Source organism: Lagenorhynchus albirostris, chromosome 19 (assembly GCF_949774975.1).
Source record: "Lagenorhynchus albirostris chromosome 19, mLagAlb1.1, whole genome shotgun sequence".
NCBI classification, from domain to species: domain Eukaryota; kingdom Metazoa; phylum Chordata; class Mammalia; order Artiodactyla; family Delphinidae; genus Lagenorhynchus; species Lagenorhynchus albirostris.
In genome coordinates, this window is record NC_083113.1 from 7,147,218 (window position 1) to 7,265,164 (window position 117,947).

At 52.6% G+C, this 117,947-nt stretch overlaps 9 protein-coding genes, 1 long non-coding RNA gene and 1 pseudogene across 19 annotated transcripts; 7 read left to right on the forward strand and 4 right to left on the reverse strand.

Annotated features, from left to right (window-relative positions):
* The first annotated feature begins 7,947 nt into the window (after positions 1-7,947).
* On the forward strand, positions 7,948-14,623 carry LOC132509725 (sialic acid-binding Ig-like lectin 10). Its single transcript, XM_060131074.1, has 12 exons — positions 7,948-7,970; positions 8,074-8,198; positions 8,276-8,656; positions 8,859-9,143; positions 9,464-9,511; positions 9,601-9,864; positions 11,002-11,049; positions 11,163-11,420; positions 11,503-11,787; positions 12,107-12,200; positions 12,300-12,447; positions 13,850-14,623. Exons 2-12 carry the CDS (start codon positions 8,162-8,164, stop codon positions 14,114-14,116), a joined length of 2,115 nt encoding a protein of 704 aa, XP_059987057.1. The 5' UTR covers positions 7,948-7,970; positions 8,074-8,161; the 3' UTR covers positions 14,117-14,623.
* A 5,660-nt stretch (positions 14,624-20,283) lies between these two features.
* On the forward strand, positions 20,284-21,553 carry C19H19orf84 (chromosome 19 C19orf84 homolog). The gene is made up of 2 exons (XM_060129670.1): positions 20,284-20,382; positions 21,040-21,553. The coding sequence occupies exons 1-2, from the start codon at positions 20,351-20,353 to the stop codon at positions 21,551-21,553; spliced, it is 546 nt and encodes a 181-aa protein (XP_059985653.1). The 5' UTR covers positions 20,284-20,350.
* Positions 21,554-23,127: 1,574 nt separating this feature from the next.
* On the forward strand, positions 23,128-28,645 carry LIM2 (lens intrinsic membrane protein 2). 2 transcript variants are annotated; one of them, XM_060132691.1, is made up of 4 exons: positions 23,128-23,437; positions 27,014-27,163; positions 28,236-28,370; positions 28,584-28,645. In XM_060132691.1, exons 1-4 carry the CDS (start codon positions 23,128-23,130, stop codon positions 28,643-28,645), a joined length of 657 nt encoding a protein of 218 aa, XP_059988674.1. The 2 variants fall into 2 exon arrangements, with proteins under 2 accessions (XP_059988674.1, XP_059988676.1); XM_060132693.1 differs by having other exon boundaries at positions 23,128-23,302.
* On the reverse strand, positions 28,227-40,881 carry LOC132510503 (uncharacterized). 2 transcript variants are annotated; one of them, XR_009537319.1, is made up of 5 exons: positions 40,677-40,881; positions 40,477-40,519; positions 39,415-39,533; positions 39,054-39,200; positions 28,227-28,470 (listed from the first exon to the last, which is right to left on the reverse strand). It is a non-coding gene; the product is annotated as an uncharacterized LOC132510503 (long non-coding RNA). The 2 variants fall into 2 exon arrangements; XR_009537318.1 differs by lacking the exon at positions 28,227-28,470 and adding an exon at positions 38,443-38,853.
* Positions 35,097-36,491, forward strand: NKG7 (natural killer cell granule protein 7). Of its 3 annotated transcripts, XM_060132690.1 has the most exons (4): positions 35,098-35,450; positions 35,527-35,673; positions 35,761-35,895; positions 35,999-36,491. In XM_060132690.1, exons 1-4 carry the CDS (start codon positions 35,294-35,296, stop codon positions 36,055-36,057), a joined length of 498 nt encoding a protein of 165 aa, XP_059988673.1. In that variant the 5' UTR covers positions 35,098-35,293; the 3' UTR covers positions 36,058-36,491. The 3 variants fall into 3 exon arrangements, with proteins under 3 accessions (XP_059988672.1, XP_059988671.1, XP_059988673.1); XM_060132689.1 differs by having other exon boundaries at positions 35,097-35,450; positions 35,761-36,491; XM_060132688.1 differs by having other exon boundaries at positions 35,097-35,450; positions 35,527-36,491.
* CLDND2 (claudin domain containing 2) lies at positions 36,504-39,654 on the forward strand. The gene is made up of 5 exons (XM_060132694.1): positions 36,504-36,707; positions 38,192-38,370; positions 38,721-38,858; positions 39,076-39,195; positions 39,450-39,654. The coding sequence occupies exons 2-5, from the start codon at positions 38,202-38,204 to the stop codon at positions 39,521-39,523; spliced, it is 501 nt and encodes a 166-aa protein (XP_059988677.1). The 5' UTR covers positions 36,504-36,707; positions 38,192-38,201; the 3' UTR covers positions 39,524-39,654.
* ETFB (electron transfer flavoprotein subunit beta) lies at positions 40,226-52,187 on the forward strand. 4 transcript variants are annotated; one of them, XR_009537317.1, is made up of 8 exons: positions 40,226-40,385; positions 47,446-47,604; positions 47,766-47,924; positions 48,667-48,729; positions 50,684-50,842; positions 51,441-51,540; positions 51,630-51,750; positions 51,977-52,187. XR_009537317.1 is itself a non-coding variant. In XM_060132686.1 (7 exons), exons 1-7 carry the CDS (start codon positions 40,329-40,331, stop codon positions 52,054-52,056), a joined length of 777 nt encoding a protein of 258 aa, XP_059988669.1. In that variant the 5' UTR covers positions 40,226-40,328; the 3' UTR covers positions 52,057-52,187. The 4 variants fall into 4 exon arrangements, 3 of the variants coding, with proteins under 3 accessions (XP_059988669.1, XP_059988668.1, XP_059988670.1); XM_060132686.1 differs by lacking the exon at positions 51,630-51,750; XM_060132685.1 differs by lacking the exon at positions 51,441-51,540.
* A 1,682-nt stretch (positions 52,188-53,869) lies between these two features.
* On the forward strand, positions 53,870-64,373 carry VSIG10L (V-set and immunoglobulin domain containing 10 like). Of its 3 annotated transcripts, none has more exons than XM_060131740.1 (10): positions 53,870-53,888; positions 55,174-55,959; positions 56,382-56,675; positions 56,834-57,118; positions 58,130-58,384; positions 58,805-59,083; positions 59,500-59,793; positions 62,247-62,360; positions 62,585-62,739; positions 63,234-64,373. In XM_060131740.1, the coding sequence occupies exons 1-10, from the start codon at positions 53,885-53,887 to the stop codon at positions 63,303-63,305; spliced, it is 2,538 nt and encodes an 845-aa protein (XP_059987723.1). In that variant the 5' UTR covers positions 53,870-53,884; the 3' UTR covers positions 63,306-64,373. The 3 variants fall into 3 exon arrangements, with proteins under 3 accessions (XP_059987723.1, XP_059987721.1, XP_059987722.1); XM_060131739.1 differs by lacking the exon at positions 53,870-53,888 and adding an exon at positions 54,897-55,092; XM_060131738.1 differs by lacking the exon at positions 53,870-53,888 and having other exon boundaries at positions 54,894-55,959.
* A 1,597-nt stretch (positions 64,374-65,970) lies between these two features.
* Positions 65,971-82,302, reverse strand: IGLON5 (IgLON family member 5). Its single transcript, XM_060132528.1, has 8 exons — positions 82,224-82,302; positions 73,551-73,629; positions 72,621-72,853; positions 70,470-70,589; positions 69,027-69,161; positions 68,675-68,795; positions 67,936-68,090; positions 65,971-67,221 (listed from the first exon to the last, which is right to left on the reverse strand). Exons 1-8 carry the CDS (start codon positions 82,300-82,302, stop codon positions 67,133-67,135), a joined length of 1,011 nt encoding a protein of 336 aa, XP_059988511.1. The 3' UTR covers positions 65,971-67,132.
* An 8,775-nt stretch (positions 82,303-91,077) lies between these two features.
* Positions 91,078-99,296, reverse strand: SIGLECL1 (SIGLEC family like 1). The gene is made up of 5 exons (XM_060132029.1): positions 99,272-99,296; positions 97,179-97,460; positions 96,933-97,032; positions 93,006-93,145; positions 91,078-91,226 (listed from the first exon to the last, which is right to left on the reverse strand). Exons 1-5 carry the CDS (start codon positions 99,294-99,296, stop codon positions 91,078-91,080), a joined length of 696 nt encoding a protein of 231 aa, XP_059988012.1.
* A 5,865-nt stretch (positions 99,297-105,161) lies between these two features.
* Positions 105,162-105,814, reverse strand: LOC132510357 (UPF0193 protein EVG1-like; annotated as a pseudogene).
* Positions 105,815-117,947: the final 12,133 nt, after the last annotated feature.

Sequence of the window (117,947 nt, forward strand, 5' to 3'; positions counted from 1 at the left end):
GCATGTGCGATCTTCCCAGACCAGGGCTCGAACCTGTGTCCCTGTGTTGGCAGGCGGGTTCTCAGCCACTGCGCCACCAGGGAAGCCCTCATATATCTTTTCAAATTAGTGTTTTTGTTTTCTTTGAGTAAATACCCAAAAGTGAAATTGCTGGATCATATGGCAATTCTATTTTAAATTTTTTGAGGAACCTCTGTACCGTTTTCCACAGTGGCTGCACCAATTTACAATCCCACCAAAGGTGCACGAGGGTTCCCTTTTATCCACATCCTCGCCGACACTTGTTATGTGTTGTCTTTTTTATCATAGCCATTCTGACAGGTGTGAGGTGCTATCTCATTGTGGTTTTGAGGTGCATTTCTCTGAAGATTAGCGATATTGAGCATCATTTCTTGTGTCTGTTGGCCATCTGTTTGCCTTCTTTGGAAAAATGTCTATTCAGGTCCCCTGCCCATTTTTAGTCAGGTTGTTTGGTGTTTTTGATGTTGGGTTGCATGAGTGTTTTGTATATTTTGAATATTAACACCTTATCGGATATACTGTTTGCAAATATTTTCTCCCACTTAGTAGGCTGTGTTTCTGTTTCGTTGATGGTTTCCTTCACTGTGCAAAAGCTTTTTAATTTTTTGTAGTTCCATTTATTTATTTTTGCTTTTGTCTCCCTTGCCTGAGGAGACAAAAAGATGTTGTGAAGACCAATGTCAAAGAGCACACTGCCTATGTTTTCTTCTAAGAGTTTTATGGTTTCAGGTCTTACATTTGGTCTGTCTAGTATAGCAGCCGGAACAGACTGAGACACCACAGGAACATTTTCTTATGAGGACATCGCATGTTTGGTGTGCCTGGGTAGACGTCATTTATTTGAGAATGACACTGTGAGAGATATTGAGGTGTTTTAAATTTCAGGAAAGGTGGGTTTGCAGTGAGGGAAGCGGATGGTTGTGGGGACTTAGTGTTTGCTTTGATATGCTCTCCCCCGGCAGAGACTCAGTTGTACTGAGGTGCAGTGAAAAGAGCAGAATCATTATTTGTAGGTTCAGTGAGAATGGATGCAGCCTTTTTGGATGAGCAACGTTTGCAAATGTGTCCAGAGCCTGAGAAATATTCCCTAAAGAGCTGCAGTTCTTCAGGACTCTGGACAGCAGAGATCCTGGTGACTGGGGCTCAAGGGTCAGTGTGTGCCAGGGAAAATGGAGCGCCCTCTGGGGGCAGCATCCTGAACTGCAGCACAAGCAGTATGGGCGGGAACTGGGACAGGTGTATCTGAGTGACACAAAGATGCTAGCCAGGGGGTGTCTGAGATACTCCCTTCCCCCCAACAAAGGCTCCTTAGCACCCTCAGGGCCTCAACTACAGCCAGACCCAGACTCTTCATTCACCACTGGAATGCTTCCCTACATCTCCTTCATTCATCCCTCCTAATAAGTCCAGTCCTCAGGCCCACACCCAGCACCCTTCTAGGGCAGAATCCTGAACTACCTACCTACCTACCTCTCTTCCCCCTCCTCAGCTGCTCCCACCCCATACTTACCCACCCACCCCCAATCTCACTTCCTCTCAATATCTATCTTTGTCCCCGTTGTGACCTCAGGGACAGACAAAGCAGGTGTTCAACATCTGTTGAATTAGAGCAGGAAACCAGAGGCTTGTAGAGTTTTTTTCTTAAGGAATAGGCTCAGAGAAAAATCTGAACATTCTTAGGCAGAGAAGGCAGATACGAGGATGACCGATAAAGATTCTCGTGGACTCAGGTAGCCCCTAGTCTGTGGTCTAGCCAAGGGTTGGGAGGGGGGAAGGCTGGCTTGGATGAGAAGGCAATTGCAAAGGGAGGAGGTGCTCTGGTCACACTGAGAAAAGGTGGAAAGTTCAGAGGAGGTCAAAGAAATGACCAAAAATCTGGAAAAGTGTACGGGTGGGGAAATGTTGGGGCAGGTTGGTTGTAAGGTCAGGAAAAGCATTTCCGAAGAGATGGCCTTTGAGCAGAGAACAGTGAAAAGGGGGGCAGCCACGGGCAGCAGCTAGTGTCATGTTCTTGAGGCAGAAATGAATTTGGTAAATGTGAGAAACAGAGTGGGGATCGCCGGCGGGAGTGCAGAAGTAAAGTGGAGTGCGTTCCAAGTGAGTTTGCAGGGGTCACTGGGGGTTACCTCAGGTCGAGTTCTATAGGTTATGGTGATGAGTTTGGGTTTTCTCCTACATATGGTAAGATGCCATTGAAATGTTTGGGCAAGAGGGTGACTTGATCTGATCTATGTTTTAAAAATAACTCTGGTTGTTGTGTTGAAACTGCCTTACGGAAGGGGCAAAAGTAGAAGCAGGGAACTGTATTCAGTAGTCTGGGACAGAGTCTGAAAAAGAATGGAAAAGAGTCTGAAAAAGAATGTCTATATATGTATCACTGACTCACTTTGCTGTACAGCAGAAATTAACATAACAATGTAAGTCCACTATACTTCAATAAAATAATTTTTTTAATAAAGAGGCAGGAAGAATCATCAAGAGGGTTTTTTTTGGTTTTTGGGGGGGTTTTTTTGCGGTACGCGGGCCTCTCACTGTTGTGGCCTCTCCTGTTGCGGAGCACAGGCTCTGGACGCACAGGCTCAGCGGCCATGGCTCACGGGCCCAGCCGCTCCGCGGCATGTGGGGTCTTCCCAGACCGGGGCACGAACCCGCGTCCCCTGCATCGGCAGGCGGACTCTCAACCACTGCGCCACCAGGGAAGCCCCTGGAGACATTTTTAATTGTCACAACTGTGATGGGGGGAGGGAGGCAAGTGGCATCTAGTGGGTGGAGGCCAGGGACGGTGCTCAACATCCTACAAAGCTCGGGGCGGCTTCTACTCCCCAAGAATTATCTGACTCAAAATGTCAATAGTGCTGAGATTGAGAAATCTTGGACTAGGGTAATGAATGGTAGTGGGGGTGGGCATAAGTGGATAGATTTTTTTTTTTAATATTTAAAAATTTGAACTGACAGGTCTTGCAGGGACTGAGGCAAAGGAAGACATCAGAATGATGCTAGGATGTGGGCAGATGTTGGTACCACAAAACAATAACATTTAGACAACTGAAAAGGAGAGGGTTTGAGATGAGAAATAAGAGTGCTGTGTGAAAATTTAGATCCTAAGTTTGAGATGCCCATTATGTCTTCCTGAGTCCATGTCAGGTAGACAGGGAAGGATTGAAATATATACTTTAGGAGTCATCAGCGTGTTTCTTTATTGTTGTTGTTGTGTGTCTTGTGATCATTTATTTTAGTTTGTAGTTTAACTTCATTTGGAAGCAACCAGAGACTCACAGGAGGTTGCAGAGAAACGTACAGTGATGTGTCATGCATTCCAGTTACCCCCAGTGTTAACATCTTACACAACTGGAGGACAATATGAAAATCAAAAAATTGATATTGGTAGTACAATTCTGATTACCGATTTCAAAGTGTGGGCCCGGGGGGAAGCTCCCCACACCACCAGGCAATTCTCCACGCTAGCTGGGCATCCTACAACTCAACGCAACTCTGACACCACCTACCTGGAGATAGTGTCAGATCCCACGGGTTAAGGGCTCAGTCCCATAAGACTGCCCCCCCGCCCCCCGCTTCAGATGCCAATCACAAGTCCATGTTGTCACTCGTGCTTCTGACTGATGGAGTATAGATCGGAGGTTCTCATGACCCATTTCTTGGGTTCAGTGGCACACACAACACAGAGAAACAGTCTACTTCTGAGATTACTGGCTTATTATAAAAGGATGTAACTCAGGAACAGCCAGATGGAAATGATGCGTAGGACAAAGTATGGGGAAAGTGCTTGGGGCTTCCATGCCCTCTCTTTGGGGAGGTGCACCACTCTCCCCAAATCTTCACATGTTCTCCAGCCTGGAAACTCTCTGAACCCCATACTTTTGGTTTTTATGGGGGCTTCATTCCATAGGCACGTCTGATTAAATCATTGGCCATGGGCGACTGACTCAGCCTCTAGCCCCTCACCCCTTCTGGGAGGTCAGGGACTGGACTGAAATTTCCTACCTTCTAATCACATGGTTCGTTCCCCTGGCAACTAGCCCCCATCCTTCTGTGCTTTCCAAAAGTCACCTCATTAACAAAAACTCAGGTGTGGTGGAAAGGGGTTTGTTATGAATAGCAAGACACTCATTTCTGGCTCTGAAGTGTTTTCAGGAACTGAGGACAAGAGACCAATATTAGAACAAAAGATGCTCCCACTGCTCTTATCACTCAGGAAATTCCAAGGGTTTTGGGTGCTGTGAGCCAGGAACCATGAGCAAAGACCAAAATATATACTTACTGTAAATCACAATATCACATGTAGCATGCTTTTTTTTTTTTTTTTTTTTTTTTTTTTGCGGTACGCAAGCATGTGGGATCTTCCCGGACCGGGGCACGAACCCGTGTCCCTGCATCAGCAGGCGGACTCTCAATCACTGCGCCACCAGGGAAGCCCGTAGCATGCATTTTTAAAGTCATGGATGAAATAGGACATCTAGGGAGAGTGATCCTGATGCATTCTAAGATTTAGGAGTCAAGGGCAGAGGCGGAACCATGAAAGATGAAGACGAGTGTCTAGAAAGGTAGAAGGAAAAACCAAGGAAGTAATGGTGTCCTCTGTACGCTATGGGCAGCCCGACTCCGGCAGGTACCTTCGAGATGGCAGTTCTAGGTGACAGGGGAAGCCAGACTGAAGTGTTTCAAGAAGGAAGGGGTGGGGCTTCCCTGGTAGCGCAGTGGTTAAGCATCCGCCTGCCAGTGCAGGGGACACGGGTTCCAGCCAGCCCTGGTCCGGGAAGATCCCACATGCCGCGTGCCGCGGACCAGCCGGAGAAAGAGGATTTCACCGCCCAGGGTCAGAAGGGAAGGGGTAAGGAACTGAAGTAGCACCGACAAATGGGGTCAGAGGACCAAGACAACTGAGAGTTGCAAGGCAAATTTTATTATGCTACGGTTGCAAATTATGTAGACTAGAAAAAGGGAGGTTACCAGATGGTGGTTTACGTTATCTACAGACTGTCTCGGCTTCAAGGTTAACTTCCCTGGGAGAAAACCCATAAACCCAGAATCATCAAAAATAACCTGCACGTGCAGGGGGGAGACAGCTTTGCTTGTCTCATTTTACATTCTTTCTGGTCTCTGGGCCCTGGTGATTTATCTCCCATGGAATGGAACAAGGAGGGGAACAAGTAGGCACAGTCCCTTTGAGCGGCGGCCGCATGCCTGGCATGTCCGTAGCCTGCTCTCAAGGCTGACTGCTTCCCACAGCCGCGGAGCAACTAAGCCCATGCGCCGCAACTAGTGAGCCTGTGCGCCGCAACTACTGAGCCCGCATGCCACAACTACTGAAGCCCGCGTGCCTAGCGCCTGTGCTCTGCAACAAGAAGCCACCACAATGAGAAGCCCATGCAACGCAACAAAGAGTAGCCCCCGCTCGCCGCAACTAGAGAAAGCCCGTGTGCAGCAACGAAGACCCAGTGCAGCCAAAAAATAAATAAACAAATAAATTTATAAAAAGAAAAAAGAAGGAAGGGGTGACTGAGCACACCAAATGCTGCAGAGCAGGCGGCATCCAAATGAGATGAGAATAGAAATTACCTATGGGTTTTAGCCATTTGAGATCTTTGGTGACCCTGACAAGAAGAGGTTGAGGGATGTAGGGATGGAGGCGAGATTGGACTCGGGTGAGCAGGGTGGACAGTAAACAAAGGGCAGTTCCTGTGACCTGAAGAACCTTTCCTATGAAGAGAAGAGCGAACCCTCCGGGTTTCCGGGAACGCAGAGGAGGGGAGCTGGTGGTCTCAGGACCACCTCCAGGAACCTTGTAGCAGCTGCCTCCGGAAGGGGATGGGTTGGTCCACACGTGGGGTTACTGGCTTCCACTCTGTTTCCACCTCTCCCTGGCCGCTTGGCTATAGATATGAAGCTGCCCAACTGACCTCACCTGGTACAGGAGACCTCCTCACCTCCACATCTCAGGGATCAGCTCTGAGCTTTGAAGGCATATCTCACCCTGAGGGTGGCCCACATTCGTCGGTGGGGCGTATGAGACCTCTGGGTTGGCCTGGAGGAGCTGGGGAGTCACGGATTGGTATCCTTCAGCCCCAGGGTAGCAGACGGTCCTCTCTCCCTTTTCTGTCGGATGGAGTAGCATGGAATAGTGTGGAGAAACCCACGGAAGGCCTGAGATGTTGCCACTGTCCTGGTTCCCACTCCCATTAGCCCCATGGAGGCATGGAGGTGCTCCAAGGCAGAGGTGAGGCTGGATCTAAGCTTTGGGGGTGGAGAACCTCAGTTCTCAGCTCCTTCAGGGCAAGCCCTCAGCAGGACCCAGGCATCCTTCCCTCCCTCTCACTCCTCCCTCCGAGAGGCCCTTCCTCTGTGAACTTGACAGAAGGAAGGGTGTGATGTCCCTGGATGCAAGGGCTCCCCTGGGAGAAGGGAAACTGCTTCCCCCAGAGAAAGCCTAGGTTGGGCAGTGGGGACCCGCGAGCAGAGTGAATAGGAGGGTGGATGTTACGGGTTGAATTGCACTCCCTCTGCCCCCAAGCTCATATGTTGAAGTCTTAACCCCCAGTATCTCAGAATGTATATTTGTAGATAGAGTCTTTAAAGAGGTAATTCAGTTGAAATGAGGTCATAGGGCAGAGTCCCAGTCCAGTATGACTGGTGTCCTTGTGAAGAACACACGTACACACAAGGAAGACCAGGTGAAGACTGGAGGGGAAGACGGCCATCTCCAGGCCGAGGAAAGAGACCTCAGAAGAAACAAACCCTGCTGACACGTTGATCTTGAACTTGTAGCCTCCAGAACTGTGAGGAAATACATTTCTGTTGTTTAAGCCGCTCATTCTGTGCTCTGTTATTATGGCAGCCTGAGCAGACTACTAGAGTGGATTCGAGGACAGGGATAGTTATGTGTCGCTTCCTCTGGGAAGCCCCTCTTGACTTTGCCAGGAAGTAGTGACCACCCTTTCCCCAGGGCCCAGCGTGAATATCTGTCCCAGCATGTGGGGGGCAGGGCATTGATGAACACTTCAGTGCTCTTCTGTTTCTAAGGATCTTCGTTTACCAAGCTGGGTTCCCTTGAGGTCAGACACTGTCTCATTTACCTATGTGTGTCCGCCTCCGCTATATACAGCATGACACCTGCCACACACAAGCTTCCAGAGCATGGAGGTCAAATAGGCAAGCACAGTGTCTCCACGTGACCAAAACAGAGTCATTTCAAGGTGAGGGGAACAACAGTCCACATCTGGGGGAGTTTACCTGACTCACTCCACAAATGCCATGCCCCTTACATTGCCTAAGTCTCCCACCATCAGCATCGCCCCTGGGTGTCTGTGTTCTTATCACAGCAGGTGTTACAAATGTGTGTCGTCCAACTGTGTGACAGAAGGGGAGACTGGGAAGCAGACAAAGACCTTGGGGTGGGTGCTCCTGGGGGACCAGGAGTCAGTGAGCCCATCAGGGAGGGTGAAGGGGTAGAGGGACTGAGACCAGCCTACGGTTGCCAGATTTAGCCAATGAAAATGCAAAGTGCCCAGTTAAAGTTGAATTTCAGATCTCAACAACGAATGATTTCAGTAGAAGTATATCACATGCGATCTCTGGGACATACTTATACTAAAACAATTCATTTTTCGTCTGAAAGCCAGTTTTAACCGGGCATCCTGACTTTTTATCTGGCAAGACTAACCCTGCACTCCCACTCCTACCCTCTGCCCCAGAAATCCACCCTGCCCAGCACCCATCACCATCACCAGAGGCCCCTGTAAGAAGGGCTTACTGGGAACTTTCACTTCTGCTTCCCTAACGGCTCAGGGTCCAGCGGGAGAGTCCCCGGCCTCCACCCACCCAAAGCCAGGCCCCAAGTCTAGACGCATATCCTCCACTCCCTCCCCCAGAGATGACGCAGGAAGGTGACCAGCTCAGGGAGCCCAAACGCCAGGCGAGCCCCCCGGGCAAGAGTGAGTTCAAGTGGGTGACATGGGGGCGGGGAGAGTCCAGAAGAGGAAAATGAGTCGTGTGGGTCTGAGCATCAGAAGCTCATTTCATGCATCAATCCACCAGGGCTCAGCTTCCGCCTTCTGCCCTCACCCAGTGCGAGTCACAGTTTCTGGGGAATGAGCGTGTCCCAGGGCAGGTCCAAGTGCCTGAGATGCTCTTGTCGCTGCTCTTAGCCGTGCTGTGGGCCGGTGAGTGAACGAGGTGGGGGGCCAGGAGGGGCCCGGGACTGGGGGTGCAGCCTGAGCCTCTCTCTGTCTCCCCATAGGGTCATGGGCTCAGAATCCAGCTTTCCAGCTGCAGGTGCAGGAGCTGGTGAGGGTGCAGGAAGGCCTGTGCGTGGTCGTGCCCTGCTCCGTCTCCTATCCCGTAATAGGTTGGGTTCCCTCCACCCCAGCTTACGGCTTCTGGTTCAAAGACCCGACCACCACAGACAGTGGTCTGCCAGTGGCCACAAACAAGCCGGATCGAGACGTGCAAACACACACCCAAGGCCGATTCCAGCTCCTGGGCGATCCCAGACAGAATTGCTCTTTGCTCATCAGAGATGTACACATGGAGGACAGTGCATCGTACTTCTTTCGGTTGGAGAGAGGCTATTACGTGCGATATAATTTCGTGGAATACAAGTTCCGTCTGGAGGTGACAGGTACGGAACTGGCTCGAGCTGGAATGGGGTGGGACCTCTGGGGTGGGACCCCCCCTCCCCCCCTCCCCCCCTCCCCCCCTCCCCTCCTCCCCTCCTCCCCCCTTCTCATACTCGGGAGGGGCTATGGGGAACGGACCATGGGGGACCCCCGGGAGTACCCCCATCAGGGTCTAGCATCCCACCCTCTCTCCCTCCATCCCAGCCCTGACTCAGAAGCCAGAGATCTACGTCCCAGAGACTCTGAAGCCTGGGCACCAGGTGACGCTCATCTGTATGTTTCACTGGACCTTTGAGGAATGTCCAGCCCCTACTCTCTCCTGGAGGGGGGCCACCGTCTCCTCCCACGAGGCCAGACCAAGAACTTCCTATCTCTCAGCCCTCACCTTCACACCCAGACCGCAGGACCACGGCACTGAGCTCACCTGTCGAGTGGACGTCTCCAGAAGGGGACTGAGCACAGAGGACACCGTCCTGCTGAGCGTGGCCTGTGAGTTTGGTGGCGGGAAGGACATCAGGGTGTGCAAACAGGCACGGGGGATGCGGAGGTGGAGAGAGGCAGCCGGGCAATGATGGTCAGCTCTCTGCGGATGCGCGGGTAGGAAGGCGTGGAGTCTAGCGACGCTTGCCTCGGCCCAGGGAGGGGGATGGGGATGCCGTCTGGACCTGTGTCCATAAGCGCATCTTTGGCACTCATCTGTCACTTGTCTTCCCGGAGGAAAGTCACACTTTCTTCTCCCCGAGGGGGTTCTCTCTGGCGGTGGGGAATCTCTCATTCCTCCCCAAAGCCAGCTCCCAATCCTGTTACAGATGCCCCCAAAGACCTGGTGATCAGCATTTCCCAGACCGATGTATCAGGTACTGAGGGCCACTTGGGGGTGTCAGGAGGGCGGGGGAGTGGTGTTCCCCCTTGCAGTCCTTCTCTTGCGCGCTCTCTCTCTCTGCAGCCCTGGAGCCGCAGGGAAACAGCCCCCATCTGGAAGTCCAGAAAGGCCAGTTCCTGCGGCTACTCTGTACAGCCGACAGCGTGCCGCTGGCCACACTGAGCTGGGCCCTGCAGGACAGAATCCTCTCTTGGTCCCACCCCTCGGGCTCCAGAACCCTGGAGCTGGTGCTGCCCCGGGTGAAGGCTGAGGACGCGGGTCGCTACACCTGCCGAGCTGAGAACGGGCTTGGCTCTCAGAGCCGCAGCCTGGAACTCTCCGTGCAGTGTGAGTGTGACCAGCGGGGGCCTGGGTTGGGGGGGGGGGCGGGGAGGAGGGAGGGGGCTGAGGGCAGGGTCGCAGAGCTCTAAGGTGACCCGGAACCCCAGGCCTATGGGGCTGGGATTCTGCTTCCAGCTCCGACTGCGGTGGGCGCGGGGGCGGGGAATTTCCCCACGCCACCGAGCAGTTCTCCAGCATCAGTGGCGTGTGCTACAATTCAACTCAATTCTGACGCTATCTACCCGGAGATAGCGTCAGATCCCACAGGTTAAGGGATCAGTTTCTGGAAAGGGGCCCCGCCCCCGCTTCAGCCACCAATCACAAGCCCAGGTTGTCCCCTGTGCTTCTGACCGGCCAACGATAGATTGGAGGTTCCCATGACCTCCTCCTTGGGTTCAGTTAATTTGCTAGAGCTGCTCAGAGAAATATTTTACTCACTAGATGACCGGTTTATTATAAAAGAATATAACTCAGGAACAGCCCGATGGAAGCGATGCATAGGGCAAGGTATGGGGAAGGAGCAGCTAACTTCCATGCCCTCTTCCTGGGCACAACTCTCCCCAAATCTCCAAGTGTTCACCAACCTGGAAGCTCTCCCAACCCCATTTGGGGGGGGGGCGTGTTATGGAGTCCTCATTACATAGGCACGATTGATTAAATCATTGGCCATTGGTGATTGAACTCAATCTCCAGTCCCCTTTCCCTTCCTCAGAGGTCAGGGGGGTGGGACTGAAAGTTCTAACCCTCTGATCCGTGGTTGGTTCCCCCGGCAACAAGCCCTCATCCTTGGGCGCTTCTAAAAGTGACTTCATTAACATAAACTCAGGAGTGGTGGAAAGGGGTTTGTTATAAATAACAAGGCACATTTATCACGCTTACCTAGCATTCAGGAAATCCAAGAGTTTTAGAAGCTCTGTGCCAGGAATAGGAACAAAGATCAAATACCTATTTCTGTTATAAATCACAGTATCTTAGGGACCTGCCCTTCTTACCAGTCTATTCCCTTGGGTCATTCATCTGCGAATCACTCAGTGGCTGATTCAACCCCCTCCGCCTCCCAGCCCTTCACCCCTAGGGACGTTCACTTTGCCCAGAAGGAAACCCCTGGCTTGTTTAGCGTCAAGTACCCTGTCTCTGTTTCAGATGCCCCAGAGAACGTGAAAGTGATGGTCTCCCAGGGAAATAGGACAGGTAGGAAAGGGGATCAGAGGAACCAAACTGGGAGCCCGGACGTCTGGAATGTCAGCAGGAAGAGGGTCCCTGTGCCCTCAGCTGTTCATCCCTCCTGGCTGTTCCCTCTCTAGTCCTGGAAAACTTCAGAAATGGTACATCTCTTCCGGTCCTGGAAGGCCAAAGCCTGCGTCTGCTCTGTGTCGCTCACAGCAACCCCCCAGCCCGGCTGAGCTGGGCCCGAGGGGGACAGACTCTGAGCCCCTCCCAGCCCTCAGATCCTGGGGTCCTGGAGCTGCCGCAGATACAAACAGAGCATGAAGGAGAATTCACCTGCCGAGCTCAGAACCCTCTGGGCTCCCAGAATACGTCTCTGAGCCTCTCGGTGGTCTGTGAGTGCGGGGACCCCTGGGGGCAGGACACCTGGGCCCAGGTGAGGGAAGAGGCACCGCTGACTCTCCTCCCTCTGTACAGACCCCCCGCAGCTGCTGGGACCCTCCTGCTCCCAGGAGGAGGAGGGTCTGCACTGCGACTGTTCCTCCCGAGCCCAGCCGGCCCCCTCCCTGCGCTGGCGGCTGGGGGAGGGGCTGCTGGAGGGGAATTTCAGCAACGCCTCCTTCAAGGTCACCTCCAGCTCGGCTGGGCCCTGGGTCAACAGCTCCCTGAGCCTCCGCGAGGGGCTCAGCTCTGGCCTCAGACTCAGCTGCGAGGCCCTGAACGTCCACGGGGCCCAGAGCGCCACTGTCCTGCTGCTGCCAGGTCAGGGGCCAACTGGACGCCCCCTGGAGGCGGGGGCTGAGAGCGACAGCGACAGGGTCCTGTGGTTGGGTCAGGAGCTGGGGAGCGGGGACACGGGGGCGCCTGTGGCTGGGGATGCGGAGGGGGAAATTAAATCGGAGAGCCTGACGCTTGGGCCTGGGGTGTAGCGGTTTCCAAGAAGTCGATGGGAAGGGGCTCTAGGTAAAAACCTCTGGAAAAACCACTAGGCTCCGGAAGCCTGAGCGCCTAGTGGCGGGTGGACGTGAGGACCCACGGGGATGGGAAGGGCTCAGAGATGGCTGACCGTTTCCTCGTGCAGATGAGAAAGGATTCGCCTCCAAAGCGTTCTCCAGCGGAATATTTCTAGGAATTGGCCTCATGACCCTCCTTCTCCTCTGCTTCATCCTGATCGTGTGAGTTAGCAGGACCAGCGATGGAGGGAGCGTGGGATCTGGGACCCGTGGAGAGGGGGGCGGGGCCCGGGCGCACACCAAGGCGGGGTGTTCCCTCAGCGCGAGGGCTCTGAGGAAGAAGTGGACCCAAGCAGAGGTTCCGGCCCCGGCCCCGGCCCCGGCCCCGGGAGAGACTCCGAGGTCCAGGGTCTCACGGAGGAGCACGCTCCTGGATTACATCAACGTGGTCCCTAAAACTGGCCCCCTGGTGAGTGGTCCCAACCAGCTGTCTCTTCTTCCCCTTCTCTGACTCCTGCATACCCTCCTCCCCAGCCCCGCCCTCACCCTTTGCCCGAGAGACATCGCAGTGGAAGAGGCCCGGGCGCTGGATTCAAATCCTGTTTCTGGCACTTAACCTCTATGAGACCTTGACCAAATCGCTCCCTCCACTGCGCCTCTATTGCTTCCTCCTTGAGAGTCGGTTTGAGGATTACAACACATGTTATTGCCTAATAGGGAGCAGCTATTCCATTATTACTACTACCAACAACATTACTAAGTAAAATTAACGACGTCACCAATGATTAATATCACCGAGAGACGGCATGTCCTAGTGATGATTAAGGGTAGGGCTCTGAAGCCAGCCTGCTCGGGTTCCTGTCCGCTTTCTTCACTGTGTGTTCTGGGATGAGTCACTTCACTTTTCTGTGCTTCGATTTCTTTAACTGTAAAATGGGGATAATAGTAGTGCCGACCACGTAGGCTCACTCTGGGTATTTAATATGCTCATTTTCTACTTGTAAAGCATTTACAACAGTACCAGGCACCTAGTAAGTGTTGGGTAAATGCTGGATCTTTTCAGGAGAGAACATCTATATGCGGACGATTCCAAAATGTACATCTCCCAGACTCATCCCTGAACTCTAGACTCATAGCCAACTATCTAGGCAGCATCTCCACGTGGATGTCTAATAGGCATCTCAAACTTAGCCTGTCCAAAACCAAACTCGTGACTAAGCACCACTTAAAACCCTTCTCCTCCATCCTCTGCATCTCAGCAAATAGCACCACATTTGCCCAGCTGCTCAAGCCTAGAGACTTTAAGTCATTTCTTACTCCTCTCTTTTTTATCGCCCCCACTATCAATCCATCTGCAAATCTCCTCCCAAATCCATCCAAACCACTTCTCCCCCCTCGGTTGGATAGAGCTTAGGGACGAAGAAAAAAAAAAGTGAAAAATGCCAATTTCAGATGGTCACATACACAGGATTCCGTGTATATAACACTCTCAAATGATAAGATTGTAGAGACAGAGGACAGGTTAGTAGTTGCGAGGGGTTCGGGATGGGAGGATGATGAGAAGGACAGCAGGAGGGAGATGTTTGTGATGATGGAGCAGTTCGGTGTCTTGTGGTGATGGTTACACCAATGTATCTGCATTCGTTTGCTAGGGCGGCCATAGCAGAGAGCCACAGGCTGGGAGGCTTAACCACAGACTTGTCTTTATTGTGTGTTCCTGTCGCGAGATGGAAGGCGAGCTCAGCGAAGGCAGGGTCTTTGTTTTACTGCCTGATGTAACCCCAGTTCCTCAATCGGTGCCTAGCACGTGGTAGGGGCTCGAGTATCTGTTGAATGAATGAATGAATGAAGGATGGTCATTTTTCCCTTAGGCTCAGAAACAGAAAACCAAACCAAGCAGTCCTTCCTGGGCCACTGTTCCAGATGCTCACCCCCCGGAACCCAGAAAGAACCAGAAGGAGCTCTATCTTGTTTCCCACAATTGTCCAGGACCCAAATCCTCCCCTCAAGCCCCAGAATCAGAGAACAACCAGGAGGAGACCCATTATGCCGTCCTCAGCTTCCCAGGCCTCAGACCATGGGACACCCAGAGGCCCAAGGGTACTCACTCAGAGTATGCTGAAATCCAGTTCCACTGAGCATCTGTCTGCTGGGTTGGAGGACTTGGACCCAGGCCGGGGAGAAAGGCAGAACAATTGGGAAGAGAACAGAGTGCAGTCTGTCTGTCTTCCTGTCTCCCTCTCTCTCTCTCATTTCCTCGTCCAAGGATGGGATGATCCCATCCCAGATCCTAGCATCTTGGAACAGCCTGGTGAATGTCTCCAGAGCAGCCTTCTCCAAATACACTATTCTAAGCAAGGTAAAGCTTTTCCTCTGACACACCTAGGCACCACCCTGGCTGAATACTCAACAGTCTCAGTTTCTCAGCGGTGGGAGGGCCTTGAAAGATGACCAAGCGCTCATCTTCGCCGACCTCACAGGTCAAGTCTGGGCCGCTGCCTAGGTTGCTGCCACCTGTGAGCCAAGAGTGTGTTTTACATTTTAAATGGTTAAGGGGAAAATCAAAAGAAGGATGCTTTATGATGCGTGGAAATGACTTGAGATTCCAATTTCAGTGTCCATAAATAAAACTTTATTGGAATGCAGCCATGCCCATTTTTTTCTGGATCGCCTATGGCTGGTTTCAGGCAGAGTGGAGTCGTTGCCCTGCTAAGCCTAAGATAGCTAGCCTTCGGTTTAGGAAGAGTTGGTGGAATTTTCGTGTAATGTAAACTCACCCACTTATTTGTACAGAAGAGCTAACAGAAGCGGAGGTCCAGAGAGAGTTCAAGAGTAGCCAAGGTGACACTGACTAGCTCTGTGACTAGATGGAAGGTTTCTAGGGTGAGGACTTGTAGGGCGAGGAGACTTGAGTGGCAGTTTAATAGTAAGAGGGAGGAAATTAATATTTTTGAATACCTGCTGTGTATCACATTGTGAGCCAACTGTGGTGTAAGATTTAAGAGTATCTCCATTGGGAAGATATCTGAGACTCAGAGAGGTGAATTAACTTATCTAAAGACACACAGGAGAAATCGGCAATATCAGGGGTCCCACCCGTGGCTGACTCCAAAACCACTGCTCTCCCCGCTTTTTCATAATCCCTCCTGAAGTGGCGCTCTCGAGTGAAAAGGACTCAAAACTCAGGGCAGAATGTGAGGATGGTCAATCATCTCAGATATAAAGAGAGGCTAGCTGGTCACCTCATCTCAGCAGGAAGTAGTGGTCAGGCTGTGTCCATGAAGCTGGCCTCTGTTGATCTTTCTTTTCCTTTCTAAGACCACGGTGGGGGAGTGGGGGTGCAGGGGATGTCTTTACTCCTTAGAAGGATAAATGCAATTAGATAAAGAGGGAAAGAAAAGAAAGAAAAAGATTTTGAGTTGGAATTTTCCAAGGGTTCCTTTATACAGATATTATCTCTATTATACAGTTGGGCAAACTGAGTCATGAAAAGGTTACAGACACATCCAAAGCCACAGGATTAGTAAGATTTGATTCCAGAGCCCAGGCTCTTGGTCATGACCTTATATTGGCCTCTTGGTGGCTTGTTGAGCAGAGGGGACCTGATAAGGAGGGGTGGCAGGTGCAGTATATAGAAAGGACAAAGGACTTGCACTTGTGTCCAGATTCTACTACTTACTAATCAGAATAAGTGTAGGCAAGTGACTTTCTCTCTCTGAGCCTCATGTATTAAAATGAAGGTAACACCCTTACTTGGAAGGTTTGTTATAATGATTGAATAAGAGAGTACAGATGAGGGGGGTGGGGCAGTATAGGGGTAGGGGATTAAGAGATACAAACTCTTAGGTATAAAATAAGCTACAAGTACATATTGTACAACACAGGGAATATAGCCAACATTTTACCTTGTGTAAGGTATTAACTGACTAGCCCAGTGGGCTGAGCCACGGAGCTCCAGTCTGCAGGTGGGATGCAAATAGCTTTGGAGAAGAAGGTAGCAAAAAAGAGTGCTGTGCTCACTGTGTCCCTAAGTGCTCTCTGTCTTTCCTCCATAGTCACCCCCGGAGCCCAGATTTGGTAGTTACTGCATATGATGATATGGTAAGGAGGGCCACGCTGACATATTTTGCCTCCTAACTATGCCAGTGCCTCTGTGTACTGAATAAAATAAAAAACTGAACTAGCTGCAAGCACTGAAGTTGGCCACCAGAAGCCAGTATACCCAGAGTAATTGAATTACCCATGGAGTAGGATCAACCAATGCAACTGCCTCATTTTTTTAAACTTTTTTTTAAAAATTGAGGTATAGTTGACGTACAGTATTATGTTTCAGGTGTAAACATAGTGATTCGCAGACTTTAAAGGTTATACTCCGTTTACAGTTATTATAAAATATTGGCTTTATTTCCTGTGTTGTAAAACATATCCTTACAGCTTTTTCGTTTTATACATGGTAGTTTGTACAACTGCCTCATTTTATAGGGGCTTCAAGAGGGACAGGTTCACACAACAAAATAGCAGAAGTGACATTCAAGCTCAGACAGGTCCTAAAAGGGATGACCACTGCAGGTCCTGAATTCGTTTTAATAAACTTAGAGGGGGCAGAATGCTGGAGGGGCCTCTGTTTCCCTCTGCCCCCAAATCCTGCCAAAGGACCCTTCAAAATTTGTTTGACCTGCGAAATTGCAAGATTATGTTGCTAGGACAACAGGTTTGACCAGGGGTCGGTAACTTTTTTTTAATCTATTTATTTTTGGCTGCATTGGGTCTTCTTTGCTGTGCGTGAGCTTTCTCTAGTTGCGGCGAGCGGGCGCTACTCTTCTTTGCGGCGCACGGGCTTCTCACGCTCAGACGCTCAGACGCGCTCAGAAACGTAGCCAATCAAAAAGCGAGGGTGCTAGCCCCGCCTCCCCCGGATTTGACGGACAGAGGGAGGAGACGCGGAAGTAACGTGATCATACCCGCCAATCAGAGCTGAGGATTACGTCTCGCGCTGATCCAAGTAACAAGGAGTGGGAGGAGCTCAAACCTATTGCTGCAGGCGTTCCCCAACAAATCGGAACCTTCGTTCCCTCCCGACTCAGGAATTGATTGGTCGCTTTTCAGAACTTGCCTGTCAATTTTGAAAGCTGGGTAAAGGGCATTTTCTTAGAGGCGCAAGAACACGCCTCCGCTCTCCCAGCTCGGGGAGGAAGGGCCTTAAAGGGCCAGGTACATGGTAAGTGGCGAGGTCGGACCCTGACGGCAGAAACCGGAGGAACAGTAACAGAAGAAAACACGAAGCAGTGCCTTTACGCTGGAATTGAGTTTTATGTCGCAAAAACCCAGAGACTTAGCTTACTTTAGGTCAAGAGCTAGTAAGAAGCGGAACGAGGATTCGAACCCTTATTTCGGAGCCCTGTTTGACATAAGCTTCCTAACCGGATGGATGAGACCTGCATGCTAATCATAGTCGCCAGGAAAGGAAAACCAGCCTTTTTGGTAAAAATCTTTAGATTCCAACCACCTAGCCTTTGCTCGCGCCGTTTCTTCTACATCAACTATCCATTCACCCTAGACCTAGCCCAAAGGCCACCTCCTCTAAAACAAAACAAAACAAAACACCAAAAAACCCAAAAACCTCTCCGACCTTCTCCCCCACGCCTTGCAAGCGAGCAACAATGTTTTCCTGGACCCCGACCTCCCCCTCCCCCTTGCCTCCAGGCAACGTTTAATCCGCTTCCGGCTCTCACTGTCCTGTTCCTCCCTGTGTCCCGGCTCCCATCACCCCAGAATGTTATTGTCCATCTCTGTGTCTGTCCCCCACCTCTCAAGACTGAGAGCCCTTCGAGAGCAGGTACTGGTTCTGCGTCATCTCGGCGTCACCAGTATCATCCAGCACAGAACTCGAAAGCTAGTCTCGGATTTCTCATCCTTAAAGTGGGATGTTGTGAACTTCTTGTAAAAAAATTCATACTCAAAGGCGCCGCCCGGGTTGAGAACTTTGCATCATCCTTGATTCCCCATTACTCGTGTCCAGCAGCCCTGCAGCAAATCCCGATGGCTCTCCCTCCAAAACACATCTTAAATCTATTCACATCTTCCCATCCCCACTACCCCCCCCCCTTGGAGCCGTCACCACCCATGCCCGGAGGATGGCAGCATTCTCCCTAGGCGTCCTGCTTCCACTCTTGCGTTCCACCACAATCCACTCTCCAAACTGTAGGCACAGTGCTCTTTAAAACATAAATTATGCCACACTTCTGCTTACAAATGTTCAAAGTCATCTCAATGTTCCAGAATTAAAAAAAAAAAAAATTCCAAAGTCAGCCTAGACGGTACTATACAGTCTGCCTCCTACTTGTGTCTCCATTAAGCACAGACTCTGGAGTCAGGGTTCAAATCCCAGTTGTGCTACTGACGAGCTCCGTGACCTTGAGTAACTTACTTAGCCTCTCTGAGGCACAGTTTGAACCTCTGTGAAATGAAGACTAAATAAATTGGAATTATTCATTAAAATAGACCTCTAGTTTGTTAAAAAGAAGAAACTGACCAGTAGTCCTCAAAGCTGTCAAAGTTGTGAAAAACAAGGAAAGACTGAGAGACTGCTGCAGAACAGAGGCGACTGAGGGGATGTGATGACTCCGTGGGATCCTGCCTTGGATTCTGGAACAGAAAAAAGAGGACATTCGGGTAAAAACTGGCAAAATCCAAATGAAGTCTGGAGTTTAGTGAAGAGTCTTAAGAGTCATGTTGGTTTCTTAGTTGTGACAAATGTTCCACGATAATGTAAGAAGATAGCAAGAGGGGAATCGGGGTGAGTTACAAAGTTATCTTCGTAACTTTTCTGTAAATATGAAGGTATTCCAAAATTTTAAATATATATATATATATTTTAAAAATAGACCTGTCCCTCTCCTCCTAGCTTATTGCTTCCCAGTCCCTCAAACACTATGTTTGTTTCACCCTGAGGGACCTTTGCACCTGCTTGTCCCTCCGCTGGGAATAATCAACTCCCAGGTCAGCTGGCTCCATCCCACGGTATCCTTCTCTAACCATCTTATCTAAAATAAGCCCATGGGGGACTTCCCTGGAAGTCCAGTGGTTAAGACTCTGAGCTTCCACTGCAGGGGAACGCAGGTTCCATCCCTGGTCGGGGGACTAAGATCCCACATGCCCGGTGGCGTGGCCAAAAAATAAAATAACCCTCTGCCCCCTGTGCCTCTATATCACTTGTCCTGTCTTTACACCTTCAGCCCTCCTGCATATAGGAACTGTACTGTGTCTTGTGTGTTTCTCTCCCAACATGTAAAGTTTCATTAGCGTGCATGTATTTTGTCCCGGGCTAAATCCCAAGCCCCCAACCTGGAGCGTAGCATATAGCAGGCACTGAATAATATTTCTTAAATAAATAGATATGAGAATGACTATTGCTTCTCAATAAAATACTACCACGACCACCAGCAATAACAATAAGAAACTCTCATTGGTTGAGACTTACTGTAGTCCAGATCATGTGTGGACTACTTTACACACGTGATACATCCTTTAAACCTCACGAGGTCCTAGAAGGTAATGTTAGCCCAGAGCTTAGAGTGAAATCCAGCCTCTAAGGTTCCAGTCCATCTACTAACCCCTCTGCCCCCGGGAGTACCCAATGTCCAGATTTCCCTAAACGCCCCTTTAGTCCTAAAGAACACCATCGGGTCCCCTAAGGACACGGCCCAGGAATACAGGTGGAGAGAGGAGGGGGTAGGGACTCCTGCGTCTGAGGGGGGAGGGGCTGGGGGCCTGGACTCCTGGGTCTGGGGGGGAGGGGCCGGGGGCCTGGACTCCTGGGTCTGAGGGGGGAGGGGCTGGGGGCCTGGACTCCTGGGTCTGAGGGGGGAGGGGCTGGGGGCCTGGACTCCTGGGTCTGGGGGGGAGGGGCCGGGGGCCTGGACTCCTGGGTCTGAGGGGGGAGGGGCTGGGGGCCTGGACTCCTGGGTCTGAGGGAGGAGGGGCCAGGGGCCTGGACCCTGGGTCTGATGGGGGAGGGGCTGGGGGCCTGGACCCCTGGGTCTGAGGGAGAAGGGATTAGGGGCGGGGACTCCTGGGTCTGAAGGAGGAGGGGCCGGGGGCCTGGATCCTGGATGTGAGGGAGGAGCTGGCTCGAGCGCCCGGCTCCTGGGTCTCCGGAAGGCGGGGTCTGCGACCTGAGATACGTGGGGTTGACGCACTGGAACCCCGCGAACTCAGCCCTGCACGCTTTCCTGCGACTCTGCACGCCCCGCAAACCACGCCCCCTTTCTGACAAAGTCCCACCCATCTTCTTCCAGACGCTTCCCCGCTCACTGGGCCGTGGAGAAGTCGTGGCGAGGGTCCTAGAAAAGACTTGAAAGACCCCGGTGAAGATGGAACAGAAGGAAGGGACTGGGCCAGAGGGGTGAGAGACGCAAGACTTCCCGCGGGGAGCACAGACACCCAGAAAGAGGGAGGGTAGAGAAAATCAGAGTTGAACAGACCCAGAGAGTATCAGGGGAAAAAAAAAAAAAAAGTCTTGGGTATCATCACACAGAAACAGAATCTTCGACAGTCTTGGTGACAGAGAGAGTTGAGCGAGATGCTTAGAAATAGGGAGAGAGCTAGAAACATATTTGTGGAACAGAGAAATTTCGAGAAGGAACCAGAATGGAAGATGCCAGACAGAGCCGTAGGGCTGGAGAAATAATAATTGTCCACATTTATTGAACATTTCCCAGACCCAGCCCTTTAGTAAGCACCTTTGATACCGCCAGAAGCTATCTCTTGGTATGAAAACGTAAGGTTCGGAATGGGAAAATGATTTGCCCAAACACGACGCGAGGGAGGCAGCCTGGAATGGGAGCCGCGTTCTGTGGGATGCTGGCAGACCTGTCTGTCTGTCTGTCTGTAAAGAAAACGGGAAGAAACAGAGAGAAAGGGGCCTGGAAGTCAGAGGCGAGCTCAGTCCTGAGGATGGGGAGAAATGGACTCCTGGGAGAAGCCGGGAAGCAGAAAGCCTGCAGCAGGGAAGGCGTATGCAGATGGGGAGACCCACTGACCTGTCCTTTTGTTATTCTAGGAACGACCTGCCTTCCCCAGGGACTGAGGCGTGGCCGCCTGCACCTTTCCCAGCCCTGTTCCCTTCTCTCCTGGGCACCCCAGATCCAGCCCACCTGGGGCTCCCTGAGAGCCTGGCCGCTGTCACTGTCCCCATCCGTCTGGATGCTCTCTCCTACCTCCTGCACAGCGCCCTGATGGGAGCCTACACGCTTCAGCAGTCCTTGCCCTCCTGCCCCTGCGCCCCACAGGTGTGCTGCACCCAGCCGGGCACCGCCAAGAGGCCGCCCAGGGGACGAGGGGGCAGGGACGCCCGACGCAGGCCAGGCCGGGGTCAGGGCCAGCGGCAGTGGGGACTTGGGAGGGCTGAGCAGGCAGAGAGTGGCTGGGTGGGGAACCCTGGGGCTGGCCCCAAGACCCCGCCGATGACGCTGCCATCACCAGCACCACCTGCCCAGGATGGGAAGAAGGACGCCCAGGGTCCGGAGCCGCCCCTGGAGACGCCGCCTGCTGATGACTGGGAGGCCGAGTACTAGGACCCTGAGGACCTGCACCCTGGACTCCGGAGGGGGCCCTCGAGGGTCACCAGGAGGGTGTTCCTGGAGCCCAGGGTGACCTCAGCCCTGCCGGAGATACCCAAGAAACATCCTGCTCCCATCCCTCTTCCTCTCAAACCACAGCCTCAGGAGGGGGTCCTGCGAGTCACCTGGTGAAACCCAGACCTGACATAGGATCCCAAGACAGGGAAACAACCCTGAACCTCATGCCCAAACCCAAGCCTCTTCCCATTTCTTACACTGTTCCCAGCTACAGCGACAACACTCACCTCACTCGCAAGGCCCAGGGCTCCTCCAACCATGCCCAGGCCCATTCCTAACCCCAAAGCCATTCCCACCTGCCTCTGCCAGCCCCATCCCACGCCCACACTGAATCCCACATCCCGCAGCCGTTCACCCCCATTCCACTCTCCATCTCCGCCCTGACCCATCCTCATTCCCATCCACCTGAAGGCCAACCAATCCTCATCCCTGATTTCTCCTGCACTCCAGCCCTGTCTTCAACCCCAGCCAGCCCCGCCTCGTCCTCAACCTCCTTCCTGTCCCAGCCCCAAACGTGACATGCCCTGTGACCCCACCTGCAAAGAACCCCATTGGCCCAACATATCCAGATACCTGCAGCCCCACCCCATCTCCTGCCTTTGGGGAGCGGGGCAGGCTGAACAATAAATGGCTGAGTGACCCTACGTCTTGTGTCTGTGTCTGCTTACACAGCTTGGGCTAACCCCGAGGGTGCCGTGGAACGAGGCCTGTGACAGGGTGCTAGGGTGGCTGGGAGGGTCACAGAGAGAGGCCGGTGGGACCAGGGGCTGCGGGGAGGGAGGGCCTGGATTCCTGCTTCAGCGAATTCCATCTGGGGCGTCTGCCACCACTGCACTTCTGCCTGCTGGAAGCTGCTGGGCCATGGGGCCATTGTATGGGGAGGCTTAAGGGATTTGGGAGACCCTGGGAGCAGAGAGGCCAGCGACCTGACCGGGCTCAGTCTGCACAGAGGGTCCGAGTCAGACGGAGGGTTCAGGGCAGGCTCTGCCCCTCAGGTAGGGACCAGGTGTGGGAGCCATGGGCCCCTCCTCCCCCTAAATCTGGCAGCCAGGCCTCCTTTCTCTCGCAGGGACTTGGTGGGGTCCTAGCCCTAGCCCCCTCCTCACCTCGAACCTGGGAGTCCAGGGCCCTGGCCCCCCCCATCCCCCAAAGACTTGGTGTCCCAGTGGCCAGCCCCTTCCTGGCTTAGGACCTGGAAGTCTAGGTCCCCAGCCCCTTTCTCCCCCCAGGACCCAAAGGTCTAGGTTCTCAGCCTCTCCTCCCCCAGACTCAGAAGTGCAGATCCTGAGCTCCCTCTGCCCCCCCAGACCCAGGGATCCAGGTGCCCAGTTCCTTCCTCTCCTTGGGACCTAATGTCCCAGCCCCCCAGCTCCCTCCTCACCTAGGATCTGGAAGTCTAGGGCCCCAGCTTCTTGTCCCTCAGACTAGGAATCTAGACCCCCGGTCCCTTCTCCCCCAGGACATGGGAATCCAGCTCCCGACCCCATCTCTCCTTTTACCCACAGATCACCATGTACAGCTTCATGGGTGGCGGCCTCTTCTGCGCCTGGGTGGGGACCATCCTCCTGGTGGTGGCCACGGCGACAGACCACTGGATGCAGTACCGGCTGTCAGGGGCCTTCGCCCACCAGGGCCTGTGGCGATATTGCCTGGGCAGCAAGTGCTACCTGCAGACGGAGAGCATCGGTGAGGCTCCGGGGCAGGGTCTGGGCTGTGCCTGGGGTCAGAGCCTCACGCGGGGCAGAACCTTACGGTGGAAAGGCCACCTGTTTTGCAGATGGAGAACCTTGTGGCTCAGGGAGGGAAAGCGTCCGGCCCAAGGTCACTCAGCGTGGAAGGGGCAGAACTGGGATTTCAGTATTTTTTTCTAGTACAATTACAGGATGTACCGATTTAGAGGTTAAGTAGAGAGGTGACATTTCCTGGCATGAAATAGAGGTCAGGTATAGCAGTTGGGGCTGGGGTTATCAGAAGAGCATTTTCTAAATATCTACTAGGTGTCAAGAACTATATTAGGTACCAGGAGGATACAGAAGCAATAGGGACCCTGAGTTTGCTAACACTGGGTGAGATACTTTTTAATACTTGCTGTGAGGCAAGCCATGTAACATATGTGTATATGTATATATGTGTGTGTATGTAGATGTGTATATAGATAGATACGTGTATATAATACATTATATATTGAAAAAATGGAGATAAAAATAGTACTTACAGTATAGGATTCCTGCAATCTATATTATATAATACATATTATTATAATATACTATGTACCTCTACGTGCCTCTTTCCATATACATGTATATTTGTATATATGCACAGTCTTCCCTCAGTCCCTCAGTAGCCACAGAGAATTGGTTCCAGGACCCGCCGTGGATACCAAAGCCTCCGGATGCTCGAGTCATGTAGTCGGCCCTCCGTATCCGCGGTTCCGTATCCACGGTGGTTCTGCATCTGGGGATTAAACCAACCGCGGATAGTGTAGTGCTGTATGTATTTATTGAAAACAATTCTCATGTAAGTGGACCTGCACAGTTCAAACCTGTGCTGTTCAAGGGTCAAATGTATACATGCATATATATGGAAAGAGAGATGCATAGAGATGTAGAGTATATTACATAATATATATTATACAATATACATTATATAATATATTAATAATACATAGTATATCACATGTTCTATATTATCTGTATCCAATCATAGTGTAGTAATAATAATAACAATAACTGGCATGTATTGTTACTGTGTCCTACATGCTATTCTAAGCGCTTTGCCTGGATTAACTCCCTTCGGTGTCCCAACAACACTAAGAGGGCTGTTCCGTTGTGTCTGTGAATTAAGACACGATACTTGACCTCAAAAAGTCAGTTCTTCTGGAGAGGGGGTTGGGAAGAGGAGCCAACCCTCACTGAGCCCTGTGATATGCCAGGCTTGTGGCAGATTTCACCTACCCCATCTTACCAAACCTACCCATTTGCTGGAGGGATAAACTGAGACAGGGAGAAGTGGAAAGGTTTGCCCTGGGCTACCAGTCTCAGAGCCCCATCTGGCTGACTTCGTACATCCTTTTCATTTCTGGCTGTGTCCTTTGTCACACTTCTACCATTCCTCCTGCTTCAGACTGGGAACACCACCAGACACTCTGAGTTCCCTCTGCTGGGGATGGGAGAGAGGGAGGCTGGATGGAGGTCTTCAGCTTCATTTGATATCTTCATGACCACAAGATTGAGAGGCTCAGGGACATACCTCACCCCGATTGATTCTTGGGTATTTGTCCAAACAGCAGGTTTAATTTGATCATCCATCGTATAGCTGTCGTAATCCAATCACCAAAATTAGAGCAGGAGTCCTGGGTTTGCTTCCCAGAGGCCAAACCCAACCCAGGACGTGTATGCATAGCATTTTTAAAGTTTCCAAAGTCATTACCAGTATTTTAAAAATCTGGAGATTTTTACATTAAAATCTGGACTTGCAGCTCTTCTTGAATAATCCAGCTTTGCCTGTCTTTTCCAGGCCCGTGGCCAGCTGGTTATGAGAAGCAAATGCCCCCTTCAAATGGGGTACACCAGTCAGGGGCCCCTCAGGAGACAGAAACCGCACTGTGATTCGAATAGGGAAGGTTTTGTCTAAAGATGAAGCTGATCATTGATCGCTGGTACATACGTGTTCCCCATGCAGCCTGCTGTCTCCTGCCTTTATTCACAGCTGCAGCGAAGCCTCAGAGGCATCTGTGTTTTCCACCCCTGCATTAGCCCAACCATGGGAAAGAAATAGGCTATAACATCCCCCATAAGTCCTCCAGACTTTTAAATACCCAGAGGCACGTGTATTCCTTTTCTAAGGCTGCCGTAACAAAGTACCACAAACTGGGTGGCTTAACAGAAATCTATCGCCTCACAGATCTGGAGGCTGGAAGTCCAAAATCGAGGTTTCTGCAAGGTTGGTTCCTCCTGAGGGCTGTGAGGAAGAATCTGTTCCCTGCCTCTCTCTTAGCTTCTGGTGGCTGCCCGGCAATCTTTGGTTTTCCTCGGCTTGTAAGTGCACCAGCCCACCTCTGCCTTCATTTTTGCGTGATGCTCCCCTGGGTGTGTGCCTGTCTGTGCCTGTCTCCAAATGTCCCCATTTTATGAGGACACCAATCATATTGCATTAGAAATCCACTCTACTCTGGTATGACCTCATCTTAACTACTTACATCTGCAAAGACCCTATTTCCAAATAAGGTCATATTCCGAGGCAGTGGGGGGAGGGGGGAGCAGTTAGAACTTCAACATATGAACTTGAAAGGGGAGACACAACGCAACCCAGCAGCCCATAACAACATCCGTGGAGAAGTATCCAGGAATTGTTCTCCCCTAGACTTTCACAAGACAAAAGACTGCATTTTGCAAAGATCTAAGGCTTTTTCAGTGGCAGGATCCCAGTTCTGCCCGGGGTGATAATCGTCATGGGTTCTCCGAGAGACAGAATGAAAAAGCAGTTAAGACAGAATGAAAAAGCACGGAGGGCGTGGAGCTTGGCTTTCAACTCCAGTCCTTTTGCTAATTATGGGACCTTGAGCAAATCGCTTCATCTCTCTGAGCCTCCATTCCTTCACTTGAAAAATGGTCATGAAAATCTTACTTAGACCATAGGGCTCTTGGAAAGAATAGATAGGATCATATATGGGAAGAGAGCCTGGCGCGTACTCGAGAGTTGCCAAATGCGAGATGCGATCATGATGAGTGTTCCCAGGGCATCTCCATTCATTCAACATGTTTCTTGAACACCTATTACGGGCCAGGCACTAGGTGCTGGGGATACAGCAGTGAGTGAGAAAGCCAGGCCCTTGCCCTCGCAGAGCTGAGAACTCAGCGGAGAGAGATAGACGTCATAAACAAGTTAGAAATAAATTAATGGGACATTTCTAAATATGGGTAAGTGGTATGAAGGAAGGGAAAGGGAGCATGGGAGAGAGGATAGAGAGTGAGTAGCAGGAGGATATGGGAAATCGGCATTCGCTCACTCATTCATTCATTGAACAAGCATTTCTCCAGGCCCATGTGCAAATCAAACCTCTGCTGGTGTCTGTGGTGTAGAGTCGACCAGGTCCCTGTCCTCAGGGAGCAATCAGGCTGGAGAGGGAAACAGGCAAAGAGAGTCTCAACCCAGAGCAGGGAGTGAGGATGGTGCCTGAGGGGAGAAGGGATGCTTCCCAGAGGAGGGGATCTGGGAGCCGGGCTTTGGAGGATGAATAGGAGTCTGCCAGGTGAAGAGAAAGGGTTTTTCAGAGAGGTGAAGGAGGAGCTAGGTCAGGAATAGAGAGGGGGGTGAGGCATTCCTGCCCTCAGAGGTAGCAGCCTTCACCACTGAGGGCAAGGAAGGCACAGGAGTGACTGTGGGGTGCTCCCACAGCATACTGGAATGCCACCCGGGCCTTCATGATCCTGTCCTCCCTGTGCGCCACCTCTGGCATCATCATGGGCATCATGGCGTTCGCTCAGCAGCCCACTTTCACCCGCTTCTCCCGGCCCTTCTCTGCGGGCATCGTGTTTTTCGCCTCCAGTGAGTGACTCACCCCCTACACCTGCCCCCTCCCAGCTCCCTCTCCAGCTCTACCCCCAACACCACTTCCATTCCCCACTGTTCCTCACTCCACTCCACCCGCACCCAAATCCCCCCTCCACCTTCGACGACAACTTCAGGACTATTTCTAATGCCAGTCAGTTCTGACACCAGCTCTGTGTACTGCCGTTCAATTGTGGCACTAACCACGGGAGTTGGCCTCAAAGCCCACAGGTTTAAAGGCACGGTTCCCAACCAGACTGCCCCTACTTCAGCTGCAAGTGGGGTCCCCAGCTCACCTGTACTTTTGACCAATCGGCTACAGATTCAGGGGTTCCCGGGACCTGCTCAGGTTCAGAAATGTGCTAGAATAACTCACAGAACTCAGGAAAGAACAATACTTACAGTTTTATCATAAAGAGTACAACTCAAGACCAGCACGATGCATAGCGTGAAGCCGGAGAGGGGTCCTGAACATGGAGTTTCCATGCACTCTCCCTGCAGAATTAGGGCTCGTCAGCCCATCCGTGCATTCACCAAACAGGGAGCTCCAGTGACCGCCAGCATCCAGCATTTCTACTGGAGTTTCATTACAAGGGCATGAATCAGTGGCCATGGGATTGAACTCTATCTCCAGCTCCCCTTTCCTCCCCAGAGGTTGGACTGATCCCAAGCGGCTCAAAGCCCCAACCCTCTATTCCCACGGCTGGTCTTTCTGCTGACCAGCTGCTATCCCTGAGTCATCTCTGATCATCAACATAAACTCAGGTGTGATCCAAGAACAACAAAGACACTCCTAGTACTCAGAAAATTCCAAGGATTTAGAGTTTCCCTCCCAGGAACCAGAGACAAAGACCAGTCAGATTCTTTATGACGCAACACAACCCCACACCATTCCCACCCTAACCCTACCCCTCATTCATTTTTACTCCCACTTTCAACTCAACCCCCATCCTCACCCTTATCCCTACCTGCACCCATACCCCCTTCTCAATTTATTCATTCCCACCCCCATCTCCAAACCCGCCCCCATCCCCATTCCCCCACCCCCACCCCCGACCTCTCTCTCCAGCATTTTTTGTCCTGCTGGCCTTGGCCATTTACACTGGAGTCACCGTCAGCTTCCTCGGTCGCCGCTTCGGGGATTGGCGCTTTTCCTGGTCCTACATCCTGGGCTGGGTAGCCCTGCTCATGACCTTCTTTGCAGGTACTGGGTTTGGGGGTGGAAAGGCCAGTGTCCGGGTGAGATGATGGGGGGGCCCCACACAGGCGCCCCCGGCACTGAACCAGAAGGCAGACTCCAAGCCCTGTGGACACCAGGGAGAAAGGGGATGCTGTGTTGGTGTCTGGGGCTGGGAGCAGGGGCTGGGAGGGCTGATGGGGGGCTGGGCGGGGTCAACCGGGATCTCTTCTCGCGCAGGAATTTTCTACATGTGTGCCTACCGGATGAATGAATGTCGGCGCCTGTCCACTCCCCGCTGAACCCAAATGTGTGCCCCGACTTCATCTGGATGTCAAAGTCAGGTCACTGAAGAGGAGGTGGTGGGTCTAGAGGCCTGAAATCCTGGTTCCTGGGGCCTGGTGGAGGCAGTTGAGGAGACCCAAGGCCCCAGCCACCAGGGGGGTTGTTAGAGAAATGGAATATCCATTAGAGAGACTTTTTGGAGTTTAATAAAACTGACGGAAACTACTGAAGTGTGGTCCCTGAGGCGTTCGAGTGGAGAGAAAGAGGGGTGAAATGTGGTGAATGGGGCAGGGGTGGTGGCATTATAGTAGGCCTGCCTGCTCAGTTCCTGTAGGAGAGATGGGCACAGAGATAAATTGCACAGTCCCCACCCTACTAGATTCACCTTTTTCTTTTTGGGCTGCACCCCTCGATGTGTGGGATCTTAGTTCTCCCACTAGGGATCGAACCTGGGCCCCCTGCAGTAGAAGTGCGGAGTCCTAACCACTGGACCGTCAGGAAAGTCCCTGGGTTCAACTGCTAGGAAACCAATGTGTAGGTCCAATTCTGATGGGTGTGTTTTTTCCCCACACCACCAAGCGAATAACTCAATTCTGACACGATCTACCTAGAGAAAGTGTCAGATCACACAAGTTAAAGACACAGCCCTAGAAGACCGCGCCTCCCACTTCAGATGCCAATCACAAGCCCAGGTTGTCACTTGTGCTTCTGAGCAACCAGCAATAGACTAGAGGTCCCAACAACCCCCTCCTTGGGTTCCATTAATTTGCTAGAGCAGCTCACAGAACTCGGGGAAACATTTTACTTACTAGATCACCAGTTTTTTATAAAAGGATATAACTCAAAACAACCAGATGGGGCTTCCCTGGTGGCGCAGTGGTTGAGAGTCCGCCTGCCGATGCAGGGGACATGGGTTCGTGCCCCAGTCCGGGAAGATCCCACATGCCGCGGAGCGGCTGGGCCCCTGAGCCATGGCCGCTGAGCCTGTGCGTACGGAGCCTGTGCTCCGCAAGGGGAGAGGCCGCAACAGTGAGAGGCCCGCGTATCGCAAAAAACACCAACCAAACAAACAAACAAAAACCAGCCAGATGGAAGGGATTCACAGGTCAAGGTAAGTGAGAAGAGGTGTGGAGCGTCCATGCTCTCTCCAAGTAGGTCACTCTCCCCCAGAAAGCACGTGTTCACCAGCCCGGAAGCTCTCTGAATCCTCTCCTTCTGGGTTTTTCTGGAGACTTCATTACATAGTTATGATTGATTAAATCATTGGCCATTTGTGATTGAACTCAATCTCCAACTTCTCTCCCCTCCCAGGAGGTCAAGGGGTGGGACTGCAATTTCTGACCCTCTAATCATGTGGTTGGTTCCCCTTGCTCTCACAACTTAGGAAATTCCAAGAGTTTTAGGATCCCTATGCCAGAAGTGGGGACAAAGACCCAATATATATTTATTATAAAACATAATATCACAGTAGGATAACACGATAAATGAAAAGATCTGTGGACCTTCCCCAGTGGTCCAGTGGTTAAGACTCCACACTCCCAATGCCGGGGGCATGGGTTCTATCCCTGGTCATGATAGGGACAGAATAAAGGGACAAAGTAGGTAATTAAATAGGGGATTAGTTAAATAGAGGATTTACTTACACTAGGGGATTGTAAGTAAAGAAAAAGTATGGGAGACCCCTATAAGTTAATGATCACTTAAGAAAGCAGGTTTGCTTAACCACAAAACCAAGCAGGTTTGCTTAGCAACAAAACCGTGCGACAGAAGCATGAGACATGCCCCAAACAATAAAACAATGGTGGCGTGAGACCCACATCCTGCCCAGTGAGCTCAGTAAGTTAATAACCCCCATGACATTCTCTCTGCACACATACAAGACAATAATTTATGGAAAGGTGATATTTCAAAGTGAAAGACCCTCATTGTACTGAGACCTGAAATAATTTTTCCATAGTGCCATGACAGTCCTGGCTTGACCATGTAGGGACAAAAAAACTCCCCTGCCCAACCTGGAGGCGGAGCTGACGATGGAAGCATGACGTCTACTCAAGAATGAGGAAGGAGGTGGTCTTCTCCCACTCCCCACTTTTCCTTTGATTATAAAACAGGAGCCCACTAAGTTCTCGGCGTGGCACCCTCTCGCCCACCCACTTGTAAGCCTCACAAGCATCCTATTCTCATAATCTAATAAATTGCTTCTTATCTCATCACTTTGCCTCTCACTGAATTCTTTCTGTGCTGAGACAACCAGAGCTCCTCGGAGCCCTCCAGAACGCCACTGAGCGAATTCAGCCTGGGAACTCAGATCCCACATGTTGCCCGGTGCAGCCAAAAAAAAAAAAAAAAAGGAACAACTGTGGAAAAACAACCTCCTTGCCCACTCGCGCCATCTCCAGTTGGCTCTCCCAACCTCCTGGCCCCTCCCTGGATGGACCCTTCCAGGGAGAAACACCAGAAGTCTGATCTGCACCTCGTCCTGCACTGCCTCTTCATCCATCATTCGTGACTTTGATCTTCTCTTCACTCACTCATTCATTAGTTCATTCAACAAACTTGTGCCAACTGCCATGAGATTTACTAAAGCTTATCACGAAATAATAAGACTATTTAGGGAGGCTAATTCCAATAATAAGAATATTTATTACAGCCTAGGCTAGGAACTGTTATATTAATAGAGGCTTACTCCCTAGAAATATTTATTGGGACCTCCTCAAATAACCAAAATACTATATTTATAGAGGCTTCCTCTAGTAATAATAGCAACGGAAGCCTTCTTCTCTAATTATAATTTATTGAGGCCTATTTAAGTAGAAGTATTTCCTGAGACTTATTCCAGGAATCATATTTACAGGGGCTGACTCTAGCAATAATAATGATGTTATAACTGCAGACTCGTATCTCCAACTACTTACTCAACATTTCCACCTGAAAAGAAGAGGCATCTCAGTTTTCACACATCTGAAGTCTGAGCTCCTGACCTCTCTCACACCTCGCATCTGCTCCTCCCATGGCCTCCCCCAACTTAGTAAATGACAAGTCCATTTTTGTTTTAAATTTTTTTAAGGTCTTTTTTCTTTTTTTAAAAAAAATTAATTTATTTTATTTATTTTTGCTGTGTTGGGTCTTCGTTTCTGTGCGAGGGCTTTCTCTAGTTGTGGCAAGCGGGGGCCACTCTTCATCGCAGTGCGTGGGCCTCTCTTGTTGTGGAGCACAGGCTCCAGACATGCGGGCTCAGTAGTTGTGGCTCACGGGCCTAGTTGCTCCACGGCATGTGGGATCCTCCCAGACCAGGGCTCAAACCCGTGTCCCCTGCATTAGCAGGCAGATTCTCAACCACAGCGCCACCAGGGAAGCCCGACAAGTCCATTTTTATCTAGCTGCTCAAGCCAGAAACATTGGGATCACCCTCCATAGCTTTCCTTCTGTGACGTCTCACATCTGATTCATCAGCACATCGTTTTGGCTCCACCTTAAAAATGTATTCGGAATTGGACCCCTTCTTGGTCAACCATGGTTACCCCCTGATCCCAGCCACCATCATGTCTCACCTGGCTTATTGCCACAGACTTCTAACCAGCTCAGCCTCAACCCTTACCCACACCCCACCCAATCCCTGCCCCCGCAGTCCATTCTCTACACAGTATCTAAAGGATTTTTTTTTCATTTTTTCTTTTTCAAATTTAATTTTATATTGGAGTATAGTTGATTTACAATGTTCTGTTAGTTTCAGGTGTACAGCTAAGTGATTCAGTTATACATATACATATATCCATTCTTTTTCAGATTCTTTTCCCATATAGGTTATTACAGAATATTGAGTTCCCTGTGCTACACAGTACGTTCTTTTTTTTTCTTTTTTTGCGGTACGCGGGCCTCTCACTGTTGTGGCCTCTTCCATTTCCATTGCGGGGCACAGGCTCCGGACGCGCAGGCTCAGCGGCCATGGCTCACGGGCCCAGCCGCTCCGCGGCATGTGGGATCTTCCTGGACCGGGGCACGAACCCATGTCCCCTGTATCGGCAGGCGGACTCTCAACCACTGCGCCACCAGGGAAGCGGGTTCTTTAGGTTTTTTTTTAGTTTTAGTTTTTTTTAGTTTTTTTCTTTTAGTTTTTTAAGGAACCTCCATGCTGTTCTCCATAGTGGTTGTACAAATTTACATACCCGCCAACAGTGTAGGAGGATTCCCTTTTCTCCACACCCTCCCCAGCATTTATTGTTTTTAGACTTTAAAGGAATTTTTATTAAAACATGATTCAAATCATGTCCCCCCCTCTGCTCTCAGTCCTCCAGTGGCTTGGACCTGGAGGTTGGATGAAGATAAAAAATGGAGGGGGTGTGCTGGGATTGAGGTAAGAATTACAGGGTCGGGGAGAAGTATGAAGAAGGAAGTGGGGGTGGGACTGGGGCTGGAGTTGAGACTGGAAATGCCATCTGGTGTGGGGATGGATGTGAGGAGAGGGTTAAGCGTCTGGGTGAGGATGGGTTTGGGTTTGGGGATGGGGTTGAGTTTGGAGTTGGGTTTGGGAATAAGAATGGGGTTAGGTGAGAAGATAGGGATGGGGTTAAATTCAGGGATGGAGTTGGGGTTGAGAAATGGGTTGTGTTTTGGGGTTAGGTTTGGCGATTTTTTTGTTTTTGTTTTTGTTTTTTTTGTGGTACGCGGGCCTCTCACTGTTGTGGCCTCTCCCGTTGCGGAGCACAGGCTCCAGACGCGCAGGCTCAGCGGCCATGGCTCACGGGCCCAGCCGCTCCGCGGCATGTGGGATCTTCCCGGACCGGGGCACGAACCTGCGTCCCCTGCATCGGCAGGCAGACTCCCAACCACTGCGCCACCAGGGAAGCCCCTAGGTTTGGGGATTGGGATGGGTTGAATTTGGGGTTGGAGCTGGAGTTTGGAATTGGAACTGGGGTTAAGGATGAGACTGAGGGAATTCCCTGGCTGTCCAGTGGTTAGGACTCAGCGCTTTCACTGCTGGGGCTGGGGTTCAATCCCTGGTCAGGGAACTAAGACCCCGCACGCCATGCGGTGTGGCACACACACACACACCAATAAATAAAATAAATAAAAGGATGGGATTGAATTTGTTGTTAGGAATGAGAACGGGGCTGGGTTGGAGGGTAGGGGTGGGGCTAAGGATGGGATTGGAGCTGCCTGCGGTCAGGATGGTGTTGGGTTTGGGATGGGGTCAAGATGACAGATGGGGGGAATCCCCTGGCGGTCCAGTGGCTAGGACTCCGTTCTTTCACTGCCGAGGGCCCGGGATCAATCCCTGGTTGGGGAACGAAGATCCCACAAGCCATGTAGTGAGGCCAGAAAAGAAAAAGAGAGAGAGAAAAAAAGATCTCAGATGGGTTCTGTGCGTGTGATCACCACGTGCCCTCAGCTGAGACTTCCCGAAGCTGGTCCGGCAGCTAATCACAGGAGCCGTTTTGGGAGTGGCACCCCAGCTGCTCAGGACCTGAATCCCCTTCTGGGAGCCTGTCCTCAGGAGCGGCCAGTTACCCCACTGGTGAGCATCTGGGAGAAGGATGGGGGCCTGCAAACTGGAGTCTCCAACCAAGGAAGAGGACAGAGCCTCCTGGGTCACTCTGGTTCTCCCCTTCGCCAGCTCTCCTGGGACTGTTAGCTCAGTTCATCTGCGGGACAGAAGTCCTCTCCCAGGTCATTCCTGCTTCGTAGAGGTCAAGTTTGTCTGGGCCTTCCACCTGGGCTGTGGTACCTTCACCTTCTATTTGAGGTGGGGCCCAGGACCTGATGCTGCTGTGAGGGGAGGGCCAGAAAGTCCTGCACTGACATCCTTGACCCCCAACTCCCACTCCCCGACCACAGAAACCCAGATCCCGTTGATGAAGCACACCAGACGGAAAGCCTTGCTCGAAACAGCACTAAGTGTGAACTCATGTATCAGATGAGGATGTGGGCATGTCTTCCCGCCACAAACTTTCAGAATTGCCATCGCTGTTTACCTGCCCTGGGCATAAGCTCTAAGTAAGGAGCCGGGAGTCTGTGTCCCCACGCTCAGGACCTGGAGTCTAGGCTTCCTAGAGCTTCCTCCTTCAGCCCCAAGCATCCTAGCCTCCTTCCCCCTCCTTTTATGGAGACCCTAGAATTGGGGCCCCTGTCTGCCAGAACGGAAGGTTGCAGAACCCACAGGAAAGAATGATGCATCCCCCAACGGTCCCCTCTGGCTACACCTCCCCCTCCCATTGAACTCACACCCTGGCCTCACTCACCACACCCCACCTCTGGGCCTCCCAAGCCTCTCTCTCACCTCTTACAGGAAGCCCCCTCTGGTGTGGAGGGCTCCGAGGGCAGGAGGTATGGAAACGTCTGTAGAGACACACTCTACCCACCCAAACCACGGACAATGTGACACCTCCAGGGCCCTCCCCCCACCATATACTGTGAGGAGAACCTCGAGGGGTGGGGGGCGGGTGCCGATGCAAGCCGGGAAGAGAGGATGTGTGACGAGTCAGCCGCCACGAACTGGGTGAGACCAAACTAGTCTGATCTGAAGGACCACAGGTCCCCCAGCTGCCCCAACTGCTTGACTCTCCCAGGAGTCCGGGGGGCAGAGCTTCCTCCTTTCTCAGAAACCCAGGAATCTGGATCACCAGGCTTTTCATCACCCGGGACCCAGAAACCCAGCCTTCGCCCCCATGGAGCCCTGCCGGTCCCTGGCCCTGCTCACTAGCTCCCTGGGCCTGTTGTCTCTCTTGGTGGCTCTGAGCACGAATTTCTGGTTTGTGGCCGAGGGGCCCAGCTCCTCGTCTCACTCGGGCCTCTGGCCAAGGGGAGATCAGGGCTCAGTAGAAGGTAAGGGGGAGCGGTCTCTCTTGGGGTGGGGAAGGGCCTGAGGGGACGGGCACTTAGCGGTCCCTTCTCTGAGCAGGCTATATCCGCGTGACACAGAGCTTCTGCGTTCTGGCTGTCCTGTGGGGCCTGATCTCTGTGAGCTTTCTGGTCATGTCCTGCATCCCTTCACTGTCTGCCGCTGGACGCGGCCCCATTGTCTCGACCTTCATAGCCTTTGCCGCAGGTAAGGACTCCGGGCTGCGCTTGGGGCGCTGGGACCTGGTGAGTTTTCGCGGAGGGGCTGAGCCATCCTTCTTGTCTCCATCCCCAGCCCTCTCCCTGCTAGTGGCCATGGTGGTCTACACTATCGAGCGGTGGAAGCAGCCTGGACACCCCCAGATCGACTCCTTCTTCTCCTGGTCCTTCTACCTGGGCTGGGTTTCAACTGTCCTCTTTCTCTGTGCAGGTGACTGCTGCCCTGGGGAGTTCCAGGGGTGGATAGGGGCCCAGCTGGGGGCTCTGAGGGAGCAGGGCAGGAGCCAGGGTGTAACTTCTCTCTGCCAACCCAGGTGGCCTGAGTCTGGGAGCTCACTACAGGGCCCACCGGCCTGGCTATGAGGCCATGTGAACCACAGGACGGCTTTGGCGCTCCATTCTCTGAAGGCGTCATCAGGAACCATGAAGACAGCTGGCTCTCCTTCTTGCCCTGACTCCCAGCGTCTGCAAGCTCTTTCCTTTGTGTCTTCATTCATTCAATAAAAATTTGCTGGGATCTGGTTATTCTGAGGTTAATGCTACCACAACAGAAGCCAGCGACACTGCAGCTCCACGGTGGATGACACTGGGCACCCAGAGAGGAGTCAATCCTGCTACCTGCCCTGCCCTAGAGATGCTCCCACCAGAGTGGGAACCAGTGTGGGCTCGGGCCTGGCCCCAGGGCCCTTGTCTCTCCATCCTCTATCTCTTTTCTTCCCTTTGTCTTTCTCCCTTTAGCTCTTTCCTTTTGCCCCTTCTGATTTTGTCACCCTTAGCGCGCCTTCCTCATTTCATTAATAAATTCACTCTTGGGACTTCCCTGGTGGTCCAGAGGTTAAGAATCCATGCTTCCACTGCAGGGGACACGGGTTCAATCCCTGGTCAGGGAACTAAGAACCCGCAAGCCGCGGGGTGCAGCCAAAAAAATAAAGAAAGAAAGAAAAAGAACAAATTCACTCTTTCAGCTGGCTTTTCCTGAGTGCATCCTTTCTGCTGGGCCTCCCACTGGGGACGCTGAGGTGAGTCAGATCAGGCCCCGCCCACCAGGGGCTCCAAGTCCGGTGGGGGCAGGCAGAGCCCAGGGCGGGTGTGGCAGGAAGACTGGCTGTGTCTGGAGGAGGGGTGTGGTGTGGAGGTGAGCTTTCTGGGGAGACGGTGTTTAGGGAACACCTAAATACCGAGGGAAGGTAATGCAGGCAGAGGGACCCTAAGGTGAAGGCGTGGAGAGGCTGGGAGTTCTCAGGGGATGGAGAATAGTGCTTTGTGGTCCACTGTAGAAGGTGAGCAGGAGGGGAAATGAGGATGGAGAGGCGGGTAGGAGGCAGCACCTCTAGCCCAGCAGTTGACTGTCTCTTGAGGGTGATGGAGAGCTGAGGGTGTGAGCAGGGGAGGGACAGCGTCTGGCCTGGGTGCCAGAAAGCTCCTTCTGGGGCCCATGGGGGAGGCTTGAAGGGGAGAGAAGAGCTTGGCAATCCAACAGGTGGGACATGAGACAGGACAAGGGTGCACTGGGGCCAGGGCATGAGAGGGAAAGGAGGAAAGGAGCCAGAAAGTTTCAGGGGGTGGGAGGAACTGGACTCAGGGATCCAAGGGCTTTGTAGGGTGAGGGGCAGGAAGAGGGCGAGGATAGTGCCCAGGGGTGTGGTCCATCCAGGGGTGTGGATGGGGTGATGGTGTCCTCCCTGGTTTGGTGGAAGATGCTGAGATCAATGGGGATGTGGTTGGGTGTCAGGGTCTGGGAGGTGGTCAGAAGCAGGTGAGGACCTGGGCTGGAGATGCAGTGTGGGATGCCCTCAGAGCATCAGTGGTCACTGGAGCTCACCTGGCAAGAAGATGCAGAATGGAGTTCTCCAGGAGAACCGGCCTTGAGAAGTGCAGGGAGGGGCAGGAGGCTGCATGGGGGCCTGGGAGGGCACAGAGAGCTGGGGACCAGGAGAGCTTATGGGGTCAAGGGAAGAGCAGCTTCTAGGACACGGGCTACCATGTCATGGCCCTCAGGGTCCCCCAGACTTGCCACCTGACTCTGAGCTGTCAGTTTGCCAGAAGAGCTGCTTCTGTGTGTGTGTGTGTGTGTGTGCGTGTATGGGTGGGTGGGTGGTTATCTCTTTAAATGGCCACTAGAGAAGGGGGTTCTGGAACTCCTGCTGCCTCACAGAGACCCAGTCTCCCTTCTCCCACCCTCTGGGCTCTGTCTGAGAAGCCCTGGGAGCTGTGGGTGAGTCATTTAGGTGGGTGTGTGGTGGGGAAGGCAAGGGACAGGCCAAAGTCACGTCTACTGGGGGATGGAGGTCTCTGGAAGGCAAAGGTTCCTAAGCAGTGATGCCTGAGGGGGCAGGTGGTCTTGGGTCTGGGAGGGGCCTGAGGGGGGTGGTCCCAGAAGTAGGGGCACCAGGCAGGGGTGCAGGGGTAGCCATCTGGGATATGGAGGGACATGCAGGAGGGGGTCTCAGGGACCTGGGGGTGGGAGGAGCGTTGGCCAATCCTGCATGTGTGGTCCTCGGCAGCAGCCTCCCTGGCATGGGGGTGAAGTGGAGCCTTCAAAGTGGGGGCACCTTGCTGGGCTTCTTGGCCAACATCCTCACCATTCTGTCCATGGCCACCAACTACTGGATCCGCTACTCTGGGGGCCACAGTGGCCTGTGGCAGGAGTGCAGCGGGGGCACCTGCTCCAACATCTCCTGCCAGAGTGAGGCCCCGCCGCCCAGCTGTCAGACCCTCCCCCCCTACTGGACAGACAGCCCCCCAGCACTGACCACAGCTGGCCCCCTCTCCTGACACTACAGCCGGGCACATCCTGCGGTGCCCCCGCCCCCAGCCCTTCCACTTCAGCCTAAGATCCAGCTGTCCCTCCGTGACCAGGCCACCAGGAACCCCAACTCGGGGACCTGCCTCCCTGTTGCAACATTAACCGCCGCTCACGATGTAACTTCCAAGTCCCCATCCCAAACCCTGACTCTGCTCCCAGCTCGGAGCCGGCGGATGGGGGTGGTGGCCAGGAGCGGCGCCAGCGGGGTTGATGCGGCCCGCTCTCCCCAGCCATGCTGGCGGTGACCGGGGCGTGCATGGTGCTGGCGGCGGGCTGCAGCATCGTGGGCTTGGTGATGGGGCTGCCGATTCTGTGCCAGGAGGGCGACTCGCGGGGCCGGACCACAAGTGCCATCTTCTTCCTCTGCGGTGAGACGGCATAGGGTGGGCCTGGTAGCTGGAGGAGGTAGGGGCCCCGAGGGGGAGGAGCTAAAGAGGCGGGGTCAGGGGCGGGGCCAGGGAGATGGGGTAGAGCAGGGACGGGAGGGCGGGCAAGAAGGGCGTGGTCTGAGGCGGTGGGCGCGGTCAGGGTGAGGCTGGGTGCAGCCCCCTGGCCACCCTCACCTGGCGGGTGGGCGGGGCCCAGGCCTGCTGCAGCTGATCGCCATGACAGGCTACGCAGTGAAGAATGCAGGGAAAAACGACGTCTTCTTCTCCTGGTCCTGTTTTTCGGGGTGGCTGGCTTTACCCTTCTCTGTTCTCGCGGGTAACCTGGATAACGGAAGAGGGTGGAGAGGAGCCTGCCCCGAGGACCCCCCCCTCCCTGCAGAGACGCCCCAGCTGTCCTCCCAGGAAACACCACAGTGACCTCCCAGGGACTCCTGAACACACTCCACTCTGGGCTCCCGTGGACCCGACAGAAACGCCCTTGGAGCCCCAAACCCCAGTCCCCGGGGCCCTCCCGACCATCCGCCCTAGGACTCACCCTCCTCCACCCGCCCTCCGTTCCCTTCCCGCCAGGCTTCTGCTTTCTGCTGGCGGACATGATCATGCAGAGCACGGATGCCATCAGTGGATTCCCCGTGTGCTTATGACCGCAGCTGCCTGGGGCAGAATAAAGGAACTGCTTCCATTGCCGCGGCTCCACGTGCCTTTCTGGGGGACCTGAGGACGCGGACACGGGGGTACCTGGAGGCTCAGGGAGGAAGTAAGGACACGAACCTATAGGGAACGTGGAGACATGGGGGGACACGGGAACGGAGATTCGGTCATGGACAGGACAAGAGTTTTGATGGGAACAGGGACAGGGGGTAGTGGGGTCAGGAGGGGACAAGGGCTCGTGGAGAGGATGTAGGGACACAGACATGGAGGAAAAGTGGAGACAGGGACGGGGGAGGACAGATATGGGGGAACGTAGAGGCACGATCATAGAGGGGATGAGGAACACGGGCACGGAGAGAATGGGGGGACTCGGACACATAGGCACCGCGACTCGGAGAGGCGAGTAAGAGGTGCGGACCTAGGGGAGAGGGCTAATCCTAGGGCACTGGGAGAAGCTTAGGACTACTCGTTGAAACTCCTCCCTGGCCACGCTTCCCTCCCCCGCAAGACCTTTCCCCTAGTTCTCGGCCACGCCCCCTTCACAAAGCAGTTTTTCCCTTCCCCTCCGGGTTCCGCCTCCCTCCCCAGGATCCTCTCCCCATTGGCCCGCATCCGCTTGCCGCACCGCCCTCCCCTCAGGCCTCCTGATTGGTCCTCTGTCGGGGCGGGGAGGCGGGCACCGCAGCGGTTGACTGGCTGGTGGCGCGGGGCACCGGCGCAGAGAAGGACAGGGGGCGGGGCGTCCGGACCGTGAGGCCGAGGGTGAGGACTGACCCGGCGGGTCGCCGCGGAGGGAAGATGGCGGAGCTGCGCGCGCTTGTGGCTGTCAAGAGGGTCATCGACTTCGCCGTGAAGGTGACCGGGCCCCCCTCTCCCTCCTCCCTGAGCCCCGCGGCCGTATACTTCCGGGGTCAAGAGCGCACACTGTATGAGGGTCTTCTGGTACCTCTGATCCTCTGCAGCTCTTCCCTCAAACGTCAAAGTCACACCTGAGGGCAAAGGTCAAGAACTGAGAGGTTCTGACGCCCGATCCCTCTTCATTCAAACCCAGCCCTTCTGGGTCATGACCCCGTTCCCCTTCCGCCAGTTCTGTACTCACTGTCTTGAGAACTGTGTGCAGGGCGAGTTACCTTCTCTTTTTCTTACCTGCTGGAGGAGCCGTGGTTCCTGTTTAACACACGCAGAAACTGAGGCGCAGAGGGGTCACTCAGCTGGGAAGGGGCACAGCCGGGATTCCGATCCAGATCCCTCTGACTCCTCATCCCAGCTAGTGCTTTGCACACAATCCAGGCTTTCACCCACTCGGCTGCACTGCACACTCGGTTGACTGTTCAGCACAGAAAAAGTGCTGTCATGGAGGTCCTATGGGAACCCAGAAGCTATCACAGCCCCAGGGCAAGTGAGGAGACGCTGGGAAGGGAGAAGTGTGTTTGCTAGAGATGAAAACCAGTCTGACAAGTTGGTGGTATAGCTTATGGTAAGCTCCATGAGAGCATACCCTCCATGAGAGGGGTGGAGGGCAAGGTCTCTGAGGGCCTGACTTGTCCCCAGACAGAAGATGGTCCAGACAGAGATAAATCAGAGACAGTCCCTCAAGCCACTTTGTCTCAGTAGTTGGCCTAAACCAGACTGAAGGCAGTGACTGTCCATCCGTGTATGTCCCCACCCCGCAATGCCCATCAGACCAGGAGTCCACCTCTGTGTCCCCAGCATTGCCCAGTACGGGGCCTGGAGGCCTGACCCTCGCATGAAAACTTAAGCATCATTAACAACTCACCTTTAGTGGGTCCTTACGATGCACTAGGCAGCGTTCCGGGTCCTTGATGGAGATGAGCCTATTCAGTCCTTTCAATACCGTCTAGATTTTTTTTTTTTTTTTTGGTCATGCTGCATGCCTTGTGGGATCTTAGTTCCCCAACTAGAGATTGAATCCTGGCCACGGCAGTGAAAGTGCAGAGTCTTAACCACTGGACCGCCAGGGAATTCCCCTGTTTAGATATTGTTAATCCTGTTGGACAGGTGAGGACACGCCTGTGGAGGTGCTGTTGGCTGCCGGATCACTGGCTAGGCAGCTCTAGCCGCCGTCAGGTCAAAATGCAACCAAGTCCTGCTCTCACTCAACAGCCACTTGGCCTAATGACAGCTCTGGCAGTGTGTGGCAGGGGGGGTTGCTTGTTTGGGGGACAGGCTCGTCTTGGGGTCCTGGGACCCAATTCTTCTGGTTTCCTTCCCATTCTGACTGTCCCTTTGGGCTCCCATTGCCCCCCTCTGCCGCAGCCCTGGGCCCTGGCCTGAGATGTCTGGGGTCATATCTGTCTCCCCCGCCAGACAGGCTCACATGTGACTCAGCTCTGGGTCCCAGCATTGCGCCGCCCAGGACCTGGCCCATGGGTGCTTCTGGTGTTTGTGCCAAATGGGGAAGTGTGAACTCCTCCTGACATGAGCTCCTGTCCTTTTTCGCAGTGTTGGCAGGGCCGCCCCTCCCACGGTGCCCCAGGGCATCTCCCTGGATGTGTCTGAAACAAGTGATTCAAACGCTGCTAACTACCTTAATCACCAACCAGACGCCACCCCAGCCCTCCTTCCCTCGTCTCCCATAGCCTGTCGTTTCTCAGCCCCGTCCCCCCTGCCCTCTCCATCTCTCTGCCCTGCTCCCTCTTCTGCAGCAGTTCAGGCTTCATCTTCTTCTACCTGAACCCTCACCGCTGTCTCCTCCTGTTTCCCCAGTCTCTCCCCTCCAGTCCATCCCCTCCCAGCCTGCGTGTGGGGGGCTTCCTGCCCCCAGGGCTGACCAAGGCCCCTCCGCTCATGCCGCCACTCCCAGCACCCTGAGGACAAAGTCCCAGCCCCTCCGCCACGTGCTCGAGCCCCTTCGTGGTCCAGCCCTGGCCCCCTGGCCCTCCATCACCCCTTTGTGCCTCCCAGCTGCTCATACTTTCCTGACAAACCCGGCTGCTGCTTGCCTTGGGCCTTTGCCCCTGCTGTGCCTTCTGCCTGGGTGCCCTTACAGCTCCCTGCTTCCCCCCTCTGCTTCTCATCCCTCCTTTGTCCTGCCTAACTCTGATCCCACTGATTGTAATAGGGTGTAGGGATTACCTGGCATCGCCACGTCCAGGAAGCCGCCACCCCCCCATCCCCTCAGGCTACCCTGATGTGTCCTTGGGTGCTCCTGCAGCCCCCTGGGCTTGCATCTCAGCCCTTCCCACACTGGACTGAGATCCTCTGTTTGCCCAGTTGTCACCCCCTGCCCCCAGACTGGCCGCTCCTTTCGGGAGGGGGTGGTGGTGGTGTGCAAAGTCTGACCCAACTCTGTGTTCCCAGCATTGCTTCCTCACTCCCTTCCAGACTTTCCTCAGAAGTCACCTTGTCGGGCTTCCCTGGTGGCGCAGTGGTTGAGAGTCCGCCTGCTGATGCAGGGGACACGGGTTCGTGCCCTGGTCCGGGAGGATCCCACAGGAGCGGCTGGGCCCGTGAGCCATGGCTGCTGAGCCTGCGCGTCCGGAGCCTGTGCTCCGCAATGGGAGGGGCCACAACAGTGAGAGGCCCACGTACCGCAAAAAAAAAAAAAGTCACCTTGTCTATGAGGCCTTCCATGGTCACCTGCTTGGCCTCTCTGTGCCTGAGTTGACCCATCTAGCAAATGAGGATGGCGGTGGCAGTAACCCACCTCCTGGGCTGTCCGGACGGTTAAATGAGTGAACACCTGTAAAGCCCTTGGAGGTTGCCTGCCTCCTGTTTCTGGCTGTTTCTTTCTTTCCTTCTTTCGTTTTTTTCTTTCGGCAGCGCTCTGTGGCACGCGGCCAGCCAGGGGTTGAAGCCATGCTCCTCCATCCCCCAGCCGTGGAAGCACGGAGTCTTAACCAGCGGACCACCAGGGAGGTCCCCTCTGGCTGTTTCTGTTGAGAGTTAATTTGTTACACCTTTAGAGGGAAAGCCTGGAAGCTTCACTGAATCATCTCCCTCAATTTATAAAACATCGTTATTAAAAAAAAAAAAAAAAAGGATCATCACTGATTTTTCAGGCCAACCATGGTTTCCCGACTTACGTAATTTAACTAAACAGTGTTTTTGAAGCTTGAACTCAACTCAGGCTTCAAAGGTCTTCCCCGGAGAAGGTGAGCTGGCACGGGCCCCTGGTGCTGGAGAGCTCGCAACCCTTCCTCCTTGGGGGTCAGGAGTCTGGGGCTGAGAGTCCTGCCAGGGCCGGAGCAGGCTTGAGGCCCTCTCTTGGGCCCCCTGGCTTCCCAGTGAGGCCTTACACTGATGGGCTGCTTTCCTCTTTATAAAGGGGAAACTCCTATCTTGGATTTTATTTTTTTTCATGAAAGACAGGGCTTTGGCCTGTTAGTTTCCATGCTGTTTAGTAAGTGTTTGATGAACGGACAGGTGCAGGTTTTAATGCATTACTCTTGTGAGCAAATTCTCATTCATTCATCCGACAGATATTTCCAGTGCATCCACCACATGCCAGGCACCGCTCTAGACCTTGGGGATACGGTCATGACCAAAATACCCATAAATCCCTGTCCTCATGGAGTTGACGTTCTGCTGGGGAGAAGACAGCTAATCAGTACAGCATATGTCATATGGCAGGCATGCTCCAGAAAGAAACAGAGGAAGGGGGCGGGGAGAGTTAGGAGGGATGCAGTTTGAGGAAGATGACCAGGGAAGGAGGTGAGGGATGGAGCCAGGGGCGTGTCTGGGAAATTCTGGGGAAATCCTGGGTGACATGCCCAGCCCAGGTTCTAGCGAAAAAAAAAAAACCATGGACTCAGTGCATGGTGTTTGCTCCATGGCTTTTTCTGTAAAGTGCATTCATTAAGTTCTGGGGTTTGAGCCTTACTGTTGGTGCTAAGGTGACTTTTTCAAAATGAAGTAACAGTGATAGAAAGTGGGAGTTGTCCTTCTCCTCGTTCTCTTCCTCCTTTTAATGTTACCAGTCCCTGAGGTGCAGCCAGACTGGGGGACCCCTGCCTGAATCCCACATTCCCATCTCAGTTCTGTCGCGTGGATGGGAGGAACAACCACATCCTTCAGCCCCAGAGAAACAGGTGCAGGGAAATAGTCGCAGAGAGAGACCCTGCTGTCAGCCCAGGTCTGCTCCGGCCAAGGAGAAGAAAGAGGTGAGGTCCTGAGCCAGATTAGGCAGGCTCCCAAGCCAGGCTTCTCTGACAGTCTCTCTCTCAGGCTAGAGCCTAGTTCAGCATCCTCCCCCGCTGGACTGATGTACCCACCAGAAACCCGAGAGTCCTGCTAGACTCTTCCCTCTCCTGCCCCCAGCACCCTGTCAGTTTCACCTCCACAGACCTCTCCAGTCCATCCACTTCCACATGTGGCTGGATTGTCCGAGCCACTGTCATCTCTTATTTCGGTGACCAACAGCTGCCCAGCTGTCTCCCCACTTCTGCTCTTGCCATTTTTCCAGTTTTCTACACCGAGATACAGAACGACCTTGTACAAACTTAAGTTGGATCCACTCACCTCTTTACCTTTCCTTGTTGTTCTTTGGATCAAGACCCAGCTCCCCGGCATGGCCTGCTGGGCCCTGTGCAGTTGAATTCGTGTCCTATTGCTGCTGTAACTAGTTACCATAAACTCAGTGGCTCACAGCAACACAGATTTATTCTCTTATAGTTCTGGAGGTCAGAAGTCTGAAATGAGTCTACTGGGCTAAGATCAAGGTGTCAGCAGAGCTGCATGGCTTCCAGAGGCTCAAGAAGAGAATCCGTTTCCTGGCCTTCTCCAGCTTCTGGAGGCCACCTGCGTCCCTTGGCTTGTGGCCCCTTCTTATGTCTTCGATCAGCAGTCTAGCGTTTGCTCTCTTGGACCCTGACGCTCTCTCACCTCCCTCTTCCACTTGTAAGGACCCTTGTGATTACTTTGGGCCCACCTGGATAATCCAGGATAATCTCCCTCTCTCAATTCCTAAACTTAAATCACTTTTGCAAAGTCCCTTTTGCCATGTAGGCGACAGTCACAGGTTCCAGGGATTAGGATATGGGCATCCTGAGGATCTGTTATTGTGCCTGTCACCCCGGTTCAGCCCCTGCCAGCTTCGCTGACAGCACACTGTGTTCCCCTGGCCACACCAGCCTCCTGGGACTCCTCAAACCTCAGGGCTTTTGCACATGCTCCTCCCACACCCCCAGCACATTTCCTCACACTTCACCTACTTGATGCCAGTTCCTCTTTCAGGTTCAGCTCAAGTGCCACTGCCTCAGGGAAGCCTTCCCTGATAGCCTCCAACATCAGACTGGGTCAGGCCCCGATCGTGCTGTCTCACAGCTCCTGGACCCCCGTTCAGGAATTGTCAGGTGGTACAGAGGGGGCTTGAGTGCTTGGGGCGCAGAGCACTGCTGACTGGCCCTGTGGCTTTGGGACAGGTGCTTCTACTCGGAGCGTCAGTTTCCTCGTCTGCCCACAGGGACAGCGACAGCTCCTCTTTCACGGGGCTGTTGCCAGGATTGATGAGTTAGGACGTGATTGCTTAGAACAGGGCTCCTGCAGTGGCCAATGCTGTCATCCCTGTTTGCTACCAAGAGGATTGTGGGGGGAACAGTGGCCCCCCTGGGCTATGAAGTTCCTCATCCATGGAACCTGTGACTGTTACCTTCTTTGGAGATAGAGTCTTTGCAGATGTGATTGAGTTAAGGATTTTGGTTTTTTTTTGGCCGCACCGTGTGGGTTGTGGGATCTTAGTTCCCCAACCAGGGACCAAACCCAGGGCCCTGGCAGTGGAAGCGTGGAGTCCTAACCACTGGACCGCCAGGGGAGTCCCGACTGAGTTAAGGATCTTGAGATGGGGAGGTTCTCCTCGATTCCCCAGGTGGGCCCTAAATGCCATCTCAAGAGTCCTTATAAGAGAGGAGTCGAATTTCGTCTCACACACACACACACACACACATACACACAGAGAAGGCTGCATGGAGATGGAGCACAGAGCTGAGGGTGAAGTGATGCCACCCCAAGCCAAGGAATGCTGGCAGCCCCTCCAAGTTGAAGAAGCCGAGGAATAGATTCTCCCCTCGAGCCTCCCGAGGGACCGCAGCCCTGCTGACACCTTGATTTCACAGCAAAACCTATTTTGGCCTTCTGGCCTCCAGAACTGTGAGACGGTAAGCCAGCAAGTTCGTGGTCATTCGTCACGGCAGCCTCGGGAAACTAACAGAAGCAGTAGTTGGTTGTTCCTGCCATGCCCCGCTGTGCTAGACCGGGAGCTCCCGGGCCAGCAGACCTGTCTGCCTCGCACACGGCGGTGCCTAGGAGTCCAGCGCAGGGCCCGTGTTCAGTGAAGACTCGCCGTGGGAGGAAAGCAACAGACGAGGTTTGCTTGCCCTTGACCTTAGCCTGTTTGGCAGAGAGAGGTTTTCAACGCTAGTGTTTCTCAGACTCGATCTTAACCATGTGTCGGTCAGGAAAACCATGTGGCAGGCTGGCAGTTTAAAAAAAAAGAACAGAAAATGTCAGGGTATGGTGTATAACGGAAGGGTTAGCATCGATCACCGAACCTTACATTGCCTTGGTATTTACGTTAATGTATAAATGTGTGTCGTGCATTTATAATACACTTGGGGATGTTGTAACATGTACCTCTCGCAGTGGGTTATGGTAAAGAAAAATTTGAGAGACACTCTTTCAGTCCCGAGGAACAGCCACAGAGTAGGACGAGCATGGCAGACGTCCCTGGCGCTCAGCGAATGTCTGAGTGAGAAGGTGACCTCCACCCGTCTGTGAATTCTAACCCTCTCTGTCCCTGGAGCTGTGGGACCCTGGACAAGGCCCTGCCCCTTTCCAGGTCCCTGTGGTCCCCGTCCAGCCTGCGCGAGGCTTGGTGTCTCGGCCACCGCCCCCTCCCGACCCCCGCCTTCTCGCCCGCTTCCCCCTGACCCTGCCACCTCCCCTCCTGGCTGAGCAGATACGGGTGAAGTCCGACGGGACGGGTGTGGTCACGGATGGCGTGAAGCACTCCATGAACCCCTTCTGCGAGATCGCCGTGGAGGAGGCCGTACGGCTCAAGGAGAAGAAGCTGGTGAAGGAAGTCATTGCCGTCAGCTGCGGGCCTACCCAGTGCCAGGTGCTCGGGGGCCTGGGGAGGGGCTGGGACCCCAAGTCCCGGGTCTAAGGGAGGAGGGCCTGGGGCCTGGACTCCTGGGTCTGAGGGAGGAGGGCTGGAGACTGGGCTCCTGGGTCCCCCTAGGGCTAGAAGCCAAGTCAAGCCCCTTCTCCGCTCCGCAGGAGACCATCCGCACCGCTCTGGCCATGGGCGCAGACCGAGGCATCCACGTGGAGGTGCCGGCTGCCGAGGTGGATCGCCTGGGTCCCCTGCAGGTGGCCCGGGTCCTGGCCAAGCTGGCAGAGAAGGAGAAGGTGGACCTGGTGCTGCTGGGCAAGCAGGTGGGTGACAGAATCGTGAAGCCAAACAGCAAGCTCATTAGGTTAGGTAACAAGCTTCAGGCGCAGCTGGATCCAGTCCCACGTGCTCCACACCCCCTCCTCTGTCTTGGCGTCACTCTGTGTATCTCCAGGCTCACATCCCACCAGCCTAACAGACCCAAGAGAAAATAAGCATCTCTTTCCCAAGGGCTCCAGCAGAGCTTCTAGAGCTGGTACTTCATTGGTCCAGCTGGAGTCACGTGCCCATCCCTGAGCCAATCGCTGGGGTCAGGGATAAAACGTTCTCACTGGCCCAGGCGCCATTCATCTAGTTCCCTAGTGTGACTGGCGTAGGGTTTGGCTAGAGGGAGGCCTCTGGCTTATTTAGACAGCGGGCAAAGATTTGGCATCTGGGATGCCAGGTGCCCTCATGTACTCCTGGACGAGTGACTGCCTATCTCGGGGCCCAAGTGAGGGCATGGGATCATTCTAGACCAGGAGTCAGCAAACTGGTCCATGGCCACCACTGATTTTATAAATAAAGTTTTATTGAAATGCTACTGCGTTTGTTTACATAGACACTTACTGTCTGTGTCTGCTCGTGCACTGTAGCAGCAGAGCTGAGTGATTGTGACAGAGACCTTATGATATTTACTACCTGGCCCATTAGAGAAAACATCTGCCAGCCTGCATTCTAGAGAAAGGCCCAGATGGTACGTGAGACGCTCCATCAGTGTACAGTCTTCTCTCTTTCCCCACTCAGGCCATCGATGATGATTGTAACCAGACAGGGCAGATGACAGCCGGATTTCTGGACTGGCCACAGGTGAGGCCGGAGTGGGGAGCATCTGCTGAAGGCCAGGCCTGGGGGCTCAGAACACAGCCACGCCTGTCCTTGCCCTTCTGGAGGGAGGCAGGTGTAAAGCAGGATGGCTACTCCAGTGGGCAGGAAGGAGGGGCACACAGCCAGGACACCAGGCCACGTCTGGGCCTTCACATGCCGCTTCCCCAGCCTGCTGCTCCTCAACCACACCACTCATCCCTGCCTCAGGGCCTTTGCACTGACTGTTCCCTCAGTCTGGAACAGGGTTCTCTCAGATCTCCTCAGGGCTTTTCACTCCCCACCAGGTCTCTCCTCAGATATCACCTCTTCAGAGAGGCCTGCCTTGCCCACTGTCTAGGAAAGCACTCACGCCCCCTCCCCAACCCCACATTTCCCATTCCAGTCCAATAGAAATGCAAGCGACATGGGTCATTTAAAGCTTTTCACAGCTACATTAAAAAAGTAAAAAAGGCCAAATTCATTTTAATCCTATATTATTTCACATAACAGATCGATAATATTATTTCAACATGTCATCAATAGAAAAAGTATTGAGCGGGGAATTCCCTGGCGGTCCAGTGGTTAAGACTCTGCTTTCACTACCAAGGGCCCAGGTTCAATCCTGGTTGGGGAACTAAGATCCCACAAGCCGTGTGGTGTGGCCGAGAAAGAAAAAATGAAAAAAAAATATTGAGTTATTTTACATTCTTTTGGCTTTTGGTACGAGGTCGTCGAAAACCAGTGTTATATTTTATATTTACAGCACATCTCAATCCACATGCTCAACTTCCATAAGAAATACTTAGATTCCTAATACTCGTTGCTGAAAAAGCAGATTCACGAATCCAACTTGTTCCAAACAGACTTAAACGTTTTCCGATAACTGCATCAAGTATCCTTTTTTTTTAACAGCTGTATTGAGATAAAACTGACCTGTACAATAAACTGCACACGTGTAATGTGTACAGTTAGGTAAGCTCTGACACGTGTTACACACCCATGAAACCATCACCACAATCATGATAATGGAGCTTGCTTATTGGTTTTAAAATGTAAATTAATGAAATAAAATGAAAAATTCCATCCCTCCCTCGATGGAACTAACCACATTTCACATGCTCAGAAGCCACATGTGGCCAGTGGCCACTGTGTATTTACTTGATTACCGGTGGTCTTCATTGCAGGATAAATGCCCCCCAAAGCCGGGTCCTTGTCGGTTGTGTTCACGGTGCATCCCCAGAGCCGGGCTCATGGGACATTCCAACTAAGACCTGAAAGATTTGTCCAGTGAATAAGTGAACGGAGAGAACAGGTTGGTTAGACAGAGAGGGTGTAGGTCACGTCAGGAAATGGTGGTTCAGGACCGAAGGGCAGAGGAGCCTTGGGCCAGAGAGTGGGTGCTGAGGGGGCCCCAGTGGATGTTTCGAGGATCAAGGTACACAGAAGGCTCTGTTGTTGGCTCAGCAGAGGGACCTCAAAGGGAGCTCTTGGGGACAGAAAGGTGGGCACGTGAGTCCATGACATGGAGCCTGGAACCAGGCTGGACACATTTTTGAGCCTCTCTCTGCCTCAGTTTTCCTCATCTATAAAATGGGGATAATAGCACTTCCCTCAAAGAGTTCCTGTGAGGATCTGATGACTTAATACAGTCGCTTAGAACAGTGCCCCAAACTCCATACATGTTCATTATCATTAAGGAAGGGTGATCCAACGGGCAGGTTCAGGACATTAGCACCTACACCCTGAGTCCCAGGAAAGACCCTCCCCTGGATTTTTGAGTTCCCTTCTTGTGGCTTCCTCCTGTTTTTAAGCTTGATGTCTGTAGGTCACCTTGCGGGACTCCCACTTCTGTTCTCATTCATTGGCCCATCCGTGTGCCGTGCACTCAGCAGGGGCCTGCTCCGTGCCTGCACTGGGTTCGCCTCCCCTGTGCTCCCCCAACGCTGTCCCTCCCCAGGGCACATTTGCCTCCCAGGTGGCGCTGGAAGGGGACAAGGTGAAGGTGGAGCGGGAGGTCGATGGGGGCCTGGAGACCCTGCGCCTGAAGCTGCCTGCCGTGGTGACCGCTGACCTGCGGCTCAACGAGCCCCGCTACGCCACGTTACCCAACATCATGGTGAGTGCTTGGCAGGTGGGCCACTGGGGGCCTGGGGACGGGTGAGTGCAGCAGGCCCAGTGCCTCCCTGGTGGTCAGGTGGGAGGAGAGAGGACCCAAGAGACGTCTCCTCCAAAGGAAGGGGTCACCCGGTCACTAACGGAGCGGGTTCACTGAATCATTTCTGCCAATAGTGAGAGTTTGAGGTTGCGGGGCAGTGGCTGTTTTGGCGAACAGGGAGGGTTTGCTGGTTACCTCAGCCAATAGGAAGGCTTCACTGGACTCTAGGAAGGGTTCCCCTGTCATTCCAACCAATGGGAAAAGTTCACTGTGTGCTCTTAGCCAAATAAGGAGGATTCATTAAGTCATCTTGGTTTTGTCAGGGAAGGTTCCCCCGGTAATCATTACCAACAGGAAGGCAGCATTTAGGCCATCATGGCTAACAGGAAGAGTTCACTGTTCATCATGGCTCTAGAATGGGTTCATTGGGTCATCTCAGCCAATGGGAAGAGTTCAATGTATCATCTCAGCCAATAGGGTGAGTGCAGTGTGTCATCTCAGCCAATAGCGTTTAATGTGTCATCTCAGCCAATAGGGTGAGTTCAGTGTGTCATCTCAGCCAAAATGGAGAGTTCGGTGTGTCATCTCAACTGACAGGGGGCGTTCAGTATGTCATTCCATCCAACAAGGAGGGTTCATTGAGTCGTCTCAGCCAGTAGGTGAGTTCAAGTGAGTCATCTCAGCCAGTAGGAAGGTTTCCGTGTGTCCTCCTAGGCAATAGGGAGGGTTCAGTGAGTCATCATCTCAGCCAACAGGGAGAGTACAATTGGTCATCTTGGCCAAAAGTCTATTGAGTTATTATTGCGAGAAGAATGACTTTGCCAGTCCGTTCCAGCCAGCGAAGGACTTCCCACGGCGGTTGACTAAAGGTGGTCTCCCGCGATAGGAGGGCTCCCCAGGGCATCCCAGGCAGCAGGAATTGTCCACACCAGGTGTGGCCCTGTAAGAGGTCACGTGTGCCCTGGCCAGTGGGCAGGTCCAGAAGGGTTCAGCCAATGGGAGTGGTTCTGCAGACGTGGCACCCATGGAAGGGGGCTGCAGGAGTGTGGGCAGGAGCTTGGGCAGCCCTGTGAACCGTGAGCCTCCCATGTGCAGAAAGCCAAGAAGAAGAAGATCGAAGTGATCAAGGCTGGGGACCTGGGCGTGGACCTGACCTCCAAGCTCTCCGTGATTAGCGTGGAAGACCCACCCCAGCGCACAGCCGGTGTCAAGGTGGAGACCACAGAGGACCTGGTGGCCAAGCTGAAGGAGATTGGGCGCATTTGAGCCCTTTCCCTGAAACCCGGCAATAAAACCATGACTCTTGTGGCGTCTGTCTTTGTTAACTCATTCCCCAGAAACCCATTCTTTGATTCATTCAACAAACATTTACTTAAGTCTCCTGTGTGCCAGGTCCTGTGCTGGTTGACGCTGGGGAGCCAGGGGAGTCACATCCGGCCCCTGCCTGTGAGGAGCTTCCATGGTGAAGGGGGCACAGACAATGGTGCCAGGCCCTTGTTGAGGCTTGGGACGCAAGAGGGAATGAGGCCAGGAGGTCTGGTCCTGGTTGGGGAGACAGACAAGCAACAGACAGTCAAAACCTAGTGTGAGGATGAAGAGCGGGGGCCTGGAGCTAGACATAGTGATTTTAGACCCTCACCCTCACACTTAGCAGCTGTGAGATCTTGAGTGAGTTACTTCCTGTCTCTGATCTTCAGTTTCCTCATGTGGACGATCGAAATAGTAAGAGCTGGGTGTAGTGGTTGGGGGCCTGGGGTCTAGAGCCCAAGGCCCTGGGTTCAGCTCCCAGCCTGGCCAGTCGCTGGCTCTGAGAGGACCTTTGGCAGGTTCCTATTCTCTGAGCTTGGCTTTCTTCCTCCATCAGGTGGAGTTAGTAATAATACCCATTTTCTGGTTGTCTGTCACGGCATGACAGACCTCTCCACAACTTGGTGGCTTAAACCAAAAATCATTTTGCTTGTAAATCTGAAATTTGGGCAGGGCTTGGCGAGGACAGCTTGCCTCTGCTCCATGTAGCATCAGCCTGGGTGGCTCAAATGGCGTGTCCAAGATGCCTCAGTCATGTGCCTGGCAAGCTGGCTGGGGATGTTGACTTGAGCTGGCTGTTGGCCAGGGACCATGATTCCTCTCCACTGGGATGATTGAGCTTCCTCACATCATGGCAGCTGCGTCCCAGCGGGAGTATTCTATAATGTGGGAAGTGGAGTATGCCAGTCTCTCAAGGCCTAGATGCAGAAACTAGCACAGGGCCACTTGTGCTGTACTCTCTTGGTCTGACAGTCACAGAGCCTACCTAGATCCAAGGGAGGGGGAGATAGACCCTATTTCTTAGTAGGAGGAGGGTTGAATTTGTAACCTTTTTTTTTTTTTTTTTTTAAGCGGAGCCTGTGCTCAGCGGCCATGGCTCACGGGCCCAGCCACTCCGTGGCATGTGGGATCTTCCCGGACCGGGGCACGAACCCGTGTCCCCTGCATTGGCAGGCGGACTCTCAACCACTGTGCCACCAGGGAAACCCTGTAACCATTTTAAAGCTACAAAACCTACCCCATGGGTTTTTTTGTTTTTTTTAAAAAATATCTATTTATTTGTTTGGCTGCGCAGGTCTTAGTTGTGGCTCACGGGATCTAGTTCCCTGACCAGGGATCGAACCTGGGCCCCCTGCACTGGGGGCGCGGAGTCAACCACTGGACCACCAGGGAAGTCCTCCCATGGGGTTTTGAAGGGTAATTAATGTAGCATCTTCACAACCATATCCGACATGCAGAAAATGCTTACTCTGTATTTTAACCATTATTAGCATGGGGTGGTAGGGAAAGCTTTCAGGAGGAGTGAGCAGCCTGACCATTGTGGACCAAGCTCTTCCCTCTGGCTGTGCAACCTCCAGCAGGTCCCATGATGTCTCTGAGCCTAGTATTCTTGTTTGTAAACACCCAGCTCAGAGCATTCGGAAGTGTTCAGCCCGGGAAGGGGAAGAATTTCGCGCAGTTCCTGGACCACAGCAAATGGGTAATTATTATTTTGGTTCTTGATAAGGTGAGACTTGAAGGACAAGTTGTGGTTAAGCCAGGTTGGAGGGGGTGGGGGAGTGAGCCAGAGCTTTCAGGCAAAGGAAACTGTCCCGGCCAAGGCTGGGAGGGGAGAGAGGGCCTAAGAATGGCAGGGTGTTCAAAGAGGAAGTGCTGGAGGGGGAAAGGAGTGGGTGGGTCTAGGCCATGCAGGGCCTGGAAGTTCTGATGAGGAACTTGGTTGTCTTCCAAGGCCAGTGCTGGGGAGCCACAGGAGGGCTGTGAGGGAGGGGGCCACTCGGGGGGTAGAAAGACTCAAGGACCATCTGGGGGGCCACGGACTGGAGGGAGGAGGCTAGGCAAGCGGACGGAGGAAGTCAAGGCCTGTGCTGGGGTCTGGCTGGTAGAAAGAAAGGGATGGAGCAGAGAAATTCAGGGGGCAGGAGGGGTGGGATCCAGAGACTGACAGCCGTGAGGGGAAGGAACAAGGGAGGAAGGCTCCCAGCATCCCTCTAGATGGCGGAGCCACACTGGAGATGGAGAATGCAGGAGGGTGGGGTTAGAGGGAAGACTCTACGTTTAGTGGGACATGGGGCATGTTAAGACCTGGGGGTTTGGGGGTTGAGGAGACACAGTTCTGGCTCTCAGGAGAGAGAACTGGGTGGAAGATAACCCTTTGAGACTCGGCCCTGAGGGCAACAGGGGACCATGGAGAGCAGAGGGGGAGCAGGGTCAGACATGGGTATTTGAAGATGTAGGCAGGACAGAGTGGACCAGACGCCAGGAGGCTGGGGGCGGGGTGCTCTCTCAAAGGGCGCCTGACCCTCCTCCAGGAAGTCTTCCTGACTCCACCTCCCCACCCCCTTCCACAAATTTGTTACTAGGTTTCCAGCTGGGACTCCAGTCTCACCGTCTGCCCCCAGGGTGTGGGGAGTGCAGGGGTTACGCTGGGCCTCCCCTCAGTCGGGACTAGCTGATGAGGACAAGTGGGGTGGGGTGGGTGTCTCAGCCATATTATCTGGGTGGGGGATCCTGGCACCTCCCAGTGGATCTGGCTCCCCTCCCCGCCCAGGAAGCTACCCGTCCTGTTGGACTCGTCTAGCCCGGGAGGAATGGGTGCAGGCCCTGGGTCTTGCCCCGGTTCCTCGCGGGTGCAGCTGGTACCATGGGCGCCTCACGGGCTCTGCTGCTCTTCCTGCTGCTGGGTAAGCCCCCCACCCAGCCCCTTGCCCACCATTTCCCTTTTCTGCAGCCCAACAACTCCCTCCCTTCTTTTTCCTCTGCAGCCTCGGGAGTAAGGGTCCTCGCCTTCAAAGCCTCTTCAGGAATTCAGAGAACCAATCTCTCCTCGGACTCAGAAAGATCTTCCCAGGGCCCGGGTTTGAAAGTTCCCTCCATCAAACCCCCCAGCTGGAAATTTCCAGATCAGTCTCCAGGTTCAAAAGCTGATATCCCTCATTCTGAACGGTCTCCTGAGGTGCTGAATTTGAAGGACGTGCCCGGGTCCTTCCGGTCCACTGTTTCTGCTGAGGGCAAAAAGCTGAAGCTGGACCCCTTCTCTGGAAAACCTGGTTCCAAAGTAGTTCCTCATGCCTCGGGTTCTCGAGTTCCTGCCCCAAACCCGGAGCCTTCCTCCTCTGTTAAGACCCCAGCTTCCAACAGGCAAGTCCCCAATACGAACATCTCTGTGGAGACCCCAGTTGCAAAATTCTCCCCTGAGGATGCGGATCCCAAAGTTGCCTCAAGCTTATCCCCGCAAGTGGGGGGCCCTCTTGTGGTGCTGGTGGGGACCACAATCCAGCTGCCTCTGCTTCCAGTGCCTGGCCTTGGTCCCCCTTCCCCTCTGGTGGTTTGGCGCCAAGGTTCCAAGGTGCTGGCAGCTGGGGCCCTGGGGCCAGGGTCCCCTCTCATCAGCCTGGACCCCACGTACAAAGGCCGCCTACGATTTAACCAGACCCAAGCGAGTCTGGAACTCTCCTCTGCCCAGCTAGAGGATGCTGGGGTCTACACAGCTGAGGTCATCCGGGCCGGGATCTCCCGGCAGATGTGGGAGTTCATTGTGCGTGTATATGGTAAGTGGGCCCTGAGGTCCAGAGTGCTGGCTGCAGGGGCTGCTGTGGGCAAATTACTGCTCTTCTGAGGATGTGTTTCCTGCCCCAGAGGAAGGGGTTCCTAGACAGGGGAGAGAGGACTTCTGGGCTGGAGGGAGGGAGAAGAGGAGCTGGGGGTCAAGACAGGTGCTTGAGGGAAATTGGACCTGGGGACCAAAACTCCTGGGAGCCCGGACTCCCAAGTCCCAGAGAGGGGAGAGCTGGGGACTCAGACTCATGGGTCTGTGAGAAGAAGAGGACTCTTGGGGCTAAGAGGAGGGCTAAGAGGGGGCCTCGGCTGGGGCGAAGTCCTGGGTGTAAGAGGTGGAGGGAGCTGGGGCTCCCTGGTCCTAAGGGACGAGGGGGCTGAGAACCGAGTCCTGAGTCCGTTCCCCCTCTCCCAGAGCCCGTGTCCAAGGTGTCGGTGAAGCCTGAGGCCCCGGAGACCGAGGAGGGGGCGGCGGAGCTCCGGCTGCGCTGTGTGGGGTGGAGGCCGGGTCGCGGGGAGCTGAGCTGGACCCGGGACGGACGCGTCCTGGAGGCAGGGGACCCTGCGGGAGTGAAGCCACCCCGGATCCGCGTAGAGGGCGACCAGCTGCTCATCGCGCGCCCTACGCGCAGCGACCACGCCCGGTACACCTGCCGCGTCCACAGCCCCTTCGGCCACGCGGAGGCCGCGACCAACGTCAGTGTTTTCTGTGAGTGCGGCGGTGCCTCCGGTCGGGGACAGGGATCTGAGGGCTCAGGCTCCTGGAGTCCCTGGGGAGGAGAGGGCTGGAGGTCCAGTCTCCGGAAATCCTGGAGGAGTCCCAGTTGACCCCGACTCTCGCGGTTCCGACCCCCCTCCTCCGCCTAGACGGCCCGGATCTGCCGGTCATCACTGTCTCCTCCGACCGCGACGCCGACCCCGCCCTCTTTGTCACCGTGGGCAGCAACGTGACCCTGCGCTGCACCGCCGCCTCGCGGCCACCGGCCGACATCACATGGAGCCTGGCCGACCCGGCCGAGGCCGCGGTGCCCGCAGGCCCGCGCCTCCTTCTGCCCTCGGTCCGGACCGGCCACGGCGGCGCCTACGCCTGTCTCGCTGCGAACCCGCGCACCGGCCACCGCCGCCGCTCGCTGCTCAGACTCCTTGTGGCGGGTGAGAGCGGCGGGGTGGATGGAGGGGCGGGGCCAGCCAGGAAAGGCGGAGATGCCCGGGAGAAGGGGCGGAACCAGCAAGGGGCTGGGAATACCCGGGGGGGGATGGGCGGGGGGAAAGAGCATGGTGGGGCGTGACCGGCAGGGAGGGGCGGAGATCCCAGTAGAAGGAACGGGGGGGGATGCACAAGAGAAGGGGAGGAGCAAGGATGACCAGGAGAGGGGGCAGGGCCAGCACCGAGAGGGCGGAGCCTCCTGGGGATGAAGGAGTAGTCAAGGAAAGGGACTAAGTTGCTTGGGCCAGCAAGTGGGATCAGCAAGAGAAAGAAGTTACCTGGGAAAGGGGGCAGGGTCACGAGAGAAAGGGGTGGAATCATTCTAGAAAGGGGCAGAGTCGTCTTAGAAAGGGGGCAGGGCCCACTAGGAATGGCAGGGACGTCCAGAAAAGGGGAGGGTTCAGTAGGAAGAGGCGACTCGTGGAGTAATCAAAGAGGGGGGCCAGGGCTTCCCTGGTGGCGCAGTGGTTGAGAGTCCGCCTGCCGATGCAGGGGACACGGGTTCGTGCCCCGGTCCGGGAAGATCCCACATGCCGCGGAGCGGCTGGGCCCGTGAGCCATGGCCGCTGAGCCTGTGCTCCGCAACGGGAGAGGCCACAACAGTGAGAGGCCCGCGTACCGCAAAAAAAAAAAAAAAAAAAAGAGGGGGGCCAAAGTAACCTGGTAGAAGGGGTGGAGCTAGAGAAAAGGTCGGGGTTACGTTTGGAAGGACAGGGATCAGTGTGGGAGGATGAAGTTTCCTTCGGAAAGGGGGGCAGTCAGTGGGGCTGCGACTGCCCACTTAGCCCAGGAGTTGCCGGGGAAAGGGAGCGGGGTCTGCAAGAGAACGGGGCAGGGTCAGTGCCTACAGGGCGGGGCCAGGTGAAGAAGGAGTGCAGTGAACGCGCGAGAGGCGGGGCTCGAGGGGAGCTGGGAGAGAGCTGACTGACCCCTTGAGCTCTCCCTCCCCTCTACAGATCTGCCCCCCGGGTCCCCACAGTGCTCAGTCGAAGGGGGTCCTGGGGATCGCGTCCTCCTCTTCCGCTGCTCGTGGCCCGGCGGGGTCCCTGCCGCCTCCCTGCAGTTCCAGGGTCTCCCCAAAGGCGTCCAGGCGGAACCGGTGTCCTCGGTGCTCCTGGAGGCTGTCCCCGCCCACCCCCGGCTCAGCGGCGTCCCCGTCACCTGCCTTGCTCGCCACCTGATGACCACGCGCACCTGCACTGTCACCCCGGGTGAGAGCTTCTTTCCTGTTTCCCGAGGAGGAGGGGCTATTTCTTTGCTCCATTAGAACTTGAGAAAAGGGGACTTCCCAACTACAGGAAGAGAGATTTTCTCTATCTTTAACCCTACTGAAGGTCGGAGGTTTTCCTATACCTAAAGCAGGGGCGGGGCCAAAATTTCTTTCCTGGACGGAGAGGGCTGACACTTTCCCACGTGTTCAGAGCAATACATGGTTGAGAATAATATGAGTTTCCCAGGCCAGGACCTGGCCTGTCTCACGTACTTCCTAAGTCCTTGTTAAGGAAATCAGATGAATGAATGAGGGAGGGAGTGAAAGGGCAATCTTCCTCTTTTGGCTAAGGTGCCCTATTAGATTCATCAAAGGGCACAGGACCTGTTCTCTTTCTTGATTGGGTTTGTTCCACCCACAGAGGCCCCTCGAGAGGTGCTGCTGCATCCGGTGATCGAGGAGACACAGTCAGGGAAGGTGGAGGTGGCGCTGCAGGCCTCTGGCTGTGGCCCCCCTTCTCGAGCATCTTGGTCCCGGGAAGGGCGGCCCCTGGCCTCCAGAGGCCGCGGGCACCTGCTGCTCAGCCAGGATGGGCAGAGGCTCCTGATCGGCAACTTCAGCCTGAACTGGGACTTGGGAAATTACTCCGTGATGTGCAGTGGGGCGCTGGGTGCTGGGACCGACAGGATCACCCTCACTGGTGAGCCCCATCCTTTCCCGGAACCCAGGTCCTCCAGCCCTCTCTTCTCTCAAACCCAGGAGACTGGGATTCCAGCCTGTTCCTCCCTCAGACCAAGGAGCCCAGGCCCTCAGTTCCCTCCTCCCTCAGACACAGAAATCTTGGTCCCTGGCCTCCGCCGACCCCAGACCCTAGAACTCCCACCCCCAGATCCCTGACCCGTCAGGGAATCCTGGACCCCAGTCACTTTTTCCATGAAACCCTCAGACCCAAGAGTTTGGGCCCCCAGTCCCTTCCTTTCTTAGACCCAGGAGTTGGGGTCTCCAGACACTCTGCGCCTGGGACCTAGGAGTCCAGGCCCGTGGCCCCCTTTCCTCTCCCTGCTAGGACCCATGAATCCAACCCCCACCTTGATTCCACCCCCGCCCCCTCCCCAGGACCTTCTATCTCCTCATGGAGGCTGCAGAGAACCCGGGATGCAGCAGTGCTGACTTGGGATGTGGAGCGAGGGGCCCTGATTAGCAGTTTCCAGATCCAGGCCCAGGAGAGCCCTGACCTGAGCAGAGCCACCATGTCCAAGGACTGGACCTCCCTGCTCACCCTTGGACCTCGGGATCGCTCAGCTGTGGTGCCCCTCCTTCCTCAGAAGCCCCAGGTCTGGGTCTTTCGTATCCTGCCCACTCTGGGGCTCCAGCCAGGGACCCCATCCGACAGCCAGGTCTACCGTGCCGGTGAGTTGGAGCCGCTGGGCTTCGTCCTGGGCTGAGAAGCCCTTGTCGTGGGCTCCCTCCTGTCAGTCTGTTTTGTTGGATCTTCCTTCTTTCTCTGTGTTAGTTTCCTGGGGTTGCTGTAATAAGGTACCATGAAGTGTGTGGCTGGAAACAACAGAAGTGTATCTCTCCTAACTCTGGAGGCCAGGAGTCTGAAATCAGGGCGTCTGCAGGGCCGTGCTCTCTCCGAGACTCTGCGTAGCCTTCTTGCTTGCCTCCTTCTAGCTTCTGATAGTGACGGTCAATCCTTGGCACCACTCCAGTCTCTGCCCTCAGCTTCCCACAGCCTCCTCCTCCCTGTGTGTGCCTCTGTCTTCTTTTTTTAAAATATAAATTTATTTATTTATTTGTTTTTATTTTTGGCTGTATTGGACCTTCATTGCGGTGCACGGGGCTTCTCATTGCGGTGGCTTCTCTTGTTGTGGAGCACGGGCTCTAGGCGCGTGGGCTTCGGTAGTTGTGGCGCGCAGGCTTAGCTGCTCCGCGGCATGTGGGACCTTCCTGGCCCAGGGCTTGAACCCGTGTCCCCTGCATTGGCAGGTGGATTCTTAACCACTGCGCCACCAGGGAAGCCCCGCCTCTGTCTTCTTGTAAGGACACAAGTCTTATCAGATTAGGGCCCACCCTCATGATCTCATCTCGACTTGATTGGTTGAATTGTGTCTCCCCCCAGAGACACTGTAGTCCCCTTTTATCCTCGGTTTTGATTTCTGAGGTTTCAGTTACCAGGGGTCAACCGTGGTCTGAAAATATTACATGGAAAATTTCAGAAATCATAAGTTTTAAATTGCGTGCCTGAGCAGCATGATGGACTCTCACGCTGGCCCCCTCCATCCCACCTGGGATGTGAATCACACCTTTGTCCGGAGTATTCTGCCTGTTTGAAACTGTCTCAGTTATCAGCTCAACTGTCATGCTATGTCAGTGCTTTCGTTCAGGTAACCCTTATTTTAGTAATGGCCCCAAGGCGCAAGAGTAGTGATGCTGGAAAAAGCATAGAATACGTAGGGTTTTGTACTATCCGTGGTTTCAGGCATCCACTGAGGGTCTTGGAATGTATCCCCTGAAGATAAGGGCAGGGGGAACTACTGTATACTGACGTCCTGACCCTCAGTACCCGTGAACATGACCTTCTTTGGAAAAGAAGTCTCTGCATATTATCTGGATTACATCTGCAAAGACTCTATTTCCAAAGAAGGTCACATTCACAGGTACTGAGGGTTAGGATATCACTGTATCTTTTTTGGGGAGACACAATTCAACCAGCAACACTCCCCAACTTCTAAGTATTGGATGTGTCAGCCCTCAGCCCTCTTCTCCACCTATATTTCTCCCCAGTGTGGCCTGTCCACTCTCATCACCTTATATATCATTAATACTCAGATGACTCTCAAATGTCTGATCTCCAGCCCAGACCTCTGAACTCCAGACTTGACATCTTCACTTTGGATGTCCAGCTGGCATTTCAGACTTTACATGTCCAAAATAGATCTCTTGAGGTTTTTTTCTCCCAAACTACACCCTCCCCCCCCACCCCCCACCAACTCTCCAGTCTTCCCATCCTGGGACAGGGCACCACCCAAGTGCTGACATCACCTCCAACATCCCAAATACCAGCAGGGTCCCATCGCTTCCTTCTGAAATGCTTTCCCAATCCGTCCACTTCTTTCCATTACACTCTGGTCAGACACCACCATCCTCTCTTGCCTGGACTGCAGCAGCCATTTACCTGCTCTCTCTATGCCCCCTCTTGCCCTCTTACAATCCATTCTCCAGGTAGAAGCCGAAGTTATGCAAATCTGATCACGTTGTTGCCGCCTTGCTGAAAAGCCTTTCGTGCCTAGGCTCTGGCCCCTGTAAATCCCTCTAACTTCATCCTTTACCTCTTCCACCTTCATTCTGTGTCATCCACCCACAGTTTTCATTGAACGCAGAAAACTCTTTCCTACCTCTGAGTCTTTGCATGTTCCGTTCCCCCTGCTTGGAACACCCTTCCCCCTGTTTAGCATGCCCGGCTCCTTACTCCCCAGGTCTCTGCTCAGATGTTCCTCAAGGACCTTCCTTCACCCACTTTTCTAAATGTCACCTCCCCTTCCATATTTTCTATCATAGCGCATTGATTTTTTCTTCTGAGCACAATCTGAAATTATGTTATTATATTTGCACATTCGTTTCTGATTTCCTCCTAAAATGAACCCTCGCGATAGCAGGTATCTTCGTTTGCTCACCAACGGAGCTTCACCACCTGGCAGAATGCCAGGCACACCACATTCACTAAGGAAATGTTAAATGAATTGAGAGTGCTGGGGTCCCAGATTCCTGGGTTCTGACGGGGGGCTGAGGCAGGGGGCTCAGGAAACAGGTCCAGATTTGGCCCCCGCTCTCCTTATCCTCCTTCTCTTGGTCTCTTCCAGGCCCCATCCTGGGCCCCGGGGCCATCGCTGGCATCGTCCTGGGCTCCCTACTGGGCCTGGGACTCCTGGCAGCACTTCTCATCCTGGGCATCTGCTATCTGTGCCGCTTTCAAGGTGAGTGAGTGACCGAGTCGTAGGTTCCCTACAAAGAGTCCCATTGGTTCAGCATCTGAACCAATCAGCAGCAGTTACCTCATCCAACCTGCCTGCCTACCTCCATATCAGCCAATCAGCGTAAGGCTCCACCTCTCAGCCCAGTTTCACTTGCCGTTGACTGCGTGGGGGTGTCAGAGCAGCCAATCAACTGCTTCTATTTCTCTTCCTCCTCCCTTTCCCAGGAAAGACTCCTAACAGAAAGAAGCGTACGCCCAGGTTGACCCCTGTATTCACCGTACCGGAAAATAAGATGCAGAGCGTGACCCCAGAGCAGACCCCACAGCCTCTGCCCCTCGAAGTTCCTCTGGAGGACCCTAGCCCAACCAGGGCCCACCCAGTGAGTGTGGGTGCCCCAGTGTCCTGGAATGGGGGTGGAACTTTTTGTGTTTTAGTCAGAGGAGATGGTTTGAATTCTCTTCCTCCAGCTTTTCTTATTGGTTTACAAAATTGGTAGATTTTCCCTGTCTTTTTTTTTTTTAATATATAAAAGTTGGACAGGACTTCCCATCCAATTTTTATATATATTAAAAGAAGTGCGAAATTCCAATTCCCCCCCCGCCAAATGAAGGAAAACGCCTTCATTCTTTTCCATAAAAATTGGCAAAACTTCCATTTTCTCTCCGAAGTGGGATAGAACGTCTTCTTCCCCATAAAATTTGGGTTGTTGCATGTCTTATCTCTCCCAAGGGTGGCTAGACACTTTTTCCTCCTTGCAAACGGAGGGAACTCAGCTAATTTTGGAATGGTGCGAGCTAGCTCTAGAAAAGGGTGAGTTATGTCACATCCAGGGCAACCCCTGAAGTTGTCCCCCTTCCCTCCCTTCTCTTCCAGGCCTCTGGTCCGAGGACAGTCAGCTTTCCACGTGGGGACCCCAAGATTGCTCGGACAGCCACGCACGTGTGACCAGGGCTAGTGGCCTGCTCTGCGCAGGACTTTTGGGGCGGGACTTCCTGTTTCACTCCAGCAGCAGTAGGGGACCTCCTGTCCTGTTGTGACTGAAGGTTGGACCCGTAAGGTGGGACTTCCTGTCTCCCTCTCTCAGCGCAGAAGACTCGCCTTGTATTTGTGCAGCTAAGGAGATGGGACTTCTGGGCTAGGAGAGACTCCTGCTGACCTAACAGTGTGGCCTGCACAACCTCCAAGCACTCAAGGACCTGTGGCCGACTGGGAGGGCTTGCTGTGCTGCCCCGAGCTGGAGAGGGCGGCCTGCCTCCATTCTCTAGAAAGGTCTTCCTATGTCAACGTTTGCCTGCTTCAGGCCACACTCCATCCAGCTCCCGGGGTCTTCATCTTGGATCAGATCGCGTTCCTCTTCTCTTTAAGCCCTTCTATGGCTGCCCGTTGCCCTTCAGATATTGTCCAAACTCCTCATCATGACCTTCAAAGTCTTGTGGTTTGGCCTCTGTCAGCCTCTCTGACCTTCCCTTCCAGAAGTTTCACCCCTGCTTCTCTCCACCATACTTAAGTTTGCCTCCAGGCCTTTGCTCCCAGAGTGTACTGTGCCTAGAGCAACATTCTTTGCTCTATGTCATTCATTTTTTTTGCGGTACGCGGGCCTCTCAGTGTTGTGGCCTCTTCCGTTGCGGAGCACAGGCTCACACACAGGCTCAGTGGCCATGGCTCACGGGCCCAGCCGCTCTGCCGCATGTGGGATCCTCCCGGACCGGGGCACGAACCCGCGTCCCCTGCATCGGCAGGCGGACTCTCAACCACTGCGCCACCAGGGAAGCCCTATGTCATTCATTTTTCAAGTGTAAAGGTAACCGTTACCATCTTAGAGGACCCTTCCCTAACCCATGACCCTAACGTGCCTCAGTCACGGGTTTAGGTCCCAGAGGCCCTGAACCACCTGCTCCTCGTAGTTAAACACATAACTATTTGTTTAGCCTCCGACGCCCTCTTAACCGGGAGCGCCACGAAGGTGGAGACCGTGTCGTTATCCTCAGCGCTTAACACAGAGTTTGGTGCACAGCAGGCCATCCATATTTGTTGACTGATCAAGTATTTGGGGCCAGTGAAGGACCGGGCTTGCTGCTGCCATCCCCAGCAGGATGGCCTCCTTTTCCACCTGGGTTTCTCATTGGAAATTTAAGGAGTGCATCAGTGAAGATTCTTTCGGCTGTAAGTAACAAAATAAATGATGGCAAGGGATGGAGGTAGGTGGTTTCAGGCTGACTCAGCAACTTAGTGACCCCATCAAGTACCTGGGTACTTTGTGTCCTTCTGCTCTGCCACCCTCAGTGGGTCAGCATATTGCCTCACGTAGCAAAATGGCTGCCGCAGCTCATATCTTCACGCAACTGTATCTGACGACAAAAGGAAGGGAGCAGCGTTCCTCTCCTCTCATGAGTGGGGGAAAAAATTTCCTGGAAGCCTAACAGTAAACTTCCCTTATGTCTCATTGAGCAAAAACTGGCCACATCACTGCAAGGGAGGCTGGGCAACCAAATATCTCAGCCTGTATCGTGGGAGGTGGGCAAAGAGGAAAGTGGCAACAACTAAAGTATAGGCAACCAGCGTCTGTCTCAAGGAAGGAAAGGATTCTGGTTAAAGATTGGGGTGGAAGAGGCCTTTAGGAAATACAGTCCTTGGATCTTTTTAAAAAGGTGGTGGCTGGGGTCCTGGATACCTGGACTCTCTACATCTGTATCAGCTAGAATTTTCATTTCCTTTTTAATCACCAGAAACAGAAAACCTAACATGAGTTGGCTTAAACATACATGGGATGTTATTGCTTATGTAAGTGAATGTGGGCATCAGGTTAAGTTTTGATCCACTTGCTCCAGTGATGTCATATGGACCCAGTTTCTCTAGACCTTCCACTCTGCATTCCATAGTGTTTCTATCATTCTCAGGCTCCACGTGTTGTCTTCCCCACCGTGGCTATCCCCATAGACCCAAGATCTCTCCATGCGGTGGGGAAAAGGAACCCTGCAGATCCAGACTTCACGCCATTGAGCCGCGTGATGCAGCAGAAGAGCGTCTCTTCTTAGGAAATCCACACAGCTCTGCTGTTCACTCTCTCAGTGGGCTGGCTGGGTCACGTGCCCACCTCTGAACCAGTCACAGTGGGAAGCGGGCTATGCCGAGTGGCTTAAGCCAATCGTGCCACCTCTGCAAATGGGTCAGTTGCAAATCTACCAGAGAGAAAAGGGAGGGCAGAAGTGACGCTGGGGAGGCACCACCCATGACCACAACTCTGCTCTCCACTCACCCATATCCTTAATGACATTGACACCTGCAGGCGGAGGCTTTGGAAAAAGGCGTTTATTGGTGTGGTGGTCTCAACACTCCCCATGACTTGGAACACACGGCCCCCAGGGCCCCCCGCCCCCCCTCCCTTGCACCCCTCCCCCTGCCCGCCCTGTCCCCCGGACCCTGGGAATGGAAGACAATGTGGGATGGGGTCCACGCCCCCGTCTGAGGTACAGTCACTGCCCCTTGCCCCTCTGCCCCCGCTCTGCCCTCTCTCCCCGTCCCAAGCTCTGGGTGGTGTAGTTCAGGGTGGGTGTTTATAGAGGGTCTCCCGGGAGTTGGAGCTGGTGACTTGGCATCTTGGTCTGGGCTCAGGGTGTCTGATGCCCCTCTCTCCCCCACCTTGTGTGGTGTGGTGTGCCAGGGCTGGGTGTTCCTACAATCAGAGCCCCTTCCTGATAACAGTTGCCCATCCTGGGGGGAACTACAGCTGGTCACCAGCTACAGGACAGCTGGAGCCGGGGGGCTATTGCTGGTCACAGTCGCTGGTGTGTGTGTGTGTGTGTGTGAGGGTGGTCAGGTCAGCCTTTAGGAGGTTCAGCCGGTGGAGAGGCCAGGGAGTGGTAGCCCAGCAAGCCCACACCTGTGGGCCACTGCAGCTGGTCGGCGCTGCAGGTGGTCGAGGGGAGTGGGGGCAGGGTAGGGCAAAGCACTGAGACACACAGGTGACAACAGGCACCAGCCTGACATTTGGATGGAAGCACCGATTGGCCCAGGAGGGGGCCAGAAAGTCCAGGGTGGGGAGGGACAGGAAAAGTGGGAAGGTCTCAGGCCGCTGAGCCAGTGATGGGGCCTCCGGCTCCAGGCAGCCAGCCGGCTGACAGCAGGGAGGCCCAGAGCCAAGATGGAGATCGTGCACCTGCTCACAGAGGCTGAGTGACAGCTTGGCAGGCAAGCGTGATGGCCCTGCCTACTCCCAACCTGCCCAGGAGACAGCCTATCAACAGGGTGGGGAGCGGGTGGTGTGAATGCATATATTGGGAAAGCAGGGAGCCTGGAAAACCTCTCCTCACAGTTTCCGGCACGAAGCCCCCATACCTACCTCTAGCCAGAGGTGAGAGACAGCAAGGTTGGGGGCAGTGGATGTGCGGCGTGTCGAGGAGGGAAGAGTGCTGAGCTCCCTTTCCCACCCATTCATACACACACACACACGCACACACGCGCGTGCAGGCTCACGCTCACACCCACTACACACACGCGATCCAGTTGACAGCCTGAGCTAAGAGACGGGTGTGGGGTGGCCGGGGATGGGTCACAATCGGAAAGGTGAACAGTGGCGAGAATGGCTGTAGAAAGATGCATAATTTTGCGTTATCCCTCACAGTGATGGGTTCTGTAAAGATCTTTCCTCCTTCTCTTCCTTTTCCTCTTAGAGCTCCTCTGCCCCCTCGAGACCCGCGGCGCTTGTTCCCCCTTCTCCTCTTGCTCTCGGCCTCAGACCGCCCGCGGGGGGACTCCAGGGCACTGGGTTCTTCCTACATCCTCCACCACAGCCAGCCCAGGGCGGAGAGGAGGGTCAGAGGCCCTGGGGGCCTTGGGGCCGAGTTCTCCAGGGATCCTGGGCCTGGGGAAAGAGAGGGGGTCAGGGGAGGAGGCCCAGAGTGGGGAGACCCCATGTGTGTCTCTCCCGAGCGTCTTGTCTCTGCTCTGAGGGTGTGGTCTGAGGATGCCTCCTGGGGACCTTTCTGGGCTTTCACTCCGTGTGCCTGTCCTCTGACTGTTTTAGTCTAAGCATCTGGCTGATGACTGTCTTCTCCATCTGCAAAGCTCTCCCCACAGATCTTGGCCGGGCTGGCTTCTCCCGACCACTCAGGTCTCAGTTCACCTGTTACCCCCTCCAGGAAGCTTTCTCTGATGAGCTTATCCAATACTACCATCCCCAATTCTATTATTTATTTTCTTCGTAGCCCTTATTGATATGCAAATATTTTTTTTGCTTATTTATGTATGTATTCGTTGGCTTTTCATTTTACTTATGTGTCTACTTGTTTATTGCGTTTCTACTACTGCTAGACTGTAAGCTGTGCAAGTCCCTAGACCTTGGCTCTTTTGTGCATTGCTGTGTCCCGAGCACCCAATGCCTGGCCCTTAGTGGGCGCCCAATGAATGTGTCTGTAGGAGGGATCGGTTTCTTGCTCAGTCGAGGGTGCCTCTCTTTCCTAAGTTCGGGGACAGTCTGGGGTCGGCCCGGCATCGCCACCTCTCTGGCCCCGCCCACTCAGCCCCGGCCCCACCCACGCCGCTCCGGCCCCGCCCCTCCTGCCGCTCAGGGACGCACGCAGGAGCCGCATGGAGGCGCTGGACATTCCCAGCCGGTTGGCTGCGCGACACGTGTAGTTGCCGTAATGCCGGGCGCTCACGTTGGCGAAGAGAAGCATCGAGCGGGTGCGCTCCGTCTGCACCTTCAGGCCCTCGGCCGTGCCACTGCTCAGCCTGCCGGGGATCCGGGTGAGGGACCAGGCCGCAGGACCCCGGCCCGGGGCCCTCTCCAGGCGGAAAGCCCGACCCCCTGACTGTCAGGCTCCCCGACTCCCTGGAGACCCTACATTCTGATCCCTACCCCAGCGACCCCTAGCCTCGGGTTCTAGCGCCACTACCTCGGGCCACTCCCGCCGACGCCCCTCTCCAGAAAGCCTAGCCCCTCAGGGACACTGGACTCTCTCAGTGTGTACCTCCGACCACTAGGGGCACCCAGGCCCCGCTAGACCCCAGATGTAATGGTCCCCTAACCCTAAAACTTCTCTGCCGGATCCTCAGTATCGACCCCCACCCCAGACCACCTTCCTGAAGAGCTGGAGGAGACCAGGCTCCAGCATTCATCATCCTGGGACCCAAGTTTCCAGTAAGCCACCACAGTTTCCCTGGGGCTCAGAGGACCCCAACACCTAGAAGCCGGACCCTCAAGTTCTCAGGAGCCAGTACTCTGCTCCCTCTGCCCCCCTCCCCGCGGTCCAAAGGACCAAGGACCCCACCACCACCACCATCACCACCACGGCCGGCCCCGGTGCCGTCCTCACAGTCTGTCATCCTTGTACCACTGGAAATCCGCAGGGGGCACGGCCATAGCTTCGCAGCGCAGGAGGGCGGCCCGGCCCACGGCTGTGCGGGCGCTGGTCACGTCCGTGATGGTCGGAGGATCTGGTGAGGGACCAGGGTCAGCGAATTCTCCTAGCCGGGTGGGGACGAAGGGGTCCCACCCCCAGCCCGCTCCTCTCTCCTTACCAGGAGTCCAGGTCTCCAGCATCCCCCCCCCCGCGACAAAGACTCCTTCCTCGCGCAGACTCACCCCCTTTCCTCCTCCCTCACACCCTTCATCCCCAGGGACCCAGGACCCGCCCCGCTTTCGTGCCCAGTGCCAGGGGGGCTCACAGTTGACTGTGACCAGCACGCGGCGGCTGTCAGGTGCAGAGTTAACCCCGTTGTGAGTCACGCACTCGTATTCCCCGGCCTGGCCCCGCTGGATGTCGTAAATCTCAAGGATCTCACCTTCCGAGGTGAAGCCATCTGTGGTGGGAGGGGAGGGGAGGGGGCGGGGCCAGACACAAACACTTAACACGGGACAACACGGGCACAACACGGACACACATCAGCGGGGCGGACAGCGCAGGGCCTGGAGTGCCCGGGTCAGTGGGAATGGGGAGGGGCTTGCCGGGCCCGGGATCTCCTGCTAGGGGTGGGGCACAGAATGAGAATCTGGGGCTTAGTAACTAGAACCCAGTGGGGAGGGTCCTAGAATTGGGGGCGTTCCGGGGATACAGTGATCTGGGAGTCCATAACTCAGATTGTGTGGCTCACAGGACCCAGTGGGGAGGATCCAGAGTGCTGGGATCTAGCCCTCGGGGCCCAAGGAGTCAGGATCTGGTGACTGGGATCAGCAATCCAGATATCTGGGGTCTCATGACAGAGCACTGGCTCAGAAGACCCCTTGGGACTCAGAGCATCCAGGGATCCAGAGACTCGAGACCCGGATGTGGGGCTCAGGTGAACCACTAGGGGAGGATCCAAGGACCTGAGACCTAGTTACTGGGTTCTGGGGTCCCAAGGGATCTACTGATCGGCACAATCGGTCTCCAAAGACCCCGTGAGTAAGGATCTAGGGATCTGGGAAATGGTAGTAGAGATCTAGGTAGAAGGGGAGTGGGTGATGTCTGGGACCTGGAATGTCCCTTTCAGGCCCCTTGGCACTCTGTTTGGGGGCAGCCATGGTTCTTAGCCCTAGCACTGGAATCACCTGAAGGGCTTGTTCAGACAGATTGTGGTGGTGATGTGGGGAGGGGTGGTTCTGACCATTAACTCTGGGGTGGGCCAAAGAATGTGCATTTCTCTCGAGTTTCCAGGTGACGCCAATGCTGCCAGTCTGGGGACCACACTCTGAGAACCACAGGCCTAAGGCAACTGGCAGAGATGTAGTGATGTGAGCGGGAGACGGGAACGTGGGCCAGGGCCGTGGCTGGAACCTGGCTCTGGCCATCTAGTGGTAGGGGTCTGAATCCAGGAGAATCCTGTGAGCTGGGGGGAAAGAGACTGAGGCTGCTGGGGTCGGGGATGTGGGGCAAGCTGGGATCTAGAGGTGATTTGGAGGAAACGCCCAGGCCTGGGATGGCAAGTGGGGAAGGCTCTAAGGCTCTGGGGCCTTCCAGTGAAATAGCAGGACCAGGGCAGGAGGGGGAAATCGTCATCACAAGGGTTCCAGGGGAATCAAGGGAGGGGGGTCATGGGAGATCCTGGGTATCTAGCTAGGGATATGGGGAATTGAGGGGCCCAGACTGCGGAGTGGGGGAAGGGGCTTTCGGCCAGGGGTGGGGTCCTCACCTCGGAGCTGCCTCCAGGTGACCGTGGGCTCCGGCCGCCCCACGGCCAGGCAGAGCAGGTTCACGTTGCTCCCCTCGTTCACGGTCACAGGCGAAGAGATATTCACGATACGGGCGGGGACTGCAGGCCGGAGGAGAGGTCAGTGAGAGGCCAGATGTGGGCTCCCAAGACCCAGGATCCAGGCCTGGCCCCTCCTCCTGCAGACCAGGATCCAGGCCCCCAACTCCTCCTCCCTCAGACCCAGGATCCAGGCCCCCAACCCCTCCCCACTCAGACCCAGGATCCAGACCCCCAGCCCCTCCCCCCTCAGACCCAGGGGTCTGGGCCCCCAGCCCCTCCTCCCTCAGACCCAGGGGTCTGGGCCCCCAGCCCTTCCTCCCTCAGACCCAGGATCCAGACCCCCAGCCCCTCCTCCCTCAGACCCAGGATCCAGGCCCCCAACTCCTCCTCCCTCAGACCCAGGATCCAGGCCCCCAGCCCCTCCTCCCTCAGACCCAGGATCCAGGCCCCCAGCCCCTCCCCCCTCAGACCCAGGGGTCTGGGCCCCCGGCCCCTCCTCCCTCAGACCCAGGAGTCCAGACCCCTGGCCCCTCCTCCCTCAGACCCAGGATCCAGACCCCCAGCCCCTCTTCCCTCAGACCCAGAGTCCAGACCCCCAGCCCCTCCCCCCTCAGACCCAGGATCCAGACCCCCAGCCCCTCCCCCCTTAGACCCAGGGGTCCAGGCCCCCGGCCCCTCCCCCCTCAGACCCAGGATCCAGGCCCCCGGCCCCTCCTCCCTCAGACCCAGGATCCAGGCCCCCGGCCCCTCCTCCCTCAGACCCAGGGGTCCAGGCCCCCAGCCCCTCCCCACTCAGACCCAGGCTCCAGGCCCCCGGCCCCTCCCCCCTCAGACCCAGGATCCAGGCCCCCGGCCCCGCCCCACTCAGACCCAGGGGTCCAGCTGACACTCCTCTTTCTGGAAGCAATCCTGTGTGTTCCATTCCCTCTGGGTCTGGCTGCTTCCCCAGCTGCTGGTCTTGACTTCCTCACTCCTTCTCAGTCTCTCTCCACCTTCCTCCTAACTTGGTTTCTATTTTCTATCTTCTGGCCTGAATTCCTCCTTCCCCATCTCTGTTTTTATTGATTAGTATTACTATTAAACAAATTATTTAACGAATGCTCGTACGGTGCTTCCTGTGTTTAAGTTTACAGTGTTCTAAGTGTTTGGCAAAAATTAACCCATTAAACCCTCACTACTCCCTTCTGGGTTAGATGTTGCTCTACTCATCAATTCTAACACCCAGGGGCGTTTCCCACCTCCACCCCACCCGTTTGCACATTTCTCCAATCAGGATGGCTTTATGATGTAGGACGCCAGTGTTTCACTGGGAGGGGTTTTCTGTTTTGTTTTTTTTTCCATTTCTAGCCAGGCATAAAATAAAGGTGCCCCTTCCAGCTGACGATGTTTTGGACTCGATACATGACAGCGTCATCCCTGTTTTGCAGATGCGGAGTCTGAGACCGCCCGGCTCGCTCTGGGTCCCTCAGCCCCTGGGTGGTGGCGGTGAGCTTGGAACCTGGAGGAATCTGGCTTCAAGTCGGGGCTTGTCAACAGCCCCGCTGGGCTGTCCCTGTGGTCCTGTCTCTCCAAGTGCTCCCTGCACTCCAGACCACCTCTGATGCCATGTGAGGCAGCCTCCTGCCCTCTCCGTGGATTTCTCCAGCCCCACCTCTCCCACTCTGCGCATCCAGCCCCCGCACGTGCTGTTCTTTTTCCGGGACCAGCCCTGCACCCACCTGAAGGTCTCAGCTCAGACGTTATGTCTGGGAAGCTGCCTCTCCTTGGAAAGTCACCTGCAAAGGGGCAGGGACAGCCTGCCTGGCTCCTTCTCTGTCCCCAGCCCGCGGAGCAATGCTTGCAGGTAGCAGGTGCTCCGTAAACAGGGCTGAGTGAATGAATGCGGTCTTCCTCCGAGTCCACGCTCGGCCCTGTAGCTCTCCTGCCCTAGAAGTTGCCTGTGACTTTCCCTCCCTGTGCTTGGCTGGAATTCGTGAGGGCAGGGTGTGTGTCTGCCTTCCCATGGCGGTGTCCCAGGGATCGGCGAGGACATGAGGGTCCCCTGTCCCCTGCGCCCGCCCACCCCCACCAGGGCCTCAGCTGAGGGCTCACCGTGGACGATGAGGTAGACCTGAGTGGTGTACGGCTGGCGGCGCGTCTGGAAGGAGCAGGTGTAGAGGCCCTCGTCGCCCAGCCCCACCTGGGTGATGAGGATGGAGAACTCCTCGGGCGTGTTGGTGAGCAGCCGCACTCTCGGGTCACTGGTCCAGCGGTCGTTGCCCGCGTACAGGATGTTGGAGCGGTTCAGCCAGGCCACTCGGGTCACGTGCTCGTCGATGAAGCAGCTGGTGGGGAGGACGAGGGCAGGGTGGTTTTCTTCTCTCTCACACCCCACCCCCGGCCCTCCAGGGTCCCCAGTCACGGGCGCTTGGTGGTGGGGGGAGGAAGGCCCACCGCATCTCCAGTTCCCACTGCAGTCCTTGGAGGCAGGTGTGACTGCACCCACTTCACAGGTGGGCAAACTGAGCCTCAGAGAGGGAGAGCTGTGAGCCCAAGTGCGCAACAGAATGACAGCTGATGCTTATTGAGTGATCGTTGTGTGTCAGAGACCCAAAAGGAGGGGGGAAAGACACACTGGGGGAGAGGGACAAAGGTGCAGAATGATGAGGGACCCAGAGATAGAAGGACAGAGACCCAGAGAGAGGGGGTCAGAGACTCAGAGAGAGGGGGACAGACCCAGACTGGGGAGGCAGAGAGCTGGGGTGTGTAACCCTGGCTCTCACCGAGCAGGCAGAGTGTGCCAGGCTCTCTAAGCTCAGGGCGTGTGTACAGACTCTTGAATCCTCACAGCAACCCAGGTGGTGGTCACCATTCCTCCACCCATTTGACAGATGGGGACACTGAGGCCCAGGGGTGGGCCTGGGCCCAGAGGCTGGGCCCCAATGACCTCTCTCTTGATGGGGAGGTGTGGGCTATGCCTGGAGATCAGGACCATTTCCCCCCAAGGAAGGTGAAGGGGCAGCACCCTCCGGGTCTCCCTACCTTAGCGTGGCGTTGTCACCTTCGCACACTGTGTAGTTGTCCGCAGGGGAGCTGAACTCCAGGCTCTGGGACAGCAGCCCTGTGGAAGGGAGGGCAGCTCAGCTCGGCGGGACTGTACACATCTGTATACACACACACACACACACACACACACACACACACACACACACCCCTGCAGATACAGACACTTCCCACACCCCCCGGCATACACGTTCACTGTTGTTTTCAGAGACACACATGGCAGACACACTCAGAGCAGACACACGCAACACCTTCCCACAAGCCCACACTGACCCAGACAGACTGGGACACACAAACCTATGCACCTCCAGAGACAGCACACAATCACAGCACACAAACACACATGTATGTGCACACAGACACACAGACACCAATACATAGACACACTCAGACATGCTGTGTACAGACGTGCACACACACAGACATATGCACAGATTCACAATTACAGAACTGCATATGTGCAGATACAAAGAGATACGCACAGATGTGCACACAGGTACGTATACAAGCACAGACACACATGTACACAGACACACATGCAGACATGGCACAAGGCACACACACACACATGTTCACAGTGTACGACACACATACACACAGATTCAAGAACACACACATACATACACAGATATCCGCGTACACAGGCACACATGCACATATTCACAGACTCACGGGTACATAGATACACATATACACAGATACATATACAGATGTAACAGACACGTGCACACCGATACACACAGTTACACACATTAATTCAGAAACACGTGGAAAGACACGCTTCAGGGAGACCCTCGACACCCACATAAGTGCACAGACATCCAGACATGCAAACGCAAACACGCACGCAAACGCGGATGGACACGAATATCCACGCGGACACACGTCTAGCACAGGTGCCCAGGACGCGCTGAGGCGTGCTACAGAGCGCCTCGCGTCTACAGACTCCCCCGTGTGCCCGTGCCCGGTGGGGCACGCTCTTGAGGGCGCATGCCCACGCCCGCCTGCGCGCTGCAGCGCTCCCCCCACCCCCGCCATTCATCTCTCTGTGGACCGTGGCCAGCGGCTGGACCGGGGCCAGGGAGTGGGAGCTGGGCACGCGGAGGCGGCGGATGGAGACAGCACCAGGAGGGGAAAGGAGGCGGCCGGATGACCTCGGACGCCAGGGCGCACGGGTCTACACAGGGCTGCCCTGGCCCCCACCCCAGGATGAGGACCTAATTAATCTAATGAGTTAATTGCCCGTGCCCCGCCAACGACTCCCAGAGGCCCTCGGGGCTGGGCCAGAGCCAGTGCAGTGGGCTCGCCAGGCCCTGGGGGTTTGCAGCCCCTCACCCTGGGCTCGCCTGGGCCAGAGTCGCTCCTGTAATCTGAAGGGCCCTGGAGGGAGGGAAGGGACTTGCCCGTCCTGAGCTGTGCAGAAAGGATGCTGCCACGTAGAACCCTAGGAAGGAGGGGGCGGCCAGGGGACAGACACACACACACAGTCACCGGGGTCCAGGAAAGGTGCGCAGAGCCAGCCCCGGGGCCAGGAGACAGTCCCACGCATGGCAATGGGTCCTGCTCAGCGGGACAGAGACCTAAATACTCACGCTGACGCACGCAGCCCGGGACACACACCCAGCAGAAGGTCAGTTAGAAAAGACAGCTCTCTCCCAGAAGCACGCCTCTCTGCCACCGGAGGGACGTGGTACCCTGACCCGCCCCACCATACACAACCGGCCCCACACGGGTACACTGACACCAGCGGGCCCTCACACGCAGGTGCAAAGTCTGCACACGGTTACAGCCCTACCTGGAGGGCTGTCTCTCTCTCTCTCACACACACACACACACACACACACACACACATACACACACACACACAGGCTGAATCGGTCACAGTGACACTACCAGCCGGAGGGCTGTGCTCATGCCCACGCCCTACCCTGGAAAGTCGTGCATGAAGATACGGCCTGTGCAGTGAAACAGCCACACAGTTGTAGCCTCTCAAATACAAAGGGGCTGCCCTGGGCCAAGAATCGGGCGCGTGCACTCACGCTGTCACCTCTGATCAGATCCCACACGGCCCTATCCGCACACCCGCCACCCCCTGGTCACACACATCCTAGACCAAGCTTTCTCCATCTCGGCACCGTTGACATTGGGGGCTGGGTGATCCTTCATTGTGGGGCCGTCCCGTGCAGTGTAGGATGTTCCGCAGCTCCCCTGGCCTCGACCCCCTAGATGCCAGTAGCTGCCCTGCCCCAACCAAAATTACATGGCCAGATACCTCCCAGGGGGCGAAATCACCCCACCTGCCCCCCTCCCCCCAGCCCTGTGACAGCCACTGTCCAGGGTTCAAGGAGGACAACCCCAGTCTGGGGGTTGCAGAGGAAGCTGTCTCAGGTGCCCCACTTCAGGGAAGAACCCGGGGCTCCTGAGCTCAGGCTAGGGCCCTGGGGTGGGGAGTGGACCTCACAGAGGTGGGCAGGATCTTGATCATAGGTACAGCAGACAGAAAGACAGACAGACGCACACTCCTTGCCAGAGGGATCTTTCCAGCACTCGGCATGGCCCCCTGGAGTCCGGGGCCCCGGCGTCACGCTCCTGCTTCCTCTCCCCTAGCGCAGCCCAGCTCTGCATTTCCCACTTTTTCTCCCCTCTCCCTCCTTCCCACTGTTTCCCATCAAAACGCTTCTCCTTCTCCAGGGACCTGGTACATGGGGGCCTCTCCTAGGAGAGATGGCCCATCCGAGCCCATGCGAGCTCCCGCTCTGCTCCCACGGCTCCGTGGATCCGAGGTCTCTGCCCCCCCCAGCTGCCTCTCCAGGGCAGGGCCTGGCTCAGACCATCTGTTTCCCCAGCATGCCCAGCTGGGCCCTGGCTGCGGGCAGTCCTGGGAGATGAGTGATGAAGTTACCTCTTCGATTCCTCGTCTGTGTGTCTATAACTTTGGATGTTGTGGGTCTGCATGTCTGTCTCATGCAGTTCCCAGACTCCAGGCTCAGGAGGACCCTCCATGCTGTGTGACCTTGGGTAAGTCCCTTCCCCTCTCTGGGCTTTGGTAAATGGGGGTGGGGGTCAGGTTAGCCATTCCATCACCCTGTCACTGGGCCCAGCCCCTCCCTCTGTCTCAGTCCCAGTCACCCTGCACTGTTTTCAGGTCTGCTTTCCTCACCAGACGGGAGCCTCTTAGGGCAGGGTCTGGGTCTCCCCACCTCCAGCATCACCCAGCTCAGGGCCTGGTCCACAGGAGGCCTCAAGAGATGTTTAATATAAAAATAAACAAGCTAGTGCACATGAGGTCCCCTCTGCAGGAATTCTGCTTGGGAAACTCTGACTCCCTACTCCCTCCAGCCCTAGTCTGTGTTCCCACAATGCCTGGACTACCTCCCTTACAGCTGTGGTGACTGTATCTGTCTCCCCCAGCAGACTATAAGTTTCTTTTTTTTTTTTTTTGAGCATACCACGCAGCATGTGGGATCTTTGTTCCCTGACCAGGGATTGAACACGTGCGCCCTGCAGTGGAAGTGCGGAGTCCTAACCCCTGGACCGCCAGGGAAGTCCCAGCTATAAGTTTCTTGAGGGCAGAGCCTGGGTCTGACTCAGGTCTGTATCCCCAACATCTTCCAGCACAGGGCCTGGCCTGGAAAGCCTTGGGAAATATTTGTTGAATGAGTGAATGTAAATGGATTCCTACAACATGCTTTGCCACCTCTTGGACTCTTACACATTCTTCAAAACCTCAACTCAAATGCCCCCTCCTCCAGAAGGACCTCCCTGACTGTTCAAGGCAGAGAGTCTCCACTGTCTCTACTGCGTACCCTCTGACTCAGCTGGGACAGTGTCCGGGGGTGTCTTCCCTACCTGGCCGGGAGTCCCCTGAGGGCCTGAATCTTGGTTGTGTCCCCCAGAGCTGGGCTTAGCTCCGAGCAGGGAACTGTTTGTAGAGGGGATGGATGGTCTCTAGAGACTCGCTAAGAAAGCCGTAAGGAGTCTGGGCTGATAGATCAAATGTCTGTCCCCCCGTTTCTTGGCTGGGTGACCCCCGGCCAGTCTGAGCCTCAGTTTCCCCAACTGTAGAAAGGAGAAAAACAGTAGTGCGTCCCTCGGAGGGTTTTTTGTCAGGGATTCCATGAGAACGTGCAAGCAAAATGTTTAGCTCAGCACTTAGCAAGCAAAAAGGGCCCAAGAAATGCTAGCTGTTCCTAACAGCACCTTCTTTTTAAAGAAACATCTATTGTTATCCCCCGGTTCGGTGTCGGTCCCCCGGGAGTGGAGGGAGGGGGGCAGAGCAGGTCTGGCCTGTAGGTTGCTCTATGCCCAGCACCCACCCCTGAGTCGGCGACGCATGTACAGACGCACTGTCAGCATCTGCTCTGCCACGACCATGCCAGCATGACCAGGCTGCTATAAGAACGGACCGGGGAGCCGGGCTGCCAGGGTTGAAATTCCAGCTGTGCCACTGGGTTGCACAAGTTACTTCCCCTCCCTGAGACTCAGTTTCCCCACCTGTAAGTGGGGACGATCGTCGTGCCTCCCTCATTGGGTTGTGGGGGAGAGGATGAAAGGAGGTCACCCAAGCAACGGGCTCAATACAGTGCCTGCTAGTTAAGTGCTTGCAAATAGCTCTATGCGTGTTGGCTGATGGGATGCTAACGGGGCAGGTGCCAGCCTGGCGGGAGATCCAGTGGTGATGGGACGGACCACACGGGTCTCTGCCAGTCCAGACCAGTGGCTCTCATACCCGTTTGATAAACCAAGGGATGAAGGTTGCAGTGGGTGAATTCCCTTCTCTTGAGAGAAGGGGATTTCTGGGACTTCCCTGGTGGCGCAGTGGTCAAGAATCCGCCTGTCAATGCAGGGGACACAGCTTCGAGCCCTGGTCCGGGAAGATCCCACGTGTCGCGGAGCAACAAAGCCCACGAGCCACAACTACTGAGCCCGCGGGCCGCAACTGCTGAAGCCTGTATGCCTAGAGCCCATGCTCCGCAACAAGAGAAGCTTGTTGAAGATCAGCCCCCGCTCGCCGCAACTAGAGAAAGCCTGCGTGCAGCAACAAAGACCCAACGCAGCCAAACAACAAAAAAAACAACAGAAAAAAAAAAAAAGAGAGAAGGGGATTTCTAACAAGCTGAGTGACCTTGAGTTGGAGATAAGAACCACCTGCCACCCCTCAAAGGAACTTAGGTGGAAATGGGACCCTCCAATGCAGGGGATGCTTAGATTCCAGCATCCCAGAACTCACAGATGGGGAACCCGAGGGCCAGGAGTGTGTGTGAACTTGTGGCGGGCGTCTGGGGAGCTGGTGGCAGAAGCCCGGCTGGAGGGAGGGGTGGGGGCCACGTGAGTGCGGGTCCGTGTGGCTTTGGCAGGGAAGAGCCGTGAGAAGGGGCTGGGCCTGGTCTAACGGCCACTGAGGAGCCCCCAGAGCCCTCTTCCTCTTTGCTGATCTCCCAAGTCCTTCTTATCACTGATGCCTGCAGTCTGGTTGCAGAGCCAAGAGCCCGGGAACCTTCCACATGCTGCCTGTTCCTTTCCGCTGGTTCTCACCACAGGGCCTTTGCCTCTGCCGTTCCCTCGGGATCTTTCCAAGGCTGGTTTCTCCCGTCCTTTCAGTCTGAACTCCCCTCAGCTGCTCAGACACCACCTGAGGTCACAAGGCCAACTTGTCTGCCGAGTCATTCTTTTTTTTTTTTTTTTCTCCGTACGCGGGCCTCTCACTGCTGTGGCCTCTCCCGTTGCGGAGCACAGGCTCCGGACGCGCAGGCTCAGCGGCCATGGCTCACGGGCCCAGCCGCTCCGCGGCATGTAGGATCTTCCTGCACCGGGGCACGAACCCGTGTCCCCTGCATCGGCAGGCGGACTCTCAACCACTGCGCCACCAGGGAAGCCCTGCCGAGTCATTCTTATTTTCTCTACGTGAATCGTCACATTCTGAAATTAGCTGTTTACTTCTGAGGTTTTTTTTTAGTTTGTGGAGCTCTCCCCATCCCACTAGGATGTAAGCTCTGCGAGGGCAGGGACTTCACTGCTGTGTTTATAGATTCCCAGTGCTTAGAACAGCGACTGTGTGCTCAGGAAATACCTGTTAAATGAGCCGATGAGGCGGCGCCCCCAGTCCAGACAAACCGGGGGGGCCTGGGGGGTCCCCCATGCCCAGGTTCACCCTGTCCCCACTCCGTGTAATATGGCAGAAGAATTGACCCCACATCTCCTGCAGCATCTGCTTTTGTAAGTGGATGTATGTGTGTGTGTCGGCATAAGAATTTAGGGGAAAAAAAAAAAAGGAACGATAGAATAACATCTACAGATGTTGGGGAGGCAGAGTTAAGTGGGGAAAAAAAGCCAGTTTTGCAGAGAAATGGCTTTATTTTGTTTCTATCTGGGGAAAAACATCAACAAACTAACCAATCCCTTACGGATGCTGAACTGCGTGTCTGACGCTGTAGGTGGGAGAAGGCTGGGGACGCCGGCTCCCTCTCGAGAGTGGGTTTGGGGAGGGTAGGGGAGCGGGACACAGTGGGGTTTGCTCTTATGCAGATTTGTAGTGGATGCTTTCCTCCCGTAATCTGGAAACCGTCCAATGAATAAAAGAGAGGAGGAGATGCAGTCTGGTGTATCTTCCACGGGCTTTTGCTCAGCCCCAACGGTCAGAGGGTGGTGGGTGAGGGGGGCTCTCTCTCTGCCTCCCTAATCCCGTCTCAGCTCATCCCCCACCCCGCCCTGTCCCCCTTGCTCGCAGTTCTCTGATGGGGGACAAAAGGCTCAGAGATGGGACTGGACTTGACCTAGGTCACAGACCACCTCCTGGCTCCACTAAGATCCCAGCCCAGCACCTGTGAACAGCAGTGATTTCTAGGGTTCTGAAGAGTAGAAGTAGAAGGAAATGGGAAGTTACTTGAGAGTGAAGGAAGAGAGACAGAGAGAGAGCTAACGGGAGACAGCCAGAGACAGTGAAAGGACAGGGAGGAAAATGAGTGGGCGAGATGAGACGTGAGCTCCCAGAAGTGAATGGGGACCAAGGTACATCTCAGGGGCCAGAAAGAGGCACAGAGACACACGTGCTGTGACATGGAGACGCAGTTCCAGAGGCGGGGAGGGACACATGTGAAATTGTGCTGAGCCCAGCAGGGATGGAGAGAAGGGGACCCAGAGACAGAGACAAACGGAATGTCACCCAGAGCCAGGGAGCCTCCGGAAATGGCCGAGACGTGAGAGAGACCTAAAGAGACAAGTGACAGAGACAGAGACACAGACAGGCAGGGATGCAGACGGGTCAAGTGGGAGGGGCACTCAGACGGTCTGCACCAGGGAGGGAGTGACCCTCCGGCTCAGCATCCTGTGTCCTGTGTGTGCAGGGCCGGGTCTATGTGACCCTGGGTGTCTGCAGGTGCGGCTCCGGGTCAGACCAGGGGGATGGGTGTCTCTGTGGCTGTGCGAGCTCGGTGTGTGTGTGGGCGGGTGGCTGAGAGCCGCTGTCGCTGTCTCGCTGAGACTGTTGGGGGTTCTAGGGTGTTCCCGATTGTGTGTCCCTGACTCTGTGATCCTGGCTTGGGGCAGGGCCTGGGGGAATGCTCTGGAAGCACAGAATTAACCCTGTCCCCTGCCCCCTGCCTCCTTGCTCTCCCCTCCTCTCCTCAGGGGGCATCTCCTGGACCATCCCCAGGTTGCCAGCCCGCTGGGGAGACACGAGATCCAGCTACATGTCCTCTAAACAGAGACTGCCAAGTTCACTCCCCAGTACCCCCCTCCCCACTTTCCATTCTCCCCTTCCTGCTCTACGAAAGACCAGCCCCAGTCCCCCTCCCCCACTGGGAAGGCTGAGTTTAACCCTTTGACCCCGTGTTAACCCTTCCCTTCCCTCCCTCCTCAATCTGCCCGTCTCTTAGGCTCCGTCCTGCCCCGAACCCAAATATCCAGCCAGAGCTTTCCACATCTGAGTCCCCAGCCCAGCACCCCAACTTCTTGGATCTCCAGCTCCATTGCCCCCCACATAACGGCAACCGTCCAACTACTAATACTTTCTCCCAACCTAGACCACCCAGCTGGGGGATTTCAGCCGCTTCCCAGCTGGGAGACCAGACCCCACCCCCTTCTTTTCCCGGCCCTGGGACGGAGGTCTATAGACACCCCTGCCCCCTCCTCTTACTGACCCTGGGAAGACACCATCCCCCCAACCTTTCCCCAGAAACGCCTACCCCAGCCCTCAGGCAGGAACCCCCTGCGGGACCCTCTCCACGCAGAGATGAAGACCCCCGACGGGGCATCCCCCTTCCTACCCTCCTCCCACCCCCACCAACTCAGTTCAGACATTCTGCCCGGGGACCCTTACTTAGCTTCTGATCTCCCTCCCCGATCCCGAGCCGCAGACTCCCGCCCCCAGGCCGGGACCAGGTGTCCGAGACCCTCTCGCCGGCCCGGAGAAGCAGACCTCCGCCCCTAGGCCCAGGCTCGGGCCCCAGGACGCGGACCCCCGCCCCCGGGCATGGATCCAGACGTCCGAGGACCCCTTTCCCAGCCAGAGGATGCAGCCCCCGCCCCCGGGCCCAGACCTCCGCGTCCGGGGGCCTCCTCTTCCCTGCTCAGGGTTGCGCCCTCCCCCGCCCCCAATCCCCGCCCGGGACCCTGGAGTCCCGGCCGAGCCCCCCGCCCCCGGCGCTGCGGTACCTCGACTGATGACGGCCAGGCCGGCCAGGGCGGCGGCGGCGAGAAGCCGGAGCCGGGCCCCGGGCGCAGGGGGGGGCATCGCGGCAGCAGCGGCGCGAAGGGGGAGGGGAAAGGGGGGGCCGGTCCGGGGCGCGCGAGGCCTGGGGGGAGAGGGGGAGGGGGAGGGGGACCCCGCCTGCGGCTGCACCGGCCCGGGGGGCGGCGGGGGCGGGGGGAGGGGGCTGGGGGGGCGCGACGAGGCGGCCGGAGCTGCTGCAGACCCGGGGAGGGGGCGGTGCTGACGGGCAGGAAGGCCGACCAATCAGGGGAGGCGGGGGGCCAGGGAGGCGGGGCCGAGGAGGGTTGCTCTTTGGAGGGAGAGGCCTTTGTTACTGCGGCCCGGCCCCTACCCCCTCCCGCCCCCTCGATCCACAGGGCTTCCCACCTCGGATCCCTAGAACCCCGGGTCTGGGACACTTTTCCTGGAGCCCACCTCCCTCCTGCTTCAGGTCCCAATCTCATCCTCCCTCAGACCCAGAAATTCCGGCCCCCCAACCCCAGGAGTCCGGCCCCCAGCCCCCTCAGGCCCAGGAGTCTGCTCCCCAAGTCCCCACCTCCCCCAGACCCAGGAATCAGAACTCCCAGCCCCCTCTTCCTGTGGGACATAGTTCCTCTTCTCCATCTACTTTCATGAATAACACTGACTTTGGGGTGAAATTTCCTTCTTCCGTCCATCCCAACCCTCATCCCCAGGATAACAGGGGAACGGGGAGAGACGGGGGGGACCTGACCTTGGGAGATGGCAATCCAGGGTTCAGGTACGGAGAATCCCCACTGCTCGTTCTTTCAGTCACTTGGCTGCGGGCGAGACCTTGGACAAGTCACTTCTTTCCCCAGAATCTCAGTGTCTTCCCTGCAAGACGGAATCATCTCTATTTCTCAAGGTTATTGAGAAGAATAACGGAGATTCTGGGGAGGGTGCTAGCTCAGCCCAGTGCCCTAACAACCTGAAGTTAGCTCTTCCTCCTGGTCCCACTATACATCCATTTACCGGGTATAGTCCTCCCTCCTGGCCCACCAGGTGAGGCATCCCTGTCCCCTGTGCCCCCATCTAGCCTCTGAGGCAAGAGAACAATCCCTGAGCCTACTCCATGTCTGGGGCACTTGGAGGCAGAAGGTTTTGAAGTCACCCCCTAGGGGCTGTTTAACTGCAAAAGCACAGCCATCCTCTATTCCTCCCCCCAACCCCCAAATCCAATCTGTCTGCAAGAGAAGCTAGCTCGGCCTCCACCTTCAAAACAGATCTCTACTCTGTCCTCTTCTTCCCACTCCACCCTTCCCTGAGCTGTCATGTCTCCCCTGGATGACTGCTCTGAAGGCAGCAGCCAATGCCCTGGTCTCTAGGCCTCCACCTTCAGATCCACAAGCACTGAACTCATAGACCAGCTGATGCTACTGCACTGCCTCACTCACTCAACTCCAGCTGCTGTGGCCTTCATTCGGCTCCTTGAACAAGCCCAACTTGTTCCAACCTCAGGGCCTTTGCACTTGTTGTTACCTCTGCCGGAATGCTCTTCTCACCAGATTGGCACAAGACTCTTATCATTCAGGTCTCACCTTTCAGAAGCCTTTGTTGGGACTTCCCCGGTGGTCCAGTGGTAAAGAATCTGCCTTACAATGCAGGGGACGTGGGTTCGATCCCTGGTCAGGGAACTAAGATCCCACATGCCTCGGGACAAGCCCGCATGCCACAGCTACTGAGCTCGCGCACCTCAACTAGAGAGCCTTTGAGCCACAACTGCCTTGCACACATGCCCTGGAGCCCACGCGCCACAACTAGAGAAGAGAAAATCCACCACCACAACCAGAGAGAAGCCCACGCATGACAGTGAAGAGACGGCGTGCCGCAACTAAGACCTGACACAGCCAAAAATAAATAAAGAAATTGAATAAAAAAAAATAAATCTTAAAAAATAAGCCTTTGTTGATCATGCTATCCAAAGTAACCCCCACTCCCAATGCAACAGCTCTCTGTGACATCGGTTTTGTTTTCTCCATAGCCTTTACCGTTCCCTTATTTCACGTGTTCACTTGTTTGTTTCCAGTCACTTCCCTTCCCCTCCATCTCCCGCTTCCAGAATGTAAGCTTTGCTAAGGCAGGGTTTTGTGCTTTTGATTGTTTGTTTAATTGAGGTATAGTTGATTTGCAATATTATATTAGTTTCAGGTGTACAATATAGTGATTCAAAATTTTTATAGATTATACTCCATTTAAAGTTATAAAATATTGGTTATATTCCCTGTGCTATACAATATAATCCTATAGTTTCTTTCTTTTTTTTTTTTTTTTCTGTGGTACTCGGGCCTCTCACTGCCGTGGCCTCTCCCGTTGCAGAGCACAGCCTCCGGACGCGCAAGCTCAGCGGCCATGGCTCACGGGCCCAGCCGCTCCGCGGCATGTGGGATCTTCCCGGACCGGGGCACGAACCCGCGTCCCCTGCATCGGCAGGCAGACTCTCAACCACTGTGCCACAAGGGAAGCCCCAGTTTATTTCTTTTATACGTAGTAGTTTGTACCTCTTAATCCTCCACCCCATCTTGCCCCTCCCCCCCTTCCCTCTCCCCACTGGTAACCACTAGTTTGTTCTCTACATCTGTCAGTCTGTTTCTGTTTTGTTATACTCATCCGTTTGTTTTATGTTTTAGATTCCACATATAAGTGATAACATACGGTATTTTCCTGTCTGACTTATTTTACTAAGCATAATACCCTCCGGGTTCATCCATGTTGTTGCAAAAGGCAAAATTTCATTCTTTTTTCTTTCAGCTGAGTAGTATTCGTATATATACATATATGAATATTTATTCATTTATCTGTTGATGGACACTTAGGTTGCTACCATGTCTTGGCTATTGTAAATAATGCTGCTATGAACACTGGGGTGCATGTGTCTTTTCAAATTAGTGTTTTTCATTTTCTTTGCATATATGCCCAGGAGTAGAATTGCTGGATCATACGGTTGTACTATTTTATTTTTTTGAGGAACCTCCATACTGTTTTCCACAGTGGCTGCACCCATTTACATTCCCCCCAACAGTGGAGAAGAGTTCTCTTTTCTCCACATCCTCTCCAGCATTTGTTATTTGTGCTTTTTGCTGATAGCCATCCTGACAGGCGTGAGGTGATAGCTCAGTGTGGTTTTGATGTTCATTTCTCTGGTGATTAGCAATGTCGAGCATCTAGGACAGGTGTTTTGTTTGTTTGTTTTTGTCTGCTTTTGTTCAAGGCTTATCTCCAGAGCTTAGCCCAGTGACTGACACCTGGTAGGTACTCAGAAAATATGTACTGTATGCATGGGTTGATGAGTTGCTAGCCCTATTTGGATAGATGGAGAGAACGAAGATCCAGAGAGGGAAAGGGACCCACCTACGGTAACACAGCCAGGTGGCATAAGAGCTGGTGGTGTGCCACACTGATTTGTGAGAACTGATGGTTAAGTTTGCAGGAATTTTCAAAATGGATGTTAAACCACGGTTTGCCTGAAATTGGACATGATGGAAGTATTTACACGGTGGCAACTGGCAAACGCCACAAATCGGTACTTTTTGTCTGAGAGCCATTGTACCAACACACCCCTGTACAAAATCCATGGGGGTCCTGGCAAAAGGTCATTTATGGCTTCCCTATGATGAGGCTTAGGTGAGGACAGGGTTCTCTCTTCCTGGAATGACCCATCCCAGGCCTGATGACAATATGAGCGCTTCCTACACGCAGGCACCTTTCTGAGCACATTTTTACATTCTCCTTGAAGCCTTACGATGTCCCTGGGGGTGTGTCTTATCTTTACCTCTGTTTCACCGATGAGGAAACAGACATAGAGAAGTAAAAGCAGAGAAGTAAAAAAGTAAAGGAATTCCTCAAAGCTGTAGACACAGCTGAAGACATTTGCCATATGTGTATCTGATAACGCACTTATAGCCAGACTATATCAATGTAAAGAGCTCCCACAAATCAACAACAAAAGAGACCACTCAATTTTTAAATGGGCAAAAGACTTGGACAAATACTTCACAGAAAGAGGATTTCTAATAAGCACCTGAAAAAAATACCCAACACCATTAGTCATCAGGGGAATCAAATCAGGACCACTCACTAGAATGGCTAAAAGGATTGATAGTAGTAAGTGTTGGCAAGGATGTGGAGCACCTGGAACTCTCATACCCTGCAAGCTTACTTGCCCTTTGACCTCAAGGGGGGTCTGGCCAAAGGGAGGCACAGGCAGAACACTGAAGGGTGGCTGGAGAATGCTCTGGTCCTTGCCCGCTGCCCTATGTTGGGGCCTGTCAGGTGGCCCCTTGGCCACGGCTCCAGTTCTCAATAAGGCCTCAGAGACACCATTTCTCTCCTAGTTCCTCAAGGACACAGCAGAACCTGGAAGGAATCTTTTCCTTTTGTTCCTGGTTCCTAGGAGCCTTACCATCCCTGTATCCCTAACCCCGCTCGCACCTCTGTGAATGGTACCTTTATCACAAAGTCTATTTAGGAATCCCACTGGAGGTGGCTGTCTCTTTCCGGCCAGGACCCCTGCTGTCCTAACACTGTTGGGGTTTCACAGTCGAGGCCCAAAGCCCCCTGAAGATGATGTTTAGAAGGTTCAGGAGTGTGGAAGATGCTTCATTTCATACCTAACAAGTGAAATAAAGATTCTGATGGCCACAGATACTATTTTTTCATACACTGGGTAGGCAAAGTTCAAAGGACCCAGAAACACACCAGGTTGGCGATAGCAGTTGTCGACAAGAGTGAAATCGGTTCCCTTTCTATGAAGGTCACGTTGGCATCATCCCTGGAAACTATGTACCTCACCCTTAACCTTGAAAGTCCATATCCAGAATTTTCTCCTGCAGGTGTATTCTCATTCATGCCCAATGGCTGAATGTAGCATTGTCTGCAATGCTCAGAGGACAAACTACCTAAATACTCAACAAAGGACTGGTTTGATACATTGTATGCATTGATAGGCAGCTGGTAAAGAGTGAGGTGAATGATACAGACGGTGTGGTGTTCTGTGAGTGAAAGGAAGCAAAGTACCTCATGCAAATGTGTAACACACACATGTGCTTGTAGGTACATCCTATTCCTCTAGAACAGGCTTTCTCAGTCTTGGCATCGCTGACATCTGGGGCTGGGTGATTCTTTATGGTGGGGGCTGCCCCGTGTGTTGAAGGGTGTTAAGCAGCATCCCAGGACTCCACGCACTAGATGTCGTGACAACCCAGACGGTCCCCTGGGAAGGGCAGCATGGATCCTGGTTGAGACCCACCTGTCTGGGAGGAAACACTAGGCACCAGAACGTGTTCGTCTCTGGGGAGGAGGACCAAGCTCCAGCCTGTCTCGGAGATGCGGAGAAGTGGCCCTAATGGGCCCAGCTCCTAGGAGCAGCCAGGAGACGGCAGTGCACCCGAATGGACTTGGCTTTGCCTCTCAGGCTGTGAGCCCCTGGGAAGGAGCCTCCCCTTTCTGAAGCTCAGCGTCCTCATCCTCGAGGGCCTAGCTCCCATCTCACAAGTTTGCAGTGTGACCATGGGGAGGCTTCTGAACCTCTCTGGGCCTCAGTTTCTTCCTCTGTGAAAGGGTCACAGTGACCAGACCGCAGGGCCGCTGGGTTAAGTGAATAAGGGCTGAGGGCTTGGGTCACTCAGTCCTGGCCAGTGCCATGATCATGGCTGTTGCCATCACCTCCTGAAGGGACAGAGGAGGTTTATACAAATCTGTCTTCCCGTGATCTCCTCTTTCTCTCCCTCTGTGCATCTCCCCTTCATCCTTCTTTCTCTCTGGTTTATGTCCCTGTCTCCGCCTCCTTGTCATTCTCCACCTCAGTTGCCATCTGTCTCTTTCCGTCTCTGTCTCCACCTTTCTGTCTCTCCCTCACTGTTTCTCATTCCTTCCTTCTGTTGCTCATGTAGCAAATGTTTCCCCGAGCCCCCTGGGTGCCACACTCTGTGCTGAGCACTGCATGGATGCAGAGGTGAGACGGGCCTCCCCCTGTCCAGACTGGGACCCAGGTCAACCCAGGGGGGTAGGAGGGGCAGGGAAGGGCCCTGTGAGTGGGAAATGCCAAGGCTCAGAGGTCGGCACTAAACTGCCTAAACCACCGAGTCCCATCATCTCTCAGAGGAGGATACTCTTGTCCTCATCTAGGCTGACTCACCTGCATCTCCTGCACTTCCAACTGGCCTCAGACAGGTGTGCAGTGAAGGGTTAACTCAGCAGGCCTGGGTTGTCCAAACCCTGCCCATTTTAAACAGAGGACTGGCCCCTGGGAGGGAACCTCTAAGCCCTTGGAATGTCCTGATAAGGGTGTCTTTGTTTATCTGGGGACCTGGGGCCACACCAGATAGTCTATGCTAACAGTATGATTTATGGGAGATGCCTTGAGTCATGTGGTATCAGCTTGATATCCTGGTGGGCGGTGGCCCTGGAAACTAAGAGCTACATAACCAGCCTCCAATAAAACCCTGGACGTCGAGGCTCAGGTGAGCACCCCTTGTCGACAACACTCTGTGTGTCTTGTCACACGTTGCTGCTGGGAGATCACGCAGACTCCCCGCTCTGCTGGGACAGGACCACTGGAGGCTCCTGGCCTCTCTGGGACTCTGCCCTGCGTGCTCTTCCCATGGCTAGCTCTTTTTTTCAAAGTAAATTTTTAAAATTTATTTATTTTTGGCTGCCTTGGGTCTTCGTTGCTATGCGCAGGCTTTTCTCTGGTTGTGGCGAGCGGGGGCTACTCTTCGTTGTGGTGCGAGGGCTTCTCATTGCGGTGGCTTCTCTTGCTGCGGAGCACGGGCTCTAGGTGCGCAGGCTTCAGTAGATGTGGGGCAGGCGGGCTTAGTTGCTTCATGGCATGTGGGATCTTCCTGGACCAGGGCTTGAACCCGTGTCCCCTGTATTGGCAGGCGGATTCTTAGAACCACGCGCCACCAGGGAAGCCCCCATGGCTAGTTTTAATCTCTATCCTTTTGCTGCAATAAATCGTGAGTATGAGAGCTTTGCGGAGTTCTGTGAGTCCTTCCCGTGAATTGTTGAAAAACAGTGGACATCAGCAAATGTCTGCTCAGAAGGGGTGAGCTGTAGGCTCCTGGGGGCCCTCTGCGTGGGGCCCCCCCCCGTGCACGACTACATTTCAAGCATTTGATTCTTATCCTGGTGCAGAGAGTCTGTGCCTGGCCCCATGTCACACAGCCTGGGGTTGGAGCCGTGCCTGACCCCTTAGCGCCCTCTAGTGTCTCTCTCTTGACTCTGGAGGAAAAGGTTAGCCCTGGAACCGCTTCTAGGAAGAGGATCCACTTTCCAACCTCATCTTTATTCATGGACCTGCTGCTGGCTCCCTGCTGTCCCCACCCTGCCGCCCACTCAGGAGGAAAATGAAAAATTCATTTTTCTTGAATTCCGTCTCCGTGACTCCACGAGGCCCTAACTGATGGAGTGTGGGGTCTTTGAAGTCGAACTCAAGGATGTTGCCACGTGTGTTCTTACAATGAGAAAAACAACTTTTGAGGAAAATGCCTTTGTTTTTCCCACTTGTGTCTAGGTGTTTTATAGTGTGATAACTCTGCTCACACCCGGAGTCTGAACATTAGATAAGGACTTGAGTGTAGGATGCTCGCCATAAGTTCACGCTTTGTTTTTCCCAAGACACCTTTTAATATAACCACTTGGGGGCTTCCCTGGTGGCACAGTGGTTAAGAGTCTACCTGCCAATGCAGGGGACACGGGTTCGAGCTCTGGTCCGGGAAGATCCCACATGCCTCGGAGCAACTAAGCCCGTGCGCCACAACTACTGAGCCTGAGCTCTAGAGCCCTCGAGCCGCAACTACTGAGCCCGCGTGCTGCAACTACTGAAGCCCGCATGCCTAGAGTCCATGCTCCGCAACAAGAGAAGCCACCGCAATGAGAAGCCCGCGCACCGCAATAAAGAGTAGCCCCCGCTCACCGCAACTAGAGAAAGCCTGCGCGCAGCAACGAAGACCCAACGCAGCCAAATATAATAACTAAATAAATTTATAAAAATAAAAAAAAATAACCACTTAGAGTTAAGCCTGTGAACAGTTAGTGACCTGGCCCCAACCACCTTACAAGTAATAGGTGCTGCTACCCTGCGATCTCGGGCTTGCCAGTGCCCCGGGATGGAGGACTGCCCTTCCCCGGCTCAACCGCGCCCTCTTGCGTCTAGGATCTGTAAGTCACCAAAATCCTGTGACGCTACTCAGCATCGTGCGGGTGCTGTTGAAACCGCACCTTCCCCGAAGCGGGAGTTGGACGCTGAGGGAGCCATGTGCTAGCCCCGTACGGGTGGCTTCTGCCTCCCCAGTTAGCAGGTCATAAGCTCATAAGCTGCATATATATAATTTTTTTTTTAATGCAATACCCCAGCTCTGGCTTCTCCACCCGGTTCGTCCTGGAGGGTGTGGGGAGCCGGCCAGGCACAGCCCTCCTTGATTCGCCTGAGAGTGGCTTGGGTGAAGGTTGAGGGCTGTTTGCAGGGAGCCTCATCCAGGCCCAGCCAGTGGCACCTTTCCTGGCTTGTTTCTCCCTGTCGTCTGCCCCCTGCCAAGACACTCTGCTTGCCCTGCCCTGGCTGGAGCGCTCCAAGCCCCCTGGTTTTGATCCCGTGTCTTACTGTGCCTGGACTGCCATCACCCCTCCCAGCTCAGGTGGCAACGCTCCAGCTCCCCAGGTGAGGTCAAGCCCCCCTTCCCCAGTGCCGGCCCCCCGCCCTCCCAGAGGCTCCCTGTACACAGCCCCTGGCCACGCAGGCTGTGACAACCTGTATTCGTTGCGGGCAGGACCTGGATCCGACTCATCGCCGTGCCCTCACTCCGGGGACGTTTGTGGCAGCACGACTGAGTGACTTCCTGGATCTTCCCTCTCCACCGGGAATTCGTTCTCATCCTCGCAGCCCTGAGCCCGGGGTTCTGTTTGCGCTTGGCCTGAGGTGTTTGAATTCTGAATAAGGACACCTCCTGTTGGCAGGGGTTGGGTTGAGATCAAGGGAGACCCCTCTGCGTCTGTGCTTCTGATGAGATTTGCAAATGAGAGGCCCACATATGGCTTTTCCTGGGACCATGCTGTTTTTTAAAAAACACAGTCTCGATTACCAACATGTTTGAATCCAGAAATTTCCCACGGAAATCTGGATCTCTGGGGAAAACCCCCCGCAGATCTGGCCATAGAGATCCTATGGCTGCTCGGGGCGGGTGGGTGGTGGAAGGCGTGGGAGTGGAGACGGCGGCTGCGGGGCGGCCCTTCAGGTGGGGCACCTGCTCTCAAGGTGGATGCGGTCCCCCCCTGGCTGCCTGGCTCCTGTGGGCTTGAGTTTGCAGCCTCTGCACTGGAGGCTTATAAGGTCAGGAGAAAATGATCAGGGACCCGGACAGCTGTTCCAGGGACCCAGGGGTCCTGAGCAGGGCAAGGTCTTGCTGTGTGGCCTGGGGCGCGGTGAGCCTCAGTTTCCCCGTTTGCCATGTGGGAATGGGGAGTATCCCCAGAGTCCCTGCAGAGGGACCTATAGGGTCTCATTTCCCTTCTACGGGTCTCGGCTTCTCTCCCTGTAGAATGCTGGGGCTGGACTTGGTTGGTGGTCACTGTCACTCTGGTTCACAGGGCCCCGTGTGGCCTCTGCCATGGTAACAGTCCATAGCCTAGTACTGCCCCCTGTAGGGTTCTTGTATTTCACCTGTGCTCCTGGGTGACTCAGGCCGGTCCAGACCTCGCTCCTCCAGGGCAGGGAGCAGGTGTGTGGGCTGACAGGAGGCCTAGGGGGGTGTCTGCCCAGTGGATGGGTGAGTGCTGAGCAGGGCCTCTGGTCTTAGCTTCTGAACGGTAGCCGCCGCTCCTGCCCTGTGGGCCTACGCAGGTCTTCCCCGGGCCACTGGATCTAGGCGGCTGTGAGCCACGCGCTGGGCTTGATCTGTCCTGGAGTTCACGTGTCTGCGGTCTTCTTTTGCTCTCAAGAGCCCTAGACGGTGGGAGACACAGATCCTGGCGTCCCTCTGCCGTGGGCAAGCCCCTTCCCCTTTAAGGGTCTCCCACAAACGGAGGGATCCCATTAGCTCCTTGAAGCCTCTGTTATGGGCTGAATTGTGTCCCTTCCCGCCTCACCCCATCCGTACATTGTAGCCCTAGGCCCCAGCACCTCAGAATGTGACTCTGTTTGGAGACAGGGCCTTTAAAGAGATGAGGTAAAATGAGGTCACGTGGGTGGGCCCTAATCCAATAGGATTGGTGCCCTCATAAGGAGGAGATTAGGACACAGACCTGCACAGAAGGATGACCACGTGAGGACACAAGAGGAAGATGACTGTCTGCGAGCCAAGGGAAGAGGCCTCAGAAGGCATGAACCCCGCCCACACCTTGATCTTGGACTTGTAGTTTCCAGAATAGCGAAAAAATAAATTTCTGTTGTTTAAGCTCCCAAGTCTGTGGTGCTTTCTTACGGCAGCACAAGCGGACTCATAAGCCCCTTTCTAGATTTTGCTCTCCTTTCCTGGTGGGGCAAGGGCTGCCTGTGGGCGGGGCAGCAGGTGGGGCTGGGACCCCTCAGGGTCGTCACCATCTGGGGCACAGGGGGCTTGGCTACTGGAATGGGGCCTCGGCTTGAAGAAGCGGACAGATGCTCCGCTAAGGCTGAGCCCTGGTTCTCCCGGCCGGTTGCCAGGTACCCGGGGGCTCTGGGAATCTTTGTGTCTAACGAGTGCCCTCTGGTGGCCTCAGCTGTGCAGCAGCCCAGCCCAGGGACTTACCTGTAACAGAAGCAGGTGAGGTTTCAGCTTCAGACTCCTCGGGTGTTTCTGGCTCCTCCAGCAGCTCTGGTTTCTTGAAGATCAGGGCCTCATTGGCCATGGGAATATGACTCTCCTCCCACCACTTACGCATCTTCATTCTAAGGCAATGAGCCCCGTGGTTAACGCTGTGCTCAGTTCCCCCTGGTTCCCAGAAGGAGCCCCGGGCTGGGGGTCAGAAGACCCAATTTCCCTCCGTTTGCTGGTTCTGTGAGCAGCATCGCCTCCCCTCATCAAATGGGGATACAAGTCCCTACTCTCTTGGCCTGGACCCTCTTCCCAGCATCCTGTTCACAGCCCTCCCATGGCTCCCCGGTGTCCCCCGGCACAAAGTCCCCCAGCCCTCCAGCCTGGCGGCCCTTCATGACTGTGCCTTTCCTCTGCTTCTCTCCTGCCCCCCTAAAGTCTCGATATGTATGCAATTTTTTTTATAGACACATCTTTTTTTTTTAATTAAAAAAATATTTTTTTGGCTGTGCTGCACAGCTTGTGGGATATTCGTTCCCCGACCAGGGATCGAACCCACACCCTCGGCAGTGAAAGCACGGAGTCCTAACCACTGGACCGTCAGGGCATTCCCTCTTCTGCATCCCTTTTCTTTCTCAATATTCCTGGCATATTTGTGCATATCAGTGTACAGAGAGTCCCCTTAGTCTTTTCACAGTTGTAAGTTTTTGGCCTTCCTCCCATGGAGAGGTGGGGTTTATTTCCTCTCCCCTTGAATCTTGACTAGCCTACGACTTTTTGTAAAAGAATATGGCAGAAATGACACTGTCAATTCCAGGTCTAGCCCTAAAGGGGACTGGCAACTTACGCCTTGGAAGAGACCACCATGAGAGGCCCTGAGACTCCTTGGAAAGGGGGAGGGGCCCAGCAATCTTCTGACTGTCCCCATCAAAATGCCACAGCCCAGCCCAGCTGCTAGCTAACTACCACCACGTGACCTCAGTAGCTGCCACAGGAGGGCAGAAAAATCATCCAGTTGGGTCCCACCCACATTCCTGATCCATGAAATTGTAAGATACGCTAAAACGATCATGGCTTAAAATCATGGCTTAAGCAGTAGGGCCGGGGGATTATGACAACAAAGCAACCAGAACTGTTGTCAAGTTCTCTTGAACGTGTCGAGTTCAGCTCTTGTCACCCACAACTGGAAGAGTTCTGACTACTGCGACTTATCTCCCTTCGTAACCACCAAGGTTCCGTTATCCTCCAAAGTTTTCCACCTGTGAAAATATGAACCCCAATGCCCCATGCTCTCCCTGGTTCTACTCTATCAGCTTTCCTGTGCTCTCATTCCAATCTCATGTTCCTCTTCTTTGATCCCACAGGTGGAAACTTCAAGGCCAAGACACCATGTTCTCTAGCACCTGTGAAGACCCTCTTGGTTTCCCTTCCTTCCCAACCCCACAGGGTACAACTGGTTGCCCACTTGAAGTGCTCTCTCCCTCCAGCCTCCCTGCCTCCCTTTCCCCCACCCCATCAGCCTTCCATGGGACCCTGCCTGCAAAGACCCAAGCCTAGATCAATGCCACCATCTACTCTTTCTTTCCAATGACCACTGGTGGGAGGAAACATCACAGGGCAATGCCGCTTACTGCCACTAACAATTAATGATCTCCAAAAAAATTAATAATCTCCAGTCACTGCTGGGCCTTTGCTGCTGCTCACCAAGTGTTGTCCTTGTCCTTGTACGGATCCCAGTAATTCTCCTCAGTGGCTATCCTAACCACACCTAACACTGTCCGTCTTCTTCATTCTCTACCCCTCACCCCTGCTCCCACCCACATCACTTTCAGCAGATGGCTTTGCTGTATTTCTTCTCTCCGGAAAGGAGCCACTGGGTAGGAGCCAATCACAAATGGCCACCCAGTGATAAATGTCACTTAAAGGTGAACCAGAAAAAGAACATCTGCTATTGGATTTTGAGAATAAGGATGACTGGTTGGTTTAGACAATGTCATTTCAGGGGCATGGAGCTGGAGAGCATATTGACGTGGACTGGAGAATGTGAGGGTGATGAGAATCAGAAAGTGGACGTCAGCTCTCTCTCTCTCTCAAAAAAAAACCCCAAAACACTGGATGGTACATAGAAGGAGTTTGTGGGGCTGAGGTGGGAGAGATTTGGACATACTTATATAATTCAGAGAAAGAGCCAGTGAAGAGAGGGTGATTGATAATTTAAGAGACAGGAGGAATGATTAATGAAGTGTGGACGAGATGGATTCCCAAGCAAAGGAGGTAGGGCTAACCTTGGACGGGAAGAGGGATGCCTCTTTCTCTGAAAAGGGCAAGGAGTAAATCATCAGTGCCAGTGGTAAATAACTTTGTAGGTTTGGGGAGCTGCTTTTTTCCTGCGAAGTAGGGAAACCTTATTGCTAAGATTGAGAGGGGAGGAGATAAGAGAGTTGGGGGGAAAAGGAAAACATTTGTAGTACTGACAGAGTGCTATGTTGGGAAGGGCTGACTAGAGGTAGGCTGAGGGATTTCTGGGCAGTATAGATGCTTGCTCCCAAGGGATAAGGAGATACAGAAGGGGTAATTTTCCCTTAGTATCTTCCTTGTGCCGGCCTCTAACACAGCACTTGTTTACTTGTCTATGTCCTTGGAAAATACAGGAGACAAGGTTAGAGGGAAAAAAAAAGAGAAAGAAGGTTTGACAAATATTAAATGAGAATCCCATAGTGAAAGGAAAGGGCAGAGGCATATATGAAAGAATGTTTGAGACTTTTCCAGGACTGATAAAAGACACCAAAGCAGAGATTAAAGAGGCCAAACAAATATAACAACAGACAAAAAAAGATATCCACACTTAGTCACATCAGAGTGAAACCTTTAGTGCTAATACCCCAAGGCCCAGATGGCTATGAGGGCCCTGAAAAGGCACCCAGCCCAGGTACCAGGGAAGGTTTCCTGGAGCACATGATGGAAGAGCTGTGAGCTGAGTCCTAAGCAATGAGTAAACGTCAGCCAGGTAAGAGAGGGGTTCAGGGATGGGAGATGAAGTGTAGGGAAGGGCACCAGGCAGAAGTCACTGTACAGCTCGAGAAGATTTAAACAACATGACTAATAAATTTGGTTTAAAGGATATATATATATATATATATATACACACACATATATACATGTACATATATATAATATTTATATAAAACACTGCATTCCACAAGCGTAGCATGCATAGTCTTTTCAAGCCCACATTGGAATATTTATTTATATAAACTAAACAAAAATTTTGTCACGAAGAAATAAAGAACTGAAATCATGCATAGCATATTCTTTGACCTTATTGGATTTAAATAGAAATAAAGAAAAGAGGATTATTAGAAAATATTGATGCCGCTAAAAAAACCTCTATGGGTCAAAAAATAATAACGGAAAATAGCGATATTTAAACCAAAAGATAATAAAAGACTTTATAGTAAAACTTGTGAGACTCAGCTACAGTCATGCTTACAGGGAAATTTATAGCCTTAAATGGAAAACTGGAAAAGAAGAATGGCTGAAATGTAATGATGTAAGCGTCTGTATCAAGAAAACTGACAGAGCTGAATTAACTGGAAGAATCATAAGGAAGGAAATAAAGAATGTAAATAAATGTGGTAGGCTTTGGGGAAGGCTTGCTGTTGATTTTTTTTTTTTTTTTTTTTTTTTTTTTTTGCGGTACGCGGGCCTCTCACTGCTGTGGCCTCTCCCGTTGTGGAGCACAGGCTCCGGACGCGCAGGCTCAGCGGCCATGGCTCACGGGCCCAGCCGCTCCGCGGCATGTGGGATCTTCCCGGACCGGGGCACGAACCCGCGTCCCCTGCATCGGCAGGCGGACTCTCAACCACTGCGCCACCAGGGAAGGGAAGCCCCCTTGCTGTTGAATTTTAACTTGATACTCACGCAAGGAGAACAAGGAAGGAGAATAGTGCTGATGCAATGGGTCCATACACGACGCCCTGGATCAGCCCTTTCACGAACGCATTGGAAACTGAATTCTTATCTGGAATCAGAGGGAAGTGGGAGTAGTTTTTCTCCTAAGACTGTAAATTCTGAGCCAATACTCTTTCCTCTGGCTCTGTACCCAACCTCATCCTGGTCCCTAGGTGGTGTCGTTCTAGCCCAGCAACTAGACCCCTGTATACTTACCTGGTATGAGGAAGATGCTTGAAGTATGGATGCCATATCGGTCCTTCCCCTCACAGTGGAGGCCCATGGTTATTTCAGGCTCCCCGAGGAGGGTGATGGTGCTGTTGGCCCAAGGGGCAATTATGCTAAAAGTCACCTGGAAGATGTTATTCATGTTGTTCAGACCCATGGGAGCACCTCCCATCAACCACTGCAGGGAGGGCGTGGGGAGCCCATGGAAGGAACCGCTGCACTGCAGAGTCTTCTCCAAGGAACAAGAAGAATAAAGCAGACTGGCGGGGGCTGTAGGGAAGCAACGTCAAGGGTCAGCAAGCATCCTGACTTCTCTGCTTCCTCCAGGATGAACACCAAGGTCTGGTGAGTTTCCCATACTTTGTTGCTGGGAGAGGAGGGGCGCTGTCCACTGGGAGATGACAACTGGAAACGGGTGTCTGGTCTCTCCTAGGTCCTGCCCTGTGTGCTCTTCCCTCTGCTGATTTTAGTCTCTGTTCTTTTGTTATAATAAATCGTAACCAGGGGAGACTTCCCTGGTGGTGCAGTGGTTAAGAGTCTGCCTGTCAATGCAGGGGACATGGGTTCGAGCCCTGGTCCGGGAAGATCCCACATGCCGTGGAGCAACTCAGCCCGTGCGCCACAACTACGGAGCCTGTGCTCTAGAGCCTGCGAGCCACAACTACTGAGCCTACTTGCCACAACTACTGAAGCCCGCGCACCTAGAGCCTGTGCTCTGCAACAAGAGAAGCCACTGCAATGAGAAGCCCGTGCACCACAACGAAGAGTAGCCCCTGTTTGCTGCAACTAGAGAAAGCCTGTGCGCAGCAATGAAGACCCAACGCAGCCAAAAATAAATAAAGAAAAAAATATATTTATAAATAAATAAATAAATTGTAACCAGGAATAGAATAGTTCTGCTGAATTCTGTGAGTCCTTGTGAGTTACTGAACCTGAGGGTGGTCTTGAAGACTCCCAAACTGCACCAGCCCAACCTGGTCTGCTGGGTATTTTTTAGTTCTCTTGTTGTTGGTAGTAACTGTATCTTGTAACCTTGGTCATGTTGCATCATTTCTGTATCGTAGTTTCTCAAATCAGAAAAATGGGTACAGGGACTTCCCTGGTGGTTCAGTGGTTAAGAATCCTCCACCAATGCAGGGGACACGGGTTGGATCCCTGGTCCGGGAAGATCCCACATGCCGCAGAGCAACTAAGCCCATGCACCACAACTACTGAGACTGCACTCTAGAGTCCGTGAGCCACAACTACTGAGCCTGTGCTGTAGGGCCCACGAGACACAGCTACGGAGCCCGTGCACCACAACTACTGAAGCCCGCGTGCCTAGAGCCTGTGCTCCGCAGCAACAGAAGCCACCGCAAGGAGAAGCCCGTGCAGTGCAACGAAGAGCAGCCCCCACTCGCCACAACTAGAGAAAGCCCGCGCGCGCACCAACAAAGACCCAACGTAGCCTAAAATAAATAAATTTATTTTTTTTAAAAAAAGAGAGAGAGATTAAGGACCCTGCCTGAGGTTATAGAGAAAAGAGTAACAGCATGAGGCTGGACCCTGGTTTCCCACACGTGAAGTCCAGTCCCCAGCTCATCACATTGGGGATCTCGATATACTTGGTTCTGGGTCACCATGCTTTTTGTCTTCTCCAAGACTTAACAGCACCCACAGCACAGGTGATGGTGTTGAGAGAGCAGATGTGGATACATTGATCATTTGGGTTCTACAGTGCCTGGGCACAGCATGAAAATGGAACTAGGAGTCAGAAGAGCTGAGCACTCCACTAGCTAAATTTCTAGTGACTTTGGCCAAGTTGCTTAACCTCCCAAAGACTGTTTCCTCATCTGTGAAATGGGGACTGTAATTCCTCAGGGAGTTGTTGGGTAGAGAAAATGGGACACAGGGTGGGTCACAATGGCAAGCACAGAAAATGCACATGGAAGATGTCTATTACGTATTATTTATCATTCTTTAGGTCATCACCGCTTCACCTGACCTCAGCCCAGCCCAGCTTCCACCCCTGCAGCCACCCCCATCCCAGCACTTCCTTGGCTTCCTCAACCACCTCCTACCCGGCCTCTCGTTCCACTTACCCAACCGTAACAGTGGTAGTACCATCAGCACCAACAGGTTCTCAGGGACAAGAGAGGATCAGGACCTATTAGGCTGCTGACTCTTGATCTCAGATCCACATGTCCTGGAGGGCAGGATTTGGAATGCATCAGGAGAGGAGAAGCAGTTAGAAGCAGAAGGTGGAGGTAGAAATAAATTCACTGTTTACTGGGTATTCTTTTTTTTTTTTTTTTTTTTTTTTTTTGCGGTGCATGGGCCTCTCATTGTTGTGGCCTCTCCCGTTGCGGAGCACAGGCTCCGGACGCGCAGGCTCAGCGGCCATGGCTCACGGGCCCAGCCGCTCCGCGGCATGTGGGATCTTCCCGGACCGGGGCACGAACCCGCGTCCCCTGCATCGGCAGGCGGACTCTCAACCACTGCGCCACCAGGGGAGCCCTGTTTACTGGGTATTCTTATCTCTGCAATCACCCTTAAGGTCCATCCACCTGTGAATTAGGAGCCTCATGGGACCAGAGGCTGAGCAGCTTCAGGAACAGGGACAGGGAAGGTTCCCCGTGACTCTCTGTGGAGTCTCAAGACCATGTCTTCTTTCTTCTCTTTCCTCTAGTCTTCACTCCCAGCCCCTTCTCCCTTTAAAGGGTCTCAAATGCCAGGCCGAGGAGCTTGGGCTTTTTCGCAAGTCAATGGGGAAGTTGTGGAAATCATGGAAACGTTTTGAACCATGGTGGGGGGGCAGGCAACAGGTGTGGATGTTATAAAGGTCTCTATGGTCTGCATTGAGGAGGAAGCAATAGTTCAAGAGAATGAGGATGTGGTCTGAGCTGGCCCAGTGGCTATGGGGGATGGAGAGGATGGGGTATATTTAAGAGACATTTGAGTGATAAAAGACATTTCTACGGCTGGCAAGATAAATTCCAAACTCCCTTGCCTTGCATCAAGGCTGTCCATGATTTGGGCTCACACTTGCCCTATCTCTACTGCTCCCCTTTCTGCCATTCTTTGCAAGCTTAAGAGAAACAAGTATGTGTACATATATACCACATCTACTCCGTGCATTCCTACCTCTGTATGTTTACTTGGGCCACCGCCTTTTTCATGGCATCCTTCTGCAACTCTCCCCTCTGCCCACATTCAAATCATACCTCTCTTTCTAGCCCAGGTCAAATGTAACTTCCTCCTGGTAGCCTTCCTGGATCCTCACAACCACAAAAAAGCCTCCTTTCTCAGACTTTCTTCAGCACTTATATATATTCATCTCTTTTAGAGCAATGTCTCAGGCAGAACCCAAGAGTTGCCTGATATCTACCATCTTGTATGTTCTTATTATTTCAAATTTGTTCAGGTGGTGATGTTATCAGTTTAAAAAAAAAACCCTATTTCCCTTCCTCTTTTACATCTAGGGCTGGCCACGTGACAGAGTTCTGGCCAATGAAACAAGTACAAGAAAAATGCTATTAAATTATTATCACCAAATAGAAGTCCATTCAGCCGTTACCCCATTTTTTGCCATCACAATTGAGCTCTGAAGGTCTGTTTTTTGCATATAATACTAGCTAATGAAATTTGAGAGCTCTATTTTTTTTAAAAGTAAGTGTTCATGATAAAGGAAACGTGTCTCAGAAAGAATTGAAGATGTTCCCTTCCCCTGCAGCTATAAATCAAAAGATACGGTTTTGTGTCATAAAAAGGTTCAGGGAGTCTGATTTGATATCGTGCAAAACTGAGAATGTTTATAAGAACATAATTTATGTTCTCTGCAATATACAGTTTCATATGAATATTCAAGACTGGTACTGATTTGTTCTGTTCTCTGTTGATATAAGTCCGCCCTTAGAAGAACAATTCAAACAAAGCAGTCTTACGATACTCCAAAGACATTAGAAATTATTCCATGTCTTATGAAAATGATATCCCAATAAAATGGAATTCTGACCAGTGGTCTTACTTGATAATTTTTTGCTCTGGTAACAATAACATTGTAATTGACATCTCTGTTTCTTAAATTGTATACCTATCTGTAGGACGGTACTGTTCTCTTCTCCCACGTGAACAATGCAAAAATAAAAACCACAGACTCTGCTGTTAGATTTATTATTACGCAAATATCTTGAGAGACTTGCCTACTTGAAATACCAAATGTCTGAGGCTATCTGCTGGAGTCTTTTGGGGAGTTCTGGTTTTCTGATATTAGCACCGCTACTTTCTTCTTGTTGCTTTTCTTCTTCTTTTTCCCTGGAATATAGATGCGATACTGGAAGTGGAGCAGCCATCTGGCGACCGTGAGGAACCATGTAGATCAAAGCCACAGACTGAGGAAATTATTGACAACAGTATAGGGATCCTTGTTCCCTGACAGCCTTGTGGAGCCGCTACACAAACTTGCACAGTCTACTGCACGCTTCTTCATTTGGTTACTGCTTTCGTTGGGAAACTGATGAAATACCCTACCAGGGAATCTATCCAAGAGTCAGCTCCTTGAGAAAAGGCCCTACATCAAATACATCTTTGTGTCCTTCCCAGTGCTTAGAAAGGTTCTCTTCTGAAAAATATATTCCTTATTATCCTTGTAATGTCTTTAGGATCTGTAGTTATAACTACTCTTTCATTCTTGGTATTCAAAGTTTGTGTCTTCTCTCTTTTGCTCAGTCAGTTTCCTTAAGGTGTATCAATTTTATTGAGTTTTTTTTTTTTTTAAAGAATAAGCTTTTAGTTTCAATCGATTTTTCTGTATTGCTTCTGGTTTTTTTTTTTAATGAAAAAGCCACTTTATTGAAAATTTAGTTATTTCCAATTCTGGAAGGTTAATTTTTTTTAACATCTTTATTGGAGTATAGTTGCTTTACAATGGTGTGTTAGTTTCTGCTTTATAACAAAGTGAATCATTATACATATACATATGTCTCCATATCTCTTCCCTCTTGCATCTCCTTCCCTCCCACCCTCCCTATCCCACCCCTCTAGGTGGTCACAAAGCACCTAGTTGATCTCCCTGTGCTATGCGGCTGCTTCCCACTAGCTATCTATTTTACGTTTGGTAGTGTATATATGTCCATGCCACTCTCTCACTTTGTCACAGCTTACCCTTCCCCCTCCCTGTGTCCTCAAGTCCATTCTCTAGTAGTTCTGCATCTTTATGCCCGTCTTGCCCCTAGGTTCTTCATGACCTTTTTTTTTTTTTAGATTCCATATATATGTGTTAGCGTATGGTATTTGTTTTTCTCTTTCTGACTTACTTCACTCTGAATGACAGTCTCTAGGTCCATCCATCTCACTACAAATAATTCAGTTTCATTACTTTTTATGGCTGAGTAATATTCCATTGCATATATGTGCCACATCTTCTTTATCCATTCATCTGTTGATGGACACTTAGGTTGCTTCCATGTCCTGGCTATTGTAAATAGAGCTGCAATGAACATTTTGGTACATGACTCTTTTTGAATTATGGTTTTCTCAGGGTATATGCCCAGTAGTGGGATTTCTGGGTCGTATGGTAGTTCTCTTTTTAGTTTTTTAAGGAAACTCCATACTGTTCTCCATAGTGGCTGTATCAATTTACATTCCTACCAACAGTGCAAGAGGGTTCCCTTTCCTCTACACCGTCTCCAGCATTTATTGTTTATAGATTTTTTGATGATGGCCATTCTGACCGGTGTGAGATGATACCTCATTGTAGTTTTGATTTGCATTTCTCTAATGATTAATGATGGTGAACATTCTTTCATGTGTTTGTTGGCAATCTGTAGTATATTTTCTTTGGAGAAATGTCTATTTAGGTCTTCTGCCCATTTTTGGACTGGGTTGTTAGTTTTTTTGATATTGAGCTGCACGAGCTGCTTGTAAATTTTGGAGATTAATCCTTTGTCAGTTGCTTCATTTGCAAATATTTTCTCCCATTCTGAGGGTTGTCTTTTCGTTTTGTTTATGGTTTCCTTTGCTGTGCAAAAGCTTTTAAGTTTCATTAGGTCTCACTTGTTTATTTTTGTTTCCATTTCTCTAGGAGGTGGGTCAAAAAGGATCTTGCTGTGATTTATGTCATAGAGTGTTCTGTCTGTGTTTTCCTCTAAGAGTTTGATGGTGTCCGGCCTTACATTTAGGTCTTTAATCCATTTTGAGTTTATTTTTGTGTATGGTGTTAGAGAGTGTTCTAATTTCATTCTTTTACATGTAGCTGTCCATTTTTCCTAGCACCACTTATTGAAGAGGCTGTCTTTTCTCCACTGTACATTCCTGCCTCCTTTATCAAAGATAAGGTGAACATATGTGTGTGGGTTTATCTCTGGGCTTTCTATCCTGTTCCATTGATCTAATTTCTGTTTTTGTGCCAGTACCATACTGTCTTGATAACTGTAGCTTTGTAGTGTAGCCTGAAGTCCCAGAGCCTGATTCCTCCAGCTCCAGTTTTCTTTCTCAAGATTGCTTTGGCTATTCGGGGTCTTCTGTGTTCCCATACAAATTGTGAAATTTTTGGCCCTAGTTCTGTGAAAAATGCCAGTGGTAGTTTGATAGGGATTGCATTGAATCTGTAGATTGCTTTGAGTAGTAGAGTCATTTCACAATGTTGATTCTTCCAATCCAAGAACATGGTATATCTCTCCATCTATTTATATCATCTTTAATCTCTTTCATCAGTGTCTCATAATTTTCTGCATACAGGTCTTTTGTCTCCTTTGGTAGGTTTATTCCTAGATATTTTATTCTTTTTGTTGCAGTGATAAATGGGAGTGTTTTCTTAGTGGAAATGGTTTCAGTTTTTCACCATTGAGGTTGATCCTTTTAATGTGCTGTTGGATTCTGTTTGCTAGTATTTTGTTGAGGATTTTTGCATCTATGTTCATCAGTGATATTGGCCTGTAGTTTTCTTTCTTTGTGACATCTTTGTCTGGTTTTGGTATCAGAGTGATGGTGGCCTCATAGAATGAGTTTGGGAGTGTTCCTCCCTCTGCTATATTTTGTAAGAGTTTGAGAAGGATAGGTGTTAGCTCTTCTCTAAGTGTTTGATAGAATTCGCCTGTGAAGCCATCTGGTCCTGGGCTTTTGTTTGTTGGAAGATTTTTGATTGCAGTTTCAATTTCAGTGCTTGTGATTGGTCTGTTCATATTTTCTATTTCTTCCTGGTTCAGTCTTGGAAGGTTGTGCATTTCTAAGAACTTGTCCATTTCTTCCAGGTTGTCCATTTTATTGGCATAGAGTTGCTTGTAGTAATCTCTCATGATCCTTTGTATTTCTGCAGTGTCAGTTGCTTCTGTTTTTAATTTAATTGATGTCTGCTTTCTCTTATTTCTTTCCTTCTGCTTGCTTCAGGTTTAATTTGCCCTCCTCCTCCTCCTTTTCTTTTCTTCTTCTTTTTCACGTTAAATATGTTTTATTAGCCAGTTGATCATACTGGTTAAATATTTGCCCAAAACTGTAAGAAGTCAAATAAGTAGGTCCTAAGACAGGTAGGAAGAAAAGAATCATATTCATTACTAAGTTCAGGAAACCTAATGTGCTGGACACAGGGACACGCAGTCGGGGAGGCGGAGGGAAGGGGGCCCAGTGGATGCCCTTAGACACACACCCAAGATGGTGAGACTTGGATCCTTTCTTTCACTGTGTGTGTGGCTCTTTCCCCAAGAAAAGAGTCACTGTGTGTGTGTATGTGTCTGTATTTGTGACTGGTCTCAGAGGCTCAGCTGACTGAGAATCCCTGGGCAGAGTCTCAAGGAGAATCAGCTCATTTTCTGAGACACGGTCCATTTTCTAGGGTGCTATCTATGTCCAGGGTACCCTAGGTGGGGGCAGTGCTATACAACCATTTACATGGCTGAAGGCTGGGGTGGGTGGGCTGACCTGGGGATGACCCTGCTTGGCAAGGGGGTGGGCTCCAGTGGTGGAGGTTGGGTTCCCCCGCCCCCCTCCGGAGGCAGATTAAGTGGTGGCAAGAGCCTTCCTAAGTTCCTCACTCCTCTTGTGGTCAAGGTCTTCCATTTCCTGTAGTTTCTGGGAGATTTCAGTAAGGATGAGCCCTCGGTACTGTCTGCGCTGCCCTAGGGCCTCCATGTCAGCCAGGAATTCTTTCCTCTCCTGGATTTCCTTCACCAATTCTTCACACCGGTCCAGCTCAGGGGCTGGGCCCTCCTGTCGCATAGGAGGGGCTTTCTTTTCCATTCCTCTGGCTCTTTCCTGGTGGCAAAAATATTTCGGAGTCTTCGCTTCTCCTTCTCCAGATCTCGGGTGGCTTGAGGCTTCAGCTGCTCCCGGCTGTAGGCCCCGTTGTCTTGGCACACGCTGGCAGTCCGGAGGTGGGACCGGGCAGCCAGGATGGGAGGCAAGCAGATGGCTGAGGCCGGCGGCTTGGAAGGCAAGACCCTCTAGCTGGAAGTTGGGCTGCACTGTAGGGGGAGAGTGTCTCCTCGTTTCATGGTGTCCATGATGTGGCGCTGTTGGAAGTTTGTCAGTTTGGATTCCTTCAACGTCACTCTGAGCAGCTCTCAGGTCCCTGGGGTGTAAGTGGCTGGCTTGGGGCAGCGCCAGAACCCAGTTCCTTTGGTCACTGTCTCCACCCTCTCCTGGGAAGCCATGGGAGGGCTCCTAAGTGTTTCAGATTCTTCCTGGAAGTAGACCAGGAGTCAGAAAGCCTAATCTTTGTCTCCTGTTTCTGGAAGATTCTGGGTAAGTCAGTTCCATCACTCTTGGTCTCTGCATCAGAGGTTGCAAACTGGTGGTACCCAAGCTGGATTTGACCTATAAATAGATTTTGTTTGGCCTCCTAAAAGCTTAATTTATTAAATCAACTTTTTTTCTTGTGGGGGGGAATAACATTTAAAAATCAGGCTATTTCACACAAAAAAGTGGCAGTCCAGTGGTTAGGACTCTGTGCTCTGTCAAAGGCCTGAGTCTCATGGGGTCGTTCTTAGGATTAAACAAATTACTAGGACAGAGCCTTACATAGTATACACTCAATAAATGTTAGTTACTATTTATTAAATTACCTATTTGGCCTCTCTCAGCATTTGAATTGGGACTACTTTTTTCCACCTCTGTTCTTCTGGTGTTAGAACCAGCTCTCTGCTTTCCTTTTTTTTTGTTTTTTCCTGGTTCTAGAACCAGAGCTCTGCTTTCCTTTCTTTTTCTTTCTCTCTTTTCTTTTTCCCCCTTTTTTCTTATACTTCAATTTTTTTTCTCTCTCTCTTTTTAAATTTTTTTAAATTTATTTTTTTTTCTGTGTTGGGTCTTTGTTGCTGCGCGTGGGCTTTCTCTAGTCGCGGTGAGTGGGGGCTACTCTTCGTTGCGGTGCGCGGGCTTCTCATTGTTGGTGGCTTCTCTTGTTGCGGAGAACGGGCTCCAGGCACATGGGCTTCAGTAGTTGTGGCACACGGGCTCAGCAGTTGTGGCTCGCGGGCTCTAGAGTGCAGGCTCAGTAGTAGTGGCGCACGGGCTTAGTTGCTCCTCGGCACGTGGGATCTTCCCGGACCAGGGCTCGAACCCGTGTCCCCTGCATTGGCAGGCGGATTCTTAATCACTGCACCACCAGGGAAGTCCTCTCTTTCTGTTTCCACTGTTTTTTGGTTTAGAGCCAGATCTCTGCTTTTTTTCTTTTTTTTTCTAATATTTTATTTCCTCTCCCCCACCCCCACCCATTTTCCTGTTCCATATTTCTACATGCTTTACAGGACCCCTTTGAGTGGACTCTGCACCAACCCTTAATCCCCACATGTCAAAACAGATTTCCTTTCTCCTACTTACATAAATAAGATGCTCTCCAGGCTTCCAGGTAGTGAAGTATTTTCTCTTCTTCACACCCCACAACCATTCCCTTTTTGCACTGCCAATTTTTTTTTTTTCCTTTACCGTTCTCTGATTTAAAACTGCATTTGGGTGTTGGAACGAGCCCTCTCTGGGTCCTGGCCCAGGCTTAGCCATTAAATCACGGAATAACCTTGGTCAACTGTATCCCTCTCTCTGGTTTTCCTTTTATTTCTTCCTCTGTAACATGAGTGGGCTTGATTGTTTGAGATGTGATGCTCAGCCTTGCTCTAAAATTCTGATTTCTTCTTGCTCCTCTGTGCCAGCCTTTAGAGATATATGGGATGAATCCTCATTACCCTCTTTTCTTTCCTGCCCTTCTATTGCCCTTCATCCATCGCTTCTCCTCCCAATTTTACCTTTGTTTCTCATTCCAAGGGTTCCAGGAGATTCTTTATCCTCAGCACACCTCCCTCAGCAGAACGTAAGTAATGCAAAGGGCTTTCCAGACTTCCTAAGGGCGGGACTGAATTTTGGATGACCTACTTATGTTGCCTGGGAAACGAGTTTTCTGGAGAAACCAAGGACTAACAGTGAAACTGATTAGCTGGTTTACAACACGCGGGATAACTGTGTGACTAATGACTGAGTGCCTTGCAGGGGGATTAACTTATTAAGAGGCTGATTTACAGGGAGCCTAATTTGACTGATTAACAGGGCAGGCTGTGAAGGGGGCGGATGATCTGATTAGCTGATTAAATGATTTACGAGGGGACTAACTGCTGACTCATCAGGGCGCTAGCCTGATCCTCCATCGACACACCGATTGGTGATCTTACTGATATTGGTGACCCCCTAGTTCCCCTTCAGGCTGACTGGGTGACCCACTTGGTGGCAGGCTGACAAATACAGAGACAGGCTCCCAGTGAACTGGCTGGCTAGTTGGTGAGCTAGCTCTCAGGGAGCCTCCCAATCTGATCCAGAATTGGCCTTTCTGACTAAGGGGCTCTCGGGAGCCTCTCAGGCCGGACAGCCACCTTGGGAGACCTCACTGACGTCGTAGCTGCCTAGCTGCCCAAGGTCACTCGGACTGACAGAGATGCCCTACTTTCATGGAAGCCCAGTTTGGACAGTCCCAACGCAGGTTCTACACTCAGTAACTGACGGGAAAGCCAACAGGCCCAGCGCGGCCCCGTGAGGCCCCGCGAGACCCCACGGGGCCTGATGCCCTGGCCTGTCTTAAAGTGGAAGGCTGCAGCTCAGTGCCACGTGGAAACTGCTCTGGATCCAGGCTGTGTGCCTCCTGCGCATGCGCTGTACGCATCTACCTGGCAGCCAATCAGCTACTGCATGGGCCTCTTTCATAGCCAATCAGCGACTGCATGGATTAGTAGTCCACAGCCAATCAATGAGGCAGATGAAGCTTTGGGAGTTGATGCACAGCTGCAAGAGCCAATCAGGAGCTGAAAGCAATGCCCCCCCCCTTTGTGTGTGGGGGCCTGGTGGGGGAAGAGGATCAAGCTTCAGGGCTTGAGCCAATCAGTAGTGTGGGTGGTGCTATGGAAATTTAGGTGCCAATTTTCTTCTCAGAGAAGCCTTTTTTGACCATGTTCATGAAAACCATGGGGGGGGGGTGGCAAATTAGGAGTTTGGGATGAGCAGATACACATTACTATATATAAAATAGATAAACAACAAGGACCTACTGTATAGCACAGGGAACTATATTGAATATCTTGTAATAAAGTATAATGGAAAAAATCTGAAAAAAAAATAGTCACTTTGCTGTACACCTGAAACTAACACAACATTGTAAATCAACTATACTTCAATAAAAAAAATTTCAAAAACAAAAAACACTCTACCCTCACCCTGATGGCTCTCATTCACACACACACACACACACACACACACACACACACACCTTCCAGAATTCTGATTGGGATTTCATTGAATTAACAGATGAATTTGGGGACAATTTGACCAGGAACACGGCACAATATTCTTTTTAAAAACTGTGATAGGCCTTTTCTCACCTTCTGAGATGGCCCACACTATGTCTGTGGAGTGTGTTTCTCTCTAAATAAATCCATTTCTTACCTTAAAAAAAATTGTGATAAAATATACATTACATAAAATTTATCATTTTAATCATTTCCAAGTGTATAATCGGGTGTCACTAAGTACATTCACATTGCTGTGCAGCCATCACCTCTATCCATCTCCAGAAAACTTGCCATCATCCCAAATTTAAACTCTGTAACCATTAAACAGTACCTCCCATTCCTCCCTCCCCTCAACCCCTTGTAATCACCATTCTACTTCCTTTCTCTAGGAATCTGACTAGTCTAAGCAACTCATATAAGTGGGACCACATAATATTTATCCTTTTGTGATTGGCTTATTTCACTTAGCATAATGTTTTCAAGGTTCATCCATGTTGTAGCATGCAACAGGATTTCTCTCCTTTTTAAGGCTGAATAATATTCTGGTGTATGTGTATGTATGTATGTATGTATATATATGCCACACTTTGTTTATCCATTCATCTGCCAATAGACACTTTGGTTGTTCCACCTTTTGGTTATTGTGATGCTGCTACTATGAACATTGGTTTACAAACACCTGTCTGAGTCCTTGCTTTCATTTCTTTGGGGCATATACCCAGAAGTGGCATTACTGGGTCATATGGTCGTTCTATGTGTAATTTTTTGCGGATCCTTCAGACTGTTTTCCACGGTGGCTTCAACATTTTACATTCTCTCCAGCAAGGCACAAGGGTTCCAATTTCTCTGAAACTTCATCAACCTCCCTATTTTTTCTTTCTTTGATAATAGCCATCCTAATAGGTATGAAGTAATATCTCATTATTACTTTTATATCTTCTTTGGAGAAACGTCTATTCAAGTCTTTGACATTTAAAAAATTGGATCATTTGTATTTGTTGAGTTGTAGGAGCTCTTTATATCTTGTAGATGTTAATCCTTTTTCAGAGATATGATTTGCAAATATTTTCTCCCATTCTGTGTGTTGCCTTTTCACTATGTTGATAATGTTACTAGATACAGAAATGTTTTTAATTTTGGTGAAGTCCAATTTTTTCACTTTTCTTTTGTTGTCTCTGTTTCACTGTCATATCTAAGGAATATTGGTCTGTAGTTTCATTTTCTTGTAGTCTCTTTGTCTGGCTTTGGTATCAGGGCAACGTTGGCCTCAAAGAGTGAGTTAGGAAGTGTTCCCTCCTCTTTGATTTTTTGGAAGAGTTTAATAAAGATTGGTGTTAATTCTTCTTTAAATGTTTGGTAGAATTCATTCATGAAGCCATCTGGTCCTGAGCTTTTCTTTGTTGCGAGGTTTTAAATTATTGATTCAATCTTATTACTAGTTATAGGTCTATTCAGATTTTCTATTTCTTCATGATTTACTCTTAGTAGATTGTGTGTTTCTAGGAGTTTATCCATTCATCTGGGTTACCCAATTTGTTGCTATACAATTGTTAATAGTACTCTCACAATCTATTTTTTTTTAGAATCAGTAGTAATATTCTCACTTTCATTTCTGATTTTTGTAATTTGAGTCTTTTCTCTTTCATTCTTAGTTGATCTAGTTAAAAGTTGGTCAGTCTTGCACTTCCCTGGTGGTACAGTGGTTAAGAATCTGGCTGCCAATGCAGGGGACATGGGATTGAGCCTTGGTCGGGGAAGATTCCACATGCTGCAGAGCAACTAAGCCCGTGCACCACAACCATGGAACCTGCGCTCTAGAGCCTGCGAGCCACAACTACTGAGCCCACGTGCCACAACTACTGAAGCCCTCATGCCTAGAGCCCGTGCTCTGCAGCTAGAGAAGCCACCACAATGACAAGCCCACACACTGCAACGAAGAGTAGCCCCCACTCACTGCGACTAGAGAAAGCCCACACGCAGCAATGAAGACCCAACATAGCCAAAAATTAAATAAATAAATTTATATGAAAAAAGTTGGTCAGTCTTGTTGATCTTTTCAAAGAATTAACTTTGTTTTGTTGATTTTTTCTATTGCTTTTCCATTCTCTTTCATTTATCTCGATTCTAATCTTTATCATTTATTTCCTTCTGCCAGCTTTAGGTTTTGTTTTGTTTTGCTTTTCTAGCTTCTCAATCTGTAAAATTATGTGGCTTGTTTGAGAGCTTTCTTCTTTTTGAATGTAAGCATCTACAGCTCTACATTTTTCTTTTAGCACTGCTTTGACAGCATCCCATAAATTTTGGTATGTGTTTCGGTTTTCATTTGTCCCAAGGTATTTTCTAATTTCCCTGGTGATTTCTTTTTACACTCTTGATTGTTGAAGAGCGTGCTGTTTAATTTCCACATATTTGTGAATTTTCCAGTTTCCTTTCTGTTATCGATTTCTAGTTTTAGTCCACTGTGATTGGAAGAGATGCTTTGTATGATTTCCATATTTTAAACTTTATTAAAACTTGTTTTTTAACAAAGAGACGTTTCCTTTTCCCTGTTGCAATAATCCCATTCCCCTTATTGCAGTAATCGTTTTGAACAAACTCTCTTTTTATCTTAATCCAGATTTGTTTTTTGTGTGACAGACTGAAGGAGGAAGTCCAGCCTCCTCAACATGGCTACAAAGTCTTTGGAGAGCAGAGACCAGTCAAAGTTTCTAGGGATGTGACCTCACCTTGTCTCCTTTACCCCAGGACTCACTACTGCGCACTGATCTCTCTTGCTCAGACAGCTGCCAGAGTGTCTCCCACCTCCTTGTTTTATACCTGATGTTATTACTACCTGGGCTGCTTTGCATTTTCTCTGCTTGGCCAACTCCTACTTTTCTCTTAATACCCTATGTCCATCTTGATAGGAACCACATCACACTGTGTTTTAATAGGTTACGTATTTCTGTTCCTTCCCCAAACCTTACCCCATGAACTTGAACTCCTCTGAGGCAGAAACTGTATCTTCTTCCTTTTGTTATTCTTGGTGTATGGTAGAATGCAGATTGGGAACAACAACAAAAAGAAGTCTGGGGAACAAAGAAATGAGGAACAAAGGTAGGAATTTCCCACGGCTCCCCTCATGAATGCGAGGCAAAGGAACTGAAACACACTTAATTGTTTTGAAACTTTTCCAGGAGTGAAGAAATGGTGTTTGTGGTGACTTTGAAAAGGAGAACTGGAGAAAGTTTGTTGTTCCACTGAAGTATCTGTGTGAGTGCAGAGGAGGGAGGCTCTAACCCACTGGTTCTGCTGGGGGTGGGGGACGTTTTGCTCTCCCACGGGCATTCGGTAATGTTTGGAGACATTTTTAGTTGTCAAAACTGGCCAGCGGAAGCTACTGACATCTCATGGATAGAGATCAGAGGTGCTCCTTGACATCCTACAATGCACAAGACACACCCACACAAGAAAGAGGCATTCAGCCCCCAACTGCCCAGATATCAGTAGTGCTGAGGTTGATAAACTGGACTCTAATCCACCCATGGGAAAGTGCAGGGGTGGGGGCGGGGTAAAGCAGGGAATGTATCAATAGCTTGTTTGAGGAGGTGATACTCGAGCCAGATCTCAAAGGATAAGCATGTATCGCAAAGACGGAGAAAGGGGACAATATTATAGTGGGATGGGACCCTATGAATGAAGGTTGGAGAGACAGGAAGGGGTATGAGATCTTCATGAAGTGACAGGGATGTGGCTAAGATGTGTGAAGTGGTGGCTAAAAGGGGGTGTGTTTAGGGTAGACGAGAGCGTCAAATCCTAACCACTAGACCACCAGGGAGTGCCAAGGGTAGATGAAGGTGTGAGCATGAAAATTCTTGAATAACTCTCACTGAAGTTGATATTTCATCTTGAGGGAAAGGGGCAGGCATGGAAGGACATTTAGGAGGAGAGGGACAGAGTTGGAGCTGCACATTCGCTCCCTCTGCTGCTGCTGGTGGTGATGGGCTGGATGGGATGACACCGGAGCCCAGATTTTTAAGGAGGAAGTGTTTACGGAGCACAGGCTCCGGACGCACAGGCTCAGCGGCCATGGCTCACGGGCCCAGCCGCTCCGCGGCATGTGGGATCTTCCCGGACCGGGTCACGAACCCGTGTCCCCTGCATCGGCAGGCGGACTCTCAACCACTGCGCCACCAGGGAAGCCCGAGGAGGGTGTTTTAATGATCAAGGGAGAGAGGCCAGGCTGGGCTAGAGAAGAGGGGACAGATCAGGGAGTTGTTGACTCAGTGGGAACGGGTGAAGAAAGGGGGGGGGATTGAAACAGAACCCTGACCACGAAGGCTTGAAATAAGCCTCATACTTCTCCTTTGCTAACTTGCATGTCAACATCCTTTACCCATGACCGCAGAAACACCCACTTATCAGGGTGCCGCACGTTTACAGCTTCAAACCTAGCGGTTGTTTAGTAAGTTTAATGATTACCTGGGCGGTGTTTCTCTGGGTACACTCTGACCAGCCACCTGCAGGTGACAGTCACTGCCGGCTCGCCAAGCACAGGGCACTGCAACGTGCCTGTGGACGTGAATTCACTGAATTCTCAAAACAACAAAATGAGCTAAGGAAGGTTGTTCTCCCCATTTGACACATGAGCAAGTGGTAGTAGCGAGAGGTTAAGTGGTGAAGCAGGTGCTTGAATCCTGGTGGAAGGACTTTAAATGACTATTATTAGTATTATCATTATTATTTTAATAAAGGAGAAATTATCATGACATAAAATTAACCATTTTAGGGCTTCCCTGGTGGCGCAGTGGTTGAGAGTCCGCCTGCCGATGCAGGGGACGCGGGTTCGTGCCCCGGTCCGGGAAGATCCCACATGCCGCGGAGCGGCTGGGCCCGTGAGCCATGGCCGCTGAGCCTGCGCGTCCGGAGCCTGTGCTCCGCAACGGGAGAGGCCACAGCAGTGAGAGGCCCGCGTACCGCAAGCAAAACAAAACAAAACATTTTAAAGTGAACAATTTAGTGGCATTTCGTATATGCACAATATTTTGTAACCAACACCTCTATCTAGTTCCAAAACATTTTCCATCACCCCAAAAAGAAACTTCATACCCATGAAACAGTTACTCTCCAGTTCCTCCTCCCCAAAGCCCCCGGCAGCCCCTCATCTGCTTTCAGTCTCTATGGACTTATCTGTTTTGGAGGTTTCATATAAATGGAATTTTACAACATGTGACCATTTGTGTCTTGCGTCTTTCATTTAGCATGTTATTGACGTTCATCCACGTCGTCGCGCGTATCCGTGCTTTTATGGCTGAATGATATGCCATTGTAGGGATGGATCACACTTTGTTTATCCATTCATCCATTGATAGATATTTGGACTTTTTCCATTTTGTGGTTATTAGGAAAGGGCTTACCATGTTTTTCTTTTCCATTATGGTTTATTACAAGATATTTAATACAGTTCCCTGTGCGGTACAGTAGGACCTTGTTGTTTATCCACTCTATATATAATAGTTCGCATCTGCTAATCCCAAACTCCCAAGCCATCCCCTCCCCTCTTCCACCCCTCCCCTCCTCAGCGACCACAAGTCTGTTCTCTATAACTGAGTCTGTTTCTGTTTCATAGGTCAGTTCATTTGTGTCATATTTTAGATCCCGCATGTAAGTGATATCATATGGTATTTGTCTTTCTCTGTCTGACTTTCTTCACTTAGTGTGATCATCTCTCCGTCCATCCAAGCTGTTACAAATGGCATTACTTCATTCTTTATTATGGCTGAGTAATATTCCATTGCGTATGAATATCACATCTTCTTTATCTATTCATCTCTCGACGGACATTTAGGTTGTTTCCATGTCTTAGCTACTGTAAATAGTGCTGCTGTGAACATTGGGGTGCAGGTATCTTTTTGAATTAGAGTTTTCTTTGGAAATATGTCCAGGAGTGGGATTGCAGGATCATATGGTAACTCTATTTTTAGTTTTTTAAGGAACCTACATACTGCTCTCCATAATGGCTGTACCAATTTACATCCCTACCAACAATGTAGGAGGGTTAGGGGCTTACAGTTTTAATAGCTGCCCTCCCCTGCCTTCACTAAGGTTAGACAACTTCTAGGCCCTGTGATTAAAACTACAGTGGAGAGATGAATGAGGTCTGCGGGGTTGCAGAGGAGGGAGTTCTAGAATCTTCCCCAGAGGACTTCCCTGGTGGCACAGTGGTTAAGACTCTGCGGTCCCAGTGCAGAGGGCCCGGGTTTGATCCCTGGTCCAGGAACTAAATCCCACATGCATGCCACAAGTAAGAGTTCTCATGCCACACCTAAGGAACTGAAAAGCTGCAACTAAGGAGCTGGTGAGCCTGCCTGCTACAACTAAGACCCAATGCAAATACATAAATAAATATTTTTTAAAAAGGCTCTTCTCCAGATGATAAGACAGGGTTGAAGAAGGCTTCATGCTGAAAGCTGGGCCTTGAATACTACTGGACCTGGTAGCTGGGTCTTGAGGCACTTTATACAGGGGCCCCGGGGAGAGAAGAAGATGCAGACTCACCAATTCAGGAAGTGGTTAGGACAGTGGCCTCTTGGAGGAACAGACAGAGAGGAACCTAAATGGAAACCAGAGAGACTGGAGAAGGGGAGGAGGCCTGTTTCACAAGATCCAAGACGTGCTGGGCCAGGAGTTGTGTCCTGGTGGGGAGATGGCGCTAATCCAGGCACAAGGGTGCGATGCTCTCCTGGGCTGATACTGGGAGTCAGGCACCATGCTACTGGATGGACATTCTCGAGTCCTGGACGGAGGACCCAGGCGAGAACCAGGCTTGAGGGGTGATGCAGAGTCCGGCTTGGGATGCACTGAAAGCAAAGCACCTGTGGTCAATCAGGGAGAGATGTGGAGGAGGACACTGGGATTCAGAACTTAGGAGAGAGGCTTGGGCTGGAAACAACATGGGAAGCCTCAGCAGAGCCCGGCCGTGTCTTCCCCTTGCACTGGAGTGCAAATCATTTCGAAGGTTTACTGAGTCCAGTTTATGTGTTGTGTCCAAGGCTAGGCTCTGAAAACACAAGGCTGGACACAGTACTGTCCCTGCCCTGGGGAAGCTTATCGTTTGGTGGAGATCAGAGTTAGAAACTTACAAGGATCATCTTTTTAAAGCTTAATGTAAATTTTATTCAAGAGTAGTAGTCATATAGAAAAGAGCACACATCATAATTGTTTGACTCAAAAATGTTTCATAGGGACTTCCCTGATGGCGCAGTGGTTGAGAATCCGCCTGCCAATGCAGGGGACACGGGTTCGATCCCCGGTCCGGGAAGATCCCACATGCCACAGAGCAACAAATCCCGTGTGCCACAACTCCTGAGCCTGTGCTCTCGAGCCCGTGCGCCACAACTACTGAGCCTGTGTGCTGCAACTACTGAAACCCTGGTGCCCTAGAGCCCACGCTCCGCAACAAGAGAAACCACTACAGTGAGAAGCCCACGCACTGCTACAAAGAGTAGCCCCCGCTCGCCGCAACTAGAGGAAGCCCGTGCGCAGCAACAAAGACCCAATGCAGCCAAAAATAAATAAAAATAAATTTGAAAAAAAAAAAAGGATAGGAGTAGGACCCAGTATTTAAAAAACAACAACAACCTTTCATAGAGTGAATATATCTGAGCAATGAATGCCCAGATCAAGAAACAGATCCTTACTGGAAACCCCAGGATACCCCTACTGCCCTCCTACAGCCAGTACCCACTGAGGGTAACCAGTATGTGGACTTCTAACACCTAAGATTAGGGTTTTTGATTTTTTTTTCAGCTGCGCCACATGGCTTGTGGGATCTTAGTCCCCCAACCAGGGACTGAATCTGGGCCCTCAGCAGTGAAAGCTGCTTTTTAACTTTTTTTTCCTTTTTTTTTTTTTTTTTTTTTGCGGTACGCGGGCTTCTCACTGTTGTGGCCTCTCCCGTTGCGGAGCACAGGCTCCAGACGCGCAGGCTCAGCGGCCATGGCTCACGGGCCCATCCACTCCGCGGCATGTGGGATCTTCCCGGACCGGGGCACGAACCCGTGTCCCCTGCATCGGCAGGCGGACTCTCAACCACTGCGCCACCAGGGAAGCCCCTTGATGTTCTTTAAGGAAACATTTTTTATTGTGATGAAGTACCCATGACATACTGGTTTAACCATGTTTCAAGTGTACAATTCAATGGCATTAAGCATATTCACATCGTGCAACCATCACCTCCGTCTGTCTCTAGAACTTTTTCATCCTCCGAAACTGAAATTCTGTACCCACTAAACATTAACTGTCCACCGACACCCCCAGTCCCCAGCCCCTGGTAACCACTATACAGTACTTTTAAAAACACTGTGGTTAAAAAAAAATAACATAAAATTTACCATCTTAACCATTTTTAAGTGCACGGTACAGTAATGTTAATGACATGCACATTGTTGGCCATCAAATCTCTAGCATGTTTTCATCTTGCAAAAATGAAACTCTACACCTATTGAAGAGCAATTTCCTAACTCCCCTTCTCTGAGTCTCCCCCAGGGCCCCTCTACCTTCTGTTTCAGAGTTTGATTTCCTTAAATACTTCCTAGAGCTGGAATCATGCAGCATTTGTCATTCTGTAACTGGTTTATTTCACTTAGCGTAATATCCCCAACACTTGATTTCCTTGACATTATTTTTATTACCTTAGCCAGTGTGACTATGCAGTTGGCACCACTGTGATTTTAATTTTTATTTCCCTGAGAGCTACAGAAGTTGAATACTTTTCTCTATGCTTATTGGCCATTTGACTATTTTGTCTTTCTATTCGGTTGTCTGCCTTTTTCTAATGGATCCGTGGAAACTCTTTACATAGCCCTTTAAATTTTTTCTCAAATTTATTTATTTTAAAATATATATATTTATTATTATTTTATTTATTTTTGGCTGCGTTGGGTCTTTGTTGCTGCATGCGGGTTTTCTCTAGTCAGGGTGAGCAGGGGCTACTCTTCGTTGTGGTGCGTGGGCTTCTCATTGTGGTGGCTTCCCTTGTTGC

What these genes read in the sequence shown, in the direction of transcription:
- LOC132509725 (XM_060131074.1), top strand. Translation starts at nt 8,162, where the DNA reads ATGCTCTTGTCGCTGCTCTTAGCCGTGCTGTGGGCCG. An exon ending in CCTGGAACTCTCCGTGCAGT is followed by an intron (nt 9,865 to 11,001) that starts GTGAGTGTGACC and finishes TCTCTGTTTCAG; the next exon opens with ATGCCCCAGAGAACGTGAAA. An exon ending in CTCTGCTTCATCCTGATCGT is followed by an intron (nt 12,201 to 12,299) that starts GTGAGTTAGCAG and finishes GTGTTCCCTCAG; the next exon opens with CGCGAGGGCTCTGAGGAAGA.
- C19H19orf84 (XM_060129670.1), top strand. Translation starts at nt 20,351, where the DNA reads ATGGAACAGAAGGAAGGGACTGGGCCAGAGGG. An exon ending in GAAGGGACTGGGCCAGAGGG is followed by an intron (nt 20,383 to 21,039) that starts GTGAGAGACGCA and finishes TTGTTATTCTAG; the next exon opens with GAACGACCTGCCTTCCCCAG.
- LIM2 (XM_060132691.1), top strand. Translation starts at nt 23,128, where the DNA reads ATGTACAGCTTCATGGGTGGCGGCCTCTTCTGCGCCTGGGTGGGGACC. An exon ending in GGGAAAGCGTCCGGCCCAAG is followed by an intron (nt 23,438 to 27,013) that starts GTCACTCAGCGT and finishes GTGCTCCCACAG; the next exon opens with CATACTGGAATGCCACCCGG. An exon ending in GCTCATGACCTTCTTTGCAG is followed by an intron (nt 28,371 to 28,583) that starts GTACTGGGTTTG and finishes CTTCTCGCGCAG; the next exon opens with GAATTTTCTACATGTGTGCC.
- NKG7 (XM_060132688.1), top strand. Translation starts at nt 35,294, where the DNA reads ATGGAGCCCTGCCGGTCCCTGGCCCTGCTCACTAGCTCCCTGGGCCTG. An exon ending in AGATCAGGGCTCAGTAGAAG is followed by an intron (nt 35,451 to 35,526) that starts GTAAGGGGGAGC and finishes TTCTCTGAGCAG; the next exon opens with GCTATATCCGCGTGACACAG.
- CLDND2 (XM_060132694.1), top strand. Translation starts at nt 38,202, where the DNA reads ATGGGGGTGAAGTGGAGCCTTCAAAGTGGGGGCACCTTGCTGGGCTTC. An exon ending in TGCCATCTTCTTCCTCTGCG is followed by an intron (nt 38,859 to 39,075) that starts GTGAGACGGCAT and finishes GGCGGGGCCCAG; the next exon opens with GCCTGCTGCAGCTGATCGCC. An exon ending in ACCCTTCTCTGTTCTCGCGG is followed by an intron (nt 39,196 to 39,449) that starts GTAACCTGGATA and finishes CCTTCCCGCCAG; the next exon opens with GCTTCTGCTTTCTGCTGGCG.
- ETFB (XM_060132685.1), top strand. Translation starts at nt 40,329, where the DNA reads ATGGCGGAGCTGCGCGCGCTTGTGGCTGTCAAGAGGGTCATCGACTTC. An exon ending in GCGGGCCTACCCAGTGCCAG is followed by an intron (nt 47,605 to 47,765) that starts GTGCTCGGGGGC and finishes TCCGCTCCGCAG; the next exon opens with GAGACCATCCGCACCGCTCT. An exon ending in TGGTGCTGCTGGGCAAGCAG is followed by an intron (nt 47,925 to 48,666) that starts GTGGGTGACAGA and finishes TTCCCCACTCAG; the next exon opens with GCCATCGATGATGATTGTAA.
- VSIG10L (XM_060131738.1), top strand. Translation starts at nt 55,053, where the DNA reads ATGGGCGCCTCACGGGCTCTGCTGCTCTTCCTGCTGCTGGGTAAGCCC. An exon ending in CAGCCAGGTCTACCGTGCCG is followed by an intron (nt 59,794 to 62,246) that starts GTGAGTTGGAGC and finishes GGTCTCTTCCAG; the next exon opens with GCCCCATCCTGGGCCCCGGG. An exon ending in CTATCTGTGCCGCTTTCAAG is followed by an intron (nt 62,361 to 62,584) that starts GTGAGTGAGTGA and finishes TCCCTTTCCCAG; the next exon opens with GAAAGACTCCTAACAGAAAG.
- IGLON5 (XM_060132528.1), bottom strand. Translation starts at nt 82,302, where the DNA reads ATGCCCCCCCCTGCGCCCGGGGCCCGGCTCCGGCTTCTCGCCGCCGCC. An exon ending in GGTCTACCTCATCGTCCACG is followed by an intron (nt 70,590 to 72,620) that starts GTGAGCCCTCAG and finishes TCCGGCCTGCAG; the next exon opens with TCCCCGCCCGTATCGTGAAT. An exon ending in CGCCTCCATGCGGCTCCTGC is followed by an intron (nt 67,222 to 67,935) that starts GTGCGTCCCTGA and finishes CTCTTTCCCCAG; the next exon opens with GCCCAGGATCCCTGGAGAAC.
- SIGLECL1 (XM_060132029.1), bottom strand. Translation starts at nt 99,296, where the DNA reads ATGGTACTACCACTGTTACGGTTGG. An exon ending in ACTACCACTGTTACGGTTGG is followed by an intron (nt 97,461 to 99,271) that starts GTAAGTGGAACG and finishes GCTTCCCTACAG; the next exon opens with CCCCCGCCAGTCTGCTTTAT. An exon ending in AAGCATCTTCCTCATACCAG is followed by an intron (nt 97,033 to 97,178) that starts GTAAGTATACAG and finishes CTCTGATTCCAG; the next exon opens with ATAAGAATTCAGTTTCCAAT.